This window comes from Sinohyriopsis cumingii, chromosome 15, assembly GCF_028554795.1.
Source record: "Sinohyriopsis cumingii isolate HCF-2022 chromosome 15, ASM2855479v2, whole genome shotgun sequence".
NCBI lineage: Eukaryota > Metazoa > Mollusca > Bivalvia > Unionida > Unionidae > Sinohyriopsis > Sinohyriopsis cumingii.
In genome coordinates, this window is record NC_142975.1 from 123,676,105 (window position 1) to 123,820,283 (window position 144,179).

At 35.4% G+C, this 144,179-nt stretch overlaps 1 protein-coding gene across 1 annotated transcript; it reads left to right on the top strand.

The window, feature by feature from the left end:
* The first annotated feature begins 8,914 nt into the window (after positions 1–8,914).
* LOC149782666 (uncharacterized) lies at positions 8,915–92,904 on the top strand. Its single transcript, XM_089935163.1, has 21 exons — positions 8,915–8,944; positions 9,545–10,128; positions 10,473–10,633; positions 11,540–11,779; positions 26,263–26,398; positions 26,746–26,877; positions 27,341–27,533; positions 34,905–35,266; positions 36,492–36,643; positions 38,323–38,389; positions 39,191–39,237; positions 45,472–45,585; positions 45,969–46,091; positions 47,604–47,746; positions 48,293–48,431; positions 50,069–50,198; positions 77,602–77,744; positions 84,245–84,380; positions 84,734–84,865; positions 85,277–85,469; positions 92,593–92,904. The coding sequence occupies exons 2-21, from the start codon at positions 9,603–9,605 to the stop codon at positions 92,606–92,608; spliced, it is 3,285 nt and encodes a 1,094-aa protein (XP_089791289.1). The 5' UTR covers positions 8,915–8,944; positions 9,545–9,602; the 3' UTR covers positions 92,609–92,904.
* Positions 92,905–144,179: the final 51,275 nt, after the last annotated feature.

A 144,179-nucleotide genomic window follows, 5' to 3' on the forward strand; every position in this document is an offset into this window, starting at 1 on the left:
AAATTATGTTGGCGTGCTAAAAGTTTCATTCTTCTCACCAAAATATAGCAAGCAATATGCCACATGCATCACTATTTCTAAGACCGTTTCACTGGTGACATCCAACATTCACAACAGTATGTTTATGTATGATTCCTCTGAATTCTATATGCTCCTGTGGAGTAAAATTACTGTTAGGAATACATGTTGACATGTTATGCAATTGTTTATGTGTGTCTGTAGTGAAATGCGAATAATATTCATAAAAATAGGGGTAAAAACATTGACAACTATAGAAAGAGCAAATATATGCTACTTTGTCATGACGTAAACAGTTTTCACGTTGAGGTACAACACACAGTTACCTCCCTCTCCAAAGATCATTACATACAACACTAAGTGATATATGGAAAAAAGAAGGAAATATAATGAAGTTAGTTCATGCACATTATTTAAATATGCACAAAGAAACAGAAAAATATAATAGATGTGGTTGACTGCACCAATACAAATTATCTGTTTTCCTTAAGGGGGCAGGGGCCAGATTCTATGTACAAATTTAATGCCGCAATCAGCGACCTAGTATACAAAATCGTAATCAAATACACTAGTGAGGTCAAAAAGGTCCATATTTTTGAATACCGATATTATAACAAAGCATAAGAGTATTATCCACTTGACCAAATAAGTCAATGGCGGTTCATAGTAGAACAGGTTTATGCATCCCAACCCCAAATTTCTACCTGCAATGTTCATGTCCGAAGATCATATTTGACACCATGTGATGCTCACAGTGCAAACACAAGCCATTTTCCTAGCCGACAATTGTGCAAAACAGTATGTAGAAAACAGGCTGATGCAACTGAAAATGTTGTCATCCAAGCCGTTTTTTGAGACATTCTATTTGCCACAAACCCATTTGTTTACTGCTATGGAGGATAGCTCTACTTCTTGGCCGACTATTGGTATTTCACTATCAACATACTGCAGAGTAACTATAGAAGGTGTATATGCCTGACATCAGTTTCAGGAACCACACAAGCCCGAAACACCTAGACAATAATAGCTGAAAAAGTCACACCAGGGCCTTATGTTAAGAAATTTGCCAGGGGCCAATTTACCAAACTGGACCCTGCCACCATAAGAATGTTATTCCAAGGCGTCATTGAAGTTGCACGTGATAGGTCGGTTGTTATAACTAAAATGTTATTTCCGGAATCGCACATCTGAAGAGCTATTGAAAGTGGGTGCACCGTGACATTGCTAACTGTTTAATCAAGTATGCATTTCGGTATTGATCGTTGTGCCCTTAACAATACAGTCTTTGTATTATGCAAATTAAGAAAAGTTAAAGTGATTTTCTCATTTATCAAAACTCCGGATCGTGATATTTAGATAGATACGTTGAATAAGGAACATTCTAAACATACATTATTGTAACCAAATCAGAATGATACATTTCTGGCTCTGTATTTGGATCTCGATATATGTTGCTGCGCGCTTACAACTGTACTATTAGAACAGGTCATCTGGCGGGGTAAGTTCAGTGATTGAATACAAAAGCACTATCAGTCTGAAATTACGTGTTTTTTGTTCGTGAAAAAGGAACCTGTAAGGAAAGATCACAACCATGTGCCTCCGAATCTTATGGTCAATTTCTTTAGAGAAAACTCGGCAATAAACTACGATTTTTAAAGACGAAAATACCAAAAGATATTTCAGAAATTTATCGAAATGTCTGTTTGATGCTTTACTTGATTTCATTTCTTGTTTCAACCATACGTTCTTTGCCCGTGATGCAAAAACTTGGAGATAACGATGTAAATATTAGATCAAACAATTGTATTAACATACGGTTGAGTTTCTAGAATCGATGTAGAACGAAACTTGTCGCTTATACATTGTTTAACATTTCAACACGTAATGACATCTGAGAAATAAAATGAGGTTCTGTTCAAGGTGTTCCAGAAATCGATGTGGCATATTAACATCTCTCTCTCTCTCTCCCTCTGTCTCTCTCTCTCTCTCTGTCTCTCTCTCTCTCTCTCTCTCTCTCTCACACACATACACACACACACACACACACACACACTACCTTATTTCATTCTTTGGTATAGCTGTAACTCTGATTTAACGTCAAGCTAAGAAATAGAGAAAAATAAACAAATGCAGATTTCAAGAAAGTAAAATGACAAAACTTTCTTTTCATTGGGCTAGCTCCAAAGTGGAATGGTCATTGTACATAATATATAATTTTAGTATTACTATTTACACGTGTGTCTTGCCATATTTTGATGGCCCTGTAATTTTAATACGTCTGTTCACACACTTGTCGATACCACATTGTGTTAAATCATTAAATAAATTAACTTCATCATAGATGCCATCTTGTGATAGAGATATACGTACATGTTTAAATTCTATACTAATGCATGTTTGAGAGAATAATATGACAATGGTATGTTTGATCCACCATTTTATATTTTCCCCCCAGGCCTTATAACGAGAATAAATCTGTAGACTTATCGTACGATAACCTGATACCATGATTGATCTCCCCCTATGTTAACAATTACACTGTCAATATCAATGGAAGATATGTTGAAACTCATGTCTCACAAGCTGTTAGTCTTTATGTTCGTCTTCCTGTTGCCCATATTTTGTCTACAGTTCGACTGGTAAATATACATCAGACTTGTTTCTTTTTACCCTGTGATAGACATGCTCAAGAGGGATATTAATTTTGTCTCTTTCGTCTTGAAATACATACAGTGCATACAGTTTGTTATACTCTGTGATTCCTTATTAATCTATTTGCTCATTAATTTGCAACCCATTGTCACTTAATAAACACTGGCAGAAAAAGGTGTTTCAAAAATGTCCGATGTCAGGACTGTATTTACTTTTATACTTGTGTTTTGCGATCCTATTTTTTTACACTCACTGATTAGTTTTGGTACGAAAGTTTTATTGGGCTAGATTTAATATGGCTTTAAAAATGACCAAGATGATTACATTGAATTTGTGAATCTTGAATCAAGCGCCCTTGCTTATTAAGAAAATAATTCATTCTCTGCGAAAGCGACTTTCGTCCTCCCATGTATAGAGAATGGAGTGATATGTAAGAGTTTTTGCTGCAATATTCATGACGTTTTATAAACTTTCAATTGAAGAAAAGATCAAACAAACATACTTTCTGAAGAGAATGTTAAAGTGTTTTTGCTAAACCATTTTGTATATTCAATACATGGGTATTCATAAGTGTTATTCCTGTAACCGGTCCTGTCTCGCAAGGATACGTGCTGCGTGATACATTACCTTGACTTACTTAAGCCAGTGTATCATATTTGTGTATAAGTGCTGAAGCGTTTTTCTTGGGCTCGGATGTGTTCCGTATCATAGTTTACATTTTCACAGATGTATGTTGCATTTTTTGAAAAACGGAAAGAAATGCAAAACATGATCTAAATGTAAATTGACATAATGTCTTATATCATAAGTCCTCAACTTAGATGAATTCTGAAATTTTGTATTCTTATAGTTTACAAGTATAGATTTCCTCTGTCATGCTTGGTTCATACAGAAAGTTTTAAAATATTAGACTCCTCCTCCTCAGTATGGACGTTTGATCTCCCGGTTGGTTAATGTCGACTGGAATACCATGATACTTGTTTCGTACCATTTGTAATCTGATAAAATCCCACTTCACCTACGATATAGATGTCTAATGGAGGTACTATTTTATGCAGTCTGGTTTTTATTTTCGTTCTAATTGGTTTATCGAATATTTAAAAAAAATACCGTTCAACAATCAACAGTATAAAAAGTTGGTAAATAAACTTAAGCATATGATAAGCATCAGTGACTGAAAATTTGTATTACTAAAGAAAATTCTTAATAGTTATTTATACTATTAGAGTTGTCGGAGGATGGTCCTCGTTCAATCCATTTTTTGTGAAATCGCTGCTGTTCATCGACAAATGCATTCTTTGTTCATTTGGTATTGGTTCACAACATGTTCTTTCATAGCAATATTGGTATAGGTCCAATATTTATCCATCCCTACAGACCGCTTTGGTGACGTAAGTGGTTGGAGCGTCCGCCTCGGATGCGGGAGATCTCGGATTCTATCGAAGATGTCTAAAAATGACACTAACAGCTGTTCAGCATAAAGAGGTTAGTGTTAGGAATGGTCGGCCTGGTGTCAGAATAATGTGACTTGGTGTGACATCATGCTACATGTCTGCGGCATGATGCCCCAGTGCTAGACATCACTATAACTTGCCACGCTGCAAACATAGTAGCGATTTGACTGAACAATTGTTAAAGTTACGTTAAAAATCCAAATCACATGTATCCATTCCTACAGTGCTCGGTGCTTGTCATCAAGTCATCTATTCTTATAGGTATATTAGCAATCCTCGCTCATTCCATTTAACGTTTTCATATCATCATATATTCACCATCGTCATCATCATTTTCGAGGCACACATTTAGCATTAAAAGTATTAAATAAACAAGCTGGACGTTAATGACAATCTTGCACAATTTAGTATTAGCCATGTATATTTCAACCGTTGCAATTAAACAAGCGCTTCTGGTATTTGAATTAATCATTCTCCGGACATAACAGATCTAACACTCACGAACTGAAACATTAGTGATACAATATAGAAGTCACTGTTATTTATTACCTAGGTAAATCTATGTGGATGGAAAGCACGTGCAAGACAAACATTTCAGGTAGTAGCAATTGATACGAATATAGAAACATATCATACATCGGCTCCATGTAAGCATCTATGATATATTGAAGCAAGCCTTCTCACATTCTTATAGGAGCGGTTACTTTCTGTCATGAACGCGACAGAAATCTTGATTTTCTTATCTCGGTCCGCTTTTCTCAGTCATGGTGTCTACTCTCTAGCAACTCCTTTAGCAAGGGAAGCAACCCTTTTTATTTTGTTGAGGTTGACTGAGTTGTGTCGATTCTTTAGACAAGTTCACTAAGTGATTAAATTATTTTAGAGGTCAGAGACAAATTATTTTAAAAAAAATATAAAACAGATGAATGAGATAAAACAACAAAAGAGATAACATAGAAGATAATATATTATTAAGCGTTTAACCAGAGATGGACGAAGACTGGTAAAGATGCAAAAATAACCACAGAAAATACAAATAGTTATTTCATGTCGATCACTTAATGTTTTCCACTAGACAGAAATCTAGGTGATTTTTTTCAAACAAACGTTTTTTTATATCTCAGTCCGGTTGTCTTAATCTGCATGTGAAAGTAAATTATGCCTGAATTGGCTTCTAACCGCAATATAAACTCAATCTCAGTCGTGAGAACTTTTTATGTTAGAAACTGTATTAATGTCCGATAACCACCACAGGGGATATAAAATGTTTTGCTATTTATGAATGATCAAACCTGCAAAAAGAACCCCCACGAGCTGCGCAATTATTTGGATCTAAATGTATGTTTGAAAATAAATAAAAATGCACTTCTACGTGAAATGAGCATCAGTACCACTGCTATACCATTTGTCAAGATGAACACTTGCTGGCGTACAACATTCATTAAATGCAAATCATTTACAGTTTCGCTTGTTTGCTATTCTTACTCTGAGACGAAACATAGGCAAATATCTTCCTTGCTGATGTTTTGTTGAAATACTACTAAGGCACCAATCATCTAAGGGTATGAAAGAAATCATTTTGCGCATGTTTTCTTTTCATATAATCCAGCTCCAATTTCACTAGCATAAGTCCAGAGTGTGTCCGTTTCCCGAGGCTGAGATTCTGGGGTGGGTGTCTGATCGGTCAGTTTCATTAAATACTTAGACTTAGATCTGACACGCGTCGTTAAAGCTTAACGTTCTGCTGACCTAAAAAATTTCCTGTCCTTATCATTTAGTATATAATCAGATACGGTCTTAAGAATTTATTTAAGGGACCTGGTTGTTACTAATATATAGTCCTCATGATGTTTTGTACTTTTAGATAACATCATGTAAGTTTTCTTTTGATAGACAATGATATATAATGCTTGAAAACAATCATACATTTTTTTATTTTTTATGCGTGACTAACACACAACCAAGATATGCCTCAAAGCAGTAGAAATTTATGACTTTTTTAATTGTTTTACAAACAGTTGAAAGGAATTTGTTTTAGCCCACTGTTGTCATCTTTTATTTTCAACCATAATGCATGCAAGATATTATGCCTGAAAAAAAATACGTGAAGTCGCATAATTAGTATTTATTTTCGAGACCACCATCATGAAAACTTTTCACCAAAAACATTATTTGCAAGACAATACACATCAAAGGCTAACAAGAAATTCGATTAAAGTGGTTCCAGACGTTGGTGAGCTTGTTAACACAGTTAAATTGTTTAGATGCAAATAATTAGAATGTAAACTTTTCTAATTTGTTTGATGTCACACGTTTTGAAATTTGAATAATATACGTTTGATTTAACTGATTAAAAATGAGCTCTCCTTATCCTTTGCCCGCAACTCTGTTTCATACTGCAGTAAGTTAAACCCTTCACAAACGCTTTGCAACTCTAAATCAAGTCTTGATGCATACAAGCCATGAAATACAGCTCATAATTACCTTTATAAGTCAAGATAAATCTCATTTTTCACATAAATTTACATAGTACAAGGTTTAGATATTACCTATACATACACACACATGCACACAACACACTATTACACAAGGGTATAGATTGATTAAGTTTAAGTGTTTTTCTTGAAGACAGCCTCGCACAAACAAACAAGGATTTATTTGCAAAACTTGGCAATGATAGAAGAGCATCTCTTTTTGAGAGATGTGGATGACTCTAAACATGGCCTTCTTTTTGTCATTCGTACACACTGCATTTGTGTGTTAAGTAAAATATGATAACTATGGGCGCTTCTCGACGATTAGATGCTTTCAGATGACTAAATCTTGCTAGTTCTTGTCTTGACATATCCAGTAAACTTCATAACATTTCTGTTCTGTGGTTCTATTTTAGGAGAGACCACTATTTTGGCAGCAGCAGCAGATGCAGCTCGATCAGTAAAAGAAGACATCTGTGAAATAGAAGTTTCCTTAGAGTTAAGTGTCCATTTGTTTCATTAAATTGGGAAACATTATTACATGCTTCGCCTAATATTAGCGTTGTTTATAAACCTGGACTCAACGGTGTCATTATATCCTTGACACCACGTCGATGATTGAATGTTAAATAATGCTCATGATATACCTTTGCCAACATCGCATTCTTCCGTCGATAATAAAATTGTACAACCCTAGCTGTAATTTCACTAAGTAAGTATTGGATTGTCTTAAGCGTTTCAACCTTGAAAATGCACGGCTATATATATAATATAGTCCTGGTTATATGTAGTTAATATCTCTATCGTACAATATTTATGTCATGTGATCTGTTTAAATCAATCGTAAAATAATCATGGGCTTGCAAATAAATATACTACATACTGAAAACACGTTATACATTTCTAAGTGTTGTTTTAGCTGTGGCAAAGCCGACATTAATTAACGTTTAATTGAAATCCGAGTTCAAACTTCAGTTGATACACATGGATATTGACTATACTACCAAGAAATTATGGGAGTATCTTCTCAGTAAATCATTATATGGTATCTAACGAGATAACATCACACTTAAATTATATGAAATTAAGAATATGTTGTGTTATGTTGTGTAATGTGGTGTTATGTTGTGCTATGTTGTGTTATGTTGTGTTATGTTTTGCTAGGTTGTGTTGTGTTGTTTTATGTTGTGTTATGTTGTGCTATATTGTTCTATCTTGTGCTATCTTCTGCTATGTTGTGTTGTGTTATGTTCTGCTATGTTCTGCTATGTTGTGTTATGTTTTGCTATGTTGTGTTATGTTGTGTTGTGTTATGTTATGAAGAGTGATGCAAAGGAAATATGGACTAATATTCAAATAAAATATGACGATTTCATAGAAAGTAATTTTTAATGCAGAATGACTCAATTTTACACCAGATGTCAAATCTGCGTTATGATCAATGATTAAACACATAAGTCACCTCCTACTACTATACGGATTTTAGTTTGTCAAAATTTATCATTTAATATTTCCTTTTCTGACTAAGTATTGATTGCATTAGAAACCATCTGTCACGCCAGTGTCATCCCAGCGTAGTCCTAGAAGTGGACGAACATCACGAGCAGCTTTTACACCAAGTTTTACTGAACCTGCTTGTCTAGGGCGTTGTGTTTGCGTGTCTTTTCATTTACAGTGTCTTCGTCACAAACAACTATTTGCGTGCTATGTCTTCTTCCTATGGCTAGTCCTTATAATATAACCCTTATATTCTTCAAGTTGACAAGATGTTTCAAAATGAACATTAACACCTGAATTGAATAAGGTGTTTTATCAAGCATTCCTCTGACACTTGGTCTACCTTAAAGCGCTTCGATAACCTGTAAGAAAATCCAGTATCTTCGTTTTTCTGTTTTTCAGATTTGCTTATTGAGAAATTATTTACACAGATAAAGTCGTTTCTATTGAATTGCCGAGCTAATTGAATTGAAAATTCGGTACTTTTGATAGACAATATTTATGACAAAAACTAAGATCCCGGTCTTTGAATCATATTTTATGTTCTACTTGTAATATCCTTTCCGTTACATCAATGTACCGGGCCTTATGGTTTAACCAACTGTGCATACGATTGGTGTTTGAATGATAAGCAGGTAATGAATTATCTTTCAAAAAGTGTAGCTATTTGAATATGGTTCTGAAATGCCTCTGTCACTATCAACAGAAATAGTCATACGAATTGATATGATCGGTACATTTTTACTTCCTGCTAAAGTTCAGTTATAAACAGTAATATATTTGGGTATGTAAGTGTTATTCCCCAGTAGAGGGTAAGTACGTGATTGCATAGCCAGGGAGTGAACAGTGGTAAGAAATATAAGTATTTCCGTTCTTTTCTATCTGGTATTAGTCAGAGGAATATCTGCAACACCATTTCTTAAATTTCATAGCATTTAAAAAACTTTGTAATTCTTTCAAACCTATCGAATCAAATATTTTGTTCAGAATCAACAAAGTATTATCCATGTATAAACTTATGGACTCTACCTTTCGCCATTTTCATATTGGAATGGAACCTAGTTTGCACATCTCGTAAGGAGGTATGACATTCAGGACTCTTTCCTTCGCTATGTATATGTCGAAACACAATTTTCCGGCAAATCACCCAGTTCGTTTTAACTTCATGTGTCAGTAGGCCAAAATACTTGAACGTGCATTCAAAAATGAAACAAAAGTTCAATGGTAGAGGAACTCATAAATCAATAACACGCTTTACAAGTACAGTAATATTTTGATAATAAAAATAACATTGCTTATAAGAGATCTTGGTACATTCTGAACGTTGAGACATCTGCCGATGGTAAAAACAGTTTGTTTAAGATAACAGAACACTATTAGTGCTTCTATTGATTACAATAAACTAAGGATATGAAAATGGTAATTTGTTGTCTTTTTGATCTCTTGCAGATATTTTACGAAAAGCGTCGACAAACTATATAAAAATGAGCTCAAAGAAAACGCAGCCATGTCAGATGTCAACACGGACAGGAATCTGAAGAATTCGATGGCGTCCTTGGAAATAAAGTCAGAAAACACATTTAAAATGACAAAGTTTCAAATTATCAAGAACGTGTTGGTGCTCAGCTTAGGATGTTTGGTTCTATTCACATCCTTCCAGTCCTTTTCCAACCTTCAAAGCAGTCCTAATAGGGAGGCTGAGTTGGGAGTGACCGGTTTATCAGTGATATACGCAGCTCTTGTCGTTTCTTGCATGTTTTTGCCGCCAGTCACAATCGCGCGTCTTGGCTGCAAATGGACTGTAGCAATTTCCATGTTCTGCTATATCCTCTATATGGCAGCCAACTTTTACGCCACCTGGAGCACAATTATCCCTGCTGCCATTATTCTCGGACTTGGGACAGCGCCACTATGGTCTGCAAAGTGCACGTATCTCACCCAGGCCGGAGTTTGGCACGCAAAAATGATTGGTACAACAGACGATGACACCATCAACCGATTTTTCGGAGTCTTCTTCATGATATTTCAGACGAGTAAGCAACATACCTTTTATGTGGTCGCATTAGATCATGCATTTAAAATTAAAATATTGGACTAAGGAGGCAACCATTGTGCATCATCCTCCATTAGAGTTTCATATTCTAGAAAAGTATAGACGGTATGATCTAAGAAGGAAATAGTAAATTATGTTTTCATAATGTAAAGGATGCGTGTGATAATATAATTTAGAAAGTCCTTAAATGACCAAAATGTTCTTGCGAAGAATGCTTCTTGTCCCTTAAAGCCTTTACGAAACAAAATTATTTATTAAATATTGAATTGCTTGATCGATTAATTGATCGATTAATGGATTTATTGACTGATTGGCTGATTCCAGGTCAGATCTGGGGCAATTTGATTTCGTCCATGGTGTTCAGGCAGAGACCAGTGAACTCCACGTTTGGATTGTCGTCCGAAGATCGTCTAAAGTGTGGAGCTAATTACGATCCAGCAGTATTCGTTAATTACACCACCCTTGACAAACCAGATATGGATCAGGTATTACTAAAGATGAAATGCTAAGTCTTCATGTTACAATAATTTTTTCAGAATTAACTTAATGTGTCCGATATCACTGTTTTGTTATTGCAGATGATTCATTCTTTGTACATCACGTAATGGAACCAGAGACCAGTGAACGTCACGCTTATCGTGTTGTTTGAATGTGAGAACAATGTCGGTCCAACGAGCCACGTAAATAATAGCCAAATGGATCAACCAGTTATACATAAAGTAATGTCAAAGAGTAAACCTGCATCTTCAAATGTGAGCCTTCATTTTGAATATCCCTACCATTGCAATTTTTACAATAGCTTTGATGTGACAGCTATCACTGTTAAGTCAGTCCCAATGGCATCTGTTTACGTCCTTATAATTCAAGCAACGGTACCAAGAATCTGGTACGTCATTTACAATTGGTCAAGAAGAATTTCTAATAATACCTGATATGAACATTGGGGTAAGAGTTCACCAGGTGACACAATGCGATGATGTTTATTTTTTCAGCCGTCGACTATTTCAAGATTCGCTTTTTTACGTCAGAATGATATTTTAAATATTTATTTTGCATGCATGCGCAACCTTGCTGATGCTATTGCATCCAAGCTCATATCAATAGTAATTTTGTTTCAGAATATATACGACGTGAACGATAGTTTGTAGTGCCTACATCCTACCTGAGGTCTAACAAACTATATTTGCGTAATGTATCATGATAAATGTATCTTTCCCTGAATGAATCCAATTTTTCTGGAAAGTCGTCGCCTTAAACATATCACCATATTTCACTTTCTAGAACACTTCATTACATTAACCAATTTTACTGCTTCATTTTTTGTTGGTTATTTTACTTGCTTGCCTAGATCATTATCATTTATTCATTTAATAAAATATATTTAACTTTAGATTTATACCGCCTGTTGGATTTACATCGCATGCGCAATCGTAGCCTTCCTGATTATCGCCATCTTTCTGGACCGGATCGTATTGGACAAGGACGAAGAGAAGGAAGCCAGGAAGATATGCCCCAATCTGCTGGTGGAAACCTTTAAACACTGTTGGCAGAGCCATTACCAGAAGCTGATTGTACCCCTCACCATTTACAGCGGAATCGAACAGGCCTTTATAGCTGGAGATTTTACAGTGGTATATATAAGTCCAGCACGTCTGTATGATTATTGTTTAATTGGACATGCTGTTACTGCAAGATAGGCAGTTTAAATACCTATACTTACAATCCATGAATGAAAATATGTTTCCAGAATCGGAATATTGAAAGATTATCTCGCCTACCTGTTTCCTTAGCTTTTCTGGTTGTCCAGATAAATGTAGTGTACTTCTATATCGTAACAACGTGAATAGCAACGTATTCCTAAGTTGGTATCGATCGATACTATGAGAATATTAGTCCAGGTTCATGACAAAATCGCCTTTCATCAAAAAAAGTAATAACTGCAAAATCCAAGATGTATTTTTCTACTGCGGCATTAAATTACACGGCGCCCAAAATGTAGCACGCGAGGGGAAGAGATGATTTGTAAATACAATGTCATAGTTGGCCATAGACTCCATCTGCTCTAATTTCGACTTTTTCCGCTTAAGTTTTGTAAAACAATATTTTGGTCAATTACTAAAGAAACTTCCTCCTGGATAGTTTTCAAGAATTATATATCAAAATACAACTAAAATGCTATTATCTAAAAGCACAAAACGTCAAGAGGACTATCTATTAGTAACAAACAAGTCTCTAAAACACATTACGCAAGACCTTACCTGATTAATTAAGAAATAATATATATAGAAAATTCTTACGGTCAGATCTCATTTATAATTAAAATTATTTGAAACCTACTAGAGACATGGACTTTAAATTAGGGTATACAAACAATCAACAACTGTGTTTAAGTGCCGAAGGTACCCCCTGAAACCTTTTCCACTCTGGGACACACACAAATATATATATATATATATATATATATATATATATATATATATATATATATATATATATATATATATATATATATTCTCCTTGTACTAAAGCTAGCTATCGGATCATCATATGCCACCTTAGGCAGTATCATTGCCTATTGCCTTGTCATGGGAATTCAAGACAGCAATATAATATATTCAATGTACATCTACACGGGTTACGAATTTGACCTTAAGGATTATATTTAGTACGCCTGTAAAAACGCGTGATAATAGATCAAGCTTCTGACTTTTTATATTATAAGATGGGCAAGATTTCGGTCCAGAACGAATTTTTAATAAACATTTTAAGAAAGTCATCTAGAAATTGAGATACAATTGTTTTGACCGGTCTGGAGAATTGGGACACTAATATTATAAACCGGTCTGTAGAATGAGACAGTAGGATAAAAGCTGTATTGGATTGTCTATCAATTTATCTGTCCTCCTGGTAATAACCATATTTATTGTAGGGCAGATCAATTTGTCCTTCAGTACTTTTGGAAGGTAGCTATATAATGCGTGTGTGTGATGATGGCTGGATTATGTACCGATTTCAGCAGGCAACAGAGAGGGTGAACAACCTCTAATTGGTTCACTCTCCGTTTTGCAAAATAAGTCTTCCTGGAAAATCGCAACAAAAAAACAATTCGCAATTGTCTCAGTATCCAGTACAAGACAACCCTGTGAAAGAACTTAATAAACTCTAATTGACTTACCCAGCCTATCGCTGATCTCGACAAATCTCAGGAAAATAACGTCGGTGCCAAGTTTGAGACATAGCCCTCGTTGCTGCTATTATCCAAAGTTTGAATCAAGACCGACTCGGTATCGGGTTCGAGGATCATGTAAGTTTATTGTTATAAATCTATGATGAAATCAATAGGAGTATTTGGACATTTCTGCTTATATTCCTCGATGACCTTATCTACACTGATACGCTCCGGTGCTGGTAACCAAACTTCAGTCTGCGTCTGATACGATATAATTGCCGTGGTGACCGTCAACGATATTAATAAGCTACTGTGAAGCATATCGTAATAACACTATTGGCGCCCAGCGTTTTCCGAGAAGTGTCTACCAAACCAAACATAACAAAACGGATGAAGTTCCTTAGCGAATTCGGAAGATCAAAATCGGGTAGTGGTCTATTAATTGCCACTCTTGTCATCTCGTGTGTGGGATGTCCAAATCTTTTAAAATATCCAGAACACTCTCCCATCCCTAGAAAACTCCCCGGATGACACGAAGTCATATCTACCGATATCATGTCGTTGCGATCATACCTAGTATTCCACAAACCGCCATGCCAGTATTCGACACAACTAGCTTGAACATCCTCGAGAAATCGAGTTCGTGTTGGTTTGAACGAATTCTTTTCTCGGGCAAAATGAGCCGCGACTGGCGGAACTGTAAAACAATTACTCAGCAAGTTAATATTTTCCATTGAGAATCTTTCCGCGAGTTTTCTCATTGTTTCATGAAGAGATTCTCGACGATATAAATCGCCGTTGGGTGTTACAAATTGATCATATTCTTCATCAGAATTTTTAAGTAACCACACTGACACAGGGTCGTTTTTATTTATTTGTTTAATAAAATCAAACATTCCACTGGAGTAAAATCTTACAGCACGATTCCGTGGAAATATTGTGACTGCGCTAGTCCACGCGTGCGCATTGTGAAAAATAATTTCAATTGGTATCCCTTTTCCTTTATTCGCTGATTCATATAAAACTTCTTCGGCTAACGTTTTTACTACCATTGGAAATTTTAATTTGCTTGATAAGTCGGCAATTTCACTTAATGTATCTCCGATATCCTTAACCGATTCAGCCCACTTTGTTATTTTTTCACGTCGCTGATCAGTCAAACCATTTCCACGCTTCGCATTCGCAAAATGTTCCATTACTCGTTCGGCTACACAATTCAACTTTGAAAATATCATTGTTGCAAGATCATCGATGTTGGGTTTATCATTTAGCTGATAAATTCCATAAACGACCGCGGTCACAGGATACGCTCGTGCATAATATGGTCTGTCAATACTACTCAGTGTTCCTGGTTTGGAATTTTTACTTAACAAAACGGTTTTTCCACCAGCAAGGACAGGGTAACGTTTGTCCAATAATCCAATTATCGGAATTTTCTGCTAGCACAATAAACGTTATTCTGAAAAAATATTTCTGATCACTTTGATGAAGGTAATCGATAATCGTTTTCGCTCGTGTATCGTTCATTGTAGCATCAATGACGTCGTTGATGACCTTGTCGATGACTTTGTCCATGACATTGTCGACACCTTTGTTGTTGCGTATAATTTTAAATGTCGACCACGTGTGAGATGCCCCATCATCACGAAATTCTTTTCTGGCATCCCTGATAATATCAATCAGATCAGTCAGAGCTCGCCTCCGCGAGTCAGGGGTTAGTCTGTCAAGATCAAATCTAGAAGCTTTCCAAGGCTTGATCATGGATACTCTCTCATACTCTTCCATAATATAATTAAGACAAATATTTAAATAAAAAATAATATATATATGAATCCGTGTAAATGGCTTATGGTAGGATCTTCAACTCCATGTTGCAAATCATGTGTAAATGAATTCTGCGGACAACATTCGCAAAGTTTGAGGAAAGGCAGTCTTGGTCCACAACCGTGTTTAAGATGTGGTGTCGGAGTTAGAGGTAAAACACAGCTATGCGCGCGTTGTGGTGTTAAACGGTATAGAGAGTTAAAACGTTATTATGACAAGAAAAATAACAACGTCGACACTGTCACGGACAAAGTCATAAGAACTCCTGAAGACTACATAGCAAGATTTAAATATAAATTACAATTTAGACAAATACATTACATATAAATGAGCAAAAATAATTTGTTCAACACCCCACCATTCAAAATTATGAAGCATCTCATGATGGTATAGTAAGACACGGAAAAACGTTGGTGCAGTTGATAGTTCCGGTTATCTAAGGTTCACCGCTGGGAGTAAAAAAAGATATCTCTGTCATCGATTCGTATTTGAGGTTTATCATGGAGAGATCAAGGACTATCTTGTGATCGATCACATTGACGGAAATAAATTTAATAATAATTTATTCAACCTTCAGGCAATTACACAAAACTGAGAATTATGCACGAGGGAATACTGGTCGGGCTAAGAGCATTAGAAAGAGAGCGATTAAATCTGTCAATATTAAAACCGGCGAAAAGATAATATTTCAGTCAATGTACGCGGCTGGCAAATGTTTCGGTATTCACCCACGTTCAGTGCAACGTGTTGCAGATGAAATAATCAGATCATCGTTTTCATACCGGTTTGGAAACTGGATTTCCTTTTCCTATGTCCCATTCGTGTTAGATACAGATAAAGGAAATAACTCTGCCACGATTGTGTAAAAAAATATGATAGAGTTCTCTCCGCTGACTTTCACAAGATTGCACAATAAATGTCATTTCCTATTTTATAGGTCTAGAAAATAAATAAATTTTCAAAGTAGAACTAAAATCAAGTTTCTTTTGCAATCCAAAAGTAACTGTCTGAAATATATGGTTCCGTGGCGAACCGTCTATTGTATACACACTACAAGACACAGTGTGAAGAAAGGGAACAACTCTCTGTGTTACGTGTAGCGATAACATGGATGTAAAAACTATCCAATTACTTCGCCTTGATAAATTCAAGGACTGTCAACACGGGCAGGTGTATAATCGATTATTGGGATAAATAATATTTGTCTTCACAGACAATATATGTTGTACTGAATCCGTCTAGTTTTCTGGTTTATCTATATTTTTTCTACGATTATATTTAAGAAAAGAATCACAAAAACGGCAAAAAGCCACGCCCATCGCGTGAGCTATCCTTGAATTTCCAGGTGTCAGTCAGCTTATATATTATACGTCCCCATTTTCATATATATATATATATATGATGAATTACGAAAATATCAGTGATGTAATTTCTGCTATTAAAAAATTAGAACGCGACGGTATAAATATATCCGATTAACTAAATCTTGAAAACATTATTTCTGATTTTGAAGCACTGCAAGAAAAAAAGAATATGGAGCATATAGTCTACCGTCTGAATATCGCTTAATAAAGAAGATTCAGGCAGCAATTTGTCAGTCACTAGCTACAATAGAAGAAACGCGGATAAAAGAATTTGTTAGTCTTTCTCTTGCAATCGAAAAAATTGGATCAGAATTATCTCGTGAATATGAGGCAAAGGAGACAATCAATACTCGTGTGAGGCAACTAAGAAAAATTATGTCAGATCGAAAACGATAGTTAGAAGCCTTGATGAAATCAAGGACGTGGAAATAAAAGTGAAAGTAGTATGTCAGTCCACCTCGTTGATACAAGGGCAAGGACGGAGAATTATTTTTTGTGCTAGTAAAAATAAATTATATTTTTTGTGAAATTCGACGATTTGTACGATTTTGACTAGATTATTATCTTTCAGAATTAACAAATCAGTCGAGTTGCACAATTTTTACTACATTATTACCTTTCAGAATTAACAAATCAGTCGATTTGCACGATTTTGACTACATTATTACCTTTCAGAAGTAACAAATCGGTCTGAAAATAAATTTGTCAATCCGCCTCGTTGACTTATCCTTGATTTTATCAAGGGAGGAACGGAGAATTATTTTTTTGTTGCTTTTTTTTCGAAAATCGTAGATTTGAAGATTAAAAATCCTTGCGATTGAAGATCATAAGATGGAAATCCTCAGGATTTTACATATAAATTAATATTTACAGTCTTATTTCTCAGATCCATCAAATGGCCGGACTGGTCAGTTAGTTTGAAATTTATTCTTGATAACAGTGTATTATGGCATCGTAGATAGACCGGATTGATCGGTTCTTGTACAATTAAAAATCCGGGTGGTTCTTTCGGTGTGAACGAATAAAGAATAAATTCTTGCTGCGCTTGATTTGACATTGTTGTGTCCATGCTATAACTTCCGTCAACGATATCACACACAAGATTGACCGCGACCACGTACGTTATATTTACGATTTAAGAAGATACATGTCGTCCTTCTCCCTGTGGATTATTGTTGTGCCAGAGAATGGTTACCAGCGGCTGTGTTTTTCTCCACCATTCAAGTCTATTAGGGAAGTTTTCGTTGATCACATCATTGACTGATTTTGTTTAACTCAGATGGGTTATACCCGGGAAATTTGAAATTTACCAGACCAGCTTCTGTTATTTTGTACTCATCTGAAAACGTTTGTTTTTCGATGCCACTATTAGATTTTATGATCAAATTTAATAATATCAAAATATGTTAGAATTTCTTTCAGACTTAATGATACAAATGATCTTGGAGGAACACCAGGAGGATTTCGCTCAGTAGCAAAAAGCCAAATCATATTTTTCTTGTCATCTCTAAAGATAAAACTTTCATGAAACGTTTCTGTGCTTTTTAAGTTAAGTAAACTTTTTTTGTAATATGGAGTAGTTTCATGATATGATTTATTGTCTGTGGTATAATCAGACCTTTTTGGTTCAGGTGGTATCGATTTATCAGGTGGAGGAATTTCGGGCCATCCTAACACTGTTCTGATCGAAGATTGATATATGTCCACGGCGTAGTCGGGAGAGTTTATCTCCATTGCAGATGACAGTGTTGGTTCATGAGCGGCTATTGCTATTTTTTATTCCTTTCCTGTGATATTTTTTATTCTACGCGATAATTCCTCTTTTATTTCTTCGATTTGATAGCACCCGGTTGGTATTCCAACAACGTTCCAGTCGGGTGTACCATCTTGTTTATTTTTAATTGCAAACACAAGCGAATTATTTGCTGGTAATCCACCATATGATTTTGATCTGATATTTGGCCGGCTGTGATATACTCGCAACTGTGGTAGCGCTATCTCGCTTACTGGAATCACAGTTGGAAAATTAATGCTGAATTCAGGCTTGGTTGAGCTTATTGTCATCATAGTTATTTTCGGTGGAGTTGTATTTGCAGCTATCTGCTGAAGTAGCTCTGTCATTATTTATTTTCTTTGTTTTCAAATGGAAGACTTCATCATAATCTTAATCATTAACACAAATTCGGAATCTAATATTGTTTCGTCGTAGAGGCTTGATGATATCAGCGACGATAATTTTGAATATCCGCCAATGGCTGTTTTTAATTTTACAAATGCGTCGTTGAGTTTTGTGTTAGTACACGTTGATATCTTTTTCGCGATAATATTAAAAACACCAGCGATCGCAGTCGATGACGAAACGCATATTGTTATCGCGATTGCAGTTTTTACTGGCGTTAACGCTGATAATATTACTCCGGTGGACGCAACTACCGCTGATACTGAATAAACTACATTATTCAACGCGCTTACACGTCGCCGGTATTTTTTTATACTTTCAGTGTAAACTCGTTGATGATTTTTTAAAACTCTGATTGCCAATCGCGTACTTGATCGTATCTATATTGTTGTGCATCTAATGTTGTTGTTGACCCTGTCATTATTATTATTACGCAGTAACCAATTGAGATGTTTCAGCTACTAATTCTAGACACCACCACTAAGATGTTGCGGTTAATTTCTTATCAGCTGCTTCCAGTATAAATGTTACTTCGGTTCCGCTATTTAATATGATAGACACAACCCCGGAAAACTTGTCGGTGGATTGCCGCCAGGGATACGTTGCAAATATCTCAAATTTTGCAGCACTGAATACAGACAGTCCATACACACCAGTAACTGTTGCGGTATGTTTGATAGTATTATTCTGCGCTGACCATGTTGAGACTCCAGATGATATCAGGTATACGATGTTGGTAATATGCCCGCGAATAACTCCGGGTGGGATATTAATCAGACTAATGTTGTTAAGAATCTCATGAATTCAACTTACGACATTTTCGAATGTCTTTTTAATCGTATCCAATGTTTTGTTTATATCAGAGAGTTTTGCGTCATCGGTGAACGAAGTACCAAAGAATTCCTCTGCCGTTTCCTTAATTTTTGTAAAGTTTCTACGGAGATTTGTAAACATACTGACGTGAGCGTCATACCCGGCCCGCAACTTGGATAATTTAGGGTCTACGGTGCTGTAGTTAACGTCAACATATTTATTCGTCGCGGCATCTTCGTCGAATGTTGGATCTCTTGACACTACTATTTTATTTCCGTTCATGTTGAGTTCACCTGTCATTGTGTCACCGGTATTTTTTAAACGATCGGCGACACTTTTTGCGATTTCATCTCTAATGGTTACAAACGATATGTTTAAATCTCTGATTCTACCGCCTCAGTAAACACAGGGATGTTATCCGTGGAAGCTCCAAGAACCCTGCGAACTATGTCATTGCATTTAATATTGATGGCTTTTAGCTTACCATATCGGTCCTGAAAAATAACAACCTCATCTGGGTCTATTCCGGACAACGTCAAAAGATTATCGATTTCATCTTTGTTCGCATAATTTAATAAATCTACATCGTCGCGTTTTTCACTTTTACTCGTGCTGGGAGATCTTCCGTAAATATCAACCATTATTCTTTAGGGATTGTTTAAAATGTTAAATCTTGCTGCGGTATACTAGCGCACGACTTTGTGAGGTGGTTTGGTTGATTTTGATAACTCGCCAAGTACATTAATTACTTCACGGCCACATATCAGAGGATCAGTTAGTGTTTGTGTTGGTAGCGTTGAGTACCAAACTGGAATTTTCGTGGGAGTGCTTTGTACGTATTTTAGAAATTCAACTTGATGTGCTAACCCATACGAATCGAAAAAAACAATTCCACGTGGATCAATCGCGTAAGCATTCCAATGAGTTCCTGATCTCACATAAAAACGCCTCTAAAATTTTTTGTTTTAAATTGCTTAGCAGCATCGAGTAAATCAAAATTTGACATCGTTGCGAGACGCGCTGCGTCTGTTCTCAAAACCGTTTGGGGTACCATGAGAGTGGAGTTCCTGGTAGTCTTAGATCCGCTCATTTTTTGTTTGTATCCGCGTCCAGTTGCTTTTTTTAATGCCATTCCAGCAAAGGTTCCAACAGCGCTAACGCGGCTGCTTTTGCAACAGCTGGGCCAGCAGCAGCAATTAATGCTGGTATTGCTGCGAGAAGTGGAAATATTCCACCGGATTAATCATGTCGCTGATGGCTTTTGGAGCGAAATCAAGTTGAACTCCTGTTTTTGCTTGCTGCGCCTTAGTGAAAAGTTTTAGTTGAGTTTTAGTCAATGATAACTTGTTTGGACCACCATTAGCAATTTGATCTCACTTTAATGTTATTTTTGTCCCGCATGTTCTCGCGTGTTTTGATTGTAATTTTTTCACCTGACCGGAAGTCAGAGTGACATTAACGTAACTATATGACATTCTTATAATTAACGCGATTGATCTAATTGTCTACATGTTTTCTACTGGTACATCAACAACTCTCATTCGACCACTACCACCTTTAAGTAACATTGCTTTGTCACTGAGTATGACCGCGGTTACTCTGTAACCAGCGTCGGCATCAGCTTGCGGGTCACCAACATGAGCTTGAAAATGTATATCAACGACAGATTGTTTGGATAAATCAAGATGCTCCCGCGGAAAGTAATAAATCGGATACAGATTTGTAAAATCTAACTGTGATATTTGCAAACCAGTATCTATATTTATAATACGTGCCAGGAATGTCAGCAAACGATGATATACACGTGCCACATGATCATGTGCGAATTTTAACGATATATCTTCGGATGGTTCATGTTGTCCGTTTATTCTCAATGAAACTTCGGTAACGTCGAATTTGTCAAATATCATATGTGAATGTTCCTGTTTACTCAACCGATTTTTATTTTGCAGCGCAACAAAAATATGTCGTGGTGCAGAAACACCTTGTTGTGATGCTATAAGCCAAGTAAATATATCTTTGACAGTACTTTGGATGGTGTCTGTGGTTACTGTAAACCATGATAGTAATGATTTACCGCCTTGATTCATAAAAGACAATAATTTTTGTTCTTCTGTGAATGATGGAGTTAATACCGGCATCCACAGTGAGAGTTTTGTTATATTTACTTTACCAGCATCAGCAACACCAGCACCTCGCCAGATCGCATCATTGTCATTACCTTTCTTACGAGCACAACTGTGTGTTTAGCTCCAAAGATGACCTCTTTAATATCACTGCAAAATCCGAAGATGTGAGACAGTGGAATCGCACATGAAAAACCTCTTCTATTTCCTGACAATATTGCTCGGAGTGTTACAATCCTAAGTTGTAAGTTGCATTAACACTTCCTATAATATCAAAAGCATCAGCTGGTCTAGCTGCATGTTCAAAATCATCTGGTTGTGGATCAGATGCAGTATTTCGTGGTGTCCGTATTTTGGTATATTGAACATGATCAGCGTTGTCGGTAATATCTTTAGCAAACATCATTGATGGACCAGCTGATCTGTAATCATCAGAATATCTTGCTAGACCAATTATTGTTGTAGCAACATCGACATTCTTCTGAATCGATTCGATATTTCTTCCATCATTCATATATTTGGCGCTATCAAATGATGCCATAATCCCATTATTGACAAAACCAACTCGTAAATTGGCATCGTATGCATTATCATCCACCTTTACAAGTCTACCACCTGCTATCAAATTTGCGGTGATATTTTCTTGTATTTGTTCAAATCCCTGATCTGCTAGTTTTTTATTTGCGGCTTGATTTATTATTTTACTGACGCTGTGGGCATATCTGTAGTGCTTGGTAATTTTACTGGTGGTGATTTTCGTCTTATTAATCGTGCTAGTCTTTCTTTGATTGCCTAGAACGCCTTACCAGCAACATCGACGATTGCACCAGGATCTTTTTCACCAACAACATTAATAGCTTTCATCGATAATTGTTTTGCAAGAAGTCCCACTTTTGGTGCTAACCCCGCGAATAACCCCTGAACAACATCACCAAATCCATCTCCGTAAGTTGCTCTATAGATTGGTAATCGTGAGCTTACTGCTATGACCTGTACGGGTCTATGATGTCTATTATACATGATCATTTTATTCTATTATTTATGTAACAACTAGTCACTATGATAATCATCAACGAGTTCATCAATGAGTTCTCGGTAAATACCAATATCCATGATGCAGCCTTGAAATAATCGCGAACAAATATCATTTGCTTCATTAATTATTTCTGGTAAGTTATTTGCAGCACGTTTCCCTCCTATGAGAACCTCTGACCATTGTACGTCATTGAGGATATTATCAGGACAAACATAATTATTTCCCAAACCACTACCAGTAGCACCAGGCGTATCGTGGAATTCTTCTTCTGGTTCTTCATGTGTTTCCATTTGTTGCAATGGAGGTGGAACTTGATAGGAAGGATCTTCCTGGTGTTGTTTTCGCTGTCGTCGTTTTTGTTTCTGTTTTCGCTCTTCTTGTTCTTTTTGTCTCTGTTCCTCTTGTTTCTGTTGAATCATGCAATGCTACTCCGTCTAAAAACATGCTATAAAAACTATTTTGTCTGGATATCCGACTAATATTCTGGTTTATTTTATATACCCAATCAACCCATGTTGCACGACTAATTTTGTTTATCATATTTGGGTTTTAAAAAGCTACCTCTGCGTTAATAACTTGAAGCAGCAAACGTACCAAACTTCACTATATCATCCCTAGTATTTAATATGAATCTTTGTATTTCTCGTATACCACCATCAGTAAATTGTTCCGTAAGATCAATATCCCCTTTTGTACTTATATATCCGAGACAGGGTCAATGACAATATTTTGTGGTTGGGGTTGAGGTTGTGCGGCGGCTATTTTAGCTGGAAGTTCTTGTAAAATGTGTTCTGTTCGTTTTAATACTGGAAGAATACCCTCCTTCTTTTCCTCAATATCCCCCATTACAACATTTTCAATAATTTGTGTAACGGGTTTAAATAACTGCTCTGTACCAGTAGCAAATTCAACTTGTGCTTCTTGCCGCGCGTGTAGGTTTTTTTTTTGAAATTGTCTTTGACAGGAACAAATTTTTTGATTGCTTCTAGTCGTTCTCGAGCTAGTCTAGCTGTGTAGGATTCTGGATGTACCATATTTGATATAATAATGATTTAATTTATAGCAGCAGAGAGCGTGCTGACTCCAAATTGACACCGATGTGATCGCTGCAGTTTTTTTGGGTAAGTCAAATTAGAGTTCGTTGACAGGGTTGTCTCATCCCAGATACTGAGACAATCGCGGATTTTATTTTTTTGGGGGAGGGGGTTTGCAATTTTCAGGAAGACTTATTTTGCGAAACGGAGAGTGAACTAATTAAAGGTTGTTCACCCTCTCTGCTGCTCAGCGGATTGTAATATTCCAATAATTAGACGTATATTACGTAGAAATGATTCACTAAACAACTTCAAATTGCATTTGCCATCCGTTTCAGTCATTTAATTAGACCAAATACTTGTCCTGGTAAAGAGATTCGAGGAATGACAGTACAGAGAAAACAAATATTCTTTGCGAACATTACTGTATTCTACATGATGGAAGAGTTGTATAGCAATTCTATCCCCCTAAAGTTAAAAAATTATCAAAACTTGTAAAAGGCACAAAACTATAATAATGCATGATATAAACTGGGTTTTGTCTTGCAAATTATCATATCAAAGAACATACTGTCTCCCTGTGGGTCCGTATTTGTACAATAAGCACTGTGCGTCCTAGAAGAATGTCGCAGGAGGCGAATGAAAGAAGGATCCTGGTAGAGCAAACGGGAGACCAAAGAACAACTGTCCTATGCAACATGCTACTTTGACTTCTGCTTCTTGCTAGACGGGTAATATACATGGTCCAGGTCTCGATAAATCCGCTTGTCATGTCGAGACCTAGGATGTCTTCTTAATTTGCTTTCCCATCATTGTCTTTAACTTTGTCCTCGTATCGCCTTGATACCACCATTGTCCTTGCCGTTTATTCCTTTGTTCTCTTTCTGATTCACTACATGCAGCAAAGAAGCTAGTAAACAGTGCAAAGAGGCACTGAGAACATTTAACAATCGCCGGATGCCTGAGAATTTAAACAGGTACCGCATATTTCAGACTAAAGCTTGCTGCACAATGAACGAATCCAAAGACGATCATCTACTTTAAACTCTCGATCATTTGAAAAGTAAGAATGGAACATGATCAGAAAAATAAATGATAAGGCGAAAATCAGTTCTTTTCCAACAGCTAAAATTAAGCAATTAAAAAACTAAACTCCAAATATAGCATTGCAAATATACTTGCTGTCATATTTTGTTTTCTAACAATTCGCCATAATCTACGTATTTAGCAGATTTTCGAAAGCTGAAAAGACAAAAAGAGAGGATACATTTGAAATTCAGTTGAAATAATTGAGAAAGTTATAATGTACAACTTGTACGTTTGGAACTTATAAAAGCCCATGATACATCCGCTGGGCCTGACGAAATACATACAAGGTTTTGAAACAACTACCAGTACCATCGTTAATAGCTCTTGTGAACATTTCCAGTGATTTATGGTACTTTAAGATGCTTGAACCTAAATAACAATCAAGCATTATGAACCGATTTGGGAGCATATAGGACATGCCCAGGTGAAAGTCCTACATATTAAATGGCCAAGACCTACGAGGGTGCTTTTTTTCACCGAGAAGCACTTTATAATAGATTGTTTCGAACACCAGCCAAACGCGATCATTACTACAATGTTCAGCACACGAAAGGACTTTTTGATACACTCAATGTGACTTGTAGTTTACATTTCTTGAAGGAAGTAAATATTCTGATTTATTTGTTATTAATGAATTACCCTTTATACAGAACATTTACATTCCCCATATGTCTTCGCCACCATATAATCGTGGTGTTTTTGTATTTTTATCTCTCACTAGTAATAAAACCTTTTGATGGAGCTACAGTGATGGTGTGTCATAAAATTCACAATGATCAATTTATCAAATCATGCTGACACGAAAGGCAGTACTACATTAATTATGGTAGAAAATAAAGAGATTGAATTTGCATTTAAATTTATTTTATTATGCATGGACGGCAATCATAACAATATTTTTATTTCTACGAATATAATGTAGACCATTAAGGTCTTTTTCTAATTTATGTACAGAGAGAAGATTAACAAGACATAGTTGTTGATCTCAAAGATCAAATAAAACATATTTTCCGCGGTCTTTGCTATTTTAATATATGAATATTAAAATGGAAATCGTAATAAAAATGGTGTTTTTAGGTATCCTCAAACTTTATCATGCATTGCAAGCCTAGGCAAAGTAATTAAAATGTGTGTACATCATTTGCACATTTTTATTTGACTGATTTAAAGGGGATGCGGAGGTGATCACATGGATTATTAAACAATTCTATCAATTGGGAGAGAGAGAGAGAGAGAGAGGTTCATATTGACAGATGTCTGAATGGATGGACATACATATAAACAATGAATCAGAGAAACAGAATGAAGAACTACATATTAGCAGAACTAAATACAAAATATTAGATAATCAGAGGTTGGACATATAAATATAAATTAAAGAATACAAATAGGTTGAAAGGTGGAGATTGCAAAAGGCAAAAAAAGACTAGAAAAATACATTTATGAATTTTATTCTCCAATCTCTTTCATTCCTTTCTAGTCCTACGTCAGCTGTGCGTTGGGCGCCTGGAACGTGGGTTTCGTCATGATCTGTTATGGAGTGGTTGACGCCGCCTGCTCGTTTATTTTTGGTAGTCTGGTGCAGTACGTGGGTCATATTCCATTCTTCGTCCTGGGTATGAAGCTCAGTCAATCTCATCAATGCAATGTCAGCCACAAACAAAATTATTATTCCCATAATGTCAGGTTATGTCCGTCTTTATATTCTCATAGCAAGTTTTAGAGCCTTGTCATTTTTCTTTCTTGCTCAGGCACTGTTACGAATTGAACTTTATAGCTTACCAGATCCATGAAGCCATGAAGCGCGAATTTGATCACACACTACAAAACGATATTTCAGGATTTGATTCTGGTAACTGGAAAAGACACTCGTGTGCCCTCTTTGATAAGACCGTTCTCAAATAGTAAAGAAATATTAATATAATTGTATAATCTCATAATTCCATTTATTCTTTATTTGTAGCATTTATCGTTCACGGAGGATGTCAGATGGCTATGTTGATATGGCTACCAGACCCGGATGTTGTGTATATCTTTTACATCTTGGCAGCCCTATGGGGAATGGGCGACGCTGTAATCCAGACACAGATAAATGGTGAGGCTTTACAAATCCATATCATTTTGTTATCTAAAGGAACACTAATCTCATTTAAAAAATAATTAACAACTAAAATACTTTTAAGATTACGTCTTCTTCTTCTTCTTCTTCTTATTATTATTATTATTATTATTATTATAATTATTATTATTATTATTATTATTATTATTATTATTATTATTATTTCATTCAAAACAAGATCACTTTCTTTAAAGATAATAACTATTTTTTATATAGATAAATAATGATTAAACTTCTTCCTTCGATTTAGTTTTTTTTATTATTATAAGCCATTTCAGTAGTCAATGTGTTGTCTAATTTTCCTGCTTGCACAGCCACTATAGAAGATATCTGTTGTAGAAAAGTACAGTATTCATGATATTGTTGAAGCAATAACTTTGTAACAAACATCATAAATCGTGAATTATGCCTGCAAATGCTTGCCTGTCTTGGCTTTCAGCACTGTATGGCTTCTTGTTTACGAAGACTACCGAAGCTGCATTCGCCAATCATCGGCTGTGGGAATCGATCGGGTTTATCATTGCGTTTGGCTACAGCGGTTATCTGCTTACCAGAACGAAGCTACACGTCTGTCTTGTATTCCTGTGTGTAGGGATGTTCTTCTATGGAGTCATTGAAGTCGCATACAGAAGGTATGAAATAAGTTCAGAATCCTTTATTACAATATCATATCCACAGTGCCAAGTTATGGAGCAATTGAACGCGGTACTCTTTAATTACGTATTCAGTTCATTCAGATCAAAATATTCTCTGCCTTTTCCGTCAAGTCGAGACAGAAACATGGGATATTATTAGCCGCCATTGAGAACTATATGATGAGCACATAACACAATATGGTGGCAAAAGCAAACAAACGGAACATCCTCGGCATCTACTTTAGTAACATATGTGGTACACTCCGACAGAGGCTTCGCCAAAAATGCATCAAATGTACATGTATTTCTTCAACAACTTCAGATGTTATTCTGTACTTGACGGCAATGAATGGGCGATTTTCAGATCGTTCAAAGCTTATACATGAAATAAGGCCTTTGTGAATATTGTAAAAGAAAGAATGCTAAAAGTAATCTTTACCTTGGTCAAACATAGTAGTCGTATTAATTTAATAAAAATTCCAAAACAGAAAGTGTCTGAGTGGTCTAAAGCTCTCTCCGTTACGGATCACCGCCATCTCACATCTGTCTGCGTGGGTTCGAGTCTCGGATTCGGCCAATGTGGATATATGAGGAAGCTTGCCATTAACTGTGTGTGCTTTGGAATTTTTTAACGTAGCTTTAACAATTGTTCTCTCACATCGCTACGATGTCTGCAGTGTGACAGTTTATAGTGATGTCTAGTAATGGGGCATCATGCCGCAGACATGTAGCGTGATGTCCTACCCAGTCACATTATCCTGACACCAGGTCGACCAGTCCTAACACTAACCTCTTAATGCTGGGCGCCAAGCGAGGCAGCAGTTGGTACCATTTTCGTAAGTCTTTGGCATGACTCGACTGGATATCGAACCCACGACCTCCCGCATCCGAGGAGGACGCTCTAACCACTAGGCCACCGGAGCGGTCGTCCACCATTAATACTGGCCGCCATGTATATCCTATCGTGTGCTGAAAAATGGTGTTAAACCCAGCAACAACAACAGAAAGTAACAAAAGTAGCTGGATATGAACACAAATTGTTGTTCAATGCTTTTAAAAAAGTTATAAGTCTTAGACATTTGGAAGTGAGTTACAAATAGTGTCCATCATAAAATTTTGCAAATTGGAAAATGCAACCAACTTAATAACGAATATCGTCTTCGTCGTCTTATAATTAGGAATGTTGTCTACAGGGTCATACAGGTCGCCCAAGGGGTGGTCCACAAGAAAATTAACTGTTGTGGGTTTCAATCTCAATAAACTGGGTTTGCACAATAAGCAGTGAGATATCCAAACGCACATCAGTTCGAGTGGCATGTTAGATCTCAGAGAACAATATCACTGCAGGTTGAAAACATATATTTTAATAGACTGATACATTTAACGTTAACTAAACATCTGAGTGCCTCTGTTGCCGTCATATTAATGCTTAAAATTTCCCTTGTTGTTGTTGTTGTGGGGTTTAACGCCATTTTTCAGCACGATAGGGCTATACATGGCGGCCAGTATTAATGGTGGAGGAAGAACCCGGAAAACCCCGGAAAGAACCACCGACCCACGAGAAGCTACTGGCAAAATTTCCCTTGAATTTATTGTATAAATATTGATTATCATTAAGACCAATGACATGGGTGTATATGTTAGTTATAGTTTAAAGGATTTTAAGTGGTCAGATTGTTTGTATATTTGATTTAATTTTTGTATCTCATTTAATTGTTTGTAAGTTTTAAAATCATTTTCTTTTTCTTTTATTTCATTATACGTCAAAATAATGAAGTTCTGTTTATTAGGAATTCGATAATTTTCCAGAAAATAGTTTGACCTTGACTGTTCAGTTTAGTAAACACATCAGGCTGACCTGGTCTCCGACCATAATTCAAAATTAGTAATAGCCACATCAACAAGTTCTTTTTTTTATTTACTTTTATTGTGGGACTAATAAGAGTGAGCTTGAGGCTGTATTGAATACGTGACCTTAGACTTGTAACTAGTTTTTAGTGAAATAAACAACTTTTATTCTGGGAATAAAATTATTGGTTCTTATCAAGGACATACAGGGGCTATGTAATTTTTTATATGTAAACATGATCACATGACCCTTATCAGGGGCGTAAAATTCAAGTTTTAAACCATCGTTTTTGAGAAATAATAACAGTTGGGCTTTTACACTGGAAAGTGTCTATTGTCTCGTTTATAGTTATTTCGAATTATTTGAATTCAAAAGTATTATTTGTTTTTTTTTTCCTGAACATATACGTGTGCTCATATGAAATTCTTGAACAAAGACATCCCTTATACAAATTTATTCGGATTTCCAAAACCGTAGTGACAGTTCTTGTTTCTATAAGGAACTGTAGACTTCAACATAGTACAGGTTACAGCATAAGTAATCGACTTCCATCTTGGATTCTTCGTCATGTCTCGAACTTGAAATCATTAGAACATTTTAGTATTAGGACTTCTAAAATTTTATTCGTGGATTATTCTTTGATTATTTTTGGATTTGATTCTTTAAAACCGTAAGTTCCCATTTTTGGGGAGAGGGGGTACAGTATTTTTCAAAGGAAATACATTATTTGTTATATTTTTCAAAGCTTGTTGTTTTTACTCTTTCTTGTGATACTGTTTATTCGCGCTTAAACACTAACATAAGAAGATATGGTAATGTTAGAAATAAATTCTACATAGTTCACACATCTGATACTGATAAAGATTCTGGCCCATAGGACTTGGGGTCTGTATTTGTCGTCACTGTAAAAGCAAGAATTATACTGTTAATAAACCCTGACTTTGACTCCATTCCGTAGCTTTGATAAACTATTGCCCTGGGGTAAAACTACCATTATGTTATGTGTAAAGTGCAGACATCTTGAGCCCTAGCTTGGGTTAACATTATAAATTGGTTAGGAATCTTGTTTGTGTTAGATGTTATTGTTTGCTACGTTTGTATCCCGTAACAGCCTCCGAAACGTATCGATAAACTTGTGTCATTTTATTCTAAATTTCTTTGACAAAACATCGAGTTTGCAAATTAAACGAAGTCTCTTGTTTGATGTTTTACTCAGATTTATTTTGGTGCTTCAATCTCACTGTTTTGTGTAATGTTAAAGCCTTTGGATAAGGAGTGAAAATACTGAATATAATGTAATATTGGGTTTCAAAAATCTGCATCTTTGACCTTTTTCTTTAATGATGTAGATGTCAAGAATTATACCTTTTAGATTGCTTACCTTTTTCACAAGTAATGGTACATAAACATTATTATGACGTACTGTGGCAAGTATTCCGGAAATCAACGTGTTATATAATCATTTGATTCTTTTTCAGTGGACTCTGGAAACAAAAATGTCAACACTTTTGGATTAATTATTGCTGTTCATCAGAAACAAACAAGCAATGCTTATATGGGTTGGGATGAGGATGTTTTAGTGCATTTTATCTGCAATGCAGTTTTGTTTCACCTTATCGTGTGCTGATTTTGATTGATACAGATTAGCAGTGTATATTTTGTGTTTTGCGCATGCTAGAAGAACTCATTCAAACACTGGCTTGATTTGGTTGGACTGAGCCAGCTTGAATATATATATATATATATATATATATATATATATATATATATATATATATATATATATATATGGGTGTGGGTGTAGTCTTAATAGTGAGTACCAGATATCACCTTTGTTTTGGGGTAATCTACATTATAAAGCATATGCTTGCTTGCCAATATGCAAATTCTATGTGCAAATGGGATATTCAAGTACCTGAATAGACGTTAGAATGCTACAACTGACCCTATTAAATGGTTTATACAATGACCATCTTCTGTTAAGTTTGACCCATTTATAGTTTGTGTAAGAACTATGTTGGTTCCATATTCAACGTAAAAGCAAAGATGGCTTCTAATTTAATCCTGAATCTAGTACAATGCACATGGCAACCTGGTGAGATGGAGTAGGATATGGACCAGTATCCACCACATAAGGTCCAACGCCAAATGCTAGAGGGTGAAAACGAATTCAGCAATGAGACGGAGAATATATGCTCGGCAGATTTAAGAGAGAGACGAGAGCGGGATACTCAGGAAAGTACTGCAACGGACAAACGAGTGTTAGGAGACAGAAAACGAAGAGTAAAATAGACTTGGGTTAAAAGAGAACATCATCATGAAGACAGTTTGATGAGGACGCAGGCCAACTAATGGAACCAACATTGACTGGAAGTGTTGATAGGTAGACACCATGCCCATCATTGTCTACAATATTGGAAAATATCGATTTGGGAACGAAGAAAATATGCAAATAAATACATTGCCAAAATAAAACCGTAGGCTCCGGAAGATGGAAAATATAAGTGCCGACCTCCTGTGGCTGACAGAAAGGTATCCCAGTGCAATGGATGAAGATAAAAATGGGTTTAAAGACAATATATGTGAAAGTCTGAAGACACTGAGGAGCAGAGCACATAAGAAAGAACAGAAAGGAGCGCATGAGGAAGAGAGCTCACATCACTGTCAATCCTTTTGGCTTTGCCAAACAGCTGCTAGGAGACAAAAGATCTGGGAGACTTGAATGTCCTATGGAAGAGTTGGGAAACTTGAGGAAAGCCCACAGTCGTGCAGATAGAGATATAGACCGTCGGGAGCAGCTCAGACTTATCAACCCATATAAACAGAGGTGTTCAAAGTGACTAAGGCCAGGCAGATGATGATATTGAACGACAGTGCAGATGAAAAGGCGAGAGAGGCGGCAGAGTAGGTATGGACAGGGAGGACGTGGGTGGCAGCAAAAGCAGCTGAAGAGGCAGAATCCAGACGGAGACAAAGCGATATGGAAGGCAAAGTAGCAACATGAAAGCTGAGACTGGAAAGTCTGAAAGGTTATACATGACAAGCAACATGTATCAAGGAGAAGCGTGCCATGGTCCATACAGAAACACGTCTTGCAGAAAAGGAAGATAGTCAAGTCAAATCTGTCAGAATGAGAATGTATGGGCATTGCCAACGCAGGCTAAGTGCGAGGTCGAGAAAACTATATTGGACTAACACCTGGAGAGCTGATACTCATAAAATCAGCTTTCTCTTACGCTCAGTGTATGATGTTATCCTTTCACCAACAAACCTAAATATATGGGGGCTAACTGAAGACCCAAACTGTAAACAATTTGGGGGACTTGCAAATCTAGAGCATGTGTTGCAAGTTATCTCTAACGGACGGTCGTTTTCGTTGGCGCCATGACCAAGTACTTGCTGAGATAGCTCCCAGTATGGATATAGCAAGGAGAAAAGAACCAGCAACTGAAAAGTCGTACCAACATCATCGGTTTTATGCAAGGCGTTGAGACACAGAAACAAAAGACTGAAGCAAGAGGCATTTTTTACAACAGCACATTATTGAGAAATGCAGTCAGATATAAAAAGACAGAGACATCTGTAACACCAACTTCAGGCGTGATGTTGCACTGTGGTCAAGAGCTACAAAACAAGTGATTTTGTTAGAACTGACAGTGTCATGGGAAGCTGGAATGTACAAGATCCATGAGAAGAAATAGGCCAATATAATGGATGGAAGGCCAGGAATCTACCGGCCGAAATAGTATGCCGTAGCTTTGCAACACAGATCTTTTAGAGTGCCATGGGAGCTATGGAGATACAGGAGGTAGCAGTAAGACGTTAGTCACCAATGTTGGGTAAATCTGTCGAGGAAGCCTTAAATTAGATTTGGCGGAAGAGAGAGGAGTGATGGAAAATCTAATCGGTTCCGGGCTGAGTCTAATCATCTTAGTCAGTGCACCGCTGGGGAGTGTTGTGGGTCAGCACCGAAATCCCAACCTGATGATGGAACCGATTGCAGTGCAAAACGACCCCCTTTCGCTGACCCACAACACTCTCCAGGGGTGCTGTAACCGTCCGTTTGAATTGAGACACATTTGGCCTGTCCCTGCTAAATCAGCATTTATATATTTGCTGCGTTGCATATAAAACCATTAAATTATTGAATGCATCAGTCTGAATGGTGTTTATAATTCCAAACATACTATCTAGTCCTTTTATTTCTAAACTATGCGTGACAACGCGAACCTATTATCCATAGTAAGGACACATGATATCAAATCTTCACTGCTCGATTGTCCCTTAAAATGCTAAATAATATTCTACGTGCAATATACATAAAGAATATGAATCGTTTGAAATTGTATTAATTCTTTTGAAAAAAATATTCTTGGCCAAATTATTTATGTATTATCTTAAAATGTAATCCATGTGAATTGTTCTTTTTGTTTAAAACAACTTTCGTATATTTTCCCCATGTATCGTCCTTTCAGAAACCCTGTCTAATCCGTATGTATGATTGTTGGTAGCAGTTTTAACCCTTCTAGCAATACATGCAGAAGTAATTTGGATTTTGAATTAAACATTTGCAGCTTGCTATATAGTTTGAAATATGCTGCTTAGGTGTATCACCTTCTGGTGTACATTTAACCTATCCATATTTCGTTAGAAGTCACTAGAATCTGTCCGACATCCTTCCCCCAAGAAAATTAATACAATTCAGTGCTGAATTCGTCAAGTCGTACGCTTTATCACCTTGCATTATTAAAACGGTTGCAACTTATATATAATATATATATATATATATATATATATATATATATATATATATATATATATATATATATATATATATATATATATATATATATATATATAAGTCTTTCTGGCAGCATGAATATGTTTTATAATGTTATGACGTGTACGCAAAGAATTAGAAAGTAAATATTTGTATCTTTTTCTATTTTATTTTTATACTTACTTATGTCTAAGTCTGCATACAATTTTGCAATGATTAGAGCATATATATATATATATATATATATATATATATATATATATATATATGACAATTTTAGAAAAATTATATGATCATTACCATTACTACTGTGCTTAGAAGATATACTACACATAAACACACACACATCTTTTTTGTATCTTCAAAGAATCGGATTCCTATGAATAAGCGAGAGTATTGTCACAGAGGACTGGGCGTTAGTATTTGCATGACCAGGAAGTAAAGATGAAGTAATTTGCATCTTCAAAATCATGGAAAATGTAAATTATGCAATAAGTTATCAATGTTTTCTTGAAAACCTATATTGAGTAGAACAGCGGTACGACTTTATAATCTGTAATAAAAAATACGACATGGACACAACATGTTTAAACATTAAGTAAACAATAATAGCGCATTTTAATAACGCTATCGGGAGTATCCCTTTGTTGAAACATTAGCACACTTGTCTTAATTTGCTCATGAAATGACTATGATTCTACAACATAATGTACGGACTCATACCTTTGATAATTAATAGATCGGCTGCTGATAAAACTTATGACGATCTTCAATCAAGAAGTCAGACAGATGAAAATTATTCTAGGATGAATGGTAACCGTGATATAACCTACGACGATCTTCAAGCAAGTGGACAGACAGGTGAAAATTATTCTAGGATAAATGGTAACCGTGATATAACCTACGACGATCTTCAAGCAAGTGGACAGACAGGTGTAAATTATTCTAGAATAAATGGTAACCGTGATATAACCTATGACAATGTTAAAGCAAGAGAACAGACAGATGAAAATTATTCTAGGATAAATGGTCACCGTGATATAACTTATGAAGATCTTCAAGCGAGAGGCCGAACAGATGAAAATTATTCTAAGATAAATGGTAAGTGTAAACGGGCCAACAGTAAAGGCGTACTTATTCTGTACAAGTAAATGTTACTGAGGTTGAGAAAACAAAATGATCATGCATTATTAACTTGCAGTCTTCTATGCTAGTTTTATGCTATGTTTACTTAAACACGAAAACTAACTTACTATATTTTCTGAGTGAAATGCTATAACCGTTTACTTCGACAACGACTGCGACTGCGACAGCGAAGAGAACACCACAATGACACAACCTCCACATTGTCGTGAACAGTCGTGCATCACTCAAATCCTCCGTCATATAAATCTCTACGGTTTGGCTGAATTAGTGAAATAAACCTAAAATAATATCTGCAGCGAGGTCCATTTCCTTAAACATAAGCGATGTGACATCTGTTCGGGTTATTATACTGTCTTTATTTATCTGTGCCACTATTTTTGGAATACTTCGTACAATACATTGCGAATCTGGTTACTTTGGTGCGTCATAGATGGACACGGATAATTAAAATAAGAGAAAAATATGAAACCCGTGTTAATTGATACCTATGATAGAAAAATAATTTTAAAAACTATCTGGCGACTTGAATTTAAAACGATGAATTCAAATGGACTATATAGTTTTGCTAATGTTAGTCAATGAGTGTTTTGTGAAGAAAACGACGAAAACAATGATGACTATTACTGCTGTTACTGTTTCAGACACATCAACAACGATAGCAAGAGCTACTAAAACTAATGTTACTTCTAATTTTTCCATTTCTATTATAAAAACTACTGTCGCTATTCAAAAAATATTTTAAACTATCATTTCTTCAGTTTTACAGGTACCACCGTTGTTAATACTAACGCTATTGCAGGTACTACAACCACCACAAGTATTGCTACTGCAGCGATTGCAACAACCGCTGCCATCACCACTACCTCAACTACTATTGTTTCTTCAACAACGATTGCTGCTTACAAGAACAGTCATGTGATAGTAGGAATAGTGCTAATAATAGTAGTAACAAAGTAAAAATAATAGTAGTAGCAGTCGCACAGCATGACTGGTAGTTGTCTTAAATTTTTCTCAAAGTTAAACTAGCAATACCTGAATCAAAATCCACTTATAAAGTTGTGCGGAAGAATCAACGTATTTTAGGATTAATACAGCTGGCAAAAATTTGTAGAAGCAGGTAGACATCATAAGATTTCGACTGTGCAGAGTCTTTGTTCTAACTGTAATTTTATTTTATAAGGTGCTGAAGACATTCCATTAGAGAGCCAACCAGACACAGAACGAACCCCTGAAAAGCAGTGCATTGCCATTGGACATTATCTTCAGTTTTATGAAACACTTATGGAGGCCAATTTAACCAGTGGGAAATTGAATATTTTACATAGTTTTGAGGTAAATTGTAGCATAGCTTTTATAACATCCTATTCTCACCACACAACGCGTTCAGGATCCATCAGCAGTATCCAAAATCTGAACTGCTTGTTCTATCTCATACTTTCCCCATCAGTCAAATGTTGATTCTTTACTTGCACATGAAGCATGCTTAAAACAACCATCATTACCAAACCGGGGGAAAATCACATTAAAAACAATTTTAGAATCGTCGGTACAAAATAAAGTAGCAACACCCTATCCGTCCTCAGAACCTCCAAAGCGTATTACAGTGAACATAAAAAGATATCAAAGGACACCCGAGGAAGACACATGCAGTGAAAGAACATTTTTGCAAGAAATGTGGACGGATGGACCGTTGGATAAGATGGGTTAAGATATGCATGAATGTAGAAGGTAGGAAGTTTAATGAGTATAGAAGTAGGTAGGTAGGCGCTATAAATGCAGACAAATGAGCAGGCATATAAATTGGATAAAATCTATATATCTCAATGGTCCCGTACGATATGTATTTTGGAATTTTAATTGTGTGGAGAAGGAAACTGTTACCTCACAGTTAATAGTTTAATTTTAGTTATAAATTAGTTAATTATTCACACATTTACATTTCTCTATTTAGTAGAATGTATGTGATAAATATGTTTATGAATCTGTACTGGAAGACAAAATGTGATCTGGATTGTTGTAAGGGACAAAAGACCTTGATAATTCACGAATAGTTGCAAACCAATTTTTAAAAAGCAACATTCAAATGGTAAGAAATAAAACAATTTAAAAACCCATCCACATGGTATGTAATAATGGCCTCACTCTGTATAATCCAGCAAACAAAGAATGCTTTTGTCTTTCCGTATACGTGACCGTCGGTCTGCTCTATAACGCTTTTAAAAGCTATGCCAAGTTTGAGGTCCATTTAAAAAAAATTATAAGATGTTTTAGAAATGTATGTAAAGGAGTTTGATAAGTAACAAATTCACCATGAATAATCATCTTAAGCCAAATTCAAGTGCTGACCTCTGATTATTAGTTGCATTATTCGAATGCTGACATCTGATTATAATCACGCTTTAGTCGAATGCCGATATCTGATTACAATCACGCCTTATTCGAATGCCGAGATCTGATTATAATCACGCTTTATTATTCGAATGCCGACATCGTATTATAATCATGCTTTATTAGTTTTACAGAATAATTGACATTAAATTATTTAGATGTGGACATCTGATTAGGAGCAAGCACGCTTTATTTGAATGCCGACATCTGATTATGATCAATCTTTATTCGTTTTACAGATTAACGAACAATGAATCAATCATATTGCCAGGATCGCCCCCTTCAAACATTATAAAACCAAACTGAGGTAACATTAACATATTATTTACTGTTTGGAACAAGAACGAATTTAAAGACACATTATTTTGCTTTGCAAGCGTCATTAAGATACTGATGACTGGACTTCGTGGAAAGGATGATCTCTAGCGTTTGGTTTATTTGATTATAATAGAGTTAACCAATCTCACTCATCAGCGATGCTGATATTAACACTGTTCTTATTTTCCGCCAATCGCATTTAACAATGATGGTTACGGTCAGTTGTAACAATTTAGACTCATTTTCCTTTCACATATTCAAATATATTACTTTCGTATACAGAAATCATATAATTTGCCTTTTAGGATTATTTGACAAGGATGAATCGAGACCAAACCTCCCGTCAGTACGACTATCCAATCTTTATTTCAGGTAAAATATAACGTGTGTGTGTGTGTGTGTGTGTGTGTGTGTGTGTGTGTGTGATTTGAATTTTTCACGTAGCTTTAAAAAAGTATCAGTCATATCACTACGATGTTTGTAGTGTGGCAGGTTATAACAATGCCTAGCACTGAGGCATCTTGCCGCAGACATGCAGCACGATGTTCCACCCAGCCACATTATCCTGACACAAGACCGACCAGTCCTAACACTAACATCTTAATGCTATGTGCCAAGCGAGGCAGCTATTTGTAAAAATTGTATAATAATCAGATCAATAACGCTTTTCAGAAAATGAGTGATAAGATTTTAGAAAATTCATTCACGTATATTATTTTTGTTAAAATTGTTTGAAGCCTTTATAAAAGAAAACATTATTTTGCTAAAGATCTTATGAAAAGACCGATATCAACATGTTAGAATTTTTGTATTCGGTTATTTGATCCAAAATTTGTTATAGTTTATTAGTTTATACCAAAAAACAAATAACACGACGTTGGGCACACGTTTTAGCAATAATCTCTCTCTCTCTCTCTCTCTCTCTCTCTGCTTGTGTATATGTGTGCAATCAAATGTCAAACCTGTGTATAAAACTTTTCTTAGTGAGGAAAATGAAATGGTCATAATATATCGTGGGTCTGTATTATACACGTAGAAACGCATTGGTTTATGTACGAAACAAATAACAAAGCGGTGGCACAAAGATGATGGTGCTTCTAGAACGATTTATTTTAATTTTAATTTTAATGTTAATTTGGATGAATTTAAAATTATTGTTCTAACTTCAAACAGATGAACCATTATCCAAGGATGGTGCAGGTGCTATGGACATATATCACGTGAGCTATTACATTATTCCACACATTTATTTTATCAATGCGATTATCAGGAATGTGTTCTATTCCCAAAATTATTATCCATGTCAAACAGTAACTATAAAAAAATTCATGAAAAAGAAAGGAAAAGCGTGAACAATTTATGACGGACATTTGAATAAAGGAAACCACGATACGCTTAGGATATTACACAACATTAAGACAAACAGACATTAACAAAGACAAAGAAAATTGAAAGGTAGACGGTCATAACATTGCAATATAAGGAAATAAGATTAATGACAGAGACATTAATAAATGCTTGCTTATATACAAGTTTGCGATAGGTACATTGTTCGGTACCTGCATATATGAAAGATAAAACAATAAAATGTATACGTTGAAGGAAATTTTAAAACTGAAATAAAAAGACTGTTCATTTAAAAGACCTGAATTTTTTATGAAGGAGTTAATAATGATGCTACATTTAACCTAGTCTAACATAATTAATTTTTACGTAAATAATGAAGATTTGATAATATCCAAGCCATTTTGGTATATTTGGTTTTAATAGTATGTTGTTGAAATGAATTTTTATCTTGCCTTAATACAAACGCAGAATACGATATGTACTTCTATAAATACACACTGCTATAACTACGGTCAAATTAGACATAAGAAAACCTGGCAAATAAAATTTACCCACGTCTACTAATTAGCTCTAAGCTTTAAAGATAAAATTTAGAAAATATTTAAACTCCTTAGAACATTAATCACTTTATTCCTATGTGACATTTGGTTTCATATTGATCATTTCGAAAAGGTTAGCGAAAAGATTTTGAGTAATATCGTTATGAATATGTTCATATCATATAGCACAACTGGCCAAACTTACCAATTTAAGCTTAGGTAGGCCTCTTTGTAACACGCAAAGCTTTCAAAACCAGATGTTATCACATAATGAATCAAACTTAACCTGGTAGAAGAACCGACATCGGTCCGTTGGAATGCCTAATAAATAACGCTTTACCGACATCTGGTGATCGGTAAGTGGATGAGCTTGTGTATTAGCTAATTATGGAGATTAATTAGGAAAATACTCTGTATTTAAATAGGGAAGCGCGATCTCAGCGTAATACCTAACTTGTTTATTATGTAAGACATTGAGAAAATAAATACATCCGATCGATAGCTTTAGTATTTATAAACGACAATGACTTTCCTCCATCTTCAAAAGTTATACCGTCTCTCGTTACATAATATTTTGCTCTGTTTTACTTGGTGTTTCCGGCCTTATTTCTCCATCATAAATATATAAATTAAAGGTTTAAGTTACATGTGTGTCTTCTTTATCTCTCTCTCTCTCTCTCTCTCTCTCTCTCTCTCTCTCTCTCTCATGTTCATTGTCCTTAGATACTTGCCCAAATCCTTTTGTCGATATTTATAAAAGAATTTGTGGTGATTTGGTCTCTTGTAAAATGCTTGGAACAAATAAATAGTAGTAGGACATTCTCTGACATTTCTTCTTAATACTTCTCGCAATGAGTTAATACAATCAGTTGATCGCTAAAATTGAAGACAAAGGAAAATAATAGCCTTTTATTTGTTATAGCCTACTGCACAAAATACGTAATGTTCACATGGAAAGAACTTGTGATTAATACATTTCTACATTAGTGGGTTTCAAGGATTGTCATCGCCGGGGCCGATGGTGGAGATAAGCACCCACTTCCCTTGGAAATCTCCCAATGGCTTCATCTGATAGAGCCTCTGACAACCAAATCCATCTCCAGGCCTTCACGAGTGGCGGAACCTGTTTAAACATACTGGAGAAGGGATGACAGGCGAGCTTCTCGAGCCTCAAAACCAGATGCTTCGGGCAGATAGGGGTTGTCAACCTTGGGTGGTCGCCCATCTTGGTGAAGGTAAACTCCGATTTCAAACCTTCACTGATTTGCGACTATACCATCTCAGGGGATAGCCTAAGGGAGTAAACCTCAACAGAAAATCCGGAGTCGGAGTCTCTAAGGCGACTTGACATTGATTTCAGTGTCATCTCGGCAACTCCTGCTACGCAGCTGGTGCCATGACGTATCGGCTTGTCCTTTCCCTTGGATCCATCAGCTGCGTGGAAAGGGGGGATCAGCTGGATGGGCAACAGTTGATTCTCCACATCACCCTGCCCAGGCTTGCGCCATGGAGAGGACACTCCAGCTTCGCTCCATAGCGGCGACACAAAACGGAAGCAGCAGTTTACCGATTATAAGTCACCGCTCGATTGGTGTAGAGCCGGATGCCAGGGGTTACTTCTGACGGTGGGATAGACCAACATGTTTCACTGGACAGCTAACGCCCGCCTCAAACTGGGAAGCCCCCAGCCAATAAGGTGACGTCCCGCCACAGTTCGCCTGCCTTGCTGGGTGCGTAAGGCTTAAGGTACGCGAGTGCCTGACAAGCGGACTGCAACTATTGCACCAAGAAATAACAAAATAAAAATAAAAAAGACTTCAATCCTCAAGCTAGGTACCTGGAATGTCCGGACCATGCTGACTGGGCTTTCAGATGATCTCCAGAGAATCATTGATGTTCGTGAGACTTTAGTCATCAACGACGAACTTGCAAGGCTCCAGGTCGACATCGCCTCACTACAGGAGACACGACTACCAGATTATGGGTCCCTCAGAGAAAAGAAGTACACATTCTTCTGGCAAGGAAAGAGTGCAGATGAAGCCAGAGAGTTTGGTGTTGGATTCGCTGTCAGGAACACTCTGCTGGGAATGATATAATCCTGCCAACAAGGAAATGGAAGACTGCTATCCCTCCGCCTCCACACCACAAACGGGCCTGTCAGCCTGATCAGTGTTTACGCTCCCACACTAAGATCCTCCACAGATACCAAGGATACGTTTTATGAGTTAAACTCGCTCCTCGACAAAATTCCCAAGGAAGAGAACTTGATTTTGCTGGGCGACTCCAATGCAAGGGTGGGTGCGATCATGACTCTTGGCCCTCCTGTCTTGGCAAGTTTGGTGTTGGGAAGATGAATGAGAATGTACAGCGCCTTCTAGAGATGTGCTCGTACCACGAACTCAGCATCACCAATTCATTCTTTCAGACAAAGCCACAGTACAAAGTGTCTTGTAGGCATCCCCGATCTAAACACTGGCACCAGCTGGACTTGATCATTACAAGATGGTCAGCCATGAACAGTGTGGTTCTTACCCGTACCTTCCACAGTGCTGACTGCGACACAGACCACTCGCTGCTGTGCTGCAAAATGAAGCTTCAGACAAAAAAGATCCACCGCCCTAGGCAAGAGGGTCAACCACGCATTGATGTGAGCAAGACATCATATCCCGACAAGGCTGAGGAATTCACCTATGCTCTTTCCAAGACGTTTGACTCAGAACCCCCCAACGGCAGTACCAAAGAAAGATGGGATCACATCAGAGAGACTGTGTACAGCACAGCCACACGGATCTTTGATAAGAAGCAATCAAAGAACAATGACTGGTTTGAGGCTAACTCTGCCACACTCATGCCAGCCATAGAAGAGCGTCGCAGTTCTCACCTGCAATACAAGAGATCCCCCTGTCAGAAGACACTACAGGCATACAGGTCTACCAGAAGCAAAGTGCAGAGATTAGCACGGCAGTGTGCCAATTAATACTGGCTTCAGCTCTGTCGGAGTATCCAGTCAGCAACAGATATTGGAAACATCAGAGGCATGTACGATGGCATAAAGAAAGCAATGGGTCCCACGAAGAAACTGACAGCACCACTGAAGTCCGCCACAGGCGATACCATCCACAACAAGGGCAAGCAGATGGAGCGTTGGGTGGAATACTACTCCGAACTGTACTCCAAAGAGAACCACGTGACCAATGATGTCCTCAGCGCCATTGAAAACCTCCCTCTCATGGCCGAACTGGACGAGAAACCTACTGTAGACGAACTAAACAAGGCCTTAGAGAAACTGTCTCTAGGTAAAGCCCCAGGGAAGGATGGCATCACATCAGAACTCATCAAGTGTGGATGTAGCGTGCTGCTCATACACCTGCACGACCTCCTCTGCCAGTGCTGGGACGAGGGTGCAGTGCCTCAGGACATGAGAGATGCTAACATCATAACCCTGTACAAGAACAAGGGCGACAGAAAAGACTGCAACAACTACAGGGGCATATCATTTCTCAGTATCGTGGGTAACGTTTTCGCACGCGTCATCCTGAACAGACTGCAGACGCTTGCTGACAGAGTTTACCCACAGTCGCAGTGCGGGTTCCGCGCAGAGACGTCTACAATCGACATGATCTTCTCTGTCAGGCAACTGCAGGAAATATGCAGAGAACAACACAGACCCCTCTTCCTGGCCTTTATAGTCCTCACCAAGGCATTCGATCTGGTCAGCAGAGTAGGACTCTTCACAATCCTGGCGAAAATTGGTTGCCCTCCAAAGCTGCTAAGGATGATAAAGTCCATCCACGATGATATGAAAGGCACAGTGCAGTAGGATTGCTCAACATCCGACCCCCTTGACATCCGCAGTGGAGTTAAACAGGGCTGTGTCCTTGCCTCCAAGCTCTTCGCCATCTTCTTCTTTGCAGTCCTGCTCAGGCATGCCTTTTGGACGTCCACAGAAGGGATTTACCTGCACACACGATCAGACAGCAGGCTGTTCAAGCTGGCACGACTGAAGGCAAAGAGCAAAGTGCGTGAAGTAACCACCAGGGACATGCTCTTCGCAGACGATGCTGCTCTAGCCACCCACACAGAAGCTGAGCTTCAGCGCCTGATGGCCCGCTTTGCTAAAGCATGTGATGAGTTTTGGGCTAACCATAAGCCTAAAGAAAACAAACGTGATGCTTCAGGACGCGGACCCCCAAGCATCATCATCAACAACTACGAACTTGAGGTGGTGAGTCAGTTGATGTACCTTTTCTCTACCATCACCAACAACCTCTCGCTCGATGCATAGCTCAACAAGTAGACCGAAAAGGCATCAACAACTCTCTCCAGGTTGTCGCAGAGAGTGTGGAACAACAGCATGCTGACCATGAACACTAAGGTCACCGTGTACCGTGCATGCGTGCTAAGCACTCTCATGTACGCAAGTGAAACCTGGACTCTGTACGCCTCACAAGAGAAAAGACTGAGCGCCTTTCACATAATATGCTTCGACGCATACTCGGGATCACCTGGAGCTATCGAGTAACCAACAACGAGGTGCTCGAGCGTTCCAAGATTTCTAGCATGATCACACTCCTCCGCCAACACTGCATCAGATGGATAGGCCATGTACGTCGGATGGTTGACGGACGGATCTCCAAAGACATTCTTTATTCGGAACTCGCCTCTGCCAAAAGGTCGATCGGATGGCCACATCTCCGCTTCAAGGTTGTCTGGAAGCATGACACGAAAGCCCTTGATATCGATGTCAACACCTGGGAAGAGCTCGCTCTAGACAGATCAAGCTGGTGACATGCTCTGATCACTGGTCTGAAAGCCGGAGAGGACAAGCAACGCTTGCTAACTGATGAAAGACGATGCAGAGGAAGAAGAAGCAGCTCCAACCAAACACCTGACACAACCTTCAAGTGCAGCAAGTGCAGCCAGGACTGCCACTCCCGCATTGGATTACTTAGCGACAGCAGACGCTGCACAACCACCAACCGTGACATCTCTCATGGGCGCAGTTCCTTCGTCTCTCAAGACTAAAGGATGCCAAAATAACCTAAAACATTAGTGGCTGGTCTGCAATGACGTCACGCGTAACAACAAACCGAGACTTAGTCAAGAGAAGTTGATGTTGTTGTTGTATTACGGTTAAACACCATGTTTCAGCACATGATAGACTATACATGGCGGCCAATATTAATGGTGGAGGAAGAACCCGGGAACACCCCGGTTAGATGCACCGACCCACGAGATGCTACTGGCAAGATTTCGCTGAATCCGAGACTCGAACCCACGCAGACAGAGGTAAGATGGCAGTGATCCGTAACGGAGAGTGCGTTAGACCACTCGGCCACTCGGGGCCCCGTCAAGAGAAGTTTAGATAACCTAACTCGTCGTTAAATTTAAGAGTATGTTCTGGAATTGGTTTGGAATAAATTTTACCGTAAAATGCATGCTCAATCTGCACATTTTATTCTATCAAAAAAAAAAATGAGAACTTGACACTGAAGATTGTGTGTCTAATTGACCCTTCGCCTTAATTTAACTTCGAACGTTACCTTACAATATTTGCTGAATTTCTAGCTTGGCGAGAAAGGAAGAGTCTGCGTGGTAACAGCAACGTCGGTTATGACTTCAAACTTCTGGAATAACGTTGTGGATAATAATATTACGACCATCGTGGACCTTGATGCCGAGGTAAATGTTTGACGTTTCATAAAATGTTAATACTGTTTAAAGACAACTCTTTATTAGTTTTGTTTATACGATAATTACCAACAATTATGTGTGCTATTTGCACTGTACACGTATATACAAGGTGATATTTTAATATAATTTATTAATTCCTAAAGACAGACAGCAGTTTATGTAAAAACTGAACTAGTTATTTCAGTCTTAAAAAAAGAAACATGTATGTATATTTTTTCGTCTTTTTGTGTTGTTGTGTGAATGGAACAAATTCATATCTTTTGAAGATTCGATAAAGTCCCATGCGAAGATCTATTAACCGTTACTTGTTTCCTATAATCTTTCTGGGGTTAGAAAGTTGTCCTCTTACGTTAATCTCTACATTATTTCAGGGAGATGTGGATCTAAACAAGAGTACCAACATTTCGTTCATACATGTTCAAGTTCAAGGAGTTAATGAGGAATACTTGTCGGGAATACGTGTTGTGAAACTTCAGTTAATATCTGGTAGCAAAGTATGTACCCAACTTTACTGATCCATTCCTTGCATTGTTGTATTGCTGTACGTCTGAAATATTTTTTATATATTCAACAACAGTTTACACACAATGAATACAGACTAGTAAACAATGTCGTTTGGAAATTAACGCAGTTCTTGAAACCTTCCTTGTGAAATATACCTTACATCATATGAAATATCATAACAAATCATCTCATGCACTGGAAGTTACCAAAATACATTGGATATCTCTCTCTCAATTGTTTTTGACTTGCCTGTGGGCAAGTTACTTTGAAACATGAGGTTCCCCGAGCCGGACTTGAGCTTGTCCCGGGAGTTGGGCAAGTTGAAATGTAAATCCCCGCATTTGCCCATCTAGTCTGTGGGACCCACCATCCATCGAATGCTTTTAATGAAAATTAAATATTCTACAATATCCTACTAACATGCACGGTATTGAAGCTTGTTTATAAATTACAAATATAAGTGACCTACTAAGGTGACTTATCTTCAAAGTTGTGCAAATATCAGAGTGGCATGGCACAAGGTATGGCCAATATATTCTAAACACATTCCAAATATTAGAGTAATCTAGCACATGGAGTGGCCTATAAATTCCAAACACATTCCAAATATTAGAGCGATCTAGCAGAAAGTGTGGTCTATAAATTCCAAACACATTCGAAATATTAGAGCGATCTAGCAGAAAGTGTGGCCTATAAATTCCAAACACATTCCAAATATTAGAGTGATCTAGCACATGCTGTGGCCTATAAATTACAAACACATTCGAAATATTAGAGCGATCTAGCAGAAAGTGTGGCCTATAAATTCCAAACATATTCGAAATATTAGAGTGATCTAGCACAAGGTGTGGCCTATAAATTCCTAACACATTCCAAATAGTAGACTGATCTAGCACAACGGTGTGGTCTATATGTTCCAAGCACATTCCAAAAGTTAGAGTGATAAATTACTACTTATTGCCTATAAATTCTAAACACATTCCAAATATTAGTGATCTAGCACAAGGTGTGTCCCATAAAAGCAACGCACATTCCAAATAATAGGGTGATCTAACACAATTTGTGTCCCATAAAAGCTACGCACATTCCAAATAATAATGATCTAGCACAAGGTGTGGCCTATAAAAGCTACGGACATTCCAAAAAATAGAGATATCTAGCACAATGTGTGACGTACTAGTGCTACAGGCATTCCAAATAAAGAAGCAATTCCCGATTTAACCAGCTGGATTATTCGCAAAATTATATGAATAAAAATCTATACAGGTCCTGAAAGTTGAAGAAGGTGGTCTACATTACAGAGACAACGACAATGTAAATGTTTGTATTGGGCATGTGTGTTATAAATTGTTTGTTAACGGGAGGAGTAACATAACAGAATAATGACTTTTCGTTTCATATTGATAAATATTATATATATATATATATATATATATATATATATATATATATATATATATATATATATATATATATATATATATATTCATTCTTATTTTCAGGAACGATCTGTATTGTATATTGCAGCAACATTTAAGCTTGATGAGGAATTACTGGTCAATGCTAAAATGCTGGCAATAATTTATATCCACGGTGTCAGGACCACTTCTGAAAGTGCCGAACAAAATGTCTTGATTCACATCAAGTAATTACTTACTGCAATGCTAACTTAATTTTTATAAAGTTGAAAGTTTGTCATTTTTCGACACAGATCTTCCAAAAATATTTAACAAACACGAAGTAAAACATTAAATTATTTTACAGTGATGAGAATTACTTCGTGTTCTACGTACTTCAATCAATATTAAGCTTGGCAATAATTTTTTTTTTAAAAGCACCCCCCATATCGTATGTTAAACAATGAATAGAAAAGATATTGTAGAACTTTACAATGATATTGGGCAAAATACAATGTAGTTTAAGCTTTCTACATTTGCTTTTTTCGAGAGAGATGTGTGTTGGAATTTTTCTACTCATTTCTTTTTTTAAGGTATGTTATGTATCTATGTTCTTACTTCTACATTTCTGCTGAAATAAAAGGGAAGCAACTGTTAACTGTTTAAGGAAAACAAAATATCTGGGAATATTTTGACGAAAGGTACCATAAGCCGGTCTCGTCAAAGTTAAAATTAAACTTGTAAAACGTCTGAACACTTTCCTGTTGCATATTGTACCTGTTATCATGTTGCAGGGCGACCAGATCAGGCCAACATGGAATAGTGTACGGAGTTTTTTCTGTTCTGTGTCATCTGGATGAGACGGGATTTTTCGACCTGGACGAATCGATGAAACACGCAAGAGAAAAGAACATTTTTGAAGTGGATACATTCGTAAGAAAAAGCTTACATCATATACAGTATCAACATTTCCATTAAAACAGTAAAGTAAAACAGGAAAGTAAGAACAATTTACGTTTCTCATGAAAGAATGAACTGTTTCAGTGATATAAATCTCCATATTCATGTAAGTATACATATATAAATAAAATTAAAAAAGTGCATAAGTGTACTGTGTATGTATATAAACATATATATACATATACATATACAACACACAAACCTGCACGCACTGCACTATGTATTCTACAGATACATGTAAAACTATGTTTTCCTACCTAGAGCGGGGGGTGGGGTGGGGTAGGCACTTGTATATATAACAATGATGGTTTGGAGAGTGTTGTATTGAATAGCTACATATGCCATATGTGTCAAATTGTAAATCGTCGTATGCATATAAGTGTGGTTAAATTCGCTCCTCGTTACCAATATCCTCTCTAAACCCTACAGTTTAGTTTCCAGTACATGTTGTATGGAAACAAAGCTAAATAAAGAAATGTAATAATGAAAAATAAGAAAACAATTTACAGCACAAGGGGTTTGAATAAGATGACAAATGTCACACATTGTAACCGCAAACTCGTCTGCTTGTTTTCTGTAGTCTCTGATAGGAATACAGCTAAAAAGGTGTGGAAGTTATTTTGGAGAGAATAAAAAACAGCTTCGAAATCAAGCCTAATTTTACCTTAAATTAAGTAAGATTGTTAACATAGTATTTGCGTACTTTTCTCGGGACGTTTCAAATATTTACACGATATCAAGAAGAAAAGAAACAACATTGGAGAGAGAATGTTAATAAAAGAGTTTAACCATTCACTTTAGGGAATCTCTGGCCACATTTATAGCTTTGAAGTGAAAATGATTTATACATATGACCAAAAACGGAAATGTATTTCAATTGCATCGGATGCAGATGGTCTCGGGTTCGAACCCCGGCCGAGTCATATCAAATACTTTTAAAATTGGTACTAGAAGCTGGTATCTGGTGGAGTAAGAATGTGGGGAAACACTTAAGGAACAACCACCGACCCACCGGTAGCTACTGGCAAGCGTTCTCACATACCTACTTTGACCAAGCCAGAGACTCGAACTCAGGATGACAGAGGTGAAATGTTCATGATCCATAACGGCGAGCAACTTAGATTACTCGGCCACCCAGGGTGCGTTAACGTATTGATATTTAAAACCAGAAAGAAATCCATAACATCCGACTGAGTTTTATTTACCTGTAGGAAAATGTTATGCTATGCAATGTAAACACGGGGCATCTGTCAGTACCATTTTTAAAAGATTTTGGTATGACTTGGCCGGGGTTCGAACCCGCGACTTTCCGCATGCGAGGCAGACGCTGTAACCTTTTAAGCCATGACAAGGGTGCAAAGAGTTAAATTACCTTTGTAAATACACAATATGATGTTAATTACCTTTGTTAATATTAAACATGACGTTGTCACCATTTAATTATCTACGAATTTGATACAGCAGTTGCTAAGTGCATTATTTTTGTATTAAACGGGGCATGGGAGATAGTGTACATAATACACGCATGCATAACACATCCATACATACACAAACACACTTTTATGCATACAATATGAAATACTCAAACAAAGATTATCTTTACATTCTAGGAGAAGTTCAGGCTTTTGCATGATGCTGCACGACTGTTCATTCTGAATCTCGAGGGAAAAGAAAACGTCAGTGGAACAGATTGCAACCTTGTACATATGCCCATTTTAATTGATGTAACCATAAGAAGATAAATGTGTAAAAAGTGTTTTAATATTTCCCTCCTGCGTTTTTATGTATAACCATGTACTCTTTCTGTTTGATCTTTACATTTGTAAATATGTTTTAATACAAAAATATACTGGAATAAGATACACTTTAATTCTTGGGATACAAATCCTTAGGATTTTGCTGTAATAACTGGACGCATGTGCTAATTGTATTTTCGTCTCTGCATATAGCTTTGGTTGATTGTCGTGATTGTTTGTTGATTACGGGAATTCAGTGTTAGGAAGATATGTTTCAGACCGAGTAATTAGCCAGTATAGAGGAGAAGATGTCATAACGTACATCATTGAAGAGGCTTTATGATATAATCAGTTTGGTTCGTAATACGAATCCTGCCTAATTTCTTAATATAAAGAATTCGTAGGATTCTTTGTATTAGGTGTTTGGGTATTGTTTCTTGATGCATGATGTGAAGTATCAATCTTCGGCTTTGAACGGCTTGCTGACGAGTCGTGCAAATGTGAAACAGGGAAAACATGCAAGTGAAAACTTCAGTTGACAAAGACAGCTGTCTTAAAATCCTCGAAATAAAGGAAATAATGGACCACAATAAGGTGATTTATTCGCTCGGTAGTGAGCACCCACTCACCCCTGCGTTTAGCATTCTACTGAAATACATATGAGATGGCCGCTACTTCTAACGTTTTTACATGACTGTTCGTAAGATTTATCTAATGTCTATGTGCTTTTTTCTCTTCAGCTATAAATTCAATACCAGTTGTATTATAATTAAAGCGGAATATTTCCGTTCAGTGATTGCACTGTATCAAAGTCAGTCCACTTTTCTATACAAACAGTCACTATTGTCTACTTTGTATTCAATATCAAATATGTTTACTAATATCCAGTACTAATATACACTGGTAACGTGTTTGCTTCAAATTACATGTATCTATGATAAGCTTACCTTAAATACTTTGTTTTAAATAATGTTAAAAACGAAGATAAATTATTTCACCAAGTACAATATTCAACGTAATACCATGGCCAAAACTAAATTATGTGAGTAACTTTTGTGAAGCTGAAGAACATTGTCAAACGTGCACGCCGGCAATGTCAAAAGCGATGTTTGTATCAGCTGTATATACTAGAAGAGCTACCTCCCTCATACATAATTTCGAACACTCTTCAAATTTTGTAGGTACAGTCTCTCTCCTGACATGATCGTGCTTTACAACCCTAACTCTCTAAGCCTAACCCTTTTGCAAGATCCATTTCTGATGTTGATCAAACCAACAACAGTATGGTGTAAGGAGCCTCCGTGTATGCATGCATGCCAATAACTTACAAGAATATCACGCCGGTGTAACAGGCAATAGTATACCCTCAGTCCGGAGTATACCTGGGGTTAAAGCGGCCAAGGCTAGATTATACCTGGGTATATTATGGCCTGGGCCAATTGATACCCCTGGGATATATTATGGCCTAGGCCAATTCATACCCCTCAGGTCAAAATATATCTCCATGATATCAATAGTGTTGAGCGATATACACAAGAATTACTTAATTTTTCAATATTTTATTGAGGATTCAGCTTTGTCAGGTAAGTTAAGTGACATGTTTCAGTCGTACTCGTAGTCTGTCAAGGTATATACGTACAAGATAAGATTATATATATATATATATATATATATATATATATATATATATATATATATATATATATATATATATATATATATGGTAGATGTCAATGCACAACAGTTAGAGCTTTTTGTGGAAAACTTGAAGCAGGAATCAAGAATCATGATGCAATTCATCTCACATTCTTCCAGTGCAATTGTATTGATGAACTATTATATTTCGAACACTCCCATCAATATGTGCTAGTTTTTAAATCACAATGGTATTCTTATTTCTTTAAGCTAAAGCTAAAACATACCTCAATAAACTCAGAAAAGGTGGTGATGATTGTGTTCTTGTTTTGTTCATGTTTTCCTGCTACAAGTAATGACCAGAACGATAAGTAAATATTAATTTAATATACAAGTCGGGCATATTCTGGCCTGAAGAGGTATGGTCTGGCCCAGGCTATTGTACACCCCGGGCATAGCTTAGCCTAGGAGACTTTTTCCCCTGGGCCAAACTATACCCGGGTTTAATCCGGGATTGAGACACATGCTTTCAGAATGTATGTTGTTTGTTTGATAGTTTTTACAAAGCAGCGGGTTCAGCTCTTAATTAAGCACTTCAAACCATTACGTTGAATACAGGATGTAATAGATAATTGTGCTTTAAATTAATATTTTGTTATCACTTGAAGTGTCGTGATTTGGAATAAAATACAAGTATAATGCCGCAACATTTGTTTCACTTTTCTCTGTCTACCGCATCAAATGAGCTATGTTATGTTTTTAAAGAAGGTCAAAGCATACGTATTTAATTTAAGGTATATTAGCAACCACCTCATGGAATAGCATATTAACAAGCATATTTCAAATATTTCATAATTATTGAATACCCAGATACGATTATTTAAATATACACTTTAAATCCACAATTTTATATCCATTTATTTAACCCAAACTATCACCTGAATCTGAAAGATAACATTAGTCTTTGGTCATGTTCTGATTATGAAATGTTGCCCAATACCTATTTGCTAGAGAATTTCCAACTTTAGAAAAATAATTACAACATGTGTACAGCATATCAGCAAACGTTTCTAATAAATATATTTTAATTGGATTCAAGAGTCAAAAGAGTTCATTGGGCAATCTATGGCACTGGCCCATAATAATACATGTTTAGACAAAACCAAGCAATTGCCGCTAGCATGTTCACATTGCTGTAAGGTGATGATGTATGTTGTTTCATATCGACATGGTAACTGGTAGATGCTGTAATTCTGTGAATAACAAGAGGATTTGTCTTGACATCAAACTGCCTGTGTGTTGTCTAGTTATTTATGTCTCTATCGTTAACTTGTACATAGAACATATACATCAATTCCATTCTATTCCTACTGGAAAACAAATACACTGTACACCCTCAGGTTTAAGTTGGAACGTTTGCAAATTATCAGCATTACTGTTAGACACATCTTACCAAACATCGATGAACTAAGATTTACGATACAAATTGAAGTGAATATTTAATAAAATGGACTTGTCAAACGTGTCTTGATTGCAATATGCTTGAATGTACTATTTGTGTTTTCTTTTTAAATCTTATTTATTGGAAAAACAACATGGGAAGGAATAAAAGCTTGGAGGGAGAGTCATGTATGTTTTAAACAAGATATCATATATATATATAAAGTACTTGTGAAATAACCACTGTAGAATCAATATTGTTCAAACTAAATTTTCTGAATGTCAAGATCTATATGTTCCGTTTACTTACCTTCGCTCTCTCTCTCTCTCTCTCTCTCACACACACAAACACACACACACACACACACTACACAACAGTTAATTTTAACTCGAACTTTACTTTTAACAATGAAGTTATCACCAAGTGAAACTGTAATATCGATTTTGTTTTCAATATTTGTAACACCTAATCGCTTATACAACTGAACGACGTTAATTAACTAATCAGCTGATCTCTACTAGTCATCACTAACCCATTTCAAAAAAGTTGAAAACAGCAGAGTGCGAAAAGGAATATTTCACATTCCTAAACATAAGCAGCACTAGATTATGACATACCTATCTGGATACACTATTTTCTTATTATTCTTACGGTCCCATATAAATTGAAAGAATCAAGCGATCAAAACAACTACATTAGTATACTCGTGAAATAGCTGAAGCGCAACGTAAGTGGGACTAGTATCACAAATGTAGCGATTTTACTAATTATCGCATATATATATATATATATATTGTATTTTGCACAAGAACGGTACGTTGCTACATCTCAGGTGCCCATCAGAAACAATAACATAATCATTGACTGGGAGTTTATTACATTCTAGTAGCACGTATAGAACGGAGAAAATCAAAGTTAAATCAAGTAAAACGTATAAGGGTTATACAATGCGAGTATCACTGAAAATAGAAGTGAGAATCGAGCAAATATCTAAATAATGAGAAGAAATAAAAACTATACGAAGAAAAGAACATTCACACATTTCTAAACGTGATGGCGATGAATTGACACGCGCCTTTTAACGTTGTTTACATATTTGTTTTTCTCCCCCAGACTAAATTTTTATTTGATTAGTCAGTACAATTATAGTAGATATTGGCCTGGAAACAAATCCAACTGTGCTTTGGCTCTATCTTCCACAGCTGATACGAAATATGCCAGATCTCGACCTTGCTTCACTGTAAGTAGTTAAAGTAACCAGTCATAAGCCATAAATGTTTTATCCGTAAACATGTCTGATCCATCTCAGTGAGTATCGTGATTTACAATTAACTGGATTATTGCAATATTATCTCCGTAGAAATCTATGAGTATCTCCATAACAGTATTGACATCTCCACATATTACAGTATTTTGTTAATATCCCTTTATTAGTATACCAGTTACAGACAATAATGTATACCATGTACATGCTTCCAACATAAATCATACTGAATAATTTTTAAATGACTGTGATTACGGAACCAATGAGAGAGCACAGCAAACAAGTTATTCCCTTGACCATAAAGGCAAGTTGGCATATATAATGCTAATTATAAAATATTTCAGAAACTATTTCTCATCTCTGTCTTCTTAAATTCGAGAATTAAACTGTCAGTACAGTTGTATGAATGATCAGTGAGCGAATCAACTAAGGCAATATATAAATAATGTACTAGTGAATTAGTTTGGAGCAAAACATAAACGGTGTTTCAACAGGGCGTGTACGAATTTCCAAACTATGTTATTTTTGTTCACCTTGAGCCGAAGGAGAAGGGTGCAATGCAATAAGACATATTGAAGTATTAGAATACTAAGATTTTCCGTCGGGTTTCTAGATAGATGTTGTTAAAATTGCTAGATGATGTTATAGAAGTAACGACCAAAAAACATTAACACTTCGACCAAACCCAGACTAGAAAATACTATCACCTTTAGAACGCTGATCTCAATTAGTAACATGCAACATATTTGTCAGGAATAAAAAGGAAATACTTTGAGATTGTCTGAATAAACCCCAATGGAATAAACCTCGCAGTAGTGTGTACATTACGCCCAAAGCCAAGTATATATATCATCATAACTGTTGTACTTGGTAGCTATCAAATTAAATGCATCGTGACTTATGTCATTATTGCTAGTAGCTTTACTTACTATGTCAATACTTATAATATCAATACTTACTATGTCAATACTTACCATATCAATACTTACCATATCAATACTTACCATATCAATACTTACCATATCAATACTTACAATGTCAATACTTACCATATCAATACTTACCATATCAATACTTACTATGTCAATACTTACCATATCAATACTTACCATATCAATACTTACCATATCAATACTTACAATGTCAATACTTACAATATCGATACTTACCATATCAATACATACCATGTCAATACTTACCATATCAATACTTACCATATCAATACTTACCATATCAATACTTACCATATCAATACTTACAATGTCAATACTTACCATATCAATACTTACCATATCAATACTTACCATATCAATACTTACCATATCAATACTTACCATATCAATACTTACAATGTCAATACTTACCATATCAATACTTGCCATATCAATACTTACCATATCAATACTTACCATATCAATACTTACCATATCAATACTTACAATGTCAATACTTACAATGTCAATACTTACCATATCAATACTTGCCATATCAATACTTGCCATATCAATACTTACCATATCAATACTTACAATGTCAATACTTACCATATCAATACTTACCATATCAATACTTACCATATCAATACTTGCCATATCAATACTTACCATATCAATACTTACCATATCAATACTTACAATGTCAATACTTACAATGTCAATACTTACTATGTCAATACTTACCATATCAATACTTACCATATCAATACTTACCATATCAATACTTACAATGTCAATACTTACAATGTCAATACTTACAATGTCAATACTTACCATATCAATACTTACCATATCAATACTTACCATATCAATACTTACCATATCAATACTTACAATGTCAATACTTACAATGTCAATACTTACTATGTCAATACTTATAATATCAATACTTACTATGTCAATACTTACCATATCAATACTTACCATATCAATACTTACCATATCAATACTTACCATATCAATACTTACCATATCAATACTTACTATGTCATTACTTACCATATCAATACTTACCATATCAATACTTACCATATCAATACTTACCATATCAATACTTACAATGTCAATACTTACCATATCAATACTTACCATATCAATACTTACAATGTCAATACTTACAATATCATCAATAGCATCAAAAAGCATAGGATAGAGTCACGTGGTCTTTTTAAATTTACCAAAAACTCAGTACTTTTCTGATACAGTTGTAACATTTGATTGGTTTTCTTTTGCCAAGTCATTCTTAGTTGATTTTGATCCAACTAAAAAGAATTCCAATGTCTGTAGGTACCGTAAATATTATTCGATACAATGGCCATCGCATTTAAATACTGGATCTAGTGGCTGACCCATTCAATGCATGAAATAGAGTCATTGCATGCACAACCATCAGTTGCATCAGATTCATCCTGATTTGTTTGCTTACATTTTTTCATAAACTTGTTGTTATTGGTTCTCTTTGTTTTCTTTCTTTGCTTTTCAACAGTAAATTGTATATTTTATCCTTTGGTCCACTATTATTGATTGATTCGTTAAAAATATTTTGTCTGGTAATATCCCTTGTGCTCCCTGATAACCAGCCTAAACTAATTAAATGAAAACACAATAATCATCCTAGTAACGACTTCAAAATCACTTTTCTAGTGAATCTATTGATATGTTAGCCTTTTTAGAAGCACATGGTAGCTAACTGTAAACGTTAGCCATACATGGTAAATAGAGTTAATGATATTGTTGGTCTTATGTAGTATATATTACCATCAAATTCATGAATTTCTTGAAATGTTCAAGTAATTTTTCTCCATGCTTGCATTAGTTCTGGAAAATTGATTTGCCAGTTACTCGATAAGCTACTTAATGAGTAAACGTATAATGTACAACAGTAATAAAAGCAGAGCTCAATCGATCTGATATTGAATACCTCATTCCCAATCCCAAGGCAGCAATTGTAGCATCTATGAAGTAGGACATTTACCTCGAGTATGTTTTGGAGCATATTCCTGGCTTTTCTTTCACAAATATTGTTTCATCATATCCCTGCATTCCTTCTGGATCTTGCTTCTAACTTTTCTGCTTTGGCTTTGTCCATTTTCAACCTGAACCCTACGTGATCTTTCTTCTTTTGTGATGTTATCTTCTCTCCTGACTAAAGAATGTGCTAACTTCTCTTTCGCACCAGGTATAGTAGTATCTTCCCTTTTTTAAACTAATTTATTTGCTTTTTGTTATTGCGCACTTTGCTGCTACCAGCAATTTTATTTATTGTGTAACATAATTACAGATTACTATAAATATGATTTTACTATTAGTGGTAATATATTTATATCATGTTTCAACTAAACTATTTTTGAACATGAATATATTTTAATCATGTTTGAAAACTGCATTAGCAAAATGAGAACCTTCAAAAAGAAATAGATGTAAACAATTAATTTCATAAAGAGAAAAAGGCATGCCTTATATACATTATAATTGAAATACATTACTGAGTTCGACAAAAGATGCTGCAAAACACGTATGAATATATACCTAAAAAATGGTAGAGGTAACAAAGCGACATGTATCACTATGTACCTGAAAAAGGTAAAGGTAACAAAGCAACGAATGTGCAAGAAAATACATAATTTATTTTTCACTTCTGTAAAAGACACTCTCTTGTTGCTTCTTCTCACGAAGATGTCGACATTATCCTTTTTATCTAAGATTTCATTTCTTCTCATCTGGGAGTAGGTAAAGGTGTCTACTAGTCAGTAATGATATGATATCCCAATGCTTAGCTAAACAAGGAGGGAGTCCCTTTTGTTTCATTTTTTGGAAGAATGCTTGTTTGGATGATGATGTGAATTTTGCGACATCTTAGTTTCAAGAGGTGAATCTTATCCAGCACATCGTCTTTTCTATAGCGGATTCGTCTCTACTGATTGTCGGGATGCCGTATCAGCTTAAATGTAGGTAACATGGTTTTCCTAACGGACTCTATCTTGCCAGGTTTTGTTTGGACAAATCCAGTCAACTTTGTAACATGCGTGTTCTTTCTTGTACTTATTCCTTAGGAGATTGCACTTTTTACTGCAGCAGCGGTACCTAGAGCAATATAAGATTTAGACAAAGTAGAAGTTTCTTTAGAAATGGGTTTTCAAATTGGGAAATACTGGTCATAAATAAAGTTTTGCAGTCATTATCATTTAGTGAGGAATATAAAAGTGGAAGGAGAGATCGTCAATGATCAACATTGTATTGAGTACTTGCGCGTGCTTGAAAAAGTATCTGTTTCTCATGCAGGAGATGTTTCTTCTTTGGGATTTTATTCTTTTCTTTTCAGACTGGCTTTGAGATGTTTTGGCTCTTATTACTTTCGGATCCCATTTTAAAACGTGAACGACTAATAAACCTCCTAAAGATTAACTTCCACCTTGTTTCAAAATGATTTCTTTTTATATTCGAGCATCGATTCTTGGATCGGTCAGTTGTGACAAAGCAACTCAATGTTCTCAAATAAAAACATTTCAGTGAAGAAACTTTAAATGGCGATATAAACATAAGTAACAGCAGCAGAAGAAGAACATATGCCTTCGAAGAAATGCAGAAAGGAAAGAACGTTCAGAAGAAGTAGCAAATGGATTATTTTGATGTGTTTTTTTAATTTCATTGTGATCTTAATCACAAGAACAAACCAAAAACTGTAAGTGTGTATTTTTCTTGATTTGCTCTTTCGTTATGAATAATATACGCAAACACACTTTTCTGTTCAAAATAAAAGATGTATCGTTTGATCTGGGATGGATAGTGAATATAGGGTGTTTGATAGGATATGACTGGGTGTCGGTCACTCTACCCGCTTCCTTGGTTGCTGATTATGGGGTGTTGGTTGCTCCAATCGTCATGAAATAGTTGCTTGTTTATATATATCTATCATATATATATCTATCACAATATACAATATTTTTTATTAACGTATTCCATTTTATTCTTACAATTTAAAAGTGTTTTTCAAGCTTTAAAGTGTCAGGACATGGTTTATTCTTCGCTAAAATCTGTATAAATTGTTTTCTATTATATGTAAAAAAATTAATTTTTTAAAAACTTTTAAAACGCTTTACAATTTGTAAATATTCGTTTAACAATCTAATCTCCGCTTCCGTATTATGTTAGAAATGTTGGTAATACTTTCAGAATCAGCCAAATGTTTCATATTTTTCAGGATGGTTTTATTCAATGCTAAAGTCTGTATAGGTTACGGAATTTTACCATTTTAATAAAATGTTCTAGACATTTTTACACTCTCTGCTAAAGTTTTTGAAAGTTTCTGAATTTTTTTGCTACTTTCTTTCTTGTCGATTTGAGAACTATTATGAGTTATTCCCTTGATTAAAGCTATTTATAACATAAGTACAATAGATGCAATCTTTACTGACACCTCTGACATGATCTGTGGTATTGGAAATACTTTACAGACGAATCTCGAATATATGCATATAAGTAATAGGTAGCAGATGACTACACACACCAGTTATTACACACGACGGAATAGTGTAGGGGTTGGATAGTAGATTATGGCGTTTTGGTCGTGCTGGACAGTAAGGGTTGGGTATCGATCCCAACACACGGCATATTAGTAGAGAGCAGTGCTGTGTTGGGCAAAGTACACGCATTATTGATATCATAAGCTGCGGTGTTGGATAGTAGATAACTGAGTTTTGGTCACTTCACACTTCGAGTTGGATAATATGTGCTGGGTGCTGGTCAGCGCACCCGGCGTGTTGTTGGTATAATGTGGGGTAGTATATAGTAGATGACCACGTGCTGAATAGTATATCCCTATTTCACATTCATTGTCCATCCAAACCTTCGATGTTCTGTTAAGCCTGCCATTTTGTAAAAATAAATAGCTTTACTCAAACGAGAAATCTCCTGTTAAGTTTAACATTACATTTCCCGTTTGAGTCTATAAAGTCTTTTAATAACGGGTTTTTCCTAAGAAATGGATGCTTTATATTAATGAGCAGATAAGCTTCAGTCCGAAGTTATGATTTTCCATGTGAGAGTTGCTGTATGAAGTTGAAAAGAAATATTTGTTCCCTGCTTAATATTTTAATATGGTCAAGAATTATTTTGGCGGTGACACATATGATGAAACAGTCTATACGTGCAACTTGAAAATGTCTCATTCCACAAACTGTCCCTTGTTTGGCTTGTGTAACAGGTATCACGGTACTAGTTGTTTTGGATTTTTTCCGCAGACAATGTTTTTATTCTAAATAATGTAACCATGTCGATGGGTGAAAGGATAAATTATGGTAAGTATGTTTAATTTGTAAACATATAACCTTTCTAAACGTCGTGGTTACTGAGCGTGGTTGCTAACTTATTGGTTTGTTGCTGTTGTGAAAATGTAAACATCTGCACATTGTTGGGTCTGATCAGAGACATACATGTATGTTCTATAAGTTTAGGGCCCCTCTTTGAGACATTGGCGGTAGGTAACCTAATTACCAGCACTTTTCTATCAGATTGCAGATAAAACGTTGCAAAAAAAGAATTTAGAGGGTGATGTGTTTGGGCCTAAAATACAAATGCGTTGCCTAGACTCTTCAAAATTACATTTATTACTGTAAACACAATCAAAACAGTTAAGAAAATATAGATCTAAAAAGGAAACGTACAAGAAAAGGTATGATAAATTTAAAGGTCCTTTTCAAATATATTTGCAGCTTAACTCAGTTATTTTCAATTTTAAAAGTATTTTTATAATTGTAATACTGTAAGGTATTTTCCATGCTTATTTTAGTTCGTTTTCATCCCTTTTCGCTACTTTTTCTCTTGTTCCTTCATTTTTGTAAGGTAGGCACAGCGTCTTAAGTTGGACAACTTTGTAGTTCCAATCCTTGATGGAGATTTACCAGTATCACTGTAACCTGTTAGCATATCTAACAGTGCAATCAGGATGTTTCGAGAGCTTCGCCTAACATCCGTCCTGGACTTCTTTTTTAAACCTAGATGAGTATGTGTCATTAAATCTAAAAAAACAAGTACGTGACCAAATTTCCAACACTGTTTCTCATAAGCCTTTGCCAACATCGCATTCTTCCGTCGATAAACAGTCTAGACTTAGCAAAATATACAACTTTAGTTTCAGTATTTAAGAAGGCGGAGTATTTTAAACATTTCGATCGACCTTACAAGTCACAAAACCACATTTATATGTGATCTTGGACGTACCTCTTTAATGTCTCTCGAACAATATTTTTTGCGTGATCTGATTAAATTGAACTTGATTTAATGCTGGGTTTTCAAAGAAACAGAATACATATTGAACACAATATGTTACAAAGAAATGGTATTTTAACTACGGAGAAGTCAACAGCAGTTATAGTTTAACTATATCCTGGAATCCTTTTCACGTGCTGCACACAAATATTCTTCAAACGACATAGCGATTTGCAGAGTTTCATCTGTGTAAGTCGCAATTTGTGTTCTATAGTAATATAGTGGCATTAAAATTAAATGAAATAAAGAACCTATTGAAACTGAAAAATGATATTGATGCTGTAGATGTAATATGAACTAGCATTATAATAATAAATGATCAGTCCATAGCTAAAGAAAGCAGACAGATCTGATTCCAAATATATCGTTTATATTTATAAATTTGGAAATTATTTATAGTTTAAAACCCCTCGGTGTGTTCTATTACAAAAGGGGGATGCAATGATGGTTTGACGATCATTGCTGCGTACTCATGATGCAAGACTATGATATCAGACTTCGGTGTTTATCATCTGTTTTATTTGCATATATCTTATCAGTCGCACAACTTTCTCGTGTCTTGTATGGTTTATGTATTAAGGTTAAACAAGTAATGAAATTTCCTTAAGTAAACTGCACTCACTTTATAGACGCTCTCAAAGGTCCTCGTTACTGGGAAGAGAAGCAATCACATGACATTGGACGTTAGCCAAAATGCAGTTCCATGGGTAATAAAGTGCGTTCATTGTAAACAGTGAAATGTTCGGGTGCTTGTTATTTACATGGGGAGGGTAAGTACGTGATTCCACAACTTTGGAAATGACCTTGTAATCACATCAAGCAGACAAAGTCACTCTTTGTGTCAAGCCGTTGCAGTCAAACTAATTTTGTTCAGAATCTGTCATGTATGATCCAGGAGAAAAGAACATTTGATTTCGTACTTCTCCTGAATATATATAATCTGCGCTGCATATCTCGTAATCTGATATACTGCAACCAATTACCTATTTAGTTTATATAGAAAACTCTTTCTATAGAAATATTTAATGTATCAATAGCCCAACATTTCTTTGATCATGTTTAATATATGAAAGAAAATTCATTGATAGAGAAAGACTAATAAACACTAGCATGTTCTGCATCTACAGTAATAATACGGTTCTAATACAATCCTAGTTTAAAATAGGTCGTGATACATTTTACACAAAGAGATATTTGCCAGTGTCTCAAAGTTTTGTTTCTTCAAACAACAGAACAATATCAGTGCAGATATGAAAAGCAATTAAGGTAATGGTAGGCAATTTGTATTTCGACTTTTTAATCTCTTGCAGTTATCGTGTGAATAGTGTCAAACAAACGTATACAAATGAGATCCAAAGAAAACGAAGCAATGTCAAATGGTATCACTGAGAAGTGTCTGAATGGCTGTATCATGTCCTTGGAAATGACGTCAGGAAACACATTTGTCTGCTCCTTTTCGGCTCCCTCCAGTCTTTATCTAACCTTCAGAGCTGTCTCAATAACGAACACGGTTTGGGAACCGTTAGTTCTTCTGTGGTATATGCAGCTCAGTTCGAGTCTTCTATGTTTTACCGCAATTCATAATCGCCTCTTGGTTGCGAGTGAACAGTGGCATTGTCAATGCTCTGCTGCATCGCTTATATGACAGCCAATACGCCAGCTGCGATCATCCCTGTCGCCATTATTCTAGGACTCGGGGCAGTGCCACTATGGTCCGCAAAATGCACATATCTAACGCAGGTCGGAGCCTGGTATGCACAAATGACAGGTACAACAGCGGATGACTCCATCAACCGAGCCCCAATAAAGCCAGTACGAAGCAAATTACTTATTATGTTCAGGTTTCTTGCTTAATTGAAAAATAACTTGTTTGTTGTGTTGATTCATTATTCATTAATGTATTCTTTGACTGATTGACTGGTTCCTTGTCTGGTCTGAGGCAACTTGATTTCCTCAGTGGTATTCAATTAGAGACGCAATTCCACGCTTAATGAGTCGTCTGAAGCTCTCCTAATATGTGGCGCCAGTTTGTCTACATCGATAATAATAATAAACTGGACAAATCAAATATGATTAAGGTAACATAAGAGACTACAACACCATCTCCAAATATCAAACCTTCATTCGCATTATCTCTACTATCACAATTTTTAATATAGCTTTAATTTTGTCATATGTCCTATTATGTTTGTCAAAATGGCATCATATTACTTCATGTACATAAAAAATGAAACTAACAATCTTTACAAATCTTTCAAAATGGCATAATAATACGTAAAACACATGATAACATAACAATTGTGATAAAGGTTCATTTGAATATACTTTGGTGACTGAAAGTGACCGTGTTTAATTGTTTCCAATCAAATTAAAATATGTTATCTTCGTTCGTTTGGAACAGAATTAAATGTTTAGCACTGAGTTGCAAATATCAGCAACTTTGCCTCATCCTTATTACATCCAAACTCAGATCGTACGTATATATATATATATATATATATATATATATATATATATATATATATGGGATGTACACTATATTTTAATACTGATATCTTACTTCAGATCTGGCATAATATTGCCTACAATATCATTATAAATGTAATATTTCCTACTATAGATATAGTCTTTCTCGAAAATCTTCGCCTTAGAATCATCTTGATTTTCGCGAACTAAAACACATCATTTTGTATTAATCCTTGCTGATTTGATTCCGTTTTGGTTTGATATTTAGTTTGTTGTCTGTGTTGATCATAGTTTATTTATTTATCTATATCTAGATTCTACTCTATTTTAGATTTATACTGTTTTGGTATTTACGTACGAAGCGCATGCGTAGCCTTCCTAATTATTGCCTCCCCCCTCCACCCATCCACTCTCTAAACCATATTTCTAGATAGCAGGAAACTATATTAGAACGACAGTCTTAAGACCCTTCTATATAAAAAGACTTTCACAATAGTTCTGAAAAAACTGCATAACTGTAAAAGGTCAAAAGGGCAATGTTCAATACACTATTTATTATTTCTTTACAGCATATATAGATCCGGATGCTGCGTATATCTTTTATATTTTGGCAGCCCAATGGGGATTGGGAGATGATGTCATTCAGACAAATGACAAGGTTCTCCAGCTAGATGTCATGTACTCATTTATAAATCACTTGTCTCAATTAGAAAAAAGAAAGTTAACAACCTAAGAATTTTAGTTTAAGTCATGTTATTATTAGATGCCTGTACATTCAACATAGAACACGCCTGAGATAAAACATAATACATACTAGGTTTATGGCAATACATTTATTGTTATTGGTGTATTGTCCTTGAACTGTTCACCTGTCATCGCTTTCAGCTCGGTACGGCTTACTTTTTACGAACAATGCCGAACCACAGTTCGCCAGTTCTCGGGTCTGGAAATCGGTCGGAGTTATCATTACCTTTGGCTACAGCAGTTATCTGTGTGCGAACATTAAGTTGGCACCGTATCTTGTATATCTGTGTATAGGGGGCAATGGCCAATATTAGGTACAAATTTAATGCCGCAATCAGCGACCTAGTATAAAAAATCGTAAAAAATCAAATACACAAGTGAGGTCAAAAAGGTCCATATTTTTGAACACCTATATAATAACAAAGCATAAGAATAATATCCACTTCACCACAGAAGTCAATAACAGTTCATAGAAGAAGACGCTTATGCACCCCAACCCCACATTTTGACCTACAATTTTCATGTCCGAAGGTCATGGTTGACACCATGTGATGTTCACAGTGCAAACACAGGCCATTTTTCTAGATGACAATTGTGAAAAACAGTGTGTACTAAACAGGATGATGCAACTGAAAATAGTTGTCATCCAAGCCGTTTTTGAGATATTATATTTGCCCCAAACCCATGTGTTTACTGCTATGGGAGGTTAGCTCTTCTTACAGCTGACAATTGGTATTTCACTATCAACATACTGCAGAGTAACTATGGAAGGTCTACATGACTGACATCAGTATCAAGAGCAACACAAGCCCGAAACACCTAGTTCACAAATATATCCATATCTTTGAACAGTGAACAATAACAGCTGAAAAAGTCACACCATAGCCTTAAGTTAAGAAATTTGCCAGAGGCCAATTTCCGAAACTGGACCCTGCCAAATTAGAATTTGGCTGGAAATGGTTTATTTCAAACGTTTTGTGCATATCACATCTTTAGACAGTATCTTGTAAAATGGTATAAAGGAAAAGTGTTTGTGCGCAAAACTAAAAATGTTATTTCGCTTTTAGAAATGTGACTACATTGAGACAAAAAGTGCTGCATTATTTACATTGCGAGTTATGACTAACTGCATTTCTTGAAAGATTTCAAATTGTTTGCAACCTACAATGCTTTTGGTCTTTGTTTACCACCATAGCATTAGGACAGAATCAAAATTCCTTTACAATGGTTCATGAATGTCAAGAAGATATTTGGAAGCTATACATTTTAAGAGGGAATGAGAGAAATGCTATGTTAGTTGTCAGTGACAGAAGTGAAAAGTTTTTATAAATTCTTCTAGCAAACTTAAAGAAATCACGCATTTAAATATATAATGCGCTTTAGAAATACTTTGAGACTGATATAAAACAAGCAGTTCCTAACCTTTCATAATCATTCTGAAGATGCTAACAGCAGCAATCATGTTGTGTTGGGGTGTGTTGGGGGGGGGGGGGTAATCTCAACAACAAGTCTAGCCAATGAGGAGAGATCAAAGTTTAATCAATCAACATTAGACCATGCTTAAATATTGATATACTGATATGTGGGACCCTGTTAAAATTACAAAGTGACATATAAAAACAAACTTCATACATAGCCACGGAAAATGACCACACATATACAATTACTGAATACAATTTAACAGAGAAATTTCTTCTCAGACACCTATTCACTTACAACTGACTTTAATGATTTCTGGAGATTATAAAATCATAGCAAATAATAAGAAAATGTATAGAATAAATATTTACAGTGGAAAATTTAGTTCAAGGTAAAAAAACATTTCACTTGCTTAGCTTTAATAAGCACGTAACATAAAACAACATATGCGGAAGCTAAATCTGTCCGTCAAAGTCACTTTCTTCTGCACTTAGATCAGAACTGGTATCTGGACGAGATTCAAGCAATTGTTTCTTGCAGCATGGCTAACGATTAATCCTAACATTTTACCATGCAAACTGAGACCTTCAAAAAGAAAAGAAACAAGTGATATTGATGTACTTATACCATTCAGTGAAATCATAAGAATTTCAAAGGAGAAAATGTATGTGTATTGTCCAATGCATGAAACTGCAACTTAATTTTAAGTTTTTCCCCTTTGTTAACTAAATCTAGAAATTTCAAGATATATACATAACATTGAAACATTTCCTATTATCACCCAAGTGTGAGATATCAATCTCTTACGTCAACTTCACAGTGGGGTCATGAAGGTTGAAAGTATGTCGGCGTGCTAAAAGTTTCATTCTTCTCACCAAAATATAGCAAGCAATATGCCATATGCATCACTATTTCTAAGACCGTTTCACTGGTGACATTCAACATTCACAACAGTATGTTTATGTATGATTCCTCTGAAGTTTATTTGCTCCTGTAGAGTTAGATTACTTTTAGGAATGCATGTTGACATGTTATGCAATTGTTTATGTGTGTCTGTCTTGAAATGTGAATAATATTCATAAAAAATATGGGTTCAAACCTTGACAACTGTAGAAAGAGCAAGACAATACATTGTGGTCACCATTTTGTTCCCATATTTAGTAAGTTAAGTAAAAAATATGCTACTTTGTCATGATGTAAACAGTTCTCACATTGAGGTACAAAACACAGTTACCTCCCTCTGCAAAGAGCATTACATACAACACTAAGTGATATATGGAAAAAGGAAGGAAATATAATGAAGTTAATGCATAAAAAGTATTCAAATATACACAAAGAAACAGAAAAATATAATAGATGTGGTTGACTGCACCAATACAAATTATCCGTTTTCCTTAAGGGGGCAGGGGCCAGATTCTATGTACAAATTTAATGCCGCAATCAGCGACCTAGTATACAAAATCGTAAACAATCAAATACACAAGTGATGTCAAAAAGGTCCATATTTTTGAATACCTATATTATAACAAAGCATAAGAGTATTATCAACTTGACCAAATAAGTCAATGGCAGTTCATAGTAGAAGATGTTTATGCACCCCAACCCCAAATTTCTACCTGCAATGTTCATGTCCGAAGTTCATATTTGACACCATGTGATGTTCACAGTGCAAACACAAGCCATTTCCTAGCCGACAATTGTGCAAAACAGTATGTAGAAAACAGGCTGATGCAACTGAAAATGTTGTCATCCAAGCCGTTTTTTGAGACATTCTATTTGCCACAAACCCATTTGTTTACTGCTATGGAGGATAGCTCTACTTCTTGGCCGACTATTGGTATTTTACTATCAACATACTGCAGAGTAACTATATAAGGTGTACATGCCTGACATCAATATCAATAACAACACAAGCCCGAAACACCTAGTTCACAAATATATCCATATGTTTGAATAGTAATCAATAATAGCTGAAAAGGTCACACCAGAGCCTTAAGTTAGAAATTTGCCAGGGGCCAATTTAGGAAACTGGACCCTGCCACCATAATAATGTTATTCCAATGCCTCATTGAAGTTGCACGTAATAGGTCGGTTGCCATAACTAAAATGTAATTTCAGGAATCGCACATCTGACGAGCTCTTGAAACTGGGCGCACCGTGCCATTGCGAACTGCTGAATCACGTCTGCATTTCAGTATTGATCGTTGTGCCCTTAACAGTACAGTGTTTGCATCATGCAAATTATGGAAAGTTAAAGTGATTTTCGCATTTATCAAAACTCCGGATCGAAATATTTAGACAGATACGTCGAGTAAGGAACATTCTAAACATAAATTATTGTAACCAAATCAGAATGATACATTTCTGGCTCTGGATTTGGATCTCGATATATGTTGCTGCGCTCTTACAACTGTACTATTAGAACAGGACATCTGCCGAGGTAAGTTCGGTGATTGAATGCAAAAGCACTACAAGTCTGAAATTACGTGTTTTATGTTCGTGAAAAAGGAACCTGTAAGGAAAGATCACAGCCATGTGCCTCCGAATCTTATGGTTAATTTCTTTAGAGAAAACAAGGCAAGAAACTACGATTTTTAAAGACGAAAATACCAAAAGATATTTCAGAAATTTAACGAAATGTCTGTTTGATGCTTCACTTGATTTCATTTCGTGTTTCAGTCATACGTTCTTTGGCCATGATGGAAATGTTGGAGATAATAATGTAAATATTCGATCAAACAATTGTATTAACATACGGTTGGGTTTCTAGAATCGATGTAGAACGAAACTTGTCGCTTATACATTGTTTAACATTTCAACACGTAATGACATCTGAAAAATAAAATGAGGTTCTGTTCAAGGTATTCTAGAAATCGATGTGGCATATTAACATCTCTCTCTCTCTCTCTCTCTCTCTCTCTCACACACACACACACACACACTACCTTATTTCATTGTTTGGTATAGCTGTAAGTCTGATTTAACGTCAAGCTAAACAATAGAGAAAAAGAAACAAATGCAGATTTCAAGAAAGAAAAATGACAAAACTTTCTTTTCGTTGGGCTAGCTCCAAAGTCGAATGGTCATTGTACATAATATATAATTTTAGTATTACTATTTAAAGGTGTGTCTCGCCATATTTTGATGGCTCTATAATTTTAATACGTCTGTTCAAATACTTGTCGATACCACATTGTGTTAAATCATTAAATAAATTAACTTCATCATAGATGCCATCTTGTGATAGAGATATACGTACATGTTTAAATTCTATACTAATGCATGTTTGAGAGAATAATATGACAATGGTATGTTTGATCCACCATTTTATCTTTTCCCCCCAGGCCTTATAACGAGAATAAATCTGTAGACTTATCGTACGATAACCTGATACCATGATTGATCTCCCCCTATGTTAACAATTACACTGTCAATATCAATGGAAGATATGTTGAAACTCATGTCTCACAAGCTGTTAGTCTTTATTTTGGTCTTCCTGTTGCCCATATTTTGTCTACAGTTCGACTGGTAAATATACATCAGACTTGTTTCTTTTTACCCTGTGATAGACATGCTCAAGAGGGATATTAATTTTGTCTCTTTCGTCTTGAAATACATACAATACATACAATTTATTATACTCTGTGATTTCTTATTAACCTATTTGCTCATTAATTTTCAACCCATTGTCACTTAATAAACACTGGCAGAAAAGGGTGTTTAAAAAATGTCCGATGTCAGTACTGTATTCACTTTTATGTTTGTGTTTTGCGATCCTATTTTTTATACTCACTGATTAGTTTTGGTACGAAAGTTTTATTGGGCTAGATTTAATATGGCTTTGAAAATGACCAAGATGATTGCATTGAATTTGTGAATCTTGAATCAAGCGCCCTTGCTTATTAAGAAAATAATTCATTCTCTGCGAAAGTGACTTTAGTCCCATGTATAGAGAATGGAATGATACGTAAGAGTTTTCGCTGCAATATTCATGACGTTTTATAAGCTCTCAATTGAAGAAAAGATCAAACAAACATACTTTTTGAAGAGAATGTTAAAGTGTTTTTGCTAAACCATTTTGTTTATTCAATACATGGGTATTTATAAGTGTTATTTCTGTTACCGGTCCTGTCTCGCAAGGATACGTGCTGCGTGATACATTACCTTAACTTACTTAAGCCAGTGTATCTTATTTGTGTATAAGTGCTGAAGCGTTTTTCTTGAGCTCGAATGTGTTCCGTATCATAGTTTACATTTTCACAGATGTATGTTGCACTTTTAAAAAAAAACCGAAAGAAATACAAAACATGATCTAAATGTAAGTTGACATAATGTTTTATATCATAAATCCTCAACTTAGATGAATTCTGAAATTTTGTATTCTTATAGTTTACAAGTATAGATTTCCTCTGTCATGCTTAGTTGATACAGAAAGTTTTAAAATATTAGACTCCTCCATTTGATCTCCCGGTTGGTTAATGTCGACTGGATTACCATGATACTTGTTTCGTACCATTTGTAATCTGATAAAATCCCACTTCACCTACGATATAGATGTCTAATGGAGGTACTATTTTATGCAGTCTAATTTCGACCTAATTGGTTTATCAAATATTTAAAAAAATAATGTTCAACAATCAACGGTATAAAAAGTTGGTAAATAAACTTAAGCATACGATAAGCATGAGTGACTGGACATTTTCATTACTAAATCTTAACAGTTATTTATACTGTGAGAGGGGTCGAGGATGGTTCTCGTTCTATCCATTTTTTTAAAATCGCTGCTGTTCATCGACAAATGCATTCTTTGTTCATTCGGTATTGGTTCACAACATGTCCATTCTTAGCATTATTGGTATAGGTCCAATATTTATCCATCCCTACAGACCGCTTTGGTGACGTAGGTGGTTGGAGCGTCCGCCTCGGATGCGGGAGATCTCGGATTCTACCGAAGATGTCTAAAAATGACACTAACAGCTATCTCGCTAGGCGTTCAGCATAAAAGAGGTTAGTGTTAGGAATGGTCGGCCTGGTGTCAGAATAACGTGACTTGGTGTGACATCATGCTACATGTCTGCGGCATGATGACCCAGTGCTAGACATCACTATAACTTGCCACGCTGCAAATATAGTAGCGATATGACTGAACAATTGTTAAAGCTACGTTAAAAATCCAGATCACACGTATCCATTCCTACAGTGCTCGGTGCTTGTCATCAAGCCATCTATTCTTAGTGGGCATATTAGCAATCCTCGATCTTTCCATTTGACGTTTTCATATCATCATCTATTCACCATCGTCATCATCATTTACGGGGCACACAGTTAACATTAAAATTTTGAAATAAACAAGCTGGAAGTTAATGACAATCTTGCACAATTTAGTATTAGCCATGTATATTTCAACCGTTGCAATTAAACAAGTGCTTCTGGTATTTGTATTAATCATTCTTCGGACACAATAGATCTTAAACTCACGAACTGAAACATTAGGGATACAATATATAAGTCACTGTTATTTATTACCCAGGTGAATCTATGTGAATGGAAAGCACATGCATGACAAACAGTTCAGATAGTAGCAAATGATATGAATATAGAAACATATCATACATCGGCTCGATGTAAATATTCATGAGGTATTGAAGCAAGTGTTATCACATTCTTATAGGACCGATTACTTTCTGTCATCAACGCGACAGAAATCTTAATTTTCTTATCTCGGTCCGCTTTTCGCAGTCATGGTCTCTACACTCTAGAAACTCCGTTTTTCAAGGGAAGCAACCCTTTTTTCTTCTGTTGAGGTTGACTGAGTTGTGTCGAATCTTTAGGCAAGTTAACTAAGTGATGAAATTATTTTGGAGGACAGAGACAAGTAATTTAATAAAACAACAAACAAACAAATTGAATAAGAAAACAACAAAAGAAATAATATAGAAGAGAATGGGTTATTAAGCGTTTAACTAGAGATGGACGAAGACTGGTAAAGATGCAAACCTAACCGCAGAAGATAAAGATAGTTATTTCATTTAGATCACTGAATGTTTTCCACTAGACAGAAATCAAGCTGATTGTTTCAAACAAACTTCTTTTATCTCAGTCCGGTTGTCTCAGTCTGCATGTGAAAGTAAATTATGCCTGTGTTGGCTTCTAAACGCAATATAAGTGAGAACTTTTATGTCAGAAACTGTATTAATGTCCGATAACCACCACATGGGATATATATTAAAATGTTTTGCTGTTTCTAAATGATCAAACCTGCAAAAAGACCCCACACGAGCAGCAGAATAATTTGGATCTAAATGTATTTTTCAAATTAAACAAAAATGCACTTCTACACGAAAGTACCATTGCTGTGCCATTTGTTGAGATAAACACTTGCTGGCGTACAGTATTCATTAAATGCATAGAGTTTACAGTTTCGCTTGTTTGCTATTCTTACTCTGTGTCGAAAGATAGGCAAACCTCTTCGTTGCTGATGTTTTGTTGAAACATTACTAAGGTACCAACCAGTATTGGAGGATCTAAGGGCCTTGAAGAAATCATTTTGGCGTATGTTTTTCTATATAATCCAGCTCCAATTTCACTAGCATAAGTCCAGATTGTATGTCAGTTTCCCGAGGCTGAGATTCCGGGGTGGGTGTCTGATCCGTAAGTTTCATTAAAAACTTAAATCTAACACTCGCCGTTAAAGCTTAACGTTCTGCTGACATAAAGAATTTCCTGTCCATATCATTTAGTATATAATCAGATAAGGTCTTAAGTACTGTATTTAAGAGACTTGTTTGTTACTAATAGATAGTCCTCTTGACGTTTTGTACTTTTAGATAAGATCATGTAAGTTGTATTTTGATAACCAATGATATAAAATGATTCAAAACAATCATACATTTGTTATGTAGTATGCGGTATGCATTGTAAGCAGCATAAATTTATGACTTTAATAACGTTTTACAAACAGTTGAAAGGAATTTGTTTTAGTCCACTGGTTTCATCTGTTACTTTTAGTTTCAACTATAATTTATGCATTATACTATGCATGGAAAGAGGAATAAATACGTGAAGTCGCATAATTATTATTAATTTTCGAGGCTACCATCATGGAAATGTTTCACCAAAAACATCATTTGTAAGAAAATGAACATCAAATACTAAGAAGAATTGAATTACATTGGTACCAGACATTGATGATCTAAGTAACACAGTTAAAATCTTTAGATGCAAATAATAAGAATGTAAACTTTTCTAATTTGTTTGATGTCAAACGTTTTTGATATTTGAATAATGTACGTTCAATTTAAGCGATTAAAATGAGCTCTCCTTAAACCTTTGTCGGCAACTCTGTTTAATACAGCACTTAAGTAATAGACTTCACAAACAGTTAAGGAATAACACTTTGCAGATCTAAAACAATTCTTGATAGCTGATAATTACCTTTATAAGTCAATATAAATCTTATATTTCACATAGATGTAACATAGTTCAAGGTTTACATAGTATTTAGACACACATACATGCCGACAACACTATTACACAGGGTTATGGGGTGATTAAGTTTAAGTGTTTTTCTTGAAGACAGACATGCACAAACAAATAAGGATGTATTTGCAAAACCTGGCAATGATAGAAGAGTATCTATTTTTGAGTGATGTGGATGGCTCTGAAAATGGCCGTTTATTGCTGTACTCGAACGTTGAGATGTTAACGACAATATCCATGACGACTAGGTCTCGCCATACGCTTGACTTCATCACAAGGGCATGCACATTCTATTGAGAGAAACTGACCTCACACATTTCCATCTGCAAATTCCCCCACCTCATAGCCCTGCTGTTGCTAAAGTTGCTTCTTCTGCTGCTTCTTTTGTGATTCTTGGTTTCCTTTTTTATTTTTTGAATGTGAAAATGGATGTTCACATCTTATTTCAGAAAAAATACAAATAATATAACATTTTATTTCTAAATCGACAAGTTTTATTTAATAAGCCCCGCTCGCTGAAACATCAACTATGAAGAGAGCGGACAAGGGCTAGTCTCTACCTCTATATTTACAAGTACACAAGGCATTAAACATTAACGTTTATAAAGGGTTTACAACGTTTTCGGGTCATACTAGATTTGTCCAATGAGCTAATACCGTGTCTCTTTGCAATTTTTACACACTGCATTTGTGTGCTAATTAAAATAAGATAGATATGGGCGCTTCTCGACCATTAGATTCTTTCAGGTGACTATATCTTACCAGTTCTTGTCTTGACAAATCCAGTAAACTTCATAATATGTCTGTTCTGTGGTTTTATTTTAGGAGAGACCACTATTTTGGTAGCAGTAGCAGCTCGATCAGTAAAAGAAGACATCCGTGGAATAGAAGTTTCCTTAGAGATGAGTGTCCATTTGTTTCATTAAATTAGGAAACATTACATGCTTCGCCTAATATTAGCGTTGTGTTTAAACCTAGACTCAACGGTGTCATTATATCCTTGACACCAAGTCGATGATTGAATGTTAAATAATGTTCATGATATACCTTTGCCAACATCGCATTCTTCCGTCGATAATAAAATTGTACAACCCTAGCTGTAATTTCACTAATTAAGTATTGGATTATCTTAAGCATTTCAACTTTGAAAATGCACGGCTCACGTTTGAATATAGTCCTGGTTATATCTAGTTAATATCTCTATCGTACAATATTTATGTCATGTGTTCTGTTTAAATCAATCGTATGTTAATCATGGGCTTGCAAATAAATATATTACATACTGAACACATTATACAATTTAAGTGTTGTTTTAGCTGTTATGTGTTGTTTTTAAATTATCGTTTAATTGAAATCCGACATCGTCTTCACCAGATACACATGGATATTGACTAACCTACCTAGAGATTAAGGGAGTTTCTTCTTAATAATTCATTATATGGTATCTAAAGAGAAAACATGACATCTAAAATATATTAAATTAAGAGTATGTTATGTTATAATGTGTTGTGTTGTGTTATGTTGTGTGGTATTGTGTTATGTTCTGTTATGAAGAGTGATGCAAATGAAATATGAACTAATAATCAAATAATATATGACTAATTCATAGAAAGTAATTTTTAATGCAGAATGACTTCCTTTTTCACCAGATGTCAAATCTGCGTTATGATCAATGATTAAACACATAAGTCACCTCCTACTACTATACGGATTTTAGTTTGTCAAAATTTATCATTTAATATTTCCTTTTCTGACTAAGTATTGATTGCATTAGAAACCATCTGTCACGCCAGTGTCATCCCAGCGTAGTCCTAGAAGTGGACGAACATCACGAGCAGCTTTTACACCAAGTTTTACTGAACCTGCTTATCTAGGGTGCTGTGTTTGCGTATCTTTTCATTTATAGTGTCTTCGTCACAAACAACTCTATGCGTGCTATGTCTTCTTCCTACGACTAGCCCTTATAATATAACCCTTATATTCTTCAAGTTGGCAAGATGTTTCAAAATGAACATTAACACCTGAATTGAATAAGGTGTTTTATCAAGCATTCCTCTGACACTTGGTATACCTTAAAAAATCTTCGATAGCATGTAAGAAAAACCCATTAACTTCATTTTTCTGTTTTTCAGCTTTGCTCTTTGCGAAATTATTTACACAGAGAAACTCGTTTCTATTGAATAGAGGGACAAATTGAATTTAAAATTCAGTACTTTTGATAGGCAATATTTACGACAAAAACTAAGATCCCGGTCTTTGAGTCATACTTTATGTTTCACCCGTAATATTTTTTTAGTTACAGCATTGCATCGGGCCTTCTGGATTAACCAGCTGTGCCTACGATTGGTGTTTGAACGTTAAACAGATAACAAAATGGAAGCTTTTTTGCATATTTCGTAATCCCGTATGAAATTCAGGACTCTTCCCAACGCTATGTATATGTCGTAAAACAATTTTTAAAACAAAGTTAATTTTAACTTCATGTGACAGTAGGCCAAATTCCTTGATCATGCACTCAAAAATGAAACAAAAGTTAAATGATAGAGGAACACAAAAACCAGTAACACGTTTTAAAACTACAGTAATATTATGATAATAAAAAAAACATTGTTTATAAGAGATCTTGATACAATCTGAACATTAAGACATCTGAAGATGTGTTAAACTATTTTTCCTTAAGATACTAGTGCTTCTATTGCCCACAATAAACTAAAGGTATGAAATTGATATTTTGTCAACGTTTTGGTCTCTTACAGATACTTTACGAAAAGAGTCGAAAAACTATACAAAAATGTGCTTCAAAGAAAACGCAACCAAGTCAAATGGCAGCACGGACAGGAGCCTGAACAATTATATGACAGCCTTGGAAATAACGCCAGGAAACACATTTATAATGACAAAGTTTCAAATTATCAAGAACGTGTTGGTAGTCGGCTTCGGTTTCCTGTTTCTATTCACATTATTCCAATTCTTTTCCAACGTTCAAAGCAGTCTTAATAAGGAGCCCGGTTTGGGAGTGATCGGTTTATCAGTGATATACGCAACTCTGATTTTTTATTGCATGTTTTTGCCGCCAGCTACAATCCCCCGTCTTGGTTGCAAATGGACTTTAGCATTTTCAATGCTCTGCTATAAAGTATATATGATAGCCAACTTTTACGCCACCTGGGGCACGATCATCCCTGCTGGAAATATTCTCGGACTTGTGGCAGCGCCACTATGGTATGCAAAGTGTACATATCTGACGCTGGTCGGAGTCTGGTACGCAAAATTGTCCGATACAACAGACGATGACACCACCAACCGATTTTTTGGAGTCTTCTTCATGATATTTCAGACGAGTAAGCAACATACCTTTTATGTGGTCGCATTATATCATGCATTTAAGGTTAAGAAATGCGGACTAAGGAGACAGTCATTGTGCATCCTCCTCCATTAGACAAGTTTCATATTCTCACAAATTATATACGGTATGATCTAAGAAGCGAATGGTAAGGTATGTGTTCATAATGTAAAGTATGCCTGTGATAATATAATTTTGAAAGTCCTTAAATGACTAAAATGTTCTTGCAAAGAATGCTTCTAGTCCCAATAAAGCCTCTACGAATAAAATTATTTATTATATATTGAACTGCTTGCTTACTTGATCGATTAATTGATCAATTAATTGATTCATTGACTGATTATGTGATTTCAGGTCAGATCTTGGGCAGCTTGATTTTATCGATGGTGTTCAGTCAGATTTCAGTGAACTCTGAAGATCTTCTAAAGTGTGGAGCTTATTACGATCCAACAGTATTCGTTAAGTACACCAACCTTGACAAACCAGATATGGATAAGGTATTACCAAAGACTAAATGCTGAGTCTTCGTGGTAGGATACTTTTCAGAATGAATCTAATGTGCCAGATATCACTGTTATTTTATGACAGATAACTCCTTCCTCGCACATCACGTGATGAAACCAGTGAACAGTGAAATTCACGCTTATCCTGTCATTTGAATGTGGGAACAATGTCTGTCCAACTATGCACGTAAATAATACCCACATGGATCAACCAGATATGAATAAAGTAAAGCCAAAGAATAAACATACAACTTCAAATGTGAGCCTTCATTTTCAATATGCTTACCATTGCAATGTGTACAATAGATTAGATGTGACATATATCACTGTTAAGTAAGTCCGAATGTCGTCTGTTTACTTCCTTGTAATTCAAGAAACGGAACCAATAATCTGGTACGCCACATGCAATTGGTCAACAAAAATTTATACTAATACCTTATATGAACATTGGGGTAAGAGTTCACCACGTGACAGAATGCTATCATGTTTATTTTTTCAGCTCATCCAATATTTAGAGATTCGCGTGTTATTACGTTAGAATTTTATTTTAAATATTTATTTGCATGCATGAGCAACCTTGCTAATGCTATTGTATCCAAACTCATATCTTCTGCGCCGGCCTTCAACAGCAAGTTTGTTTCAGAATATATACGACATGAACGATAGTTTGCAGTGCTTACATCCTACATCACGTCTAACAAAATATATTTGTGTAATGTATCATTATAAATGTAACTTTCCCTACATGAACCCAATTTTTCTCGAAGATCATCGCCTTAAACAAATCACCATATTTCACTTTCTAGAACACTTCATTATATTAACCAATTTTACTGGGTTTTTTGTTGGTTATTTTACTTGGTTTCATATATCATTATCATTTATTCATTTAATCAAATATGTTTAACTTTAGATTTATACCGCCTGTGGTATTTACATCGCATGCGCAGTCGCAGCCTTCCTGATTATCGCCATCTTTCTGGACCGGATCGTATTGGACAAGGACGATGAGAAGAAATACAAGAAGATCTGCCCTCATCTGTTGGTGGAAACCTTTAAACACTGTTGGCGGATCCATTACCAGAAGTTTGTTGTACCTCTCAACATTTACAGCGGAATAAAACAGGTCTTTATAGCTGGAGAAACACGTCAGTATTTTTTTTAATTTGACAAGATTTTACTGCATAATAGGACGATGAAATACATATAATTACAATCCATGAATAAAAACATGTGCTCAGAATCGGAATATTGAAATGATTACCTCATCAACCGGTTTACGTCGCTTTCCTGGTTGTCCAGATAAATGTATTGTACTTCTATATCGTAACAACGTGAACAGCAACGCATTCCTAAGCTGATTTTTTTGATACTATGAGAATATTAGTCCAGGCTCTGATAAAATCACTTTTCATCAAATGAAAATAATAACTGCAAAATCCAAGATATATTTTTTCGACTTGGCATCAATTACTAGGCGCCCAAAATGTTGCACGCGAGGGAAGAGATGCTTTATAAATGCAGTATCGAGGATGGCCATAGACTCCAGCTGCTCGAATTTCGATTTTTTCCGCTTAAGTTTTGTACAACAATATTCTGGTCAATTAATGTGGCTCATGCATCTTACTAAGGAAGCTTCCTCTTGGATCGTTTTCAAGAATTCTATAACTAAAGACTACAAACATGTTATTATATAAAAGCACAAAACGTCAAGAGGACTATCTATTAGTAATAAAAAGTCTCTAAAACACACTACGCAAGGTCTTACCTGAATAAATACCAACTAATATATCAAGGAAATTCTTTTAAGGTCAGATATCGCTCTTTTGATTAAAATTATTGGAAACCTGCTACATACATGAACTTTAAGTCAGGGCATACAATCAATTACTGTGTGCCGAAAGTATCCCCTGCAACCGCTTCCACACACACACACACACACACACACAACCACACACAGATATATATATATATATATATATATATATATATATATATATATATATATATATATATATATATATATATCCCTTAATACTACAGCTAGCTATAGAATCATCATATTGCCATCATACGCCAAATCATTGCCTATTGCCTTTAAATGGGAATTCTCGACAGCAATATAAAATATTCTGTGCAAATTTACACGGGTTATGAATTTTACCTTAACAATTATATTTAGTACGCCTCTAAAAACGCGTGACTATTGATGATATTACTGACGTTTTGTATTAAAAGATGGGCAAGATTCTGAGTCATAATGAATTGTCTATAAACGTTTTAAGAAAGTCATCTAGAAGTAGGGATACAATTGTTTTGGCCGGTCTGGAGAAATGGGACACTATAGTCTGATAATACAAACCCGTTTGTTTGTAACCCCCCCCCCCCCCACCGAGTTAAATAATGGAAACCTTTAATGTGATGAAAAGTGCAAGGAACTTAGTCAATTCATTCATTGATTTATGTTTTCTAACCTGACTCTGAGTAGAGTGGCCCTAACACCGTCATCTTTTGCGCGTTTCATGCTTAACGGAAGTTTTCAGTGCAATAGACGGGCATGCTTGGATCAATTTCCAGTTGCTGGACATGTCCATTTTCAGGAAACGGGTGTATCATACATAAGTCGTCTGCTTCTGATATTTACAATGTCGAATCAAGCAAAGGAAAATGACAACTACGCTTTTCATGTGGATTTAACAAGCGGTTTAATTTCTGTGTTCATGTATGCAGAGGGATATAATTCCAAACTCTCAACGTTATGTAATTTACGCAATTATTCAGCATTTGCCCAACAAGATGAACTAAGTCATTATGTTGTCTGATGGAAATAAACTAGGATATAGTGTACGCAATATGGCGCCGTGTTAGTATGGAAAGTCCGTTAAGCATGAAATGGTGCAGGGGATGCCAGCATTAGTGCCATTCTGGTCACAGTCAGGTTATAAATTATAAATCAATGATTCATTTGACTCAGTTCTGTGTACTTTTTATCACACTAAACGTTCTCGTTTTTGAAATCGGTAAGGGGGTACAAACGAACGGGGATGTAGAGTCAGACTATAATGTGATATACCCGATCTGAAGAAATTAGACACTAAAGTGATATAACCGGTCTGTAGAAATGAGACAGTATGATCATATTATGTTAGTCCTTATTTGCGATAAGATGTGTATTGATTAATCAATCAGTTTCTTTGTCTTCGTGGTAACAAGCATGTTTATTGTATGGCAGATCAATTTGTCATTAAACACCTTTGTAAGATAGCTATATAACCCTTTCGTGTGATGATGGCAGGTTTATGTACCTATTTCAGTGCACTGTAATCTCCCAATAATTAGACCTATATTACGTAAAAAATGACTCCACTAAACAATTTAAAATTGGATTGGCATTCATATTAGTCAGATAAGTAGACTAAATATTTGTCCTTGTAAAGAGATTCGAGAAATGACAGTACTGGGACTATGAATATTCTTTGCGAACATTACTGTAGTCTATATGATGGAATAGTTTTATAGCAATAGTATTCCCCTAAAGTTAGAAATTTATCAAAACTCGAAAAAAGCCAAAAGCTATACTAATCAATGATATAAACTGGGTTTTATCTTCCAAAGTATCATATCTAAGAACATACTGTCTCTCTGTTGGTCCGAAGTTGTACAATAAGCAATGTGCGTCCTAGATGCATGTCGTAGGAAGCGACTCAATGAAGGATCCTGGTAGTTGAGCAAACGGGAGACCAAAGAACAACTCTCCCATGCAACATACTAAGGTACTTCTACTTCTTGCTAGACGGGTAGTAGACATAGACCTGGTCTCGAGAAATCCGCTTTTCATGTCGAGACCTAGGATGTCTTCTTAATTTGCTTTCCCATCATTGTCTTTAACTTTTTCCTCTTATGTCTCTTGATATCACCATTGTCCTTATCTTTTATTCCTTTGTTCTCCTTCTGATACTCTAAATACAGCAAAGAATCCAGTATACACTGCAGAGAGGCACTGAGAACATTTAACAATCGTCGGATGCCTGAGAATTAAAATATTTACGGCACATTTCAGACTTGAGCTTGCTGCATAATGAACGAATCCAAAGAGCATCATCTACTTTAAACTCTCGTTCATTTGAAAAGAATGGAACATGAACTGAAAAATTAATGGTTAGGAAAGAATCGATTCTTAAAATTCTAAAATTAAACAATAAAAGCCTCAACTATAAATATAGCATTGCAAATATACTTCCTTATATTCTGTTTTCTAATAAATCGTCATAACCTACGTATTCAGCAGATTTTCGACAGCTGAAAAGACGAAAAGAGAGGATATATTTGAAATTCAATTGAAATAATTGAGAAAGATATAATCTACCACTTGCACGTTTGGAACTTTTGGAAGCCCATGATACATCCACTGGGCCTTACGAAATACATACAGGGTTTTGAAACAACTACCAGAACCATCGTTAATAGGTCTTGTTAACATTTTCAATGATTTATGGTACTTTACGATGCTTGAACCCAGTTCATAATCAAGCATTACGACCCGATTTGGGAGCATTTAGGACATGTCCGTGTGAAAGTCTTTTCCCTGAAGCGACTGAGCAAATTTTATCACATCGCAAAGAACCATTATATGTGCAATATTACCTAAAAGTAAAATCCAACCTTTTCAACTCTACTTTTGCGTCTGTTTTCCAACCCAAATCGATAACGTTTTACCAAAATAAGCCAACTGTTATAAATACATTTGGCATTAGAATATTTTCCAGCATTGACAGTACAGACATTGACTGTTCAAAAATCAAAAAGTCTTCTGTTTCCCTGGCTACTTAACAACCCAACATAATTTTAATGACGCACAATGTTAAACATCATCTACAGAAACTCCTTCCAAATTTCATAGCACTTAAATGGAACTTCTGTCCAAATTTAACAACTACACACCATTTTATATTGACGAGTCAATGGATGAGAAAACGGGTGATGACGCCTTCACTAGTGGAAATCACACTACAACTGTTCGTTTAACAGAAAGTTGTTCAATGTTTTAGATGAAATCATGGAAACAGACCTTGCCCAGAAATATATCGAAACCAAACTTTTGTCGTCTTTTCTCCGATTTAATATCAGCACTACATGCACTACAAAACATAAACTTTGAAATCCTACTATTGACTAATAGGAACAATCATACACACCAAGCTGTGTACCCCTCACAATATACAATGCTGTTGGTTACCTAGCCATGTCGGTATTAAAGGTACCGAAAACGCAGACCGAGCTGCTGAAGTAAACCTATCTTTACAACCATCTATATTTAAAATAACATACACTAATGTTAAACATGATATCAACATCTTCATTTTAGTAATTAGCTTGCATTATGGAATGATGCTGTCAATACCAAGCTCCTTGTGATCAAACCTAAATTTGGCAAATGGTCTCCTTCCTACAAAACCATCGTTACAAACGAGATTGTGATTGCAAAATTTAGAAAAATTCGTTATACTTATATAACCCACCCCTACATATTAAAATGCCAGGACCTACCAAGGTGCATATTTTCACCGAGAAACACTTTATAATAGATTGTTCCGATCACCAGCCTGAACGCGATCATTACTACAATGTTCAGCACACGAAGGGACTCTTTGATACACTAAATGTGACTTGTAGTTTAAATTTCTTAAGGAAGTGAATATTTATCATTCTAATTTATCTGTTATTAAAGAGTTATCCTTTATACAGAACAGCTACATTCCCTATATATCTTCACCACCATATAATGGTAGTGTTTTTGTATTGTTATCGTTCACTGGTAATAAATCCTTTTGACGATATTATTTTATGACATAACCTTAATGAAGCTATATAACCATATACTGGTGGTGCGCCATAAAATTCACAATCAATCAGTCAATCAAATCATACTGACACGAAAGGCAGAACTACATTAATTATGGTAGAAAAAAGGAGATTCAACTTGCACTAAAAATTATTGTGTTATGCATGGACGGCAGTATTATCAATATTTTTACTTCTACGAATATAATGTAGACCATTAAGGTCATTTCATAATTTACGTATATAAAGAAGATTAACAAAATATAGTTGTTGATCTCAAAGATCAAATTATACATATATAAAGGGAATGCAGAGGTGATCATATGGCTTATTAAGCAATTATTTCGATCTAGCTGAGAGAGAGAGAGAGAGAGAGAGAGAGAGAGAGAGAGAGTGATTCATATTGTCAGATATACTGAAAGACAGATGTCGTAATGGATGGACCGACATATAAACAATGAATCAGAGAAACAGAGAATGAAGAACTACATACTAGCAGAACTAAATACAAAATATTAGGTAATCAGAGGTTGGACATATAAATGTAAATGAAAGACTACAAATAGGTTGAAAGGTTGGGATTGCATAAGGCAAAAAGACCAGAAAAATACATTTCCCGATTTAATTCTTCAGTCTCTTTCATTCCGTTCTAGTCTTACGTAAGCTGTGCATTGGGCGTCTGGAATGTGGGTTTCGTCATGATGTGTTATGGAGTGGTTGACGCCGCCTGCTCGTATATTTATGTTCTTCTCGTGCAGTACGTTGGGCATATTCCATTCTTCATTCTGGGTAAGAAGCTCAGTCAATCTCATCAATGCAATGTCAGCCACAAACAAAGTTACTATTCCAACAGTGTCATCTTACGTCCGTCTTTGTGTTCTCATAGCAATGTTTAGAACCTTGTCATTTTATCCTTGTTCAGGCACTGTTACGAATTGAACTTTATAGCTTTATCTTTTACCACATCTATGAAGCCATGAAGCGTGAATTTGATCACACACTACTAAACGATATTTCTGGATTTGCTTCTGGTAACTGGAAAAGACACTCATGTACTCTCTTTAATAAGATCTTTCTCAAATAGTAAAGAAATATTAATATAATTGTATAGGCTCATTATTCCCTTTATTCTTTTTTTGTAGCATTCATCGTTCACGGAGGATGTCAGATAGCTATGTTGATATGGCTACCAGACCCGGATACTGTGTATATCTTTTACATCTTGGCAGCCCTATGGGGAATGGGCGACGCTGTTATTCAGACACAGATAAATGGTGAGGTTTTACAAATCTATATCATTTTGTTATCAAAAGGAACACTAATCTCATTTTAAAAATATTTAACAACTCTAATACTTTTAAGCTCAAGTATTATTATTATTATTATTATTATTATTATTATTATTATTATTATCTCACTCAAAACAAGATCACTTTCTTTAAAGATGATAACGTTTTCTTATAGATAAATAATGATTAAACCTCTTCCTTCGAGTTAGTTTTTTTATTATGACAAGCCATTTCAGTAGTCAAGGTGTTGTCTAATTTTACAGCTAGCACAGCCAACATAGAATATATATGTTGTGAAAAATACAGTATTCATAATGTTGTTGAAGCAATAACGTTGTAACAGACATCATGAATCGTGAATTATGTCTGAACATGATTGCCTGTCTTGGTTTTCAGCACTATGTGGCTTCTTGTTTACGAAGAATACCGAAGCTGCATTCGCCAATTATCGGCTGTGGGAATCGATTGGGTTTATTATTGCATTTGGCTACAGCGGTTATCTGCTTACCAGAATGAAGCTATACCTCTGTCTTCTATTCCTGTGTGTAGGGATGTTCTTCTATGGCGTCATTGAAGTGGTATACAGAAGGTATGAAAAAATTTCTGAATCCTTTACTACAATGTAATTTCCACATGGCCAATTTAACGAGTAATTGACCGTGGTTCTCCTTTATCACATAGTCAGTTCATTGCTGTGATCGGAATATCCGCGACCTTTTCCGTCAAGCTGAGACAGAAACATGAATGTTATTAGCCGCCATTGAGAATTAAATGATGAGCACATATCACAATAAGGCTGCGAATGCAGACAAAGTCACAAAAGGAACATTCTTGGCCTTTGCTTTCAGAACATATGTGGTGCACTCCGAAGGAGACTACTACACAACAACTCATCAAATGTATATTTATTCCTACAACTACTTTCGATGTTATTTCTATTTCGGTGGTACTAGTTTCACTTCAATGAATCTGCTTGTAAATTCAGCAGAGAAGAATGGCTGAGGACCAGTTATTTCATCTGGACTTTGGCAGCATACTTCACGGATGTTGTGACAATCTCATTCAAGTCAGTATCAGTAAGTAGAAGACTGTTAGAAGATTTTGGAATGCTGATTAAATGGGTCAGTATGAAACCATGTCATCTAAGTAAACAATCTGGTCCTGAAGAAACGGAAGGTTCATGATAGATACAGGTTCAGACAGAGCAAACAACAACCAATTAAGAGCCTCGGCAAGTGGTTTAAGGACTCCATGAAAGACAGTGAGAGTGTAGCCGACAGGAAGCTACAAGCCAAATACTGGACGGAAGCCATCGAAGAGAGTGAACTACGTGGTAAGTACAAGACCTGGTGTTATCAAAAATTCTTTGGCCACTTCTAGTTTACCAAGTCCCATTGATGGCCGTAGAAGGAGTCTATAGAATTTTTAAAACATACCTACAGCGATGGATGGGAATTGCCAAGGAGCTTCAGCAGTATCGGCTTATACACTACCGGCATCAAGCTTCAGTGACAGAGAAGTTCAAGGTGACTACGGCCAGGCAGATGATGATGATGGAAGACAGTGCAGATGAGGAGGTGCGAAAAGCAGCAGGACAGGTATGGACATGAAGGAAGTGGGTGGCAGTTAATGCGGCTGAAGAGGCGGAGTCCAGACGGAAACAAAACGAAATAGAATGTACTGTAGCAGCAGGAAGATTGGGGTTAATAAGTCTGTAAAGACCTACATGACAAGCAGCAGGCATTAAAGTGAAGCGTGTCATGGTCCGGAAGGAAGCAGGTCTTACAGAAGAGGAAAACGGTCAAGTCAAATATGTCAGCACGGTGAAGCAGGGGAAATGGTTACGCTTTGAAAGTGCGAGGTCCATGAAACTATCTTTGAGTGACTTCTAGAGAGTTGAACATCAGCTTCCTCTTACGCTCAGTGTATGATGTTCTCCCTACACAAACAAACCTAAAGATATGGGGGAAAGCTATTGACCTTAACTGTAAACTTTGTAAACTCAGGTTTCTGAAAAGGAGTGAGACATAAAAAACTGAAACAAGAGGCATATTGACAACAGCGCAGGATTGGGAAATGCAGTCAGATATATATAAAAATCACCATCTTCAGATCTGGTATTGCAATGTGGTCAACATGTACCAAATAAGTTATTTTGTTAGAACTGACAGTGCCATGGAAAGTTAGAATAGGGGAGGCTCATGCGAATAGATTAGGCAAATATTAGCCACTCATCCATGCCTGCAGAATGGAAGTAAGGCATGGAATCTAGCTTTGCATCACATACCGTTTGGCGTGCCATGATAGTTATCACGATTACATTAGGAAGTTAGTAACCAAATTTGGGAAACCGGCCGAGAAAGCCTCAAATTAGATTTGGCGGAAAAAAGAGGAGCGATGGAAAGGTGAATCGGTGTCGGACTGAGTCAACGCAGTCGGCACAACCTTGGGTGGGTGAGCTTCGAAACTCTGCATGAACTCTACGAAAGGGAATTCCAGATTGATGATGCAACCGATTGCAGTGCAAAACAATCTCTCTCCCTACCTCTCTCTATATATCATTATCTCTCTCTCTCTCTCTCTCTCTCTCTCTCTCTCTCTCTCTCTCTATATATATATATATATATATATATATATATATATATATATATATATATATATATATATATATATATAGGGTCTGTTTGAACTGAGGCAAATTTGGTCTGTATCAAATAAAGCTGCATTGACATCTTTGCTGCGTTGCATATAGAATTGTCAGATTAATTAATGTAATTAAAAGTCCCGAAGAGATCGAAAATTGAAGGCGATGACGTGTCTGTTATGGCCTGCGAAGTGCTGATATGTCTAGTTTTAAGTCAGTATAAATTCCATGGAATGTCTTTATCCAAGAATTTTATCAGAGCACTTTTGTATTTCCAGAGATAATAATCACTAGAATTCAATAATTTGAACAAAATAAAATTCAGCCCAAACTGGTCACAACATAATACAACTCAAAGTGCTAGATGTTACAGCACGCATGTTAAATCCTCACAGTCACAATATAATGTAGGTGTATGCTTTACATCAGGTGACAATTAGCTTTTCTAAAAACAACCATTATCGAATTGAAAAGTACAATCTAGAATCATCTAATAATCCTTGTTTATTTACAAAGCGATAGCCTACAAAATAAACGTAGGAATCAGCAAAACCCTGACCCTGATCAACATATTTACCCCATCATGTTTACCTGAGCAAAATCCTGATAATATGCTCATGCACATAGGGAAGCTTCTTTTAGTTGTTTACATAAATGAAATAAAACGTCAATCAGGTCAAGCAGAAATTAGCTCAATTTCGGACACGGTCAAGTCCAGCATACAATGTTACATTACAATAACATGTAATGGATTTTTTTAACAAACAAACAAACAATTCAATTAGATATACATACACTTCTACTCATAAAGAAAAAGAGAGAGTTGTAGTTCTGTCAAACCATAATTTCGCTTTTGACTTGAATTGCTGAATACGAAATTCAAGCTTAAATTGGCTGGACAATTCCAGACATAAAGTTCGACCCGTGATTTGGGAAAACCAAATTGAGCCAAACAACTTTATCGAAACTTTTACAATTGTTTTGAATTTTAATGATCATTAAAGGAATTGCGTCAGGGAATCTTATTGACGCACACTTTATGGTCAACAAGTATGGTTACCTGACTTGGTCTTAGGCAACGGACCAACACAATCTACCATTACTCTGCTAAATGGTTCGTCAAATATTGGAATAGGTTGCAGATGAGCCTTAGGTATCTTCTGATGGGGTGTTCCTACCATTTGACAAGTGTGACAAGATCTGCAGTATTTAAAAAACATCATTTTTAATTTTTGGCCACTAAAAGTGAGTCATTTTCTTGTGATACGTATTACAAATCACTAAATGACCAGCCAAAGGAGTTTCATGGTGCAGACTAAGCATTTCCTGTCTGTAGATTTTGGATCTTCAATTTGATAGTTCACGGACCATTCGTCACCAGCAGGTACCTCGGGTGGTCTCCATTTTCTCTTAAGAATCCCATTTTAATGAAATAAGAAACATGTACTTATGTGGCTTCAGATTCACTAATGACCCTTTGAAACAAACAGAAGTTCTCAGGATATTTGTCCTATTCGACGAAAAGTACTTGTCGTTTGTCAACCTGATTAGAATAAAGAGAATGAGTCGTTAAAAGAGGATCGCTGTGATCAATACCTTTTGATTGATCAAAACAAGGAGTTAAAGTGACCTCATCAAAGGCGGACCAATACATGTGTCAGCTAAATGAATATTTTCCTGATCAACATCATTCTCAAGAGCTTTCGTTGCCATAGCTCTAGTAACTGCACAAACTGGGTATAAATCATTGAATTCTTTTTCAACAAGATCAACTTTCTGATCCAAACATGGCTTGTCAGTTACAAGTGGATTAACCACAACGGTATCTCCAAGTAGGTCATTGCCTAGTAATAAACGAATGCCCTCAATCGGTAAAGAAAACACTGCTCCTATTGTCACGGGTCCTGAGACTAAGCATGTGACAAATTTACACAATGGAGAGGAACATTAAGAAAGCCGCACTCTACTCCTTGAATAAGAACACTCTTGTTAGAAGAAGACTTCTCCGAAAAGGCAAAGTACCTGATAACAAAAGACTATGAGAAACTCCTATGTCCCTTAAAATTTTCATGGCCGAATTACTTATGACTGATATAGAACCCTTCGCAATGAATGTTCATAATTCTCCATAATAAAATCAGACTGTGTTTATTAGACCCAACAAATGTATTGCTTTCAATACATGACCGTGACCTTGACATCTTATAAATAAGAGCATTTGGAATAGGTCTGTCTTGATTCTGATGCTTATTTTTCAATTTGTGGCATTCAGAAATAACGTGCCCTTTATTGTGCAATAGGTACACTTAGGAAGAGATAAGGATTTCTGATCAATCTTATCAGGAACGTGATTTCTAACAGCTGTACCAGATTGAAATTTGGAAAGGCTCGTTATAGGCTGAAAGATTGTTTACGACCACAGGGATTTTGAGTGGAAGACGTCCTTACAAAAGAAACTTTATGAGCTAAGGAATACTCGTCAGCAGTACGAACAGCATTTTGTTAAAGTTTCGACCTTATGCTCATCAATATAATTCTTAATGTTACTATGTACAAAGGTCTTGAACTCTTTAAGTAATTAGATTTGTCTTAGATTTTTGCAATCTTGATCAATTTCGCTGGCTAAGCAACACCTATCAAATAACTGCTCTTTTTCTCGTGCAAATTCGACATGAGTTTATCCAGCTTCTATTATTTCTAGTTCCTGAATTTGTGCCATTAAGCCTCAAGGACTAACTCAAAACACTTTAAGATGCATTCTTTAACCAGATCATAGTCAGCACTTTGTGTACTGACAGGGATGAATATATGTCTCGGGCTTTACCAAACAGTGCAATCTGTAATAATCGAGTCTCTTGGCCATTTCGAATTTTCAGCAATTTCTTTAAAATGAGGAAAATATTGATCTACCTACTTTTCTCTGAAAGGGGGCACTAACCTAATATTCTTAGTAACATCAAAAGTTGAATTTTTATGTAAAGTAGGAATGTACGTTTCACTTGCCAGCTCTAATTCCTTTAATCTAAATTAAAATTCTCTTTCTTCCTTTTCTTTTATATTTGCATTTGTCTCTCTCTCTCCTCTTTCACCAACAGCGTTTGTTTTTCTTCTTTCTGTAACTGCATTTGTGTCTCTCTAGCTCCTCTTTCTCCAGTAGCATTTTCCTCTCTCTTTCCTCATTATCTAATTGCATCTGCATTTGTTTCTCCTTTTTCTCCAATTGCATTCTCCTCTCTTTATCATCTAATTGCATTTGTTTCACTTCTTTCTCCAATTACATACTCCCCTCTCTTTCCTCTTTATCTAATTGCATATGTTTATCTTGTTTCTCCTTCTGAAGCTCAAGCTTTCTTGACTGCAATTAGATCTTGTATTTAATTTTAATTCCATTACCTTTATGTTAGAGTCTGATACAGACGTACTAATCAACTCCAAACCACTTTTATCCGAAACATTATTTTCCACCAAATATTGGACCAAAATATATTTTTTTCTTGCTTCGTTAAAGAAGCTTTTTGCCTCAGAAACACCATATTTTCTGACAAGTTGAAGCAATCCATCGTTTTGTAGGGAATCTAACTGCTCCTGGGTAGGATTTGAAATAAATATCTCCACATCAGATGACATTGTAAAAGATTGCTGATATCACTAAAGATTTCTAAAATGTGAAATAATACTAGGGATTTAAAAATTCCGAAACATGGGGAATTTAAATTTTAAAAACAAAGTTTTCTGAAATATTTTAGCAATATTTTTATCCCAAGGACGAGCGCCGTATTTTCTGCCACGAGTCTATGCTCTTAAAACTATTACCAGAAAAGACTGAAGAAAACAAGCTTTGTAAAATATAACAAATATTTATTTCCCTATAATACAAAGTAAAAAAAATGAGAAAATAAACTTACGGTATTGCGAATTACATCAAAAAACATTCCAAGAATTAACGAGACAAGTCCTAGTAATAAAAAGTCCTGAATAAAATTCAGTTAAAGTCCCGAAGAGATCCAGAATTGAAGGCGATGACGTGACTATTATGGCCTGCAAAGCTCTGATGCGTCAACAGTCTATTGTTGAATCACAGAAATATTATTCCAGGTTTTAATTCAGTGTAAATTCCAGTGAATGTCTTTATCCAAGACTTTTATCAGAGCACTTTTGTATTTCCAGAGATAATAATCACTAGAATTCAATAATTTGGACAAAATAAAATTCAGCCCAAACTGGTCACAACATAATGCAACTCAAAGTGCTAGATATTACATCACGACAGTTAAATCATCACAGTCACAATATAATATAGTTCTCTGCTTGACCTCAGGTAACAATTAGCATTTTCTGAAAAGAACCATTAACTAATTGAAAATAACCTTTCTAGTATGATCTAATGAGCCTTGATTATTGACAAAACAATAGGCTACAAAATTCACTTAGGAATCTCCAAGTACCTGACCCTGATCAACATATTTACCAATTCTTGTCTACCTGAAATATAATCCTGATAATTATCTCATACACAAAGGGAATAATGAAGCTATTATTGATTTTTTACACAAACTAAATAAAAAGTCATCAGATAAAGCAGAAATTAATTCAATTTTGGACAAGGTCAAGTCCACCATACAATGTTACGTTACAATGCTATGTAATGAAATAAAACATTAAAACAAACAAACAATTAAATTAACCATAAATAGCAATAGTAAGGTCACATGAATACGATGACGTGTACGAACGATTATTAGAAACAAAATAGCTTTTTTCTAGTTTCTTTATAGTTACTTAGGTCTAAGTCCGTTGACAATTATTGTAATTATTAAGCTATATACTTAGGCTATGACAAGAGTGCAAAGAGTTAAAATACCTTTGTTAATACACAACATGATGTTGTCGGCTTTTAATTATCTTCTAACTTGCTACAGCATTTGTTAAATGCATTATTTTTGTATTAAACTGGGCAAAAGAGATAGTGTATATATTATACACATGTATATCACATACGCACACACATACTCACATACACAAACACACATATGCTAATACTCCAAAGTATATTATCGTTACATTCTAGGAGAAGCTCAGCATGATCCTGCAAGACTGTTCATTCTGAATCCCGAGGGAAATGAAAACATCAGTGGAACACAACTTAAAGATTACAGTTATATGGTTATTGCCATTGTATGTGATGCTCTCATGATAAGATAAATGTAAATTTTAAAAAATCATAATTCCCTACTGTATTTTTGTGTAAAGAGCTCCACTTTTTGTTTTATCTTTAACTTTGTAAATATGTTTTAATTAAAAGGTATGCTGAATAATATCATTCAATATAAAACTTTAGTTCTTTGAAGATTTTACTGTAATAAACCAGTAGTATGTGTTATTTGTATTTTCGTCTCCGTATTTAGCTTCGCTTGATTTTAGTGATTATTTGTTGATCACGGGAAGTCTGTGTTAGGAAGATATTTCTCAGACCGTGTAATTAGCCAAGATCGAGGAGCAGACGTCATAACGTACTGTATAGAAGAGACTTTATGATAGAATCAGTTAGGTTCGTAGCATGCATCCTCCCTAATTTCTTAACATAAGGAATTCGTGGGATATTCTCATGCCCAATTGCTTAGCAATTTGAGGTAGGAATAATCCTTTGTATTAGGTATTTGTGTCGTGTTTTGTGATGCTGGGCATAAAGTATCAATCTTCGGTTTTGAATGGCTCGCAGAGGAGTCGTGCAAAAGTTAAATTATTTGCAGGATTAGCATTTATAAACACTTCAGATGACGAAGACTGTTGTATTGAGGTCCTTTGAAGTAGTGCAAAGAATGGACCTCAAGCAGGTGACTGATTCGCTCTTTAGTGGGACCCCATGAGTTTAGCATCTATCACAGATACGTATTAGATGGCCGCTACTTCTATCTTTTATACATATTATTTTCTTAAGATTTATCAAGTATCTATGTGAAGGTTTTTTATTCTTCAGCAACAAATTCAAAGCATTGCTATTATAATTAAAAGCGGGATAACACGGTTCGCTTCCATATACATGCATCTATGATAAGTTTACCTTGAATACATTTTGTTATAAATAATGCTAAAGATGAACCGAATTAACTTCACCAAGTACCGTATTCAACGTAATACCATGGGCTTGAAATAAATTATATTGGTAAATTGTGTGAGACTGGACCGCAATATAAAAACACACCCACCCCAACATTGTCAAACGTGCACCACAAAAATGTCAACAACGATGTTCGTATGAACTGTATGCACTAAAAGAATTCGATCCCATGTAGCTAATTTTGAACACTCTTCAATTTTGGAGGTACTGTCTCTCTCCTGACATGCTTGTGTTCTATACAACACCAGCAAGCTCAATTTCTGATGCTGATTAAACCAACAACAGTATGGTGTAACAAGCATCCATGGATGCATCCATGCCAGTACCTTCCAAGAATATCACGAAGTGATCGAGATACACGCGTTCAGAACGTATAGTTTTGTTCGATAGTTTTTACAAAGCAGTAGGTTAACCTCTTTCGGCATGTGAAAACATTACGTCGAATACGGAATATGATAGATAATAGTACTTTACATTAATATTTTGTTATTACATGACGTATAACAGTCACCCTCCTGTAGTGATTTGGAATAAAATACAATTGTAATACCGTAACATTTGCTTTACTCTTCTCTGTCTACCGCATCAAATGACATATGTTATGTTCTTAAACAAATGTCAAAGCATATATATTGAATTTAAGGTAAATAAACAAGCACCTCATGGAATAGCATCTTTCATATATTTCATACTTAGTAAAATACGATTATTTAAAAATACATTTTAACCCCACAAATTCAAACCCATTTATTTAAGTAAATATATCCCCAGACTCTAAAGGGTACACTAAATATGAAAAATTCCTGAATATTAAACCCCATACATACAACAGTTCCAACTTTAGAAAGCAAGAATTAGTACATGTGCACAGCATCGTCAACAATTTATAATTATATTCAAGATTCAAAATTATTCATTGGACAATCTACGACACTGGCCCAGATTACAGGTATAAATGTATAAACAATCGAATATGTCCACATTATTCTAAGGTGATGATGTATGTTGTTTGTATGTGCAAGGAAATGTGAATAACAAAATGATTTGTGTTGACACAAGACCATATGTGACTTGTGAAATCTTAAATGTCTCTATCGTTAACTTGTGAATGGAATATAAATCTATATTCCAATCTACTCCTATTGGAAAATAAATTAACTGTACTCCCTCAGGTTTAAATTGTATACGTCTGCAAATTATCAACATTAAAGGAAGACACATCCTACTAAACATCGATGAACTGAGATTTACAATACAAACTGAAGTTAATATGTAAGCAAATGGATTTTGTGAAACGTTCCTTGACTGTAACATGCTGGAATGTACTATTTTTATTATTTTTAAATCATATTTATTGGAAAGGTGACTGATAGGTGAATGAAATGTATGTTTCAAACAAGATAACATATATATGTATAAAAACAAACTAATTTTGAAATATCCACTATAGAATCAATATGCTCCGTTTACTGACCTACTCAAACTCTCTCACGTACACACACAGAAACATAGAGAGACAGACACGTACACACAAACACAACAGTTAATTTTAAAGCGAGATACAGACCATTTTACTTTTAACATGAAGTTATCACCATAGAAAACTTTAATTATGACTTTGTTTTCTATATTTTCACCTAATAATAATACAACTGTGCTACTTTACTCAACTAATCAACGTTACAACAAGTCAAATACTCATTCTACTACCTTATCTATACTACTTGACGTACATTGTTTTCTGTTTGTGACAACGAACCCGTTTATGTGACTTGTAAACAGCAGAGTGCAAAACTGAATATGTGATGTGAGGTGATTTTGACTTTTAACGTAGCTTTAACAATTTTTCAGTCATATCGCTACGATGTCTGCAATGTGGCAGTTTATAGTGATGTCTAGCACCGGGGCATCATGCCGCAGACATGTAGCATGATGTCCCACCCAGTCACATTATCCTGACACCAGGCCGACCAGTCCTAACACTAACCTCTTAATGCTGAACGCCAAGCGAGGCAGCTGTTAGTACCATTATTAAAGTCTCTGGTATGACTCGGCCGGGGCAAAACGGAATACATCACATTCCTAAAACAGCACCAGATTATGACGTAAATATTTCTGAATGCTATTTTATTATTATTCTTATTAAAAATAGATTTTTGAAATGATAACTGAAGCATACCATTGAGTTCACTTGTTCTAATGTTTCCTTAATTAATTGTCTATTTGTCTCATTCAAAAACATATATATATATATATATATATATATATATATATATATATATATATATATATATATATATATATATATATATATATATATATGTGTGTGTGTGTGTGTGTGTGTGTGTGTGTGTGTGTGTTTGTGTGTATATGTATGTTTGTGTGTGTATGTGTTCTATATTGTTAAACAATCCCTTGGTATACGGCTAGCAGCAGCCTGGAAACCGCAAAAATCGTAAAAAAATGGGATTGCAAACTGAGTGCCGAGTAGGAGACTTCGTCCTCGTTGCTGCTATTAATTAAAATTTTTATCAAGACCGACTCGGTATCTCGACCTTGGGTCATGCAAGTTTATCGTGATAAATCCATGTGGAGTTTTCCGAGTATGACTAAATAAATTTTTAAAACGATTTTAATGCATGTCACCGTTGCACCAAGTCTGATGAATAGTTTGTAGCGTCTGCGTATCAACTCTGTTAAACACAGCAAGGATATTACAATTATGCCTGATCACTTTAGGAATTTGTGCATCATCCGTGTTTTGATGCCTACCGCGTGAAAATATTCTAGCGGGATTAGATTGTTTATCCAGCATTATATCATCGTATACAACTAAATTTTTAATAAACCCATCAATATCATCTACAGATGGCGCTTCATCGATATCAGTAATAAATTCAATGACATCATCGACCCGCTCATCCTACAACTTTGCGTTAAAGTCTTTTAATACTTCGTAACATTCCTGGTCATCTACAGACGGAACCAACTAAATACAACTTATCCCATCTCAACCACCTCATGATCAGATTAAGTAACAGTTGCGTCTTACCAGATCCTGATTAACCTATGATGATCATTCGGATATAATTTGGTAGCGCAGCATGATGTTTAACCGGCTCTTGTTTTCTTGTCGCCGAGAAATCAATTACATTGATGTTATAGAAATATAATTATAATATAGATTTATATTGTGTGAAATGTAGGACTAGTACCCCCACAGGTGATCTAACAACTATTACAACAAAAAATAACAGGTCAGCAGCTACAGGTAAGTGTGAACGATGCGGAACAAAACAAGTTTAATTGATTCCCCTGACACAGTCAGGTGACAAGTCGGTTTTAGAAAAAGCGAGGAGGTGATATTGCCGCCAAGTTAGCCAAACTACCAGGAACTCCGTGGACTAAGTACACAGGAGAAAAACATCTTCCAGGATATAATTACTGTGGTCCTGGTACCAAACTTGATATCAGACTTGATAACCAAGATCAACCAAAACCAGGTGAATATCCAATAAATGCTATTGATAAAGTGTGTCACGCTGATGTAGCTTATAAAAGTAAAGATCTGCAAGACAGACACATAGCAGATGTGAAATTAATTTACGCGCTAAAGTCCATAAAAAATAAATTTTTCAAAGAATCATTAGCTAATTGGTTGGTGAGAACTGCAATGAAGGGTAAGCTTGTATTGGAAAACGGTAATTAATCAACCGATTATTGAAATAATGGAGTCAAATTGTTATTCCCCGAGAGGATACTGGAGGGGTAGAGCAGCGATTAGTAAACTAGCTGAAGCAGCAGGTGTCGAATTTTCTACTGCTGAAAAATGGTTAGCCCGACAGGCAATATGGCAAATGTACCTACCACCGCCTAAAACAATACAGTACGAGCATTTTAATGTTAGCGTCCCTAATGAAGTTCATCAGGCTGATATTTTATTTTTACCACATGATACTAGACGCCGATTAACGTACAAATACGCGCTAACTGTCGTTGATGTTGAAAGTAGATATAAAGAAGCAGATTAACGTACAAATACGCGCTAACTGTCGTTGATGTTGCAAGCAGATAGAAAGAAGCAGAGCTGTTATCAACAAAGACAGCCGCTGAAGTAGCTTCTGCGTTTAAACGAATTTATCAACGAGGTAGTTTACGATGGTCATAACTGTTACAGGTTGATCCTGGAAAAGAATTTCAGGGCGCACTATCATCGCAACATAATGTCAAAATACAACGAGGACATTCAGCAATTCATCGCGATCAGGCAATTGTTGAACGATTTAGCGGTTATTAAAATATCAATACGGGAAGGAAATAATTCAAGACAAAAGATCTCGCGAGTGGGTTGCAAGATTACCAAGCGTGATTGCTGAATTAAATAACGAAATTACTCGAACAACCAACATGAAACCTATTAATGCAATTACAAAATAAAAACATATACCAATACAACGACGTGATTTTCACCGCAGCCATTACTGGGTAATGTGACTGTAAGATATTTATATGAACCTGGTGAAATTGAAGGTGGTAAAAAAGAGCAACTGAGCCTGTCTGAGTATTAAGACATATATAATATCTAGCGTGGTAAGATCCACGCGCTGACCTGCAATCTACAGATTAGATTCAACTGCTCCTCAGCGTGGATTTACACGTGAACAATTACAAGTAATTCCCGAAGACAGGCAATTACCACCGCGATCACTTAACTAGCTCCGTTACGTCGATTACACTCGAGACAGGTCAACATCACAGTTTCACGTGCATGACCGTGACTACTATCTTTTCTATCATGGTGAATTGTCTTGGATTATTAGTCGAGTGCTGCCATAATATTACACAATTTCAGCTCGCACAGTGATTATTTTGCTGCTGCTTCAGCGCTATGACAAATTCGACATCTGGATCAAAGTCACATTTGTTCTTTGTTACTTTGTTTTTAACCGGCTAATTGTTTTCTTACTATATTGCTGTCAATAACATCAGTGATGGTTTCTGTAACGTCTAAGACAATTCTCCGCAGCTGAGATGCTCTTTATGCTTTTCAAATAACTTCCGTTGAAGTTTATCTCGAACTAACTTTCAACTTACCACTATCAATTCATTTGATCTCCACGTTTGCAGAAAGTCGTTCGTGGAAGTTTCTGAAATTATTGTACGCATTATTTCACATTGAATTTTATTCGGTTGTAGTCTGATTCATTTTTAAACTCTCTTAATTCTGCATCAAGACATCTGTGATAATCAGTTATCTCCTATAATCTACAAAATTCTTTAGCCATTCGTGTGGAGATGGTCCAACAAATGGCGGTGGTTGACCGTGATCACCGCACATTATCACAGCTGTATTTTTCAATAACCGCCAATCGAGCAACATTTTTAATATATCTTTTGATACTGTGCACACTTCATCCCAAAGTAATAATGTTTGGAATATATTTCAGGAGTCCATGTGTCACCCTTGTATCTGAAAAAGCTGTGATAAGTACATGATTGTACTCCTCGTTGTTTCATCTCTCTGGCAAGTCTGTGTGTTGGTGTTAGCACAATCATGTCATCTGAATTCTGTCGAAATAATTCGATCGCCCGAGTCGTCTTACCAGAACCTCCTGGGCCGTTCATATAAACAGGCTTGTGTCTGGATACAGGATCATACACAGATGCCGCAGACGATAATTCTGAGATTTGATTATTTTTTATAATAATTATCTTCGATTTAACATTCGCAGATTCATCATAACATTACAACTTTTCATCTTTTATTCTCCATGAACCCCACGACTCATTAATATCTGTAAAGCGAGTTACCAATGATTCATATTTTTTATCGATGTAAAATGAAACCGTTGCAACTCTAACTGCGGTGTCAGGAAAACTATTTATCATTGATAATAAATTTATAGAAACATAAGCGAGCATTGAGGATCTCAGATGTGTATATTGTGGTGATTCTCCTTCAATGTAATTAACAATTGTACCTAACCTTTTTCCGTTGGACAGGTAAACATTTTCTAGATTAAAAAATATATTTTTCGATGTTGCATCAGCGATTATAAAATCACATTCAGCGACATTTATAATTAATCGTGCATAATGTTGTTTACGATCATATGCACCACCTTGAGTGAATTTACCGATTATTCTTCTACCGAGATTCTTTGCGATGCTTTCTTCGGTGGTATTTTTCGCGAAAATGTCTAATCGCGCATCGAAGTCGTCAAGGTCAGTAGGATAAGGGAGCTGTTTTTGTGATGGCAACCAAACTTCGGTCTGCTTCCGATATTATATAATTGCCTCATTGACCGTCAGTGATATTAATATTTTACAATCAATCATATATCGTAATAAAACTATTGGTGCCCAGCGTTTTTCTGAAAAGTGTCTACCAAACCAAACATAACAGATCGGATGAAGACCCTTAGCTATTTCGAATGATACAACACAAGCAAGTCCTGTCAGATCAAAATCAGGCAATGTCCCATTAACTGCTACTCTTGCCATTTCATGACAGGGATGTACAAATCTTTTAAAATACTCAGAACACTCACCCATTCCAAGAAAACTTCCAGGATTATACGAGGCCATGTCAAATGAAATAACATCATTGTGGTTGTATTTGGTATTCCACAAACCGCCATGGCCATATTCACAACAACTTAACTGAATATCTTTAACAAATTTAAATCGCGTTGGCTTCCATCTCTAGCTAAATTAGATGCAACTGACGGAACTACAAAACAATTTTTTAATAATTGCTCAGTATTCTCTGTTAAAAATATCTGCGCAAAATATTTCATTTCTTCATGAAGAGATTCTTAACGATATATTTCGCCGTTAGGTCGTACAAACTGATCATATTTTTCATCATCTGAACTTCTAAATAACCATACTGACACAGGATCGTTCTTACTTATTTCGAGAATAAAATCAAACATACCTCTCCCAGAGTTCTCTGGGGGGTAAAATCTTACAGTTCGATCTCGTGGAAATATTGAAACTGCGCTGGTCCACGCGTGTGTGTTATGGTCAATAATTTCAATTGGTGCCCCCTTTCCTTTATTCTTTGATTTTTACTACTATAGGAAATTTTAATTTACTTGATAATTCGGCAACATCATTAATTGTAGCTCCGGTATCCTTAACCGATTCAGCCCGTTTGTTTATTCGCTCACGTCTTAAATGACTTAACCCGTTTCCACGCATCGAGTTTGTAAAACGTTCGATTACTCGTTCGGCTACACAATTCAGCCTTGACTCTGTCAAGGATGAAAATCTCATTGGGGCAAGATCATCTACGTTGGGTTTAAAATTTAGCTGATAAATTCCATAAGCAACCGCTGATACCGGATACGCTCGAACGTAATATGATTTATCAGTCCGGGCCAGTAATCCTGGTTTGGAATTTTTACTTAACACAGCTGTTTTTCCATTAGCAAGGACAGTATCACGTTTGTCACGGATATTCCACTCAGCGGAATCTGTTTCTGCTAACACAATAAACTTTATTCTGAAAAAAAATTATTTCTGAACGTTGAGATAATCGATTATCTTTTCCGCTTGCGTATCGTTCATTGTAGCATCAATGACTTCGTCGACACCTTTGGTGTCATGTACAATTTTGAACGTCGACCACGTGTGAGATGCTCCGTCATCACGAAATTCCTTTTTAACATCCCTGATAATACTAATCAGATTAATAGTCGGATCAGTCAGAGTTCGCCTCCGCAAGTCAGGGTTCTTCTGTCAAGATCGAATCTGGAAGTTTTCCAAGGCTGGATTGTAGATAATCTCTCAGACTTTTCCATATTATATTTCAGGCAAGTATTTAAATAAGAAATATTATATATACGATGCCTCAAATAAGAAACCAGTGTAGGTGGTTGAAGGTGGGGTCTTCAACACCTTGTAACAAATCCTGCGTGAAGGAATTCTGCGGTCAACATTTGCAAAGCGTGCGTCGTGGAAGTCTTGATCCACAACCGCGTTTACGGTGTGGTGTTGGAGTCAGAGGGAAAACACAGCTTTGTGCGTGTTGTGGTGTTAAAAATATAGAGAATTAAGACGATATTACGATTAAAAAAATAACAAACCTGCCATTGGTAAGGTTATAAGATCCCCTGAAGACTATATAGCCAGATTTGAGAGAAGTTATAATTTAGACAAATCTGATTATATATGAATGGAGCAAAAGTAATTTGTTCAACATTCCATCATTAAAAATTATGAAGCATCTCGTGATGTCAGCGAAAAAGACCAGTCGGTGTAGTTGATAATGCTGGTTATCTTAGATTTACTGTTGGGAAAAAGAGGTATCTCTGTCATAAATTTATATTCGAGGTTTTTCATAGGGAGATCACGGATGGTCTTGTGGTCGATCATTTTGACGGACAAAAACTTAATAATTCTTTACAAAATCTTCAAGCTATTACTGAGTGAGAATACTCACGGGGAGGGACTGATAAATGCAAAAAGATTCCTAAGGCGGTTCAATCTTTAAATATAGAGACCGGCGAAAAACTAATATTTCCATCAATAAACGCAGCTGCCAGGTATTTTGACATCTGCGCGTCTTCAGTACAAAAAGTCGTAAATAAAATATAAAAATCAGCTTTTTCAAACAAGTACGAAAATTGGATCTCATTCTCTTATGCTAAGATATAGTGAACGGAGACAACTCTACTGAGGATATGTAACGCGGTTGACAGAGTTATCGTCGTTTCCTGTTCTCATTAACCGCCTCCTAGTTTCGCCATCGTGTCAATCGCTAGCTACAATAAAAGAAAGTGAAGTAAAGGAATTTGTCTCTCTCTCTCTCTCTAGTGTGCAATCGAAAAAATTAGCTCAGAATTATCTCGTGAATATGAAGCAAAGAAGACAATTAATACTCCTGTGAGGCAACGAAGAAAAATTATTTCAAGTAATGAAAATGATAGTATCATTCGTGGAAATGAAAGTGAAAGTAGCATGTCAGTCCACCTCGTTGATTTTATCAAGGACAAGGACGAAGAATTATTTTTTTGTGTGCTCTTACTGACCAATTTTCAGTATAAAAAAATAAAACTATTGTGATAACTGTCCGTTTTGCACGATTTTGATTACTTTGCTATCTATCAAAATAACAAAATTCTACAAATTTTCAGCGAAAATGAAATCTGAGCGTAGTCCATTTGTCAATCCACCTCGTTGATTTTATCAAGGACAAGGTGGTGAATTAAATTTTGTTTTTGCTGTGATAGAGAAATTGTAGATTTTTAAGATTTCACATAAAAAAATCAGACTCAGTGTTTCATTTCTTAGGTCAATCAAGTTCCCGGATTGGTCACTCAGTTTAAAGTTTATTCTTGATAACAGTGGATTATGACACCGCAAATAGACGGGATTGATTGGCTCTTGCATAATGAGAGATCCAGGTGAGACTTGTGGTGTAAACGAATACAAAATATATCCTTGCTGTGCCTATGTGGATATGTCGATGTTTGTCTGATACCTTCCATCAATTACATCACAGACGAGGTTGACCGCGATCGTTGGAGTTATATTTAAGATTTCCGGAGATATATGGAGGCATGTCCCGTCGGGTTCATTGTTGTGTCGGAGAATAGTTGCCGGCGGTAGTATGTTTCTCCATTGCTCAAATATTTCAGAAAAGAACTCCTCAATGATATCGTTGACAGATTTCTTCAACTCGTTTGAGTTATGCCCGGGAAATTTAAATGTCGGTAGGTCCGCCTCTTTTATCTTGTATTTGTTAAGAAATCTTTGTTTAGTGAGTCTATATATGTGGCCGGGTTGTTGATTAATTGTTGCCTGAATTACTCGCTGGTTAACATATTCCATGTCGGATACGAGCTGATTTAATATTTCTACTTGTTTAATGATTTCACAACGTTGCATTGTTTTATTCTAAGTAAATGATCTTTGTATGATGGGGTAATTTCGTGGTATGATTGTTTGTCCACGGTAAGATCAGACCTATTGGGTTCTGGTAACGGTGGGGGTATCTCCGGTGCAACACCAGGCCAGCCAAGCACTGTTCTGATTGATGATTGATATATATCCACGGCGTAATCGGGAGAGTTTATCTCGATTGCAGATGATAATGATGGTTCGTAGACGGATTTTGCTATCTTGGATTATCTCCCTGTTATATTTTTTATTCGGCGCTGAAATTCTTCATTGATATTTTCGATCTCATAAATTTCTGTTGGTTTCCCAACAACATTCCAGCCGGGAGTTACATCTGGTTTATTTTTATTTGCAAACACCAGCGAATTATTTGATTGTAGTCTACCAAATGATTGTGATCTGATATCTCGCCACCTGTAGTATACTCGCAACTGCGCAAGGGCGATCTCACTCACCGGAATCGCAGTTGGAAAATTAATACCAAATTCAGGTTTAATAGAGTTTACTGTTAGCGCTGTGGTCTTTTGCGGGGTTGTATTTGCGGCGAACTGCTGAAGTAGTTCGGTCATTATTATTTTCATTTTCTTTCAAATGGTGAGTTTCTACGTCGATTACTTCATTGTATATCTTCACCATGTTGGTAAATTCGAAATCTCATGTTGTTGTGTCGTCGAGGCTGGATGATATCAGCGACGATAATTTAGAATATGCTCCTGTTGCCGTATGTAACCGCGTATAATAATCGTGCAATGTTGTATTCGTTCACGTGGATATCTTTTTCGCGATAATATTAAAAACACCTGCAATTGCTGATGATGATGAAACACAAATTGCACTGATAATAATATACCGGTGGACGCAACTAACATCGACACTGAATAAACTACAACATCAAACGCAACTGCTCGCCGCTTGTATTTCTTTACTTTTGCGGTGTACTTATCAATGATGGTTTTTAACGCTGATTGGCATTCGCGTACTTGATCATATCTCTATTTCTGAACATTTGACTCTGTTCTTAACTCTGTTAGCGCCATTATCATTTTACGCAGCAACCAACTGAGGCGTCTCAGCAACAAATTCCAGACACCACCAGTAAGATGTTGCGGTTAATGTCTTATCAGCTGCTTCCAGTATAAATATTTCTTCGGTTCCACTATTTAACACAACAGACACAACCCCGGAAAACTTAGTGGTTGAATGCCGCCAGGGATATGTTGTAAACATCTCACATTTTGCAGCACTGAACACAGACAGTCTATATACACCAGTAACTGTTGCGGTATGTTTGAGAGTTTTATTTTGCTGCGACCATGTTGCGAACCCGGATGACACTGTGTATACTACGTTGGTGATCTGTTCCGGAGTTACTCCCTGAGGAATTTTAATCAGATTAATTTTGTTGACGATCTCAGGAATTCCACTTACGATGTCTTCGAGTGTTTTCTTAATTGTATCAATGTTCGTATTGATATCAGAAAGTTTCATTTCAGCGGTGAGCGGAGTACAAAAGAATTCCTATGCTGTTTCATTAATTTTTCTAAAATTTCTAAATTCGTAAACATACTATCATGAACGTCATACTCGGCCCGTATCGTGGATAATTAATAATCTACGTTGCTGTAGTTAACGTCCACATATGTTTTTCTTGCCGGGTCTTCGTTGGATATTGGCTCTCCGAGCACTACTATTTTATTTCCGTTCATGCTGAGTTCACCTGTCATTGAGTCACCGGTATTCTTTAAACGATTATCAGCGCTTCTTGAAATTTCATCTCAGATGGTTGTAAACAATATACTTAAATCTCTGATTCTACCGCCGTCAGTAAACACATTGATGTTACTGGTTTTTAAAACACCGCATCTATCCTGTAAAACAACAACCTCATCTCGGTCAACTCCAGTTAGGCTCATGAGATCATTACGATCGTCTTTTGTCACATATTTTGATAAGTCTATGTCAGATTGTTTTTTACTGTCACAGCGGGATCTTCCGTAAATATCTACCATTGTTCTTCTTCGTCTTTTTCAAATTATAGATTTCCATCGTTGACTTGTATAATCGTACACAGCTTTGTGAGGTGGTAATGATGAATTTGATATAGCGTCAAATACAGCAAATGCCTCACGACCGCATATCACGTATGCAACCCAATGAGTACCAGGTCCAGCGCTGTTTGGTTGTTGTGGTAATTGATCTCGCATAAAAACACCTCAGATTTTTTTTTTATTTTTAGTTGTTTAGCAGTATCAAGTAAATCAAAATTTGACATCGGTGTTATTAAACTATCCCTGGAAGTCTTAAGCGCCCTTACGTGAAACGATTCCCTGGTAATCTTGGGACTCTCCCGTATATGAAATGACTCCCTGGCAATCTTAGTCCTTTTCCCGTTGTTTTTTAATGCCATTCCAGCAGCGGTTCCAACAGCACATAACGCACCAGCTTTTGCAACAGCTGGGGCTTCAACGGCTATCAACGCTGGTATTGCTGCGAGAAGTTGGAATATTCCTCCCGTTTTAACCATGTTGTTGATAGCACCAGCAGAAAGTTTAAATTGTATTCCAGTATTGGATTGTTTAGCGTCATTGAGATGTTTACGTTGGCGCGCTGTCAACGACGGTTTATTGTCACTGCCTGTGATTTGATCGTGCTTTAGCGTTATTGTGGTCCCATATTTTTTTTTTGCTGACGCGGATTGTAGCTTCTTGATCTGACCAGGAGTCAGACTAACACTAGCATGATGATATGACATTTTTATAAAATACTCGTGTTTCTAAATAACGTGGATTAAAGCTTTTCCACTGGCGCATCAACGACTCTCATTCGTCTACTACCACCTTCAAGTAACATTGCTTTGTCGCTGTGCATGACCGCGATTGCTCTGTAGGGAACATTACCACCTGGCGGGTTATCAACGCGAGCTCTGAAGTGTGTATCAACGACAGATTATTTTGATAAATCAAGATGCTCCAGCGAAAAGTAATATATTGGATATAATTTTGTAAAATATAACTGATATTTGCAAACCAGTATCTATGTTTTGATCACGTCCCATAAATGTCATGAAACGGTGATATGCGCGTGCCATATGATTGTGTGCGTAATTTAATAATATATTTTCGGATTGTTCTTATTGGCCGTTTACTTTGAACGAAACCTCGTTAACCCCAAATTTATCAAATATCATATGAGAACATTCTCGACTACTTATCCGATTAGAATGTTGCAGCGTAACAAAAATATGTCGTGCGCAGAAACACCTTGCTGTGATGCTATATGCCAAGTAAATAAACCTCGAATACTACTTTGAGTAGTATCTGTGGTTATTGTTAACCACGATAGCAATGATCTACAGCCATGATCCATAAATGACAATAATTTCCGTTCTTTTGCGAAAGATGGAATCATTACAGGCATCCAAAGTCAGAGTTTTGTTATATTTACTTTGCCATCAGCAACCCCAACACCTCGTCAGATTGCTTCACTATCATCACTTTTCTTACGAGTACAACTGTGTGTTTAGCTCCAAAGATGACCTTTGTAACATTTCTGCAAAATCCAACAGTGGAATTTGCACATGAAAATCTTCTATTATCTCCTGACAACTTTGCTACACGTGTTGCAAATCCTAAGTTGTAATTTCCGTTAATACCTTTTATAATATCAAATGCACCAGCTGGTCTGTCTTCGTATCCGGGACCATCTGGTTGTGGATCAGCTGCAGTACCTCGTGGTGTTTGTAACTTATTGAATATGATCAGCGTTGTTGGTAACATCTTTAGCAAACATCATTAATGGACCGGTTGATCTTGTGTAATCATCAGAATATCTCGCTAGACCAATTATTGTTGTAGCAACATCGACATCCTTCTGAACTGATTCAATATTTTTTCCATCAATTACATATGTAGCGCTATCAAACAGTACCATAATCCCGTTGTTGACAAAACCAACTCGCAAATTGGCATCACATGGCGTATTAGTGGCAACATTCGTTACAAGTTCACCTTCTACTTCAATAAACGCCTCAGCGGGTAAGAAATATCTATTTGTATCCTGAACTTGAAGTTCGATACGTCCGCGTTGATTTCGATGTCTTGCGTCATAGGAATAAAATTGATAATCACGTATTAATTCATCTTTGAGAACCGCTGCATCCATGTCAGATGCTGGTCGTGTACGTGTTTAAACATTTTAATTATATACTTTCGGTTTAAATCAGTGTCGCGTTGACTTTGTCAAACGAGTACGAAGTCCACTTCCTGCTATTAAATTTGCAGTAACATTTTTTTTGTACTTCATCAGATCCTTGGTCCATCAAGTCTTCTAGTTTTTTAATTGCGGCTTGATTTATTACTTTACTGACATCCGCAGGCATGATTTCCGTACTAGTTAATTTTACTAGTGGCGGTTTTCGTCGTATTAATCGTGCTAGTCTATCTTTGATAGCAGTAAAGGCCTTACTAGCAACATTATTAATAGCATCAGCAGCATTTTCGCCAATAGCACTAATAGCTTTCATTCAATATTGTTTTGCAATCGGAGCTATTTTTGGGGCCATTCTTGCAAATTATCCTTGAAAAACGTTACCAAGACGACCACAGTTGGAAGTTCTCGTAAAATCTTCGTTGTTTGTTTAGTTCTCTTTGCTATTTTTCAGTTTGTTCAGCGATTTCTTTGACCGATGGAAGAAGACTGTCAGTAGCTGTTGCTACTCTTTCAGTAACATTAGTGACAGGTTTAAATAACTGTCCTGTACCTTCTGAATATTCAACTTGGGCTTCTTGTCGAGCTTGAAATTTGTTTTTCTGAAAGAATCACTTATGGGGAGAAAGTTCTTAATTGCTTCCAGTCGCTCTCGAGCTAACCGAGCAGTATAATATTCCAGATGAACCATTACTGATATAACAATTTTTAATTAATATCAGCAACGAGGGCGAAGTCTCCTACTTGGCACTCAGTTTGCAATCCCTTTTCGTACGATTTTTTTAGCGATTTCCAGGAAGGCTTATTTTTGCGAATATCGAGTGAGTAAATTAGAGGTTGTTCGCCCTCTCTGTTGCTTGGCTACACGTTATATATATTGTATAGATCAATACCCATTTGGGCACATGTGTGCATTGCGTGGGTTGATTACATTCTAATAGCAAGTATCGAGGTGAGAAAAACTAAAGTGGAATCAATTAAAACAAGTAACGAGTTATACAAAGAGCGTATCACAGAAAAAAGAAATGAGAATCAGGTAAAAACCTAAACAAAGAGAAGAAATAAAAACATTACGAGGAAGAAGACATTCATACAACTATAAAATATTCAATATTTTGATATTTTCATCTTTTGACGTAACTTGCAAGATTTGTGAATAACATGATGGCGATGAATTAACAAGCGCCTTTTAATATTATCTACGTACTTTTCACCCAGGACTAATTGTTTTAATCATTCAGTAAACAAATAGTGGCTGTTTGGCCTGGAAACAAATCCAACTGTGCTCTTGCTCTGTCTTCCACAGCTGGTACGAAATATGACAGATCTCGACCTTGCTTCACTGTATGTAACTAAAGTACAAGTCATCAGCCATAAATGTTTTAGCCGTAAACATGTCTGATCCGTCTCAGTGAGCATCGTGATTTACAATTAACTGAATTATTGCAATGTTATCTTCGTAGAAACCTATGAGTATCTCTATAACAGTATTGGCATCTCGACATATTACAGTATTTTGTTAATATGCCTCTATTATTATATGGGTTACATACAATAATGTATGCCATGTACATGCTTCCAACGTTAATCATACTGAATAATTTAAAAATGAATGAGATTACGGAACTAATGAGAGAGCACAGCAAACAAGCTATCCCCATGAACATAAAGGCAAGTTGGCATATATGATGCTAATTATAAAATATTATAAGAAACATTAATTCTCATCTCTGTCTTCTTATGGTTGAGACAAAAATGGCAGTAAAATTGTATCAATCATCAGTGAGCGAATCAACTAAGGAAATAGATAAATAATGTACTAGTGAATTTGATTTGATTATTAACGATCGAAATTGTAATAGCTAAAGGTGGGAATCTTTTAAGCAAACTGACCTCAGGCAAAACATAAACGGAGTTTCAGCAGGGCGTATACGGATTTTTTTTACCTTGAGCCAAGGAGAAGGGTGCAATGAAATAAGGCAGATTGAAGTATTAAAATAATAAGATTTTATGTCGGGTTTCTAGAAAGGTGTTTTTAAAGTTGCTAGATAATGTTATAGAAGTAACGACCTACAAACATTAACATTTTGACCATCACCCATACTAGAAAATGTCATCGCTTTTCGATCACTGTTTTAAATTAGTAAAGTAAAGCATATTTGTCAAGAATGAAGAAAAGGAAATTCTTTGAGATTGTCTGAATAAACCCCAATGGAATAAAGCTGTCACTAGTATGTACAGACGCCCAACGCCAAGTCTATATAACTTTATATATGTTGTACTTGGTAGCTATCAAAATAAATTAATCTTCACTTATTTCATTCTTATTAGTAGCTATATTTGCAATGTCAATACTTACAAGAGCTTTACTTACAATGTCAATACTTACCATAACAATACTTACCATAACAATACTTACCATATCAATACTTACCATATCAATACTTACCATATCAATACTTACAATATCAATACTTACCATATCAATACTTACAATGTGAATACTTACAACATCGATACTTACAATATCAATACTTACCATATCAATACTTACCATATCAATACTTACCATGTCAATACTTACAATATCAATACTTACAATGTCAATACTTACAATATAAATACTTACCATATCAATACTTACCATATCAATACTTACCATATCAATACTTACAATGTCAATACTTACCATATCAATACTTACCATATCAATACTTACCATATCAATACTTACCATATCAATACTTACCATAGAAATACTTACCATATCAATACTTGCCATAGAAATACTTACCATATCAATACTTACCATATCAATACTTACCATATCAATACTTACCATATCAATACTTGCCATATCAATACTTACAATGTCAATACTTACCATATCAATACTTACCATATCAATGCTTACAATGTCAATACTTACAATGTCAATACTTACCATATCAATACTTACCATATCAATACTTACCATATCAATACTTACCATATCAATACTTACCATATCAATACTTACCATATCAATACTTACAATGTCAATACTTACCATATCAATACTTACAATGTCAATACTTACCATATCAATAATTACCATATCAATACTTACCATATCAATACTTACCATATCAATACTTGCCATATCAATACTTACAATGTCAATACTTACCATATCAATACTTACCATATCAATACTTACAATGTCAATACTTACCATATCAATACTTACCATATCAATACTTACCATATCAATACTTACAATGTCAATACTTACCATATCAATACTTACCATATCAATACTTACCATATCAATACTTACCATATCAATACTTACAATGTCAATACTTACAATATCAATACTTACCATATCAATACTTACCATATCAATACTTACCATATCAATACTTACCATATCAATACTTACAATGTCAATACTTACAATATCAATACTTACCATATCAATACTTACCATATCAATACTTACCATATCAATACTTACCATATCAATACTTACCATATCAATACTTACAATGTCAATACTTACAATATCAATACTTACCATATCAATACTTACCATATCAATATTTACCATGTCAATACTTACAATATCAATACTTACCATACCAACACTTACAACAGCATCAACAATAAATTCACTGTCTTCTTAAATTTACCAGAAAGCTAATATGATGCTAGCTACTTTTCTGATACAGTTGTAATTTTCGATTGTTTTTTGCCAAGCTATTCATTGCTGATTTTGATCCAACTAAAAGGAATTCCAATGTTTGTAGGTACCGTACATATTATTGGATACAGTGGCGATCGCATTTAAATGCTGCTGACCCATTCAGTGCATGAAATAGGCTTAGAGATATTAATCAGTTGTATCAGATTTATACTGATTTGTTTGCTTACATTTTTTCATAAACTTGTTGTTATTTGTTCTCTTTGTTTACTTTCTTTGCTGTTCAACAGTACATTATATATATTAACTTTTGATCTAATATGATAAATTTATTCTTTTATAAATTATTTTGTCTGGTAATATCCCTTGTGCTCCATTCTAACCAGTCGTAAACTGGCTAAACAAAAACAAAATAATCATCTTATTAACAACTTCAAAATCCACTTTTCTAGTGAATCTATTGATATTTTAGCTTTTCTAAAAGCACGCTGTAGTTAACTGCAAAATATAGCGATATATGGTAAATAGAGTAAATGATATTGTTGGTCTCTCCTATTATAGATTACCATCGAATTCATGAATGTCTTGAATATTCAAATAATTTTTCTCCATGATTACATTAGTTCTGGAAATGGGTTTTCGATAAGCTACTTAATGAGTAAACATTATGTATAGCAGTAATAAAAGCAGAGCTCAGTCGGTCTGATATTGGATACAGCATTCCCCATCCTAAGAAAGCAATTGTAGTATCTATGAAGTAGTACATTTACCTCATGTATGTTTTGGAGCTTATTCCTTTTTCTTCTTTCACAAATACTGTTTCATCATATCCTTGCTTTCCTTCTGGATCATGTTTCTAACTTTTCTGCTATGCCTTTGTCCTTTTTCAACATCAACCCTACGTGAACTTTCTTCTTTTGTGATGCTATCTACTCTCCTGATTTAACAGCTTGTTTACTTCCCTTTCGCACCAGGCCTAGTAGTACCATTACTTTTTTAGTAATTTATTTGCTTTGTGCCATTGTACGCTTTGCTGCTATCACCATCTTTCCTTCATTGTTTAACATAACTACATATTACTATAAATATGATTGTATTATCAGTGGTAAGATATTTATATCATGTTTCAAAATTACATTAGCAAAATGAGAAGCTTCAAAAGAAATAGATGTAAACAATTAATTTCATAAAGAGAAAAAGGCATGCCTTATATACAACAAAATTGAAATACATTACTGAGTTCAACAAAAGATGTTGCAAAACACGTATGAATATGTATCTTAAAAAGGTAGAGGTAACACACAACACGTATGAATATGTCCCTGAAAAAGATAGAAGTAACAAAGCAAAAATGTGCAAGAAAATACATCATTTATTATTCACTTCAATCTCCCACTCTCTCTTCTTTCGTCTTCTGACGAAGATGTCGACATAATTCTTTTTATCTAATCTTTCACTTTCTCTCATCTGGGAGTAGGTAAAGATGTTTACTGGTCAGTAATGACATGATATCACAATGCTTAGCTAAACGAGGAGGGAGTCCCTTGTGTTTCATTGTTTGGAAAAATGCTTGTTTGGATGATGGTGTGAATTTTGTGACATCTTAGTTTCAAGAGGTGAATCGTATCCAGCACATCGTCTTTGCTATAGTGGAGTTCATCTCTACTTATTGTCGGGATGCCGTATCAGCATAAATGTAGGTAATATGGTTTTCCTAACGGACTCTATCTTGCCATTTTTTGTTTGGACAAATCCAATAAACTTCGTAACATGCGTGTTCTTTCTTGTACTTATTCCTTGGGAGATTGCACTTTTTACTGCAGCAGCGGTACCTAGAGCAACACAAGACTTAGACGAAGTAGAAGTTTCTTTAGAAATGGGTTTTCAGATTAGGAAATACTGGTCATAAATCAGGTTTTCGAGGCATTATCATTTAGAGAGGAATATCAAAGTGGAAGGAGAGATCGTCAATGATCAACATTGTATTGAGTACTTGCGCTTACTTGAAAAATTATGTCTTTCATGCAGGAGATGTTTCTTCTTTGGGATTTTCTTCTTTTCTTTTCGGTCTGTCTTTGAAGTGTTTTGGCCCTTATAACGTTCGGCATTAGGATCCCATTTAAAAAAAGTTAACGAATAATAAACCACCTAAAGATTAACTTCCACCTTGTTTCAAAATGATTTCTTATTTTATTTGAGCATCGATTCTTGGATCGGAAAGTTGTGACAAATCAACTCAATGTTCTCAAATAAAAACGTTTCAGTAAAGAAACTTTAAATGGCGAAATACAAATAAGTAACAGCAGCAGAAGAAGAACACATGCTTCGAAGAAATACAGAAAGGGAAAAAAAGTACATAAGAAGTAACAAATGTACCATTTTTATGCGTTTTTAAATTTCATTTTGATCCTATTCAATATTTTCTATTCACATATTCCATTTTATTAAATTGTTTTCTATTATTTGTAAAATTTGAACATTCTTTAAAACTTTTGAAACGTTTTACAACTAGCAAATATTCGTTTAACAATATAATCGCTGCTTCCATATTATTTAGAAATGCTGGTATTACTTTCAGAATCAGCCAAATGTTTCATATTTTTCCGGATGGTTATAGTTAATGCTAAAGTCTTTATAGGTTTCGGAATTTTATCATTTTAATAAAATGTTATAGCCATTTTTACAGTCTCGACTAAAGTCCTTAAAAGTTTTTGAATTTTATTTTTACTTTCTTTCTTGGAGATTTGAGAACAGTTATGAGTTATTCCCTTGATTAAAGCTATTTATAACATCAGTACAATATATGCAAGTTTACTGACACCTCTGACATGATCTATGATAATGGTAATACTTTATAGATGAATCTCGAATATATGCATGTAAGTACTAGGTAGCATTTGACTACACACACCAGGCAATACACAAGACGGTTTGGATAATACGTGTGCATTATTGGTCACTGGACACGAAGTGTTGAGGGTATAGTGTTGGTGTTGGATAGTAGATTATAACGTTTTGGTCGTGCTGGACAGTAAAGGTTGGGTATCGATCACTATACACGGCATATTAGATAGTAGAGAGTAGTGTTGTGTTCGGTACAATACACGGCTTATTGATATTATAAGCTACGATGTTGGATAGTAGATAACTGAGTGTTAGATACTTCAAGCAGCAGTCCACTTTCTGGAAGGTCCATTTTAGAAAAATAAAGCTTTCTACGAAAATTGAAAATAAAAGGTCAATAACGTCAAACCGAAGCCTAAAACTAAAACCGAGAGTTTCTCTAATTGGGCTGATTTATTTTGTTACTTTATCTTTGTCGTTCGTGTTTTTTAAACTTTTGTTTACCCACCTTGCCACCTTTTTGTTTTCGCACCCTCTATGCTGCTGTCTTTTTATCCAAACATTGTATCAAGACGTATAGTACTATATCGCGATCGAAGATCATGTATATTTATCGTTATAAATCGGTGTGGAGCAAATAGTGTTTTTGAAAAGACGTTTTTGAATTTAATCATGTCCATGTCTTCTGAACACCATGTATAATGAATGTTTCGCAGAGTATGTGTATCGATTCCATTAAAGCAACTAAACTATTACAATTATCTCTGATCACTTTAGGTATTTAGTATATCGCATAGTAACATAAATCACGTCTGTGTTTTAAGTCCGCCTCGAGAAAATATCCGAGCTGGATTTGATTGGTTGTCAGCATTACATCATCGTATACAACGAGATTATTAATAAAGCCTTCGAGGTCATCTACAGATGGGGTCTCATCAATATCGGTGATAAAATTAATAATATCATTCCCGTCCTCGTCCAGCAATTTTGCATGTTCATTAAAATCTTTAAGTACATCAAAACATCACTGATCGTCAACTGACGGATATACTGAATACAACTTATCCCATTTGAGCCACCTCGGTATCAGATTAAGTAACAATTGTGTTTTATCAGACACAGAATGATCTATGATAATTCCTCTGATAAAATTCGGTAGCGCTGGATGATGTTTTACTGGCTCTTGCGTTCGTGTCGCTGAGAAATCAATGACATTCATGTTATACAAATATAATATCTGTCTGTGTGTGTTCGAGTCTCGGATTCGGCTAATGTGGGTATGTGAGAAACCTTGCCAGTAGCGTCTCATGGGTCGGTGGTTCTTTCCGGGTTTTTTCCGGGTTCTTCCTCCACCATTAATACTGGCCGCCATGTATAGCCTATCGTGTGCTGAAAAATGGCGTTAAACCCTACAACAACAACAACAACAACAACAACAACAAATATAATAATTAAAATGAATCTATATTGTGCTCGATGTAGAGCATCCACCCCCACAAGTGGATTAACAACAACAATAACACAAAATAAAAGATCTGCACTTTCAAGTAAATGTGTAAAATGTGGTACAGATAAATGTATATTTATTTTATCTCGTATGAAGACAGGTATTGATATCGCGACTTCATTAGGAAAATTACCAGGAGCTCCATGGGCTAAACTCCAGGAGAAAAACATCTTCCATGATGAAATTATTGTGGTCCTAGAACTCGACTTGATATCCGACTAGTCGAGAAAGATCCCAAGACCTGGAGAGTATCTAATAAAGGTAATTGATATCACGTAAATGATGTAGCTTATACAAATCCAGATCTGCAACAACGACATATTGCAGATGTGAAGTTGATTCATTCGTTAAATTCCACCACAAAAAAAAATGTTTCAGAGAATCATTAGCTAATTGGTTGGTAAGATCTGCGATAAAAGGTAAACGTATTAGGAGCCTGTAAGTAATCAGCATATTATTATAAAATAATGGAATCGATTTATTATAGACCAAGAGGTTATTAGAGGGGCAGAGCAGCGATTAGGATATTGGATGATGCAGCAAATGTTTTACGTTATGTTGCTTAAAATTGGTTAGCAGGACAGACAATATGGCAAATTTAGCTACAACACCTAAAAACATTCAGCATGCAATTTTGATGTCAGCGCTCCTAATGAAGTTCATCAAGAAGATAGTTTGTTTTTACCACACGATACATTAAAATTGGTAGACTTCATTCACGCACATAGAAATACGCGTTAACAGTCGTTGACGTGGCAAGTAGATATACGGAAGCAGAACCACTATCAACTAAAACAGTAGCTCAAGTTGTATCTGCTTTTAAACGAATTTATCAACGAGGATCCTGCAATTTCTCGTGATCAGGCAATTGTTGAACGATTTAATCGAACACTTGCTCAGCGGTTATTTTCATATCAATACCTAAAGGAACTAATTCAGAAAGAAACGAGATCTCGCGATTGGGTTGCAAGATTACCAAGTGTGATAATTGCATTAAATAATGAAATTGCTAGTGCGATTTCTATGAATACCGTTAATTCAATTACAGAAAAACAACATATACCAATACAAAGGCATGACTTTTCAAAGCAATCAGTACTAGGTAATATTACTGTAACATATTTATATTAACCTGGTGAACTTGAAGGTGGTACAAAAGAGCGACGGATCCTATTTCGAGCATGACGACACATTAAGATCCACTCGTAGATCTGCAATCTGCAGATTAGATTCAACTGCTTCTCAACGTGGATTTGAACGTGAACAATAACAATTAATTCCTGAAGACACAAAATTACCACCGCATTCACTTTTGTAAACTAGCACCTGAAAGTAGATTACATTCAAGACAGGTCAGCATCACATTTTCGCGTGTATGAACGAGACTAATATTAATTATATCTATGGTAAATTGTCTTGGATTAGTATTTGAATACTGCCACAGCATTACAATGCTACAGCTCGCACAATGATTATGTTGCTGTTGTTTCAGCATCATGATAAATTCAGCATCGAGTTTTGTTTCCTGAATTTGATTATTATTTTCTGTGAAGTCTGTGGCAGCTGAGATATTCTTCTGACTTGAGATACTGCGAGGAAACCTAAGTTTGATCATTCGATACAATCATCGACGCTCCCAACATTTGTACCAGAGATGGTTAATCCTTGAAATGAATGAATTGTCATTGCGTATCCTAGCGTCCATGGAGTTTTAGCTATATTTAACGCGCTCTCAACAACACTGACAGGAAATCAAACAATATCATTTAACACAAGATTTTGTTTCTCTGACGATCCTGGTATATCAACGTCAATATTCTGTCGGCGCGTATTTGCATGTCGATAACACATTGGTAGATTTGAAAAATTGTCTTTATGTAACACAACTAATTGTTGTTGAAGTGAACTATCTTTCTACTTGCAACTATCAAATCATTTGGTCTCCAAAATTCCAAAAATTGTTTATAGGAGTTTCTGAAATTATTTCACGCTTTATTTCACATTGAATTTTATTCGGTTGTAGTCTGATTAATTAACATTCAGGTCATTTTAGACAAACAGTCTTATTTCTGGTCATAAGATCAAATGCAGATGGTGCTGATGATAAAATTTTAATATTTTGAATTTTTTGGTAATAAATAACCTTAATTTCAACGTCGGCGGATTCAGAATAATTAAGTATGTTTTCTTGTTTTATTCTCCATTCACCCAATGATGCCTAAGTGCCGATATGTAGTTGTTCTAGCAATTACGTATATTTTACTGGTATAAAATGAATCCGTATCGAATCTGACAGCAAACTCAGAAACTCTATTTATAATCGATAATAGATTTATCGAAATGTACGCGAGCATTGAAGGTTATAAATGAGTAAACTGCGGTGAATAACCATACTATAATTTACAATTGTACCTAATTTAGTTCCGTCGGATAAATTGGCATTGCTTCGACTTATAAATATTTTTCTATTCGCTGAACCAGCAATTATAAAATCGAGTTCAGCATCAACTATATTTAATATTATACAATCCCGCTCATGATCATGTGATCCTCATTGGGTGAATTTACCGATTCCTTTTCTGCCAAGATCTTCTCAAAATCAGTTATATCAGGATTTTCGTCATCAGAATATTTCTTTTGTAGTGGTAATCAAACTTGTTTCTGCGAACTATATGAAATAATTGCTTCACTTACAATCAATGATATCAGTATTTTTACATGGAAAGTATACCGTACTAATACTGTTTGTGCCCCCCATTTTTCTGATAAATGATTGCCAAACCAGACATAACAAATCGGATGAATTTCTTTTGCAAATTTAAATGACTCGATACAAGCAAACCCTGTAAGGTCAAAATCTGGTAGTGGTCTATTTATCGATACTCTTGTCATCTCGTGTGTTAGATGCCCAAAATACTTAGAACACTCGCCCATACAAAAGAAATCTTCCTGGAATACATGCAACCATATCAACCAATATAATATCCTTATAATAGTACACCAGATTGCATAATCGACCATATCGGTATTCGAAACAATTTCTATATATATAATGAACTTTGAAAATATTAATGTTAAAATTGATTAATTCAAAATATGACGATATAAAAATTAAACTAGAAAAGGTGTTTGTGATTTTCAATCATTGCAAACACGAAAATTAGAGGATAGATATACACTACCAGCAGTGCAAAGATTTAGTAACCTCATCCAACAGTCTATGTCCGAATCTTTAGCTATGGTTAAAGATACAGAAGTTTTATAAAAAAAATTCATATCTCTCTCTCGTGTGCGATTGAAAAATTAGACCGGAATTAGCTGACGAATATGAGAAGAAAAATATTATGAACACGCGCGTGAGGCAGTTGAAAAAGCTTATGTCAGATCGTGACAGAGAAAGTGATTGTGAAAGTGAAAGAAACAACGTCACCAAGGGGGATTCTGAAAATAACAGTAGTGACTATGAAAGGTATGGTAGTAAGTTTGAAAAATATTCTTGATAATAACGGATTCTGACAACGAAGACTAATGGGTTCTTGTACAATCAAATATCCAGGAGGTACTTGCAGTGTGAATGTTTACAGACTATATTTTTGTTGACCTTGATTGGATATTTGAAAATCTGTTTGGTTGTTGTTGTTGTAGGGTTTAACGCCATTTTTCAGCACAAGATAGGCTATACATGGCGGCCAGTATTAATGGTGGAGGAAGAACCCGGAAAATCCCCAGAAAGAACCACCGACCCATGAGAAGCTACTGGCAAGCTTTCTCACATAACCATATTAGCCAAATCCGAGACTCGAACCGACGCAGACAGAGGTAAGATGGCGGTGATCGATAACGGTGAGCGCTTTAGACCACTCGGCCACCCTGGGCCCCAAATTCTATTTGGTAGCTGCCATCAATTTTATCACATACAAGATTAACTGCAATTGTTGATGTTATATTTACAACTCCCTGTGAAATATGACGGCTTTCACATTACGTATCATTGTTATATCTGAGAATACCTGCTCCTGGATTTATTTTTCTGCATGCGGCTAATATTTTTTGGAAATTTTCATTGATAATATTACTGACTTTTCTTTTTAGTCCGTCAGTTTCAAATCCTGGTATTACAAACGTTGGTAATTATTCTTGAGCTAATCTACAATGATCGAGAAATAGTTCTTTATAAATTTCGTTATTATTATATTGTGGTATTGCAATCTCACCCTTAGTTATATGCTCAATACGTTTTTGATTAATATAGTCAAGTTCTGATACGACTAAATTTAAATGCTTTATTGTTTCAATGATTTTCTTTTTAGATCGTCATTAGGATACTCCGGAATATAATTTTTAAATAGATTTACTAATGTCGTGGACATAGTTATATGTTCATTTCTAATTTTATTAGTTTATGAATTGAATGTTTCTCCATTAGCACTATACAACATTCCACTGATCTGACCATACTATTAAAATAGTGAACATAACTATTAGGAGGTAATGGAGATTCGTATTTTGGAGTTGTTATTGAAAGAAATTTCATCTGTAAGGAATTCATTTGACTTTGGTTCTGTCGGTCCTTGATAAACAGGCGGAATTTTATGCCAGCCTTACACTGATCAGATCGATGATTGATAAATATCTACAACATAATCTGGTGAATTTATTTCAATCGCAGTTGATAAAGTTGGTTCGTGAACAGTGGCATCTATTTTTGATTCTCTTTATATTTTTTGCAATAATATTAAGCAGGCCAGCAATTGTTGTTGCAACTGAAGCACAAATTGTTACAACTGCTGGTGTCATCGCTAGCGATGGTCTTATTGTTGATAATAATACACCTGTTCCAGCAATAACAGTTGACGCCGAACACACAATTATGTCAACAACAACTTTACGTCTGCGATATTTTTTACTTTTACTGTATACTTGTCAACGATATTTTTTTTTTGGGGGGGGGATGCCATTAACGTGCTTGATTCTATCTGTAATGTTGCACTGCACGTTGAACGTTGATTTTAATTAGGTGGGAATTTGGCGACTAATTCAAGATACCAATAATAAATCAAGCCGAGTTGTTTTTCTTCGAGTTCCATAGTAAATGTTTCCTCATCGTTTTGCTCCAACATCAAGAACATAAATCAAGGAGATCAGTCTGACGGAGTCAGGAGTGGATGATGCCGTGAAATCGTGGTAGATATTATAATGTTACAACACCAGTTACTGAGAACCTGTATATACTGGTAACCTCAGCGCGATGGTTGACAGATTTATTACGTGGTGAACATAATGCTTGTCCAGACGCTACTGTATACACTGAACTATCGTTAAAAAAAATTATGTCAGAAAGTTTAATACCGATGGCTAGTGGACTTTCAAAAAATTCAGTAATGGATCTATTTATATTTTTACGAAAACTCATAAACAATTGTACATGACTAGAATAATCAGTTTTAAATGAGGTTATTTCATTATTAACTGAAACTAACGAGTTCAGCAATGGAAGGATATATTTCTTTGTTACAGTAATTTTATTATTAGATATATTGAGAAAACCAGTCATTGTATCACCTGATTTTTGTACTCGATCACTAATATTATCTAATATCGTTGACATAATAACACAGGGTTTAATTTTTTCATTATTATAAAACACAGCTATGCTTTTTTCAGTTACTCCATTAATTGTAACGATAAATGTTTTTAATTTTCCTTGCTAATATTGAAATACAAAAACTTCATTTGATTCTACATTTGTAAGATTTAATTATTCAGATATTTCATCACTAATCGGTTTACTTATATTTTCATGAGTTATTCCGTCGGTTTTTTTGTTTTCGTTTAAAGGGAAGCTCTTCCGTAAATATCAACCATTATAATTTAAGATCTGTTTAAAACCACGCGTCTGCTTGTATAATTGTGCACGACTTTATGAGGTGGTAATGTTGATGATGACACAGCGTAGAGTATAGAAATCACTTCACGGCTGCATATTGCTGGATTGATTATTGTTTGTGTTGGTAATGTTGAATACCAGACTGGAGTTTTTATTGTGTTTACGTAATTTATAAATTCTTTTGGTGGAGCCAACTCATACGAATCAAAATAAATAATTCCACATGGATCAATCGAGCATGCAACCCAGTGAGTACCAGGACCGGAACTTTTATCGAGATTAATGATACCAGTTTCAATATTGTTTGGTTGTTTTGATAATTGATCACGCATAAAAACACCTCTAATTTTTTTTATATTTAAGTTTTAGCAGCATCGCGTAAATTCAGATTTGACATAGGAAGAATCAGCGAAGTGTCCCTGGAAGTGTCTGACCTTTTCCATACCAATGAGGGGTTCCTGTTAATCTTAGACTCCTCCCCCTTTTTTATTCCTTTTCCTCTTATTTTGTTTTTGCTGCTCCAAATCCACCAACAGCTACAGCAGCACCAGGTGCAGCTGATTTTCCAACTGATGTGGCTGTAGCGGCTAATAAAGCTGGTATAGCTGCAAAAAGTGGAAATATACAACCAGTCTTGATTGAATATCTAATGGCGCTCACAGAACGTTTGAGTTTAACGCCTGTTTTTGATTGTTTGGCATCACTGAAATGCTTGAGTTGACGTTCTGACAATAATAATTCATTTTGACCACCTGCTATCTGATCGTTTGTAGTGATATTTTTATTCCACAGTTCTTTGCTGAAGTTGATTGAAGCTTTCTAATCTGACCAGGAGTTAGACTGACACTAACATGGTGATATGGCATTATAAATATAATGAGCGATTTAATTACTTGTTTTCTACTGGAGCGTCAATATCTCGCATTCGTCCACCAGTATATTCAAGTAACATTGCTTTATCGCTGAATATAACTGCAATTTCTCTGTAATTAACACCACCAGCTGTGTTTACAAGAGCCCGAAAGTGAATATCAATGATAGATTGTTTGAATAATTATATATGCTCCAATATAAAAAATGGGATATAATTATGTACATTTTATCTGTGATATTTGCAAACCAGCATCTCTTTTTGATGAAGTCTAATAAACGTCATTAAACGATGTTATGCACGTGACACAGTTGTTTTCAAAATCTATCGTTATATCTTCAGATGGTTCTTGACGTCCATTTATCCTTTAAGAAACTTCACTAACTGCGAGGTCGTCAAATATCATAAGACAACTTTCTTGATTATTTAATCGTCCAGCATTTTGAAAGGCAATAAAGATATGGGATGGTGCAGAAACTCCTTGTGCCATGTAAATAACCCAGCAATATTACTTTGAGTGTAATTTGTAGTTCCTGTTAACCATGATAACAATGCTTTGCAGCCTGAATTCCTAAAAGTAATTAATCTTTCTTCTTCAGCAACTGATGTAGTCATTACTGGCTTCCACAGTGAAAGTTTAAATAATATCACTTTACCAACAGCAGCGGTGAATGGTCGCCAAATATCATCATTATCATTGCCCTTTCTCACAAGTAGAACTGCATGTTCCGCTCCAAAGATAACTTTCTGACATTTCTACAAAACCCAAAAATATGTGATAATGGAATTGTGCATAAAAATCTTCTACGACCATCTTTCAACGTTAATTTACGTATAGCAACTCCTATGTTATAATTGTCGTTGACGCTCTGTAACATCAACAAATTAGCGGCGGGCCTGGCTATCGCTTTATCTGAGTGTGCATCACTCGCAGTAGCTCGTTCCACTTGTACTTTTAAAACTGGTATGTGATCAGGATGATAAGCGTTATATCTGGCAAACATCATTGACGGCCCAGCCGATCTTGTATAATCATCTGAATAGCTTGCTAAATTTAATATTGTTGTAGCAACACCAACGTCGTGTTGAATTATTTCAATAATTCTTCCATCAATCATGTAAGTAGCGCTCTCAAACAACGCCATACTAACATTATTAACAAAACCAACTATAATATCAGCTCCATGTGCTGTATTAAGAGGGACATATGCTACAAGTTCTCCTTCTACTTCAATAAATGCTTCAGCAGGTAAGAAATATTTGTTTGTATCTTGAACTTGTATCTCATTTCATCCACGCTGATTTGGTATACGTGCTTCATAAGAATAATATTGATAATCACTTACAGATTCATCTTTAAGAACTGGTGCGTCCATATCATATGTTGGATCGGAAATACGCTTGAACATTTTATTATAAATATCTTCGTCTAGCACGAAGAAAACTTCCTGAAATAAATCTTGTATCTATAGGCATAATTGAAATAGTTATTTTTTCATTCACAATTTCATTAACAGCCAACTCTGATTTTTTATTGGCAGCTTTAGTTATTATTTTACTGATATTTGCAGGCATAATTTCAGTGCTGGGTAATTTTACTGGCTGTGGTTTTCTTATTACGAATCGAGCTAATCTTTCTTTGATTGCTGAAAATGCTTTACCGGCAACATTACCAATAGCACTGATACATTTATCGCCGATAGCGTCAATAACTTTCATTCCTAATAGTTTTGCGATTGGCATTGTTTTGGTGCTATTCTCTTACATAAACCTTGAACAACATCAACGAGTCCTTCTCCATAAATCGCTTCTTACGTTGGTAATCGTGAATTTACAGGTCCACGATGTATAATCAATTTTCAAATTACAAGTTGATTAGTTAATTATTTCCATTCGCTGTAACAGTCATCCACAAATTTATTAATGAGAGGGTGATAAACATTATTTTCCATAACACCGCCTATAAATAATATTTGGCAAATATCAATATTTCATTAATAATTTATAGAAAATTATTTCCTGCACATTTTCCTCTAATCAGAATTTCTAGTCGGTCAACATCGGCAAGAACAATGTCAGGACAAATTCCTTGAGTAACAAAACCACCTTCAGTAGCACCAGGAGGTGTACAAGATTCTCTTTGTCTTACATCCTTTTTAAATTGACTAAAATTATGTCATCATCTTCAACAACGTTATTAATATATATGGAATATACATCTTTAACCCAATTATCTTTTGTTTTCCAAGATCCAAAATATTTTTCTGTTTTATTGTATCCCTGTGCGGCAATATCTACTGTGTCTCTATATTCTGCTTTTGTGATATTTTCTTAACCACTAGTTTTAAATTTATTCTTAATATCAATTAGCAGAATTGTGATTTAGGAGATTATAGTTTTAAAGATTGTGGTTTGAAAAATTGTAGTTGAGGTTGTTTTTAAACTTTTTGTGTTTTAAAAAGTTGTGGCTCAGGTTGAGAAATTTGTGGCTCAGGAATGTTTGGGTTTTGTGGCTCGGGTTGAGAAATTTGTGACTTAGATTGAGATTGTTGTTAACGTAAATCCGCATAACAATTATTTATATTTTCAATATATTCTCTAATTTTTGGATCAACATTAATATTCTGATTTTTCTTGTAATATATTCGATATATCCATTTAAGAAAATTATCAATATTTACGCTAACATATTCAGGTTTTAAAAGTTCAAACTTTCGAAGAAAACCCAACGCTAGAGTACTAGATAATTCTTCCTATGTAATAATTTCTGTGTTAGTTAGTTCTTCAATAACACATTCTCTAAATGTATTAATCAATGCTATATTTTCTTTTCTGACTTTAGGTTTTGGTGCAAAATCATTTTTTATTTCACCAAACCTTCAATTATTTCTTCCTCTCTACCAGGAGGTTGAGCGGCAAGTATTAAGTCCAGAAGATTTCTGAAATTTCTTTTATCTGTTTGGTTCTTCTTGCTATTTTTTTCAGTTTGCTCAGCTGTTTGTTTTAACGTGGGAAAAAGACATTCAGTAGCTTCTGCAATTCTATCAGTAACCTTTGTAACAGGTTTAAATATTTTTTTTACCTTCTGTATATTCAATGTGTGCTTCTTGTCATTCCTGCACTTATTGTTATAGAACATTTCGAACAAGAAGATAGTTTCTAATTGCTTCTAATCTTTATCGAGCTAGTCTGCTACTCAACGATTCCATTATTGATTTAATAATCTTTTAATTAGTCACACATTTATAGCAGTAGAGAGGGTCGACTACATATAAGTGTCACGGTGGATAAACAAAATTTTGAAAAACACGAACGACAAAGATAAAGTAACAAAATCAACTAACCCAATTAGAGAAGCTCTCGGTTTTAGTTAGAGACTTCGGTTTGACGTTATTAACCTTTAATTTTCATTTTTCGTAGAAAGTTTTATTTTTCAAAAATAGACCTTCCAGCAAGTGGTCTGTTCACCCTCCCTGCTTCTCTTCACAATTATGGTCAGCGCACCCGGCGTGTTGTTGGTATAATGTGGGTTAGTAGATAGTAATGACCACGTGCTGAATAGTAGTTCGCTATTTCACATTTCAATGTCCACCTAAACCTTTGATGTTCTGTTAAGCCTGCCATTTTATAAAAATAAATTGCTTTACTCAAACGAAAAATCTCATGTTAAATTTAACATTACATTTCCCGTTGTAGTCTATAAAGTCTTTTAATAACGGCTTTTCCTAAGAAATAGATGCTTTGTATTAATGAGTAGATAAGGTTTTGTCCAAAGTTATGATTTTCCATGTGAGAGTTGCTGTACGAAGTTGAAAAGAAATATTTGTTCCCTACTTTAGATTTTAATATGGTCAAGAACTATTTTAGCCGTGCCACATATGACGCGTGCAACTTAACTCGAAAATGTCTCAATCAGCAAACTGTCGCATGTATGGACTTGTGCAACTGGTATCTCAGTACTAGTTGTTTTATGGGACTTTTCCGCAGACACTGCTTTTATTCAAAATAATGTAACCATGTCGACGGGCGAACGGTTTAATTATAGTAATTATGTTTAATTTGTAAAAATAAAACCTTTCTAACCGTCGTGGTGACTGAGCGTGGTTGCTGACTTATTGTTTTGTTGTTTTTGTGAAAATGTAAAAATCTACACATTTTTGGGTCTGATCAGAGACATAAATTTATGTTCTATAAAATTAGGGCCCCTCTTTGAGCCGTTGGCGGTAGGTAACCTAATCAACGATACTTTTCTATCAGATTGCAGGTAAAACATTGCAAAAAAAGGCATTTAGAGGGAGATGTACAAATGCATTCTCTAGTCTCTTCAAAAATACATTTTTTTGCTGTAGACACAATCGAAGCAGTTAAGAAAATATAGAACTATAAAAGGAAACGTACACGAAAAGGTATGATAAATTTAAAGTTCCTTTTTAAATATATTTGCAGATTAACTCTTACTTACTTTCAATATTTAAAAGTATTTTTATAATTGTAATACTATAAGGTATTTTCCATACTTATTTTAGTTCGCTTTCATCCCTTTTTGCTACTTGTTTCAATGTTCGTTCATTTTTGTGAGACACAGCGTCTTATGTATGACAACTTTGTAGTTCCAATGACTGATGGAAATTTACCAGCATGACTGTGTAACATGTTTGTGTATCTAAAGGCACAGTCAGTCGCCTAACATTCATCCTGGATGTGTTTTGAAAACCTAGATGCGGATGTGTCATTAAATCCACAAAACGCGCATGTGACCAAATGTTCAAGACTGTTTCTCATAAACCTTTGCCAACATCGTATTCTTTCGTCGATAAATAGACTAGACTCAGCCAAATTTACAACTTTAGTTTTATTTAAGTAGGCGGAGTATTTTAAACATTTCGATCGACCTTACAATGTCACGATTCACATTTAAATGTGATCTTGGACATACCTCTTTAATGTCCCTCGTGCAATATTTGTTTGCGTGATCTGATGAAATTGTACTTGATTTAATGCTGGGTTTTCAAAAGAAACGGAATTAATTTTGAGCACAATATGTTACTAGGAAATGGTATTTTAACTACGGAGAAGTCAACAGCAGTTATCGTTTAACTATATCCTGGAATCCTTTTCACGTGACACACACACGAATATTCTTCAAACGACATAGCGATTTGCAGTCTACAGTAATAATGTGGCATTAATTAAATGAAATAAAGAACCTATTGAAACTGAAGAATGATATTGATGCTTTAGATGTAAGATGAACTATCATTCTAATACTAAATGATCAGTCCATAGCTATTGAAAGCAAGCAAATCTGATTGCAAAATATACATACCGTATTTACAACTTTGAATATTCCATAAAGTTTAAACCCTATAGGAAGTGTTCTGTTACAAAAGGGGGATGCAGTGATGGCGTACTCATGATGCAAGACTAAGATATCGGACTTTGGTGTTTATCTTCTGTTCCATTTGCATCGATTTTTCAGTCACACAACCTTCACGTGTCTTGTATGGTTTATGTATTAAGGTTAAACAAGTAATGACATTTTTTCTTAGGTAAACTGCATTCACTTTATTGAAGCTCTCAAATGTCCTCGATACTGGGAAGAGAAGCAGTCACATGACATTGGGTGATAGCCAGAATGCAACTCCGTCGGTAGCAAAAGCGAGTTCATTGTAAACAGTGAAATGTTTGGGTGCTTCTTATTCTGATGGGGAGTGTAAGTGCGTGATTAAACAACATTTGAAAAGACCTTGTAATCACATCAAGCAGAAAAGGTCCCTCTTTTTGTCAAGCCGTTGCAATCAAACTTATTTTGTTCAGAATCTGGTATGTATGATCCAGGAGAAAAGAACATTTTATTTCGTCCTTCTCCTGTCTAAATATAATCTGCGCTGCATATATCGTAATCACATATATTACAACCAATTACATATTTAATATTTTAGAAAACTCTCTCTTAATTAATATTTCATGTATCAATAGGCCATCATTCCTTTGATCATGCTTACATATATGAAACAAAAATCATTGATGGAGAAGCAAAAATTAAACACTAGCATATTTTACATCTACAGTAATACAATGGTACTAATGCAATCCTAGTTTAAAATAGGTCATGATACATTTTACCTAAAGAGATATTTGCCGATGTCTCAAAGTTTTGTTTCTTCAGAAAACAGAATAACAGCAGTGCAGATATGGAAAGCAATTAAAGTAATGGTAGGACATTTATGTTTCGACGTTTTACACTTGTAAATAGTATCAAACAAACGTACAAAAATGAGTTCCAAAGAATAAGAAACCATGTCAAATGGCATCAACGAAAAGTGTCTGAACGGCTGTATCATGTCCTTGGAAATGACGTCAAGAAACACATTTATTCAATGTATAAAAAACGTGTTGAGAGTCAGCTTTTTTGTCTGTCGTTTTCGCCTCCCTCCAGACTTTATTCAACCTTCATAGTTGTCTTAATAACGAGCACGGTTTGGGCACCGTTAGTTCTTCAGTGATATATGGAGCTCAATTCGTGTCTTGTATGTTTTACCGCAATTCATAATCGCCTCTCTTGGTTGCGAGTGAACAGTGGCATTGTCAATGCTCTGCTGCATCGCTTATATAGCAGCCAACGTTTACGCCATCTCGAGCACGATCATCTCTGCTGCCATTATTCTCGAACTAGAGGCAGTGCCACTATGATCCGCAAAGTGCACGTATCTAACGCAGGTAGGAGTCTGGTACGCACAAATGACTGGTACAACAACGGATGACTCCATCACCCGATTCGTTGGTGTCTTCTTCATGATATCTCAGGCGAGTAAGCAGCAGACCTTTTATGTGCTCGCGTTAGTTAAAGCATTTAAGACTGGCATTTTTGCGGTCAAATGGAAATTGAAACGGGAGGATGGCAATGTTTGGTACAGGAAAAATTGAGTACTTAGGACTATCGTGCTTCTGAAGGCGATGATCATTGCACATCAACTTCCATCAGACGCTTTTCTTATTAAACAAGCATTATAACCTAGCAAGGAAAATGGTAGATTATATGCTTTAACCCTAAGACGTATACAGGTGATACTATAATTTGAAGAAGGTATTAAATGTCACAAATTTGCTTTCGGTACTTGTTTCGAGCCCCACTAAAGCCACTACGAAGCAAATTACTTATTATGTCGAGGTTTCATGCTTAATTGATAAGTAACTTGTTTGTTGTGTTGATTCATTAATTTATTCGTCGACTGAAAGACTGGTTCTATGTCTGGTCTGTGGCAACTTGATTTTCTCGATGTTTTTAATTAGAGACATGCCAATCACACGCTTAATGTTTGGTCTGTAGCACTCCTAATATGTGGCGCCAATTGCTCTACATCCAGGGGCGATAATAATACCAACCTGGACAAATCAGATATGATTAAGGTAACGTCAGAGACTGCTACACAATCTCCAAATGTCAAGACTTCATTCGCATTATCTCTGCTATTAAAACTTTTTATAATATCTTTAATTTTGTCATATGTCCTATTATCTTTGTAAAAATGGCATTGGATTACGTTCTGTACATCAAGTAATGGAACCAAAAATCTTTCAAAATCTTTCAAAATGGCATAATAATATGTAAATCACATGATAGCATAAAAATTGGGATAAAGATTCACATAAATGCACATTGGTGACTGAATGTGACCATGTTTAACTGTTTCCACTCCCATCAAATATTATAATATTCGTTCTTTTGCATCAGAATTAAATGTTTGGCACTGAGTTGCAAATATCAGCAACTTTTGCTCATGCTGATTACATCCATCCGTCGGTCTTGTAGTAGAGTCAGATTACTTTCTGTCTTCATTATATATATATATATATATATATATATATATATATATATATATATATATATATATATATATATATATATATATATATATATTTGGTGTTACGTGATTAGGCTCAAATAAACAGTAACACAGAAAGAGTGAAAACAACAAGTTTTTTTAAACTTTAACAAATATTTTCCTGGAAAAGTCTGTAAAAATGAAAAGAACAAAATACGGTTTCAAGAATCAAATCCAAAAATAATCTAAGAATAATCCACGAATTAAATTGCAAAAGTCCTAGTAATAAATGTTCTAATAATTTCAAGTTCGAATCCTGATGGAAATTCCAAGATGGATGACCATGACGGATGATGTAGTCAGTACTGAGCTTATCTACACTTCCTTGTAGGAATACAAATAATGGCACTCCGGTGTTGGAAATCCAAATTAAATTTGTAACCAATGTCTTTCCAAAATTTCTATGTGAGCACTCAAACAACGCCATACCAACATTATTAACAAAACCAACTATAATATCAGCTCCATGTGCTGTATTAAGAGGGACATATGCTACAAGTTCTCCTTCTACTTCAATAAATGCTTCAGCAGGTAAGAAATATTTGTTTGTATCTTGAACTTGTATCTCATTTCATCCACGCTGATTTGGTATACGTGCTTCATAAGAATAATATTGATAATCACTTACAGATTCATCTTTAAGAACTGGTGCGTCCATATCATATGTTGGATCGGAAATACGCTTGAACATTTTATTATAAATATCTTCGTCTAGCACGAAGAAAACTTCCTGAAATAAATCTTGTATCTATAGGCATAATTGAAATAGTTATTTTTTCATTCACAATTTCATTAACAGCCAACTCTGATTTTTTATTGGCAGCTTTAGTTATTATTTTACTGATATTTGCAGGCATAATTTCAGTGCTGGGTAATTTTACTGGCTGTGGTTTTCTTATTACGAATCGAGCTAATCTTTCTTTGATTGCTGAAAATGCTTTACCGGCAACATTACCAATAGCACTGATACATTTATCGCCGATAGCGTCAATAACTTTCATTCCTAATTGTTTTGCGATTGGCATTGTTTTGGTGCTATTCTCTTACATAAACCTTGAACAACATCAACGAGTCCTTCTCCATAAATCGCTTCTTACGTTGGTAATCGTGAATTTACAGGTCCACGATGTATAATCAATTTTCAAATTACAAGTTGATTAGTTAATTATTTCCATTCGCTGTAACAGTCATCCACAAATTTATTAATGAGAGGGTGATAAACATTATTTTCCATAACACCGCCTATATATAATATTTGGCAAATATCAATATTTCATTAATAATTTATAGAAAATTATTTCCTGCACATTTTCCTCTAATCAGAATTTCTAGTCGGTCAACATCGGCAAGAACAATGTCAGGACAAATTCCTTGAGTAACAAAACCACCTTCAGTAGCACCAGGAGGTGTGCAAGATTCTCTTTGTCTTACATCCTTTTTAAATTGACTAAAATTATGTCATCATCTTCAGCAACGTTATTAATATATATGGAATATACATCTTTAACCCAATTATCTTTTGTTTTCCAAGATCCAAAATATTTTTCTGTTTTATTGTATCCCTGTGCGGCAATATCTACTGTGTCTCTATATTCTGCTTTTGTGATATTTTCTTAACCACTAGTTTTAAATTTATTCTTAATATCAATTAGCAGAATTGTGATTTAGGAGATTATAGTTTTAAAGATTGTGGTTTGAAAAATTGTAGTTGAGGTTGTTTTTAAACTTTTTGTGTTTTAAAAAGTTGTGGCTCAGGTTGAGAAATTTGTGGCTCAGGAATGTTTGGGTTTTGTGGCTCGGGTTGAGAAATTTGTGACTTAGATTGAGATTGTTGTTAACGTAAATCCGCATAACAATTATTTATATTTTCAATATATTCTCTAATTTTTGGATCAACATTAATATTCTGATTTTTCTTGTAATATATTCGATATATCCATTTAAGAAAATTATCAATATTTACGCTAACATATTCAGGTTTTAAAAGTTCAAACTTTCGAAGAAAACCCAACGCTAGAGTACTAGATAATTCTTCCTATGTAATAATTTCTGTGTTAGTAAGTTCTTCAATAACACATTCTCTAAATGTATTAATCAATGCTATATTTTCTTTTCTGACTTTAGGTTTTGGTGCAAAATCATTTTTTATTTCACCAAACCTTCAATTATTTCTTCCTCTCTACCAGGAGGTTGAGCGGCAAGTATTAAGTCCAGAAGATCTCTGAAATTTCTTTTATCTGTTTGGTTCTTCTTGCTATTTTTTTCAGTTTCCTCAGCTGTTTGTTTTAACGTGGGAAAAAGACATTCAGTAGCTTCTGCAATTCTATCAGTAACCTTTGTAACAGGTTTAAATATTTTTTTACCTTCTGTATATTCAATGTGTGCTTCTTGTCATTCCTGCACTTATTGTTATAGAACATTTCGAACAAGAAGATAGTTTCTAATTGCTTCTAATCTTTATCGAGCTAGTCTGCTACTCAACGATTCCATTATTGATTTAATAATCTTTTAATTAGTCACACATTTATAGCAGCAGAGAGGGTCGACTACATATAAGTGTCACGGTGGATAAACAAAATTTTGAAAAACACGAACGACAAAGATAAAGTAACAAAATAAACTAACCCAATTAGAGAAGCTCTCGGTTTTAGTTAGAGACTTCGGTTTGACGTTATTAACCTTTAATTTTCATTTTTCGTAGAAAGTTTTATTTTTCAAAAATAGACCTTCCAGCAAGTGGTCTGTTCACCCTCCCTGCTTCTCTTCACAATTATGGTCAGCGCACCCGGCGTGTTGTTGGTATAATGTGGGTTAGTAGATAGTAATGACCACGTGCTGAATAGTAGTTCGCTATTTCACATTTCAATGTCCACCTAAACCTTTGATGTTCTGTTAAGCCTGCCATTTTATAAAAATAAATTGCTTTACTCAAACGAAAAATCTCATGTTAAATTTAACATTACATTTCCCGTTGTAGTCTATAAAGTCTTTTAATAACGGGCTTTTCCTAAGAAATAGATGCCTTGTATTAATGAGTAGATAAGGTTTTGTCCAAAGTTATGATTTTCCATGTGAGAGTTGCTGTACGAAGTTGAAAAGAAATATTTGTTCCCTACTTTAGATTTTAATATGGTCAAGAACTATTTTAGCCGTGCCACATATGATGGAACAGTCTACGCGTACAACTTAACTCGAAAATGTCTCAATCAACAAACTGTCGCATGTATGGACTTGTGCAACTGGTATCTCAGTACTAGTTGTTTTATGGGACTTTTCCGCAGACACTGCTTTTATTCAAAATAATGTAACCATGTCGACGGGCGAAAGGTTTAATTATAGTAATTATGTTTAATTTGTAAAAATAAAACCTTTCTAACCGTCGTGGTGACTGAGCGTGGTTGCTGACTTATTGTTTTGTTGTTGTTGTGAAAATGTAAAAATCTACACATTTTTGGGTCTGATCAGAGACATAAATTTATGTTCTATAAAATTAGGGCCCCTCTTTGAGCCGTTGGCGGTAGGTAACCTAATCAACGATACTTTTCTATCAGATTGCAGGTAAAACATTGCAAAAAAAGGCATTTAGAGGGAGATGTACAAATGCATTCTCTAGTCTCTTCAAAAATACATTTTTTTGCTGTAGACACAATCGAAGCAGTTAAGAAAATATAGAACTATAAAAGGAAACGTACACGAAAAGGTATGATAAATTTAAAGTTCCTTTTTAAATATATTTGCAGATTAACTCTTACTTACTTTCAATATTTAAAAGTATTTTTATAATTGTAATACTATAAGGTATTTTCCATACTTATTTTAGTTCGCTTTCATCCCTTTTTGCTACTTGTTTCAATGTTCGTTCATTTTTGTGAGACACAGCGTCTTATGTATGACAACTTTGTAGTTCCAATGACTGATGGAAATTTACCAGCATGACTGTGTAACATGTTTGTGTATCTAAAGGCACAGTCAGTCGCCTAACATTCATCCTGGATGTGTTTTGAAAACCTAGATGCGGATGTGTCATTAAATCCACAAAACGCGCATGTGACCAAATGTTCAAGACTGTTTCTCATAAACCTTTGCCAACATCGTATTCTTTCGTCGATAAATAGACTAGACTCAGCCAAATTTACAACTTTAGTTTTATTTAAGTAGGCGGAGTATTTTAAACATTTCGATCGACCTTACAAGGTCACGATTCACATTTAAATGTGATCTTGGACATACCTCTTTAATGTCCCTCGTGCAATATTTGTTTGCGTGATCTGATGAAATTGTACTTGATTTAATGCTGGGTTTTCAAAAGAAACGGAATTAATTTTGAGCACAATATGTTACTAGGAAATGGTATTTTAACTACGGAGAAGTCAACAGCAGTTATCGTTTAACTATATCCTGGAATCCTTTTCACGTGACACACACACGAATATTCTTCAAACGACATAGCGATTTGCAGTCTACAGTAATAATGTGGCATTAATTAAATGAAATAAAGAACCTATTGAAACTGAAGAATGATATTGATGCTTTAGATGTAAGATGAACTATCATTCTAATACTAAATGATCAGTCCATAGCTATTGAAAGCAAGCAAATCTGATTGCAAAATATACATACCGTATTTACAACTTTGAATATTCCATAAAGTTTAAACCCTATAGGAAGTGTTCTGTTACAAAAGGGGGATGCAGTGATGGCGTACTCATGATGCAAGACTAAGATATCGGACTTTGGTGTTTATCTTCTGTTCCATTTGCATCGATTTTTCAGTCACACAACCTTCACGTGTCTTGTATGGTTTATGTATTAAGGTTAAACAAGTAATGACATTTTTTCTTAGGTAAACTGCATTCACTTTATTGAAGCTCTCAAATGTTCTCGATACTGGGAAGAGAAGCAGTCACATGACATTGGGTGATAGCCAGAATGCAACTCCGTCGGTAGCAAAAGCGAGTTCATTGTAAACAGTGAAATGTTTGGGTGCTTCTTATTCTGATGGGGAGTGTAAGTGCGTGATTAAACAACATTTGAAAAGACCTTGTAATCACATCAAGCAGAAAAGGTCCCTCTTTTTGTCAAGCCGTTGCAATCAAACTTATTTTGTTCAGAATCTGGTATGTATGATCCAGGAGAAAAGAACATTTTATTTCGTCCTTCTCCTGTCTAAATATAATCTGCGCTGCATATATCGTAATCACATATATTACAACCAATTACATATTTAATATTTTAGAAAACTCTCTCTTAATTAATATTTCATGTATCAATAGGCCATCATTCCTTTGATCATGCTTACATATATGAAACAAAAATCATTGATGGAGAAGCAAAAATTAAACACTAGCATATTTTACATCTACAGTAATACAATGGTACTAATGCAATCCTAGTTTAAAATAGGTCATGATACATTTTACCTAAAGAGATATTTGCCGATGTCTCAAAGTTTTGTTTCTTCAGAAAACAGAATAACAGCAGTGCAGATATGGAAAGCAATTAAAGTAATGGTAGGACATTTATGTTTCGACGTTTTACACTTGTAAATAGTATCAAACAAACGTACAAAAATGAGTTCCAAAGAATAAGAAACCATGTCAAATGGCATCAACGAAAAGTGTCTGAACGGCTGTATCATGTCCTTGGAAATGACGTCAAGAAACACATTTATTCAATGTATAAAAAACGTGTTGAGAGTCAGCTTTTTTGTCTGTCGTTTTCGCCTCCCTCCAGACTTTATTCAACCTTCATAGTTGTCTTAATAACGAGCACGGTTTGGGCACCGTTAGTTCTTCAGTGATAGATGGAGCTCAATTCGTGTCTTGTATGTTTTACCGCAATTCATAATCGCCTCTCTTGGTTGCGAGTGAACAGTGGCATTGTCAATGCTCTGCTGCATCGCTTATATAGCAGCCAACGTTTACGCCATCTCGAGCACGATCATCTCTGCTGCCATTATTCTCGAACTAGAGGCAGTGCCACTATGATCCGCAAAGTGCACGTATCTAACGCAGGTAGGAGTCTGGTACGCACAAATGACTGGTACAACAACGGATGACTCCATCACCCGATTCGTTGGTGTCTTCTTCATGATATCTCAGGCGAGTAAGCAGCAGACCTTTTATGTGCTCGCGTTAGTTAAAGCATTTAAGACTGGCATTTTTGCGGTCAAATGGAAATTGAAACGGGAGGATGGCAATGTTTGGTACAGGAAAAATTGAGTACTTAGGACTATTGTGCTTCTGAAGGCGATGATCATTGCACATCAACTTCCATCAGACGCTTTTCTTATTAAACAAGCATTATAATCTAGCAAGGAAAATGGTAGATTATATGCTTTAACCCTAAGACGTATACAGGTGATACTATAATTTGAAGAAGGTATTAAATGTCACAAATTTGCTTTCGGTACTTGTTTCGAGCCCCACTAAAGCCACTACGAAGCAAATTACTTATTATGTCGAGGTTTCATGCTTAATTGATAAGTAACTTGTTTGTTGTGTTGATTCATTAATTTATTCGTCGACTGAAAGACTGGTTCTATGTCTGGTCTGTGGCAACTTGATTTTCTCGATGTTTTTAATTAGAGACATGCCAATCACACGCTTAATGTTTGGTCTGTAGCACTCCTAATATGTGGCGCCAATTGCTCTACATCCAGGGGCGATAATAATACCAACCTGGACAAATCAGATATGATTAAGGTAACGTCAGAGACTGCTACACAATCTCCAAATGTCAAGACTTCATTCGCATTATCTCTGCTATTAAAACTTTTTATAATATCTTTAATTTTGTCATATGTCCTATTATCTTTGTAAAAATGGCATTGGATTACGTTCTGTACATCAAGTAATGGAACCAAAAATCTTTCAAAATCTTTCAAAATGGCATAATAATATGTAAATCACATGATAGCATAAAAATTGGGATAAAGATTCACATAAATGCACATTGGTGACTGAATGTGACCATGTTTAACTGTTTCTACTCCCATCAAATATTATAATATTCGTTCTTTTGCATCAGAATTAAATGTTTGGCACTGAGTTGCAAATATCAGCAACTTTTGCTCATGCTGATTACATCCATCCGTCGGTCTTGTAGTAGAGTCAGATTACTTTCTGTCTTCATTATATATATATATATATATATATATATATATATATATATATATATATATATATATATATTTGGTGTTACGTGATTAGGCTCAAATAAACAGTAACACAGAAAGAGTGAAAACAACAAGTTTTTTTAAACTTTAACAAATATTTTCCTGGAAAAGTCTGTAAAAATGAAAAGAACAAAATACGGTTTCAAGAATCAAATCCAAAAATAATCTAAGAATAATCCACGAATTAAATTGCAAAAGTCCTAGTAATAAATGTTCTAATAATTTCAAGTTCGAATCCTGATGGAAAATCCAAGATGGATGACCATGACGGATGATGTAGTCAGTACTGAGCTTATCTACACTTCCTTGTAGGAATACAAATAATGGCACTCCGGTGTTGGAAATCCAAATTAAATTTGTAACCAATGTCTTTCCAAAATTTCTATGTGAGCACTCAAACAACGCCATACCAACATTATTAACAAAACCAACTATAATATCAGCTCCATGTGCTGTATTAAGAGGGACATATGCTACAAGTTCTCCTTCTACTTCAATAAATGCTTCAGCAGGTAAGAAATATTTGTTTGTATCTTGAACTTGTATCTCATTTCATCCACGCTGATTTGGTATACGTGCTTCATAAGAATAATATTGATAATCACTTACAGATTCATCTTTAAGAACTGGTGCGTCCATATCATATGTTGGATCGGAAATACGCTTGAACATTTTATTATAAATATCTTCGTCTAGCACGAAGAAAACTTCCTGAAATAAATCTTGTATCTATAGGCATAATTGAAATAGTTATTTTTTCATTCACAATTTCATTAACAGCCAACTCTGATTTTTTATTGGCAGCTTTAGTTATTATTTTACTGATACTTGCAGGCATAATTTCAGTGCTGGGTAATTTTACTGGCTGTGGTTTTCTTATTACGAATCGAGCTAATCTTTCTTTGATTGCTGAAAATGCTTTACCGGCAACATTACCAATAGCACTGATACATTTATCGCCGATAGCGTCAATAACTTTCATTCCTAATTGTTTTGCGATTGGCATTGTTTTGGTGCTATTCTCTTACATAAACCTTGAACAACATCAACGAGTCCTTCTCCATAAATCGCTTCTTACGTTGGTAATCGTGAATTTACAGGTCCACGATGTATAATCAATTTTCAAATTACAAGTTGATTAGTTAATTATTTCCATTCGCTGTAACAGTCATCCACAAATTTATTAATGAGAGGGTGATAAACATTATTTTCCATAACACCGCCTATATATAATATTTGGCAAATATCAATATTTCATTAATAATTTATAGAAAATTATTTCCTGCACATTTTCCTCTAATCAGAATTTCTAGTCGGTCAACATCGGCAAGAACAATGTCAGGACAAATTCCTTGAGTAACAAAACCACCTTCAGTAGCACCAGGAGGTGTGCAAGATTCTCTTTGTCTTACATCCTTTTTAAATTGACTAAAATTATGTCATCATCTTCAGCAACGTTATTAATATATATGGAATATACATCTTTAACCCAATTATCTTTTGTTTTCCAAGATCCAAAATATTTTTCTGTTTTATTGTATCCCTGTGCGGCAATATCTACTGTGTCTCTATATTCTGCTTTTGTGATATTTTCTTAACCACTAGTTTTAAATTTATTCTTAATATCAATTAGCAGAATTGTGATTTAGGAGATTATAGTTTTAAAGATTGTGGTTTGAAAAATTGTAGTTGAGGTTGTTTTTAAACTTTTTGTGTTTTAAAAAGTTGTGGCTCAGGTTGAGAAATTTGTGGCTCAGGAATGTTTGGGTTTTGTGGCTCGGGTTGAGAAATTTGTGACTTAGATTGAGATTGTTGTTAACGTAAATCCGCATAACAATTATTTATATTTTCAATATATTCTCTAATTTTTGGATCAACATTAATATTCTGATTTTTCTTGTAATATATTCGATATATCCATTTAAGAAAATTATCAATATTTACGCTAACATATTCAGGTTTTAAAAGTTCAAACTTTCGAAGAAAACCCAACGCTAGAGTACTAGATAATTCTTCCTATGTAATAATTTCTGTGTTAGTAAGTTCTTCAATAACACATTCTCTAAATGTATTAATCAATGCTATATTTTCTTTTCTGACTTTAGGTTTTGGTGCAAAATCATTTTTTATTTCACCAAACCTTCAATTATTTCTTCCTCTCTACCAGGAGGTTGAGCGGCAAGTATTAAGTCCAGAAGATCTCTGAAATTTCTTTTATCTGTTTGGTTCTTCTTGCTATTTTTTTCAGTTTGCTCAGCTGTTTGTTTTAACGTGGGAAAAAGACATTCAGTAGCTTCTGCAATTCTATCAGTAACCTTTGTAACAGGTTTAAATATTTTTTTTACCTTCTGTATATTCAATGTGTGCTTCTTGTCATTCCTGCACTTATTGTTATAGAACATTTCGAACAAGAAGATAGTTTCTAATTGCTTCTAATCTTTATCGAGCTAGTCTGCTACTCAACGATTCCATTATTGATTTAATAATCTTTTAATTAGTCACACATTTATAGCAGTAGAGAGGGTCGACTACATATAAGTGTCACGGTGGATAAACAAAATTTTGAAAAACACGAACAACAAAGATAAAGTAACAAAATAAACTAACCCAATTAGAGAAGCTCTCGGTTTTAGTTAGAGACTTCGGTTTGACGTTATTAACCTTTAATTTTCATTTTTCGTAGAAAGTTTTATTTTTCAAAAATAGACCTTCCAGCAAGTGGTCTGTTCACCCTCCCTGCTTCTCTTCACACTTATGGTCAGCGCACCCGGCGTGTTGTTGGTATAATGTGGGTTAGTAGATAGTAATGACCACGTGCTGAATAGTAGTTCGCTATTTCACATTTCAATGTCCACCTAAACCTTTGATGTTCTGTTAAGCCTGCCATTTTGTAAAAATAAATTGCTTTACTCAAACGAAAAATCTCATGTTAAATTTAACATTACATTTCCCGTTGTAGTCTATAAAGTCTTTTAATAACGGGCTTTTCCTAAGAAATAGATGCTTTGTATTAATGAGTAGATAAGGTTTTGTCCAAAGTTATGATTTTCCATGTGAGAGTTGCTGTACGAAGTTGAAAAGAAATATTTGTTCCCTACTTTAGATTTTAATATGGTCAAGAACTATTTTAGCCGTGCCACATATGACGCGTGCAACTTAACTCGAAAATGTCTCAATCAGCAAACTGTCGCATGTATGGACTTGTGCAACTGGTATCTCAGTACTAGTTGTTTTATGGGACTTTTCCGCAGACACTGCTTTTATTCAAAATAATGTAACCATGTCGACGGGCGAACGGTTTAATTATAGTAATTATGTTTAATTTGTAAAAATAAAACCTTTCTAACCGTCGTGGTGACTGAGCGTGGTTGCTGACTTATTGTTTTGTTGTTGTTGTGAAAATGTAAAAATCTACACATTTTTGGGTCTGATCAGAGACATAAATTTATGTTCTATAAAATTAGGGCCCCTCTTTGAGCCGTTGGCGGTAGGTAACCTAATCAACGATACTTTTCTATCAGATTGCAGGTAAAACATTGCAAAAAAAGGCATTTAGAGGGAGATGTACAAATGCATTCTCTAGTCTCTTCAAAAATACATTTTTTTGCTGTAGACACAATCGAAGCAGTTAAGAAAATATAGAACTATAAAAGGAAACGTACACGAAAAGGTATGATAAATTTAAAGTTCCTTTTTAAATATATTTGCAGATTAACTCTTACTTACTTTCAATATTTAAAAGTATTTTTATAATTGTAATACTATAAGGTATTTTCCATACTTATTTTAGTTCGCTTTCATCCCTTTTTGCTACTTGTTTCAATGTTCGTTCATTTTTGTGAGACACAGCGTCTTATGTATGACAACTTTGTAGTTCCAATGACTGATGGAAATTTACCAGCATGACTGTGTAACATGTTTGTGTATCTAAAGGCACAGTCAGTCGCCTAACATTCATCCTGGATGTGTTTTGAAAACCTAGATGCGGATGTGTCATTAAATCCACAAAACGCGCATGTGACCAAATGTTCAAGACTGTTTCTCATAAACCTTTGCCAACATCGTATTCTTTCGTCGATAAATAGACTAGACTCAGCCAAATTTACAACTTTAGTTTTATTTAAGTAGGCGGAGTATTTTAAACATTTCGATCGACCTTACAAGGTCACGATTCACATTTAAATGTGATCTTGGACATACCTCTTTAATGTCCCTCGTGCAATATTTGTTTGCGTGATCTGATGAAATTGTACTTGATTTAATGCTGGGTTTTCAAAAGAAACGGAATTAATTTTGAGCACAATATGTTACTAGGAAATGGTATTTTAACTACGGAGAAGTCAACAGCAGTTATCGTTTAACTATATCCTGGAATCCTTTTCACGTGACACACACACGAATATTCTTCAAACGACATAGCGATTTGCAGTCTACAGTAATAATGTGGCATTAATTAAATGAAATAAAGAACCTATTGAAACTGAAGAATGATATTGATGCTTTAGATGTAAGATGAACTATCATTCTAATACTAAATGATCAGTCCATAGCTATTGAAAGCAAGCAAATCTGATTGCAAAATATACATACCGTATTTACAACTTTGAATATTCCATAAAGTTTAAACCCTATAGGAAGTGTTCTGTTACAAAAGGGGGATGCAGTGATGGCGTACTCATGATTCAAGACTAAGATATCGGACTTTGGTGTTTATCTTCTGTTCCATTTGCATCGATTTTTCAGTCACACAACCTTCACGTGTCTTGTATGGTTTATGTATTAAGGTTAAACAAGTAATGACATTTTTTCTTAGGTAAACTGCATTCACTTTATTGAAGCTCTCAAATGTCCTCGATACTGGGAAGAGAAGCAGTCACATGACATTGGGTGATAGCCAGAATGCAACTCCGTCGGTAGCAAAAGCGAGTTCATTGTAAACAGTGAAATGTTTGGGTGCTTCTTATTCTGATGGGGAGTGTAAGTGCGTGATTAAACAACATTTGAAAAGACCTTGTAATCACATCAAGCAGAAAAGGTCCCTCTTTTTGTCAAGCCGTTGCAATCAAACTTATTTTGTTCAGAATCTGGTATGTATGATCCAGGAGAAAAGAACATTTTATTTCGTCCTTCTCCTGTCTAAATATAATCTGCGCTGCATATATCGTAATCACATATATTACAACCAATTACATATTTAATATTTTAGAAAACTCTCTCTTAATTAATATTTCATGTATCAATAGGCCATCATTCCTTTGATCATGCTTACATATATGAAACAAAAATCATTGATGGAGAAGCAAAAATTAAACACTAGCATATTTTACATCTACAGTAATACAATGGTACTAATGCAATCCTAGTTTAAAATAGGTCATGATACATTTTACCTAAAGAGATATTTGCCGATGTCTCAAAGTTTTGTTTCTTCAGAAAACAGAATAACAGCAGTGCAGATATGGAAAGCAATTAAAGTAATGGTAGGACATTTATGTTTCGACGTTTTACACTTGTAAATAGTATCAAACAAACGTACAAAAATGAGTTCCAAAGAATAAGAAACCATGTCAAATGGCATCAACGAAAAGTGTCTGAACGGCTGTATCATGTCCTTGGAAATGACGTCAAGAAACACATTTATTCAATGTATAAAAAACGTGTTGAGAGTCAGCTTTTTTGTCTGTCGTTTTCGCCTCCCTCCAGACTTTATTCAACCTTCATAGTTGTCTTAATAACGAGCACGGTTTGGGCACCGTTAGTTCTTCAGTGATAGATGGAGCTCAATTCGTGTCTTGTATGTTTTACCGCAATTCATAATCGCCTCTCTTGGTTGCGAGTGAACAGTGGCATTGTCAATGCTCTGCTGCATCGCTTATATAGCAGCCAACGTTTACGCCATCTCGAGCACGATCATCTCTGCTGCCATTATTCTCGAACTAGAGGCAGTGCCACTATGATCCGCAAAGTGCACGTATCTAACGCAGGTAGGAGTCTGGTACGCACAAATGACTGGTACAACAACGGATGACTCCATCACCCGATTCGTTGGTGTCTTCTTCATGATATCTCAGGCGAGTAAGCAGCAGACCTTTTATGTGCTCGCGTTAGTTAAAGCATTTAAGACTGGCATTTTTGCGGTCAAATGGAAATTGAAACGGGAGGATGGCAATGTTTGGTACAGGAAAAATTGAGTACTTAGGACTATCGTGCTTCTGAAGGCGATGATCATTGCACATCAACTTCCATCAGACGCTTTTCTTATTAAACAAGCATTATAATCTAGCAAGGAAAATGGTAGATTATATGCTTTAACCCTAAGACGTATACAGGTGATACTATAATTTGAAGAAGGTATTAAATGTCACAAATTTGCTTTCGGTACTTGTTTCGAGCCCCACTAAAGCCACTACGAAGCAAATTACTTATTATGTCGAGGTTTCATGCTTAATTGATAAGTAACTTGTTTGTTGTGTTGATTCATTAATTTATTCGTCGACTGAAAGACTGGTTCTATGTCTGGTCTGTGGCAACTTGATTTTCTCGATGTTTTTAATTAGAGACATGC

Excerpts from the sequence above, each read along its gene's own strand:
- LOC149782666 (XM_089935163.1), top strand. The coding sequence starts at position 9,603 with ATGTCAGATGTCAACACGGACAGGAATCTGAAGAATTCGATGGCGTCC. Across the intron at positions 35,267-36,491 it reads AAATTATTCTAAGATAAATG|GTGCTGAAGACATTCCATTA; the intron begins GTAAGTGTAAAC and ends TTATTTTATAAG. Across the intron at positions 48,432-50,068 it reads TTTTTGAAGTGGATACATTC|GAGAAGTTCAGGCTTTTGCA; the intron begins GTAAGAAAAAGC and ends TTTACATTCTAG.